The sequence below is a fragment of the Lygodium microphyllum genome, chromosome 15, assembly GCF_053477565.2.
Source record: "Lygodium microphyllum isolate KBCC chromosome 15, Lygodium_microphyllum_v1.1.10, whole genome shotgun sequence".
Taxonomy (NCBI): domain Eukaryota; kingdom Viridiplantae; phylum Streptophyta; class Polypodiopsida; order Schizaeales; family Lygodiaceae; genus Lygodium; species Lygodium microphyllum.
This window is the reverse complement of record NC_141149.1, coordinates 53952574-54096752: the sequence shown is the minus strand read 5'-3', so window position 1 is coordinate 54096752 and position 144179 is coordinate 53952574.

Genomic DNA, 144179 nt, shown 5'->3' with positions numbered 1-144179 from the left:
TCAAATTTCTTTGTAAAATTGAAGCATACCACATGTCTTGCGTGTTGCGGGTTTTTTAATGATTATTCTGAGGAGCCGATGGACTAATCAACAACCATTCTTCAGTGCTGAACCTCTTTCCTCCACTTCATCTTGAAGCAATCCAATCACAGCCGGATAAGTATTCTTTAGCCCCTCTGCTTCTTGATTTCTTGCACACGAATTGCCTCTATGCAGGAGAGAGAGGGAGGAGAGAGAAAGACTGGTTTTTTATCTCTTCACTCAGTGCATCATTCCTCGATCTATTTGTGGTGATGGAGGGCAAAGGGTAGAAGCATCTCAAGGCCAGGAGGGCTCCCTTTGCCTCAACCGATCAGGAAATCATGATGAGGGGGGAAAAAATGGGGCGCAAAAAACTGACGTTCCCCTTCCCCCCCCCCCCCCCCCCCCCCAAACGTTTCATATCGTGAGTTTTTTGTTGCTCTTTAATTAGAGCTTTAAGCTAAATACCCCAAATATCTAGTTCATGCATTTTGGTTTCACACTTTCAGCAAGTGGCTTTTTCGCTTTTGGAGGGGCAAACGACATCGGATTTGAGATCCGTCTGGATGGGTGGTTCCATGGCATCAAAATCTACAAAGCTAGGCCCTGTCATGCTCTTTCCGGCTTCCAAATCCAGTAGCTGCTTCACAACCCCGAACCTTGCGGGGATTAAATGGGGGATCAAATGACCTCAGAATGGAGATACGAGACTTGTGCTGGATTCTTTACGTCATTTTGCATCTAGGAAAAACTCTAGCTCGGCCATCCGCCACCATTTGATTTCCGTTAAAAATAAGCACTAGCGCTTTAGGGACTTGCCACTTAAAATTGTATTGATTGCCACCGCTGCCTTCGACGAAGTCTATTTCTCCTCGGATATTCGTAAATTTTGGCTATTTTTAAGCACTTCTCGGCATCAAAAATCATCTGTCGTTGGCGACCACGGGATAGGGCGACTCAGCCAGTTGAATCCCACGAATAGATCTGCACATAAACAACAAAAAGGAGCATCAAGCGGATCCAGAAAATTCACAATACAACACATCACAGCTCATACCCTACCCCCTGACAAAACCAAGGCATGAAATCCACGAGGAGTAGGCCTAGCATAATCTGACAGAAAGTCTAAAGCTAGTCACTAATCGACTGCTCCAACATAGCCAAGCTAAAAAGAACTATCAAAGAGGTCACCCTAAGTGGTGGTCTGAACTACCTACCGTACTAAGGACAACTCAACCAGGAGCTCCTACTAGGTGAGGACTCCTATAGCCTGATTAAGAAATAGTATCTCTTTTAGCACAGTTTTTCTTCTTTTAGGTTTTTATTTTTGCATACTCGGGGGTGTAAAAAGGAGGGAGCTGAGCATAGTAACCCAAGGAGAACATGGCATCGGCCTCAGGTCCTGTCTCAGTACCCAAGTACCTACCAAGCCCTTGCAAGGCGACACTTAATCCTTTTCTAACGCTCACTTTTATTTTCGCTCCAACCTTCTTTTATTCTTTGTTTTTTGGCAAGATGTCACCCCAAGGAAGACAAGGCGTCGGCCCTAGATCTTACTCGTCCCTAGGAACCTACCAGGCCTTCGCAAGGCGATAAACAACTGCTCAAGGATTTTTTTTTCTTTCCTTTTCTATTTTTATAGGGGTAAAACCCCTTTTTACACACCTTCGTATATTCATATATTGTCTTTCAGATCTTTAGGGTTTTGTCTCTTTCCATCATTATGTTAGTAGGCTTCTCTAACTGCCTCACTACTAACAGTAACTCCTAGAACAACTGCCTAGCAGGTTAGCAGAATAGGGTCACTAGAACTCCCATCTAAAACATGTCTTTCAACGCCTGACAATGCCTTACAGGAGGCAATGACTACTCAGACCTCCCCCAGACATACAGAACCTAAACCTGGGACTTCATGCCTTGATTGCCGGTCCCCAACAAGAAAGAAATCCCCCTTCAAGTACACATACATATACAACATGAAAGATCAAGCACTCGTAAAGGAGAGATATCACCTAGATAGGGCCACGAGAAGCTTCCACACGACAAAGGCTCCTTCCAACAACTTCGTCAACCTATATGGTTCAATCACTAAAACAACAAAGCATTAAACGTACCTGCACCAAATAGAGATAGGGCTCTCTTGGCCTAAAGAAATAGCACATTTCATTGCAAACTAACTAGCCCTCTTGGCCTAAGGAGATAGATTATTAAACCCTAAAAACGACTGGCCCTCTTGGCCTAAAGAAATCAGACATTAACTACTTAAAGCAACTGGCCCTCTTGGCCTAAAATGGATAGTTCATTCTAATCCATGCAATATATGATCTCCTTGGCATATACATCACATCCTATCAAACTAATCAGGATACCAAGGATAGCATAAAAATATGAGGACTAGCCACATGCTACTCATGCGAGTCAGCTAAAAGCTTGATCTATACTCTTTGTAGATCCACTAGCCCAAGCCTTTCTACTGATATCTCAGTAATAATGGCCATCTCTTCTTGGGTACTATGAGCTGAATGAATAACATCATTAGGTTGATATATCTCATCCCCTTGGTCGTCATTCAAACGGATCGTTTGTCCCAACTTTCTAGTAACTCCTCCTACAGGGAGAATCATGGATTTATGATCATTCAACTCTTCTCTAATTGGACCATTACATATGTCAATGATACGATCCAAACTAGATAGAGCTTCAAGCCTATACCCATCACATAGATGCATCTCAGTGTAGCGGTCCCTATTGCCAGATATCGCATTATGGCATTTAGTCGGATCCTCTTGGGAATCCATTAGAGCATGTCCACATGCAATTCCTGGCCCTTCATCTGACACACCAACAGTATTTTTAGGGGTTTTGGGCCTCCAAACCCATCTCATATTCCTTTTCATATTTGTAGACTGCCTCATCTGCCCACATTGGTCCAATGGACTCAGTGGATTTATCACCATTACTAGATGGCCTCACAGCCTTATGGCTTCTATTTAGTATAGGTGGACATTTGGCATGCTGCATCTTCTTCATATGAGATGTCTTTCCTTTCCTTTGTCCACACTGCAACTACTTAGCCATAGGAACAATGCTTTTACTAAAAGGAATAGCATCTACTCGAAAGCATGATTCATCTACAAATTGGAAAGGTCTCTCAAGAGACTTACTAGAAGCACAACTAGAACCGCTCATAGAACGCTCATCTAAGCTTGTAGACCTAATGGCTCTATCAATTCCACCATCACAACTACCTCTCATGGAAGTGTTGCAAGCCTTGATGGGACTTACTGGGCTTGGAATCTTTTTATCCCCAGAGGGTATATTATCCCTACTATTGCCATTTTCTGCTTGGAGATTTTGGCTACCAAGGTTCCTCTCATAGGTTGCCTTGGTATCAATAAGTGAGCTGTCTCCTTGTAGAAATGGTTGGAAGCTAGGATGCACTTGTATTGAGTGGGGAAAACTCCAAAAGTTTTCCCAACATCTCTGAATATGTCCCTCATAATCAATGGCATGCATCTTTGCTTCCCTTAACGACTTACAATTCCGCAGTCCCACGTGGAATTGCATGTTAATCTCTAAGCCACTCAAAAAGAGCTCACATAGCACATCACCTGGCAATACAGTAGCTCTTCTTGGCCAAAGCCTCAAAATATCATCAAAGGCTCTAGCATATTCTTTAACAGAAGGATAGGACTCTTGCCTAATCAGTATCAACAACTGCCCTAAAACTTGGGTCATAGGCACCTTCTTTTCATATTCATCTAAAAATCGATCACTCAACTCCTCAAAGGATTTAATAGACCCCCTTGGGAGGCTCCAATATCATTTTCTAGCCTCTCCCTTTAGGGTACTTGAGAATACAAGCATCCAATGAATATCATTGAACCCACTTGTAAGGCAAGTTAGGCCGTATTCTCGTAAATGCACCATCGGATCCTCATTAACTAGCCCATGAAACACTGGGAGATCCCTATAAGGAGGAGGGCATTTAGTCCTTTCCTTCAGGATCAGCGTTGGGGCATTAAAATCCTCGTAATCATAACCCAACTCTAGTGTCTTAGGGTCTCCAACCCCTTCCATTTCCACCTTTACTGGTGTAGGGAGGTTAATATTATCCTTAATGTCCCTTTCTACCAACTCATAAAGTGGTCTAGGGAGACCTATAGCTCTTAGCATGTCATTCCGATCCTTTCTTAGAGGATCTTCCATATCTTGCCCCTTCCTAGGCAGTTCCATGATGGCTTTATCTAGGAGCTTCTACCCCTCATCAAAAGCAAACTTATCCTTAGCACTTAGAGGATCTTCCATATCTTGCCCTAGTTCCATGATGGCTTTATCTAGGAGCTTCTACCCCTCATCAAAAGCAAACTTATCCTTAGCACTTAGGACTTGGGGACCATGTCTTTTAAGAAAAGGTTTTCCCTTTACATCTAGGGCTTCTAACATCCTTGTGATACTTAAAATTTTGGCATGATGCCCCACCACATGGGATGTTTAAGCCATAACTACACTCCATTGTGTGTTGAGTTTTTCCCATGGCCCTACGGCTTTAGCATAATCACTTGTTGATGCCATGACCGCCATAGGTTCCAACATACTTATTCCATGCCCTCTAGGTTGATGGATGGTTATATATGATTTCTCTTGGGTAGAGACCATACCAAGGCGAACCTCGGCCCATGCCATCGCATGAAAGGGTGGGGTAACCACTAACTGGTTACTCTTCTCATCACCTAAATTATCTTCTGTAGAGGACTCATGCTCTACATAGCTAACTAAGTCCATTAGTAAGTTTTGTATAGGGAAAGCCAATGTTTTCCATCCTTGAACAAACTCCATTTTATGGTTAGCTTAGCATACTCCTAATGGAAATTATAAACTTAGGTCCCTTTACAACCTAGATTCTGAGACTGCCACTTATGGGCAGCTCCTAGCAAACGCACCACTGATGAGGTCTAAAATGGGCTGGCATTGGCTATGGCACTAGTTGGACCTCATGCATACGACAGACAACCCCACCACACGGCCTCGCGGGCCAAGAGCGTCTAAGACTCACTTTGCACTAAATGCTTATGACGATTTTGCGTTTGTATCCAATATGTAGTCCAACGTTCACCTTCCCTTCTCCTTAGAGGGAGATCCCATAACATATAGGCATAGTGCCTCGTAATACACACATAGGGAAGCACCTCTCGGCTGATTGCCGCGGCTCCACTGTGACTCTCCTACACCTCGAGGATTGGCCCCAAGAAGTGTCGCTAACACATATAACATTCGCACACAATCCACTCTTTTATAATTCGACATTCCAGGAGATTTTGATTTGCCTCACAAAACTTTCCCGAACGGAAGCACCTGTCTAAACCTACAGCTTGGGTTTCGTGTCCTCTTAGCGTTGGTCAAAGTTTATCAAACAAGTGCAATGCATTCTAGGAGATATCACATGGCATGCTTGATGTAAGGTGTATGACAATTGTGCACAACCATTTTATGATTAAAAAAACCAGCCATGTGAGGTGCGAAAAATAGCCCTTTCATGAATTTTAACTAAGTGTTACGTGTTGCGTTGCTTTAGGGACTAGCATCGAAACTTCTGTGCTACTAGTCACCTATATTTAATTATGAAATGATCCCTAAATGCTATGCACAAAGAGGAAGATCAAAATTTATATCTTTTCAGCAATTAGATCATCACACAAATTTCATTCCCCCCTCACCGTTTAGGTGTTGTTGTGGTGCATAGGTGTAAATGGTTGTTTTGTATCATTTTTGTATGTAAAAAGTAATAAACACATACTATAACACAAAGGAAAAGGCCAAACTGAGGCTTAACCTCATTCTTTAACCTTGCCAAACATTCACGCACATAAATCTTATTTTTCCATATTTTTTGAGTGAGAAAATCCCAATCTTTCCTTTTTTTGCTATTTTTTGCTATTTATTATTCATAAAAATAGGTATTTTATGATTTATTTGTATTGACTTATTGTTTTGACTGAAACTTAACATTTTCTCTGAGTTTATCCCATTTTCACCCCTTTTCCCCAACTCAAAATTGAAAAAAACCACTAATTTCCGTTAAAAATGACATTTTATGGGTTTTAAAGAATTAATAACGACTCTAAATCATTACGGCTTCTGTGTTTTTGTAGTTAGAGCTCTCAAACATGATATAAACAAGGCTCAAACAAAAATTCATCGCATATGAACAACATTTGGACCATGAAACAACAAAAACAATCAAATTTCTTTGTAAAATTGAAGCATAACGCGTGTCTTGCGTGTTGTGGGGTTTTTAATGATTATCTGAGTAGCCCAGGGACCGATCAGTAACCATTCTTCAGTGCTAAACCTCTTTCCTCAGCCTCCACTTCATCTTGAAGCAATTCGATCACAGCCAAACAAGCATTCTTCAGCCCCTCTGCTTCTTGATTTCTTGCACACGAATTGCCTCTATGTAGGAGAGAGAGGAAGGAGAGAGAAAGACTGGTTTTTTATCTCTTCACTCAGTGCATCATTCCTTGATCCATTTGTGGCGATGGAGGGCGAAGGGTAGATGCATTTTAGGGCCAGGAGGGCTCCCTTTGCCTCAACCGATCAAGAAATCATGATGAGGGGGAAAAAAATGGGACGTAAAAAACTAACGTTCCCCCCCCCTCCCCCCCCACCGCGTTTCATATCGTGAGTTTTTTGTTGCTCTTTAATTAGAGATTTAAGCTAAACACCCCAAATATCTAGTTCATGCATTTTGGTTTCACACTTTCGGCAAGTGGCTTTTTTGCTTTTGGAGAGGCAAACGACATCGAATTTGAGATCCGTCTGAACGGGTGGTTCCGTGGCATCGAAATCTACAAAGCTGGGCCCCGTCATGCTCTTCCCAGCTTCCAAATCTAGTAGCTGCTTCACAACGTCGAACCTTGCGGGGATTAAACGGGGGATCAAACGACCTCGGAATGGAGATCCGAGACTTGCGTTGGATTCCTAACGTCATTTTGCATCTAGGAAATCTCCAGCTCAACCATCTGCCACCATTTGATTTCCCATGAAAATAAGCACTAGCTCTTTAGGGACTTGCCGCTTAAAATCGTGCTGATTGCCATCGCCGCCTTTGATGAAGTTTATTTTTCCCCGTATATTCGTAAATTCTGGCTATTTTTAAGCACTTCTTAGCATAAAAAATGATCTGTCACCTCATGGTGGACTCTCGACACCAAACACACCGACACCATGTTAGAGGAAGTTTATGCTACCATGAGAGGTGAATTTTGAAAGATATTTGGGCTGATTTGGGGCTGATATCTTCAGCCATATTCAGAGAATTAGCTACAGCATTGTTCGTTTAATTCATTTCTTACTCTACAGAAGACATCTTGTCCAAATATGCAAGTATTATGTGTCCCTATGGCAGAGCAATGTTTGTACATCATTCATAGATGCTTTGAGTTGAATTAACAAGAGTTTTTTCTCTCATTTCTTGGCTTTGGTAACTTCTTCTTATCAGGAATTCAATTTGAAGCTCTTTGAAGCAAGTCTCTTTGCCCTACAAGCCTTGTAATTGACTCATAAACTTTTGTCCCTAGCAGTCTACATTGAATGTAATCATGCAAAGTCGATTCATGCTATGGCATCATGTATGAATGATGGGATGCAGAGTTGTTTATGATACATGACAACATACTGTACTTGATTTTATAATTTGTGATTGCTCTTATAGTCAGGAAAACAAGCTTGATTGCTCTTATAGTCAGGAAAACAAGCTTGATTTTATAATTTGTGATTGCTCTTACAGTCAGGAAAACAAGCTTGATTTGAGTTAATACTCTTGTGATCTTTGCTAAGGACATGCAATTGGAAGCTCTATTAACATCTTCAAGAACTTGGCTTGAAACCTTCAACCCTTCTCTTATCTCTACCATCTCCGGAGTCTAAGCTCTTGAACCCCCATACATTCTTCTCTCTCAAACCCTTGTGATTGACCATGAAGTACCTCTTGAACCTTTAAACATTCAATGTAATCTACTTATCTCTCGAAGACACCTCCATCTATCTTGTCCAGTTTTCTTGCAAAACCTCTATGGTGACCTTCAATCCTACGCACTGTGACATTGGTGAACTCGACGTGAAGGTCAGTGGAAGAGAGCTCCAAGATGGGTGATTCTTCAGGAGATACTCTACAAAAATTGGTGCGCATACTGCAACAGAATCAACAATAACAAATCCAAATGTTACAACAACAACAAGAAAGGCAAGACGAAGAGAATATTGATTCCGTAGCTATTAAGGCCCTAGAGGAAGTTGGGTGGGAATTAAAACAATTTAATGGTCAAAATGTCTTTGTTTTTATTCACTTGTATGTTGAGAAAATGCTCTTCTTTGGTGTACCACAACATGCATGGAGTCGCTATTTTGCTAGATTAGCAAAGCATGGTCTTCAAGAAAGAATCCATGGTCTTTTTCAGCAAGATGCGGATTGGGCTGCATTCAAAAAAGCCCTACGTGAAGAATTCTTCTTAGAAGACTCTGGACTAATGATGAAGAAAAGTTTCACTGATTGGGTTGAGAAACCCAACAAAGATTTAGCTACAACTGCTTTATACCATGAGTTTGAAAGTAAAATTTAGACAACTTGATGTTGAAGACCAACAAAGTATGGATGGTCAAAAGATTGAATTATTCTTTAAGGCTGCAGATCCCATTCTACAAGAGAAGCTTGCTGATCGCCTGGAAGATGCTTTTTTCGAATCAGGAGTCAAAACTGCATGCACATATGTTATTAATGCAGTTAATATGATTGCTTGAAGAGAGCGGATGCGACTAAGATTGGGCTCTACTTCAACTTCAACAACTCCATGGAAAAATCATACTTTTAATTGATGCAAAACATAAATTTTAAATAAAAACTAAAAATTTTACTAAAAAATAACCATTTTTGAAATTTTCAACATGTTGAATGATCTCCAAATATTATTAAAATTTTTTAGTAAACTTTTAATATTATATAATTTATGAAAGAAATATTATAAGTCATAATTATGCAACCATAAATTTTATAAAAATTTATCTATGCCATTTTAAAGACATTTAAAGCATTTTTTTTTATTTTTAAAATATAAAATCAGACGTACATAAATACTAAAAACTATTTAGAGTTGAAAATTAGATTTACAAACATTTTATAAAAATTTTAAACCAAAGAAATACTTATGCTGCATCACTTATATTTGTGAAATGAGGTAAGGCACTTACGTAAAGTACCAGAGTCACAATTACACTTTTGGAAGCCGTGTCCTTTGCAGTCCAGCCAAGAAGAAGTCTACCCAGTCATTGTGAACTACAAGCTCATCATTTCTCATCTCCTGAGAGATCCATTTGTCAATTGTATGGTTGCCTTAGGAATGGCCCCTTAGAACTCTTTTAGATTAATCTTGGATTAATCTTAAGCTTGAAACTATGGCTTCCATAGAGTTGGAGATGACGACTTGTGAAGGGGGAAAGGGTAATTGAATATCTCCACCATCATGCTTTCACGGAAGTAGGAGTGAAGTGAAGTGATTGGAAGGCAGAAAATTGTTCTCCTACCCTATCACTTCAGATTAGGTAGGTATATTGAAGCTCCAATTCCATGTTTAGAGAAGGACTTGGCGATAATCATCAAGAGGAAGGCATTGATCACAATTTCTCTCCTCTTGATATTCTTAATTGCAATTTTGGTCAATTCCTTGGCTATGTGAATGTTTTTGGAGCCTCCTATCTCTCTTCTACTCCAAAATTGTGTTGGTAGCAAGTAAAATGCCTCCTCATGTTAGCATTGGTGTCATGTAGATGAAGCACTCCCCTTTCTACTTTGGCTTGTCATTCCATTCATCTTCATCCTCATCCTCATCATCTGCTTTAGCTTTGCAATTTTCATTCTTCTTTTTTCATCTTCCTTTTCTTAATAGGAATCCCCTTCTCCTAATCATTGTTTCAGATTATCCTCCCCCCTTTTCTACTTCTCAAGGCCCATGCAAGGCAATTCTACATCAAAACTAGATGGTACATCTCCACCATCAACATGCCGTTTTGTTTTGAAATGGTCATTCCTCACAACTGAAGATGCAAAGTAGCGGTTGCAATGCAAACAATAGAATTGGCCCATGCCGCCCTTCACGTGGCCCTTGGATGATGTCGCACCTGCATATTAATTCTCTCCTCCTTCATTGATTACTTTCGGATGTGGTGAGCAGAAATACACTTCATGACTGTGGCCATGGTGATTATGATGATGAGGCGAAGGAGATTTAGACTGATTTGGAGACGATGTTTATTCATACATTGTGAATGAAGACAAACAGTGGCCACGGTGTTACACTGATCGCAGAGCTAGATCCCTTTGGCAATCGATGAACATCAAGAAGAATGGTCATAATCGTCATCTCTCTATTTTTTCTTGAAAATCTCTCTCTCCCTTTATCATCTTCTTCTCTTGAGATGATCACGGTCACCCTTCTTCCTTCACACGGCTCCCTAGATTGTAACTGACACCCGCTTTTAATTATTTACCAAATGTAAAAGTAGTGTTCCTCGATGTTTTCTAATATCACCATACTCCATTACCGAAGCATAATCACTTTTGACAAACACATCCCTACCTTCAACTTGGACTTTATAGACATCATGTATACGTTCACCAAAATATACTCTAATATCTCCATAGAAATTATCGTGTCTAATAGAAGCTCTATGTCCATCTATATTGCATTCTGCGATGTTGCATGCTTCTATTTTTGGTACATTGTCTTTGTTAAGTAGTGATGAGCTCTCCTTGCTAGTGCCAGATCAAAATCCTTAACAGATGACACTCTAAAAGAAGTAGATTTATAGTCTTCACATTTCTCCATTGAGAAGTCTAGTCTTCTTTCAAATAATACATCTCTAGAAGACTCCCACCTAGGGTAGTGGGTTGGCTTCTAAGTCCTCTTGATTTATTCCCAAATGCTCAAACCATTCCTCCAAACGTTTTACATGTTTCAAAATCGAAATACTTACTGCTTCTAGACTCTATTCTTGTAGATGTATTTCAATACTTATTTCATGCTCAAAAGGGCTAGAATACTGCACTTCATCTTCCTCTCATACAAGAACTTCCTTGTACCGACATCTCCTTCCCAGATTGCAGAGACATTGCCTCCAAAAACAACAACAAGAAACACCACATCTGTATTGAATTTATATAAAAAGTTGGTAACAAAGTGCCAATTGTGTACAAATTTGCCAAATTCTTTTGCAATGTTAGATTTCTAGGTGTTGTCATTCTCCCCCACTTAATTGCAAAGTGTCCTCATGAGCACTACTACCTCATGAACATCCAGCATCGCAAACATAGCTACCACGAGCACTGCTAGGAAACCGCAAAATACAAAAATATACTCTCCCTCACTTAATTGTGAAGCATCCTTGCAAGCACAACTACAAGATCTGCAAAACCGCATAGAGAAAACTAGTAGATACAAAAAAGGTAGGCAAATACTTATTTGTGTCACATTATTAAGCAAGAAAGACACATGTTTCAATTAATTTGTGTAAAAACTTGTGCATACTAACATTCCCCTAACTCACTCTCCCCAATAAAGTGCATAATAGAGCTTTATCCAATGCATAGAATATACCAACTAGGAAGCGTTCTAGAGCCGCTTAACAACAATAATCCCTCTAGGCAAGAAAATGCCACACTACTATCCCACTAGGAATATTGTTTCTAAAAGAGCCTCACTGATATGGTCCATGCCTAAAAAAGAACCCAAAGAAAGCAAGCTCATATTACAACAGTAAATAGGAATCCTATGGTTTAGTTGCTAACCCTCCATGTTCTACTAGAACAACCAGTCAATGGTCCCTAACTTCCAACTGCTATCCAGAGTGTTTGTTTGTTTGTTTTTTTAATTAAAATAGTAGTGGCTTTCTTTCAATGCCAAAAGAGTATATACATATATTGTCCTTCCCAAAAGGTCCCACCCCAAAGAGATGCAAGGCATTGGACGCATGGCACACATCAAGGAAATCCCTACAACCTACTAGAACCTCAAAGGCCATGCTTATCTTCTTTTGTTTTTTTTTTCTTTCTTTAACCTTGTAGTCTCAGGGTATTTTTTTTCTCTTTTTTATTTCTTTTCTTCCAAAGAATAAATATATAGACTCTTTTGAACTTTTATACCGGGACCTCAAAGGCCATGGTTATCTTCTTTTGATGTTTTTTTTCTTGCTTTAACCTTGTAGTCTTAGGATATTTTTTAAATCTTTTTTATTTCTTTTCTTCCAAATAATAAATATATAGACTCTTTTGAACTTTTATTATTTGGATTGGATTTTAAGTTTGTTTATAAAGAATAAACTAGAAGGCTAAGAATGCATCACTTAATTGAACGGTCAGACATTTCAGCTCAAAAACTTCACTCGAGGAATCTAATCTAGCACCTAATACTAGTCACTCTGGCTGGGAAAATGATAAGCAAAGATACTCATCAGCTCATCATCTCTCGTCTATGCTATTCCTAGTCAAAATTTCATGGAGAGAACCTTGTTATTTGGCAACCCCCACATCGTTTTAAAAAACATCAAAAAGATAGGGAAAACTCTATTGGATTCATAATCAGACTTTCATACAATGAAATTCACTATGTCATGCACACACATCACCCCCTTTCAATCACTCCTTGGTGCTAAGTCCCATCCCATGTGGGTGGACTCTCATATAGACTAAATTGGTTATATATCTTTTGGCATATTTTTGTTTTAAAAATTGAGTTTTGTGTTTCTTCTTTAGGTATTTGGGTTTGGAAAACTCAATCAAGTTATATTTTTAACTTTCCCTTATTTCAAATGAAGATAAATAGATAGATTAGGTATGAAACAACCTGTTATGTACATGGATATTGCAACTCCAAGATAATGTGAAGATAATCATGTAGTGGTTTGCAAAATGCGATAATCATCAAACCTGCACAGAACTCAGCCCACTAACCACTAAACCATTAATATGTTAGATCAATAAAGAGTGAAACTCCTTTAGAAATTGGCCATCTAGTCAAAACCTCCTTATAATGAGCTCCTAGCACTCAAGGCGTATCCGTGTGTGCAACTAACTACCTAACCATGTGAAGACTAACTAAACTAAAGTGCGCTAAAACCTAAAATGTAAAGGTATCAACAAACCAAAAGAAAAAAAAAGGATTATTTATTTTGTATTTTTTAAAAATATATAGAATAAAGTAAAAACCCCAAAAAGCTCTAAGAAAACAAAAGATGTAAACTAAAATATTCAAACTCCCTAAGATCTTCTACTGCAAAAAATAACCCAAATCCAAAATCATCCACACTATCTAAGTCAAACCTAACAACTAAACCATCAGATATAGGATGCTCACGAATAGCCTCTAGCATAGGCACATTAGATGTCATAGACCCGGCTATCAGGTGCATCACGAAAAACCTCCATCACCTCATGAAGCTAAGCCGTAGTTGCATCATCATAATAGGGCATAGGTGCCACTGGTAAACATCCTAAAGAGTAGCCCTCGGTTGTATCCATATACCAACATGTATAATCTCAATAGGGACAACTAACATTTACTTGATCATCGGAATATGATGGAGTAAAACAATAAACAATAGCTTGATATCAAGAAAATTCATGTTGCTCTCTACCCACCCTAGACTGAGCAACACCATGCTCAGGTGAGAATACACTATCATAATCGTGGCACTGATAAGTGTAACCTATAGCATCTAGCATTATAGTGGTTCCATAGTGTCGAAAGTAAGTACGACATTGCCAACACAAGAGCTATGCATGCACGAAAAGATGCCGCTGGCACTGTCTACAACCAAAGGGTGGACGGTATTGCAAAGAAAAAATGATCACAAAAGAAGAACTTCAATAGGTCTCTCCTCTCAGTGCATATAAGAACGTGTCATGCGTTTGAAAATGCAGAATACTATAAGGCCCGACATGAATAGGATCAGAACTATCAACATCAAGATGAGGGTAAAGTGTATCCATCCATAGAAAAGCCATACTTGCATCCCATTAAAAACCCTCAAAAGAAAAGAAATCCAAATATAGATTAGCTAAAGGATTATTCTAACCACTAACCTAACTATACCTAACTAAAGTAAGTCACAAAATGTTTAAGGCGGGGGCCATTAACTCTAAATATCTTATTTTTAGCATTAATATCTTGTACATCAAGAGAACCATTACCATAAACTTTAACAACCTTAAAAGGTCCTAACCAACGAATTTTAAGCTTCCTAGGAAATTTGTAGTATCGACTATCACATAATAAAACTAAATCATCTTCTTTAAACTCTTGTATTTTAATGTTCAGATCATGCCATGCCTTATGACGTTTCTGCATTGCTTCTAAGCTCTGTAAAGCTAACAGTTTTTCCTTATCTAACCTCACCAATTGTAAAATCCTTTGCTTTAAAGATTCAACCTCACCTAATCTTAATAATGAGAGGGTGATTTGTAGAGTAGGCAACTCTTGCTTAATTGGAAAAATAGCATTAGTTTCATAAACTAAATTGAATGGTGTATTTTGTACTGTCACCTTATAAGTGGTTCTATAGGCCCATAATGCCTCATATAAACATTCATCCCAATCTCGTATGTGAGAAGCAACTGTTTTAGTTAAAATCCCACAAATAATACGATTGGTCACTTCAAGTTGGCCATTAGCTCAGGGATAATAAGGCGTTGATTTGCGATGGTTAATTTGATATAGTTCTGTTAACTCGCTTATCAGACCATTCAAGAAATGGGAACCTTGATCACTTACTAATTCCAGTGGGCAACCAAAACGCATAATGATATTCTCATACATAAACTTAGCCATCTCGATGGATTTATCAGTCTTAAACACTTTCGCTTCTACCTACTTTGTAATATAATCAATACAAACCAAGATATAATGATTACATCTATATCTAGTAGCTGGATCAATTGGGCCCACAAAATCAATTCCCCACTTTTGAAAAGAAGCTAATGCTAATATAGGTGTCAAAGTTGTAGCAAAATTCTTAGAAGGATGGCTAGGACATCACATTTTTGAGAGTAATAATAAGCATCTTTAAATAGGGTAGGCCACCGGTAATCAGATAATAGAACTTTTTGTGCTCTTAATTCACTGGCAAAATGGCCACCACATGCCTCATCATGCAATGCCTTAAGAACCACATTGCTTACACATCGCTAATAGATACCCTCGCGTGGAAAGAATTTATAAAGGTAACCCCTCAATAATCCATAGGAGCATGCTTGCATAAAGATTTGTCACTTTTGTCGTTTATCAGTGCCGGAGGTGGATAACGAGCCGTGATAAGGAAAATTCGCAATATCAGCATACCATCGACTTGTGTCTCCACAGTAAAAAGTGATGCATCTGGTAAATCATCCTCCACACCTTCTTGTTTATGAGATTTTAATAATCATGAAAGATGATATGCTAGAACATGAGCTCTACCAGGATGCGTAAGTCTTTGAAAATCAAATTCTTGAAATAACAACATCCAACAAATTACACATCCCGAAAGTTCTACTTTATTAAGCAAATACTTCAGCGCTTCATGGTCCACATAAATAGTCAATTTGTTCCCTAATAAATAATGATGAATTTTTTCCACTACAAATACCATTGATAAGCATTCTTTCTCAGTGGTAGTACACTTTCTTTCCACATCACTTAAATTATGGCTTACATTATAAATTGGATGATCCACCTTATTGTCATCAGCTTGACAGAAAACAGCTCCTACACCATACATAGATGCATCTACATGGATATGGAATTCTTTTGTCTAATTAAGGGATGACAATACTGGTCCTTCAATTAACTTTTGCTTAAGAAATTAAAATGCTTTCTAGCAGACATCATCCCAATTGAAAGGAGTATCCTTTCATAGAAAAATTTTCAAAGGTGAGGCCACTTTTGCGAAATCGGAAATGAATCGTCGATAATAATTTAGATGCCCAAAAAATCCACGCAATTGCTTAAGGTTTGTTGGAGGTGAAAGTGCAGAAATCTTAGAAAATTTAGCGGGATCCATAGCAATGCCTTCTTTAGAAACGATATGCTCCAACAACTTTCCTTTTGGCACTCGAAAAACACATTTATTAGGGTTCAAGGAGATACCTACTTTGCCACTATGTTCAAACACTTGCGCCAATTGATTAGACATTTCTTTTGCTGTCCCATAGACACAAAAATCATCTAGAAAACTTTCATCCATTGTCGTAGAAAATCTTGATAAGTTGCGATTATAACTCTTTGAAATGTCATAGGTGCATTACACAAAACAAAATGCATTACTTTATAAATGAATGTACCCTATGGAGTAGTAAAGGTAGTTTTGGATTGATCTTCAGGATAAATTTACACTTGATTGTAGCCACTAAACCCATCCATGAAATAATATAGCTCATGGCCAGAAACTTTATCAAGTACCTGATCTATAAATGGCAAAGGAAAATGATCTTTACGTGTTTTGCTATTCAGCTTTCTATAATCAACACAAATGCGAATCTTCTTACTGTTCTTCTTGGGTACTACCACAATAGGGGAGACCCATTCACTATATGAAACAAGATAAATGAATCCTCTATCCAGAAGCTGAGTAATCTTAGATTTGACCAGTTCTGCATACACAAGATTTGTTCGTTGTTGGTGTTGACAAACGGGTTTTGTACTTGGTTCTAAATCAATATAATGTTGACAAAGTTTAGCTTTAATACCTTTAAGACAAAGCAAATTTCCCAACATGTGCTTGTAATACCTCCTCAAACCTTACTTGATCTTGGGATTCCAAGTGGGCTCCTAGATTTAAATATTTCCCTTCTGCCATTTCTATTTTAACTACTTTCACTTCGGGGTCTTCAGAAACAAAGAGGTTATTTTTTGAGGCTTGATTGTAGGTACATCCTCAGATATCCCCATTGATACATTTTCAAGAAAAATATTCATGGCACTCGATTTTGGTTCTTCTTCCCTCGCATTCACCGAATCTACAAAGGGTAAGGCCTTATAGGGAATAATAGAGAGATTATCTTGAGTAGCACCATTGACCACTATTATATAGACATTTTCTATCTCAAAAAAGGATTTTGCAATATCTCTTTTCTAGTTTTTACTCAAGCAGTCATTAATGGCGTTTAAATCCTTATTAGACTTCATTATAAATGAGGATTTGATAGAATCAATTACATTAGGTATCTGCTCTGAATCACATGGATATTGAGCATGCAACTTATGATGATATTGACATAAGATTTTATTGTTCTTTTCTAAACATTCTTGATCATCTAAACTCCAAGACCATTGGTTACCCTTAAGCTTAAGAATTAATGAACGCAGGTCCTCATTTTCCTCACCTTGAATTCAACAACCTATATAATGTATGACTTGTTTAAGTTCTACAGAATCCCTAGGTGTCGCATGTTCAAACCATCTAAGTTGTGGTTCCTTTCCATCCCCATAGATACTAAAATCCATCACCCTTTCTTTGGGATGAGGTTATACAACCTCTGGCATAATTTGCACATTGATCTTAGTGGGTTTACATTGGACCTATCTATAACCAACTAGTGGTTCCTTAGAACAATGATACATCTTCTGCGCAATTCCATTGAAGCACTTAAAGGGATGATACAACCAAGGAACACTAGTAGGGTTTTTTACTCGAGTTTCTGGTTCAAAACTACACTTAGATTTATCTTTTTCCCAAAATCTATTAGTCTTTTCATATTTGTTCCAATAGTTCTTATCTATAGGTATGGATTGTTCCATCTGTAACTCCCCACGATTAAATTTCGACTTCTGTTCTTCTAAATACAACTCTAGAAGTTAAATTTCATCTAGATATCGCCTTTCTCTAAATTGAAATTCTGCCTTTTCCTTTTGTAACTCAGTAATCTTCTTCATTGCTTCATTTACAACAGTCAGTGTTGCCTCACATTTCACTTCCAATGCCTTGTTTAATTCTTTAATAATCCTAACATAATTACCATGATGTTCACTAGATGTTTGTGCAAACCTATGTAAGGCTGAAGCTGAGTCATCCTCATCATCATGTGATATTCGTCTTTGTAACAGTTTGCACCTATTCCTATTCCTCCTTTCTCTTTTCTTTCTTTCTAACTGGCAATAGTAAGTTCTTTTAGCTATATTTGGCAATTGTTCAAATTCAAAGGGTAGATCATTTTTCTCATAATAAGGAAAAGCAGTAAAAACCCTACTCTTAGGCATGCCATTATTATTCTTAGTAATGCCAAATTCGTCCATATTTTCCAAAGAGGTTGTTGAGATGTTGTCAACATTAAAGGTCACTAACTCAGGCATCTCTTCCTCTTCTAATTCATCTATAGAAATCACTTTTGCCTTGCTATACGTAAAAAATGCATCTTCTTGATTATTTTCTTCCTAATCCAAGGATAATCGGAAATATGTTTCAAGAAAATCATCAAAGTATTCCGCTTCCCCTTGTAGAGAGCATTAAGCATTCTAGGGTTGTATCTTTTGATGTGGACAACTAGTGAGTAATATCACTGTCCGAATCCTTGTCTGATGAAAATGTTACAGCATATTCACCAATACCCATCTGTTCTACCTTGTGAGGCTGATGTATCGTATTTAGCTCTACTTTTTCTGCTCTTGTTGGGTACTGTGTAAATAACTAGGCATAAGGCCCTTCATTATGGGTCCTCTCTACTTCTGAATCATAGAATTCACTGTTGGATTTCTCATCCATTTCACTAACCATCTCATCTCCCGAAACTTTCAAAAATCATTTTGAAATAACTTGTATTTTAACCTGATCATTTCGAGGACCAATCACAATTGAACCTTTGTACCAATCTTGAGTGCATCTGGCTTGGTATAGCCAAGGTCATCCCAGCAACACAGATATGATGAGATATTTGTATGTGAATGAATTGTCAAATAGTTTACATGAAATTCTAATCCAGCTACCACCGATTTTACATTTCTGAGTAACCCCAAAGGAGTCACTTTCCTCTGATCAGTCGCACGTAAAACGATATGGGTAGGTTTTAGATTCTTTAACCCTAATTCTTGCATCATTTGTTTAGTCATCAAATTGATTGCTTAGCCACCATCTAACTGCACTTCATTCAGCAAGTGGCCATTAATAGTAGTATCTATAATTGGAGATTCTGGATCCACAAACAAATCTACTATTTTTACGTCCTTAGTTACTTTTCTTTTGGAAGAATTTGCGCTACTTTAGAAGCGTTAATCTTAATCCTCTTCCTTCGACACCGAACTAATTTATGATAAAGCTACTTTCGACATGTAGGCACTATTTCTAGCAATTGTCGAAGGTTAATGGTCATAGATACTTCTTCTAATGCAGCCCAAAGATCATAGGTCTTGTTTATTGCTTCCACCTAATCTTTACTTCCTTCCTTAGGAGGTATCAGTCTTTCGAGAAAAGGAGCTACTCCCACTTGAATCCTAGGATTTACTTGAGAGCGGAATTTTGGTGCCAGGAATTGCTTAAAAATAGCTAAAAATTATGAATATCAAGGGAAAAATATCCAATGTCAAAGGCGACGGCTCGACCTAGGACGATTTTAAGCGTCAAAATGCTCTAAGAACGCCCGTGCAACACTTGCGGATTTTTAGTAATTTTTCTATGTGCTTGTGCGAGTCAGGGAAGCTGTCGACCAGTCCAGGATGCCGAGACGAGCTCACATAAATTTTCAGAACTGGATTCGGACACCGTATGCGAGAGAGGCCGGGAAAAGGGCCAAAAGGCCGGTTAAAATTAGGGAGGTGCCCAAAAGGAGAAGTGAAGGGGTGCCTTTGGGGAGAGACACCCCCTCCCTTAAAAAAAAAAAGAAATGGGGGGGGAGGGGCGGCATGCAGCAGCAGGCCGTAACGAAAAAAACGGCCCCTCCCCCTCAATGCAGAAATTTGTTGAAGAAGAAGCCATGCTGATGATTACACGAGGCAACTACATTACTTTCACGCTCCACATCGCTCCGTTTCGCACGAGATATGGCTGCCTGTAGAGAGAGAGAGAAAATCAGTCTTTCTCTCTCCTCCCTCTCTCTCCTCTAAGGGGGGATTCATGCGGAAAGAGAAAGGAAGAAGAAAGAATGGTAGAGGCTTGTCCGGCATCGATTGGATCGCTCCACGGGTTGGAAATGGTGACGTGTGATCGCCATGAGCATGAAGTGCTGCTGATTTTCAGATTTGCAGCCATGGACATGAAACCTGAGACACGCAAATAAGCGGTGATTCAATTTTTTTCAAAGGAAATTTGAGATTTCATGGCTTTTGATTGATAAAATGTTGTTCATGTGGGCTAAAAATTGTTTATATTGCTGTTTTCCATGAGTATTTGTTGATCATAACCAAAAAATCAGAAAAACATGCATCTTGTGGCCCAAAATAATACACTAAAACACGTAAAATATTGAAAACTAAGGGAAAATGATGTTTTTGAGCATAAAAATGGAACAATAAATAGGAACACCAACTAAATTGTCATTTTTGTTACAAGAAGGAACTAAGGGCCACAACACATAACCTATTTTGAATTTTCAGTAATTAAATAATGCTAAAAAATAAGGGAAAATACAAGGAAAATAGAGAAAAACTACTAAAAATAGGGAAAAAATGCATTTTGGGTGCGGAAAATTAATGAAAATTAAGAACAATGTTCGTGAATGTTTGTGGGGACTGAAGCATGAGGATTTGCCTCAGTTCAGCCCCACCTTCTTGTTCTAGTGTGTCTTTTTCCGGTTTTTACACATAAAATGATGGCAAAATGGCTTATAAATCTATACAACAATGCAACATTTGATCGATGGGAGGGTAGAGTGGTTAAAATGTGTCTAAATGAGGAGTAAAATGATGAAAAGCTTGCTGGTTTTTGTTTGCATGCCATATAGGTCGGTGAATAATTATAGGATGAGAGCCTAGTAGCACGAGGGTTTCCTCGGTGCTAGGTTCATGCAACGCCGCATAAAAACGGTAGCTGAAAACCATTAAAAGGATGTTTTTCACATGTGCACAATATTGATTTTATAATTGTTTGAGCACTTAGCATCCACAATATGCATAAATCGTGGAAATATGATGCCAGGAGGCATATTCCACGGTGGATTCCGTGAGGTTTTACGGTGGATTCCGTAAATTTAGATGACCGGGGCTCATACGCAAAGGGGATTCTTTGTGCGAGAAGTTGATGGGGACGCCTGTCCTTTTCGGGCGTTTCATTAATTTAGTGTGTACATGGGTGATTCCATAGCGGGTGATTCCGCAAAATGCATATTAAATTAATAAACGTTTATGAGTTTAGAGTGCGCACTCGTAATAAATTAAGGTTAGGATTTATTTCTAACCAGTTGATTTATTTATGTAGCTGAAGACTGCTAGGTATTCACTTTTGTCGGTTTAATTGTGTTATTTTACTAACGATTGTGAATGCTTCAGTTGATGTGTAGAGATAGCAGCAGTGGCGGAGGAAAGCATTGGAGTCTAGCGGGTTTTCGACTATATTTTGATAGGCGCCACGCCTATATTTTGTTATGTCTATAGAGACATCGATTATTTATTATTATTTTGTATGCGCTTATGCGCCTAGATATGTTATTTCTATTCGGACATTGAGAATGGGCGTGCCAGACACTATGGGCACCGTCCATTAGCTTTATTTTCTTATTTTTGGTAGAAAGCAAACTCAAAAGCTAAAAGCTTGTCATATTTTTGTAATTGGGCTATTTTTGAGCATAAAGATTGGAAATATACATTAAATACATGCTTTGTGAAGCGCTCACACAAGGCATGGGGGAGATTGAACCCAATTTGTCTTTTGTCTCATGTCGTGCTTGCTTTTACATTGGTTCTTGTGCTAAAAAGTAGAGTACTTTGTTCTTGGGGACCTTCCGGGATTCACCACATGAGCTATCTGCGTCCGATCTGCGCACCAGCCAGGAGGCATATTCCACGGTGGATTCCGTGAGGTTTTACGGTGGATTCCGTAAATTTAGATGACCGGGGCTCATACGCAAAGGGGATTCTTTGTGCGAGAAGTTGATGGGGACGCCTGTCCTTTTCGGGCGTTTCATTAATTTAGTGTGTACATGGGTGATTCCATAGCGGGTGATTCCGCAAAATGCATATTAAATTAATAAACGTTTATGAGTTTAGAGTGCGCACTCGTAATAAATTAAGGTTAGGATTTATTTCTAACCAGTTGATTTATTTATGTAGCTGAAGACTGCTAGGTATTCACTTTTGTCGGTTTAATTGTGTTATTTTACTAACGATTGTGAATGCTTCAGTTGATGTGTAGAGATAGCAGCAGTGGCGGAGGAAAGCATTGGAGTCTAGCGGGTTTTCGACTATATTTTGATAGGCGCCACGCCTATATTTTGTTATGTCTATAGAGACATCGATTATTTATTATTATTTTGTATGCGCTTATGCGCCTAGATATGTTATTTCTATTCGGACATTGAGAATGGGCGTGCCAGACACTATGGGCACCGTCCATTAGCTTTATTTTCTTATTTTTGGTAGAAAGCAAACTCAAAAGCTAAAAGCTTGTCATATTTTTGTAATTGGGCTATTTTTGAGCATAAAGATTGGAAATATACATTAAATACATGCTTTGTGAAGCGCTCACACAAGGCATGGGGGAGATTGAACCCAATTTGTCTTTTGTCTCATGTCGTGCTTGCTTTTACATTGGTTCTTGTGCTAAAAAGTAGAGTACTTTGTTCTTGGGGACCTTCCGGGATTCACCACATGAGCTATCTGCGTCCGATCTGCGCACCAAAATATTTAAAGGTATCAGAAATCCTGGATGCACAGCAATTGCTTTCATTAGGACCTTGACCCATGTTGAGTGAGAGACATGACACCCTAAGCCATAGGCTAGGCATGGGGTCTAGGGGAAAGAGAAGTAAGGACAATGGTACATTCCTGTATATGATCAATTGGTACCTTGAGTGGATTTTGTGCGAAATGTTTATATGTTGAGCGATGCACCGAGGGGCCAATCCCCAAGGTGTAGGAGAGTCGCAGAGGGGTGGCGGCACTCAGCCGTTGGAGGACCCCCTATGTCTGTGCTTCATGCCATTAGGCAATGTGTAAGGGACTCCCTCTGAGGAGTAGTGGGTGAGAGAAGAGTGGATTACAAATGATGTAATACAAACGCAAGATATTTAGGAAGGCAATGTATGTGTCATCAACGCTCCTGGCCGCGAGGCCGTGGGGTTGTTGAGCGCGGGAGATATAGGCCCGGCTAGTGCACGAGCTAGTGCCGGCCCGTTCTAGGTTCCATCAGTGGTGCATCTGCCGGGAGCCGCTTAAAAGTAGTGGTCCTTGAATCCTGGTTGTCTAGGGACCAACTAGCAGTTTATGCCAAAGGATACTGTGATTGATCCGTTATTTATCGATAAGCATCGTCTAGCAGAAATCCAAAAGCAAGAGAGAGACGAAAGAGCTAGGCGACGTGCTGAAATTTTTAGGAGATATTCTCCTAAGCGTAACGCTGCTGAACCCTTACGAGGGAGTGGATCTAGTGGTCTTGGGGCCACAAGTAGTAAGTTAGGAGAAGGTGGAAGCTCTAGTGCTCCCCTTTCTTCCATAAGCCAGTCTACATCAAGTGCGAGAGGTGTAACCCCACCGTCCCCTATTCCTAGTGCAAATCCAATCCTCGTCATGGCACAGCCTATTGCAATTCCAGCAGGAATGACGGATTTGCCGGCTCTAGGTTACCCACTATCCATTTTTAATGGGTTAGTTGAGGAAGATGCGGAACTCCACATTAGGGAGTTTCAAAAGCTGATGTTTAAGTGTCGCATCCAAGAAGAAGGACATTTAATGATGTTCTTCAACATGACTCTCAAAGGAAGAGCCACTATATAATATCATGGTTTAGAAGCCGGAACCATATTGAATATTGATTCATTTTATGGAGCTTTTCGAATTGAGTTTGCCCCTGAAAGGGGTGGGCAATATTGGTTGCGTGTACTCAACGTGACCTGCCAAGAACCACACGAGGATATTCGTGCTTATGCGAAGAAAATAAAAGAGGTTTTCCGTAAGTTGGACACCTCTATTCCTATCCCCGCAACTGCCCAATTGCAATATTTCCTACATGGTTTGGACTTTAACATCCAATTGCAGTTGAGTAGTGTCCCCTTGGGGGATATAGATACTGCCATTACACGAGCACAAGAGGTGGAATCCCGACTACAAGCAGCCTATGCTTCTCGAGGCAATTCGAATATGGGTTTAGTATTGGGAAACAATATGGCGATGGCCAATGGCAGTAGTGGCCAAGGGTTAGCGATGGCTAACCCTAATGGAAGAGGGAACATGATACAGAATGTCCCTTTATTACAAGCTCCCCCTAGCATGTCGATGCCTACGGGCAGTCAAATGGCTCCAAATGGTGGAGGCCAGGCGGTCAATTCTAATACCATGCCTGTGGCTCAACAACCGGTGCCTAATCGAATTGTTAGGCCGATGGAACGACATGGTAATGACCAAGGCTATGAGTCGAGCGCTTCCAATGTTCTTGGCGAGGTTAAGGACATGATGAAGCATTATACCGACATGATTACGGAGCAGTATCGGCAAATAGCCGTTGATGTCAACTTCCTTAAAAAACAACAAAATTTGATAGGAAGTAGATACCCAGATAAGGTGCACCTTCGAGGTTTAGCTACAAATGGTGTGGTGGGCAACACTATCCAATAAATTGCCCAAATGTTAAGTGCGACATCTGTGGAAAATCCGGCCATTTAGCAGCTACTTGCTGGAGTAAGATCAGTTCCCTCTAGTGAGGTAGTCGGCAACCAGGGCCTGTTAATCATCGTGTGCAAGGAAATGATTCCTAGCGAGAAGACGGGCCTAAACAAATACTTCAACGACCAAAGACTACAGTGGAGGAGCTACCCAGTGGTAGTGGGGTTAGTTTGATTGAGGCTGTACGCATTAATGATGCTGAAACCTCTAATCTGCGAGCTGTTCTTACAAGAGGTCAAAAGGGTAGAGAAGCCGACAAGGATAAGCCTGTCGACGGAAACCCTAAAGAAGGCGACAAAGGAACGCAAGTTTTGGATCCTACCATGGAAGGGGGACCTTTGAAGCCCGTGGAAAGTAAAGCCGATAAGGAATCACCAAAGAAGAAGGTGAAAGTTAAAAAAGAGGCAATAAAGCCGGTTCAGCGAGACCTAAAGAGCGGATGGTTTGGCGTGAAAAGCGAACTCGATCGAACTATCATGAATTCGATTTGGCGAGCTCTCTTTGCGAAGTCAAGCCGGATGTGAATCTTTTACAGCTTATTAAGCTTTCCCTAGGAGTACGCAAGGAATTTAGAAAGATCCTACGTACCGGGTATATCGTAGAACCTTTGGATATTGCGCGAGTTGGTGATGATTGGTTCGAGCATCTTGAGAAGCATTGCCTAAGGGTTGCAGCCTATGTCGATGGGATATTAGTAGATTATGCCATTGTCGACACGGGATCATCTGTTAACATTATCAGTTCTGAACTGATGGAAAGGTTGGGTCTTGCAATCCAGAAAGATACCTCCACAATTCTCAGAATGGCAGATGATAGTTTGAGGCAGTTGGAAGGTTGCATTACTAAGGTCCATGTCACTGTTGCAAATGTAGAATGCCTGTTGGACTTTAGGGTGATTCGTTTTGCAGGCCGTCCAAGTTACCGAGTATTACTCGAACGACCTTGGATCTTGCAAGCGGACTGCCAAGTAGATATACCCGCCGGTCAACTAATATTCGGCAGAGGTGCCCAATGTGTGGTGGTTGATGCTTATCCTGAGTCCCCGCAGAGTGAGAGAGCTCCTCTATCTTCTACAGAATTGGAGACAATAGAAGATTTATCTGCCAGTGAGATATCATCGAGTGATGAGTCCAAAGAGGGATCCACCACAGAAGACATCTATCAGATCACTTTGAACGAGCTGATAGAGGGCCAAGATCGTATAAGAGATGCAGATGTTATCAAGCTAGACCCTGGTACGCCTGATGATTCATGACCAATCAAATTAGGTTCTATGCTTAGCACAGCAGAAAGGGAGGACTATGTGGCCTTGATTCGGGAATTCCGTGATATCTTTGCCTGGAGTTATGATGATGGAGTTATGATGAGTTGAGAGGCATTGCTCCTAGTCTTGCTGTTCATACAATTCCGTTGAAAGAGGGCAGTCGTCCTGTACGACAAAAAGTAAGGCGTATGCCTTTCGAACTGAGGGACGGGCTGTTTGAAGAGTTACAGAAGCTTCGGAAAGCAGGTTTGATTTTTCCTGTGCAACACACGGAATGGTGTTCGCCAGTTGTGATCAGAAAAAAGAAAAATAATCAAATTCGATTATGTGTAGACTTTAGGGAGCTGAATAAGCAGACAGTTAAGGACTACTACCCGTTGCCATTTATTGACCAGATTTTGGATCAATTAGCGGGTAGGGAGATATATTCGTTTATGGATTGCTTTGCAGGATATAACTAGATGGCAATTGCAGAAGAGGATAAGTTGAAAACAACTTTTATTACTGTATTTGGTACTTTTGCGTACCATGTGATGGCCTTTGGTTTATGCAATGCGCCTAGTTCGTGGCAACGAACAGCAGATAAGACATTCGTTGCCATATCCCCTGAAGAGTTGAAGGTGTTTATTGATGACTTAGGGGCCGCCACCGTGAGAGGAAGGCAGTTGATCATTTTAAGAAAATGCTTTGAGCGCTGTAGACAATTTTGCATCGCCCTAAAACCGTGGAAGTGTGTTTTTGGAGTACCTTATGGGCTATTGCTGGGTCATGTGGTCAGTTCGGTAGGAATTGCGACAGACCCCGAGAAGGTCAAAGTTATAGTTGCCATGGGTCCACCACGCACTCCGAAAGAAGTTCATAGCTTTCTGTCTTTGGTTGGTTATTACCGTATATTCATAAATGCCTTGGCAGAAAGAACGGAGTGGGGTGAGCCAATGCATGGAGAGGAGGTCTAAGGGGAAGATTGAGAGGGGGGATAATGAGGGGAGGTGAGGCTAGGGACCAGGAGCAAACGACCAATGCAAGGGCTCACCAGTAGTAGGCATAGAGACGGGTGGTGGTGCATCGAGGTGATGCGTGGTGCTAGGGGAGGGGGCAATAGGATGGGTTGGGTATGCCCTAGGGTGGGGTTTAGTAGCCACAACCTTAGGTCCATCTCCGTCTTGTTGTTGAAGGGAAACCATTTGAAGCATTTGATGCTTAGGACCATCGTCTCTCCTCCCCCTCCCCTCCCACTCCTCCTATCCTCTTACTATTCTTGAGGAGATGCTCCAGCTGCACTCGTGCATCCCTCCATGTCCTTGATATGTCGCGTGCCCTTGCCCGCAGCTCGTGTAGTAGCCTCCCTAGGACCTCCCTTGCAAGCTCATCTGACAAGCCCATTATTAACATATCCTCTGTGTGTGTGTGTGTGTGTGTGTCTACCTCCCTTGATCTCTATATCTGTCTCTCTCTTGATTGATCGATCTATTGGACACATGTGAGAGACTCCAACCTTGTATTATTGCACCATGCAAAAGATAAGATAGGTCACAAAACTGACCAAACACACTGACTCATTATTTTGGCATGCATGTTGATGATAGCTAACTACTACATCTACACAACTGGGTCAGTGTCACAAGTATTGAGCTTGAATCTCAACACTTTAGCCATTCCATCATTTTTCCAAATCCTAGATATGGCAAATCCTAGACGATATTCATGGCTAAGACTTCTCAAATTTGAAGGGGATTCTTCACTCCAAGGCTCTGACGACTACTCTTCTTCACTTGTGGCAACTCCTTGAACCAAGACAAAGCCATTTCTTCTTCCATTGAGCTAGTTACTTCTCTCTTTCTCATAGGAAAAATAGGGATGCCATGAATCTTGAATATAAGCTCTTAAATCTTTAGTTATATCTTCATATTTTGGTTTTATTTCAGCTCTACTACACTCAAGGCTGGCCATTATGCAAGGATTGACCATTTTTCTTCTCATGTGGAGCCATATTCTCTTCAAGAACTCTATGGACAACATTGTACTTCAAATATTTGCTTAAATATTGAGAAATTTTGAGGTAAAACTTTCAATCTAGAGCAAAGGAGTCTCCTGAAAAAATCTTATGTGAGCATTGAGCAATGATTTAAGCTTGGAAGCATTCTTGGAGGCTTGAGACTTCAATGGTACCCTGACTTAGGGATTTTTAAGTCTTGAGGCTAAATTTCTTCATTTTGACTATGGAAATGACTTGAGAATTATTTGAGAAGGGGTCTTAATCAGATCTTGATAAAAAAAAATTAGGCCTCATTGTTAAGGACTAATTTCCTCCCTTATTATGCCCAATGGAAACAGATAATCCATAACAGGTAATTGAAATTTGTTTTTGAATACCGACTATCCGACTTCACAAACATGACTTCTGTTCGCAACAAACTACTTTATATTCAATGTACATCACAGTTGTGTTCATGATTTGATTCAGATACTTCATAACACAACACAGGGAATAGAATCAACACAGGTAAAGGCGGATAAAAACTGTATTGCTCCATAAGTCTGCATACATCAACAACGCTCTTCCATTACATTCATTCCTACTCTACACGAGTAGTCATATCCCAAAAAAACACACGACTCTTCCCAAAAGAGTGCATCCAACTGATGCCTTTTCATATCTAATACTTCCTAAGGCTCAAACTAAGTACTGAATAATAATAGATAACCCCTAAGGTTATGCCTCTAACACTGGCACACCCGGTGGATACTATTTTCCCAAAATAGTGGACCTGAGCCCACAACATCCCTTGATCTCCTGTTTTCAAATTCTGATCACTTTTCAGTACTAGTTTGCTTTTGGTGTATCTTCCATCATCTGCGCTTCCTCTATGGAGAAATCCACATTTTCATCCTGCACATTTGTAAAAACAACCTCCTGTTGTAGTAGTACATTGTAGACATCTCCAACAAGAATAATTGCCGATCTTTCCTAAATCAGATTTTCTTCCTGAAATACTTCCTCACTATCTTTCTTCACTTCCTCGCGCTCCAAAGTGTCTGAAAAATTCTTCTCATCAGAAAAATCCAATAACCATTGCTGAATATTCTTCCACTCCTCTGATCCTGACACATCAGTTCTCCCTCTAAAAACACTTCTGTGTTTACTAACAAATTGAATCAGTGCTTTGAATTTGTCTTCATAGTTAGATTGACTACTTTCTGCCTCTTCAGATTTCTTCTGAAACAAATCTGCCTTTCCTCTCTGAACTTTCAAAGCTTTAATCTGTTCTTCCAAAATTTCTGAATCCAATTTTTGAATTGTCAGGGTATGTTTTTGCATTTCCACTGTACTCAACAATTCCTTATTTAACATATTCAGATTAGCTTCTATTTCTGACTCATCCTTAATCTGAATCATGCTATAAGGTTTATGCATTACCCCTTCCATCTTTTTCTGTATAGAGTCCCAAACCATATCTCCATTTTCCAATACTTCATTGACCAAATGATTCAAATCATTTCCTGTCAAGAATACTGCATCTACATCAACTTCATCTGAATCAACTGAACCTTTTAATTGATTCTCCACATCCTCCAACACCTTTAGTCTGTCCTTTAGCACACCACATTCTGCCATTAACCTTGTGTTTTCTTTTGACAATTCAGTAAGCTCATTATCAAAGGTTAACTTCAGATCTTTTATCCATTCCCTCACTGTATTTGATTTGATTTCTGCTTCTGACAACTTCCTGTTCATCATTACAATAGTCTCTTCTTTTTCAATAATCTGACTTCTGAAAAACTCTCCTAATTCCTCAACTTTTTGTGACAACACATCAAAGTTCACAGTTTTGGCTCTTTCATCTTGCATCATAGACACCAATGCTGTATTTGAATCCTTCAACATCTGAACAGTCTGATTCAAGTTATGAATATGAACTTGCTGTTTTTCAATGAACACAATAAGTTTCTGTAGTGATTTAACAGCCAATGAAGCTGTCAAATTCTCCTGATCCTTCTTATCCACATTTACTGAAATATCCAAGTCTTCAATTTTCTGTTTCCCCATCAAAACATCTGATTTCTTCACTAAGTCAGTTTCAGGCTGTACATTTTGCTCCTCTTTCTGCTTTTTGCCCAATCTGATTGATATTTTCTTCACAGGAATCCCCTATACTTGGCCTTGCTTGCTAACATGTCTTTTCTGCAACTGACTTTTCAAATCTGTCCCCCATTCACCTGTTTCTTCAGTCTGAATCTGAGCTTCACTCCCCTGATCCACAGATTCTATTTTTTGATCATGCTTCTGACTTTCAACTGCTGTCTCTGTCTTTATCTTCTTGGTTGGTGGTTCTGACTCATCAAGCACAGAAGTAGAGATAGAAGTTCTTCTACTACCCCCTGCCTTTCTGTTTTTACCCAAACCAGAATATGACAATGCTAACTGAAAAGAATCCACTTTGGAACCCTCAAAAATCATTCCCAGAATGGCTGGAATTTTGCTAGTACCAGATTGCTTTCTTTTGCATGTACCATGTACTTCCATAACTAATTTGTTGTACATGATATGTGCCCAATTGAACATAATGCCTGATTCTGCAGCTACTAGTAAACCAAATGTATCTTTGCTCATGTAGTCGAATTTCACCAGAAGTAAGATCCTCTCCATGAACCATGTCAGCTGAATTCTTCTGTTTTTATTCTTAACCTTTTTGATTACATAATAGTTCCTGCTTCCTTCTAATAGCCTGCTCAATATTCATCTGAACTTGAAAACCCTGTAAAGGATACATCAAATTCAAGGCCAAATCTCTCGCAGCGCGCAGTTTCATTTCATAATTGGTAAGACATTCCTCGCTAGCATCTGAGTCATTTGCATCAGCCTGTGGTAATTTCTCCTTACCACGAGCAGAACGCCGGACTGGCTCATCAGCAATCTTCTCTGGTGAACTGAGTTTTCTCCTCATAACGGGAAGCTTTGGAAAGAAAAGAACTCACAAACAAGCACTGAGAATGAAGTAGAAGTATATCAGAATGCTCAGCAGAACGACATAGAAAACGCTAGGCCATGAAAACGCAGAACGCGAATGAATCCTCTGTGCGTGAGTAGACTCAAGTTCGAACATCCGTTTGCATGCGCCAAACTTTGGAAAACCCACCTCAGCACATGTGAAGACTTGACGTTTGCCATCATCTCTTATTCTCCTTATAATGCCCTTGTCACCCCAGTCGGTTTCAACAATAGAATAATAATACTGTCCTTGAAAATCAGAACATGAGATCGCTCCCACCAAGTCACATTGCACATCTCTAGTGTCGTGAAACACTAGGCAAGAATTTCTTCAACCGAAAACCATTAATAGGTTTTTTAAGCAGATTCCCCTCCAAGTCAGACAAAATAAATGTTCCCTGACCAATGTCCTGAAAAATTGTATATGGCCCCACATACCTGAGTTTGAGCTTCCCAGGATGCTTGCCCAATTTGGAATTGTACATCAGAACTAAATCCCCTTCCTTCAATTTTTTCTTCTTCAGATATTGGTCCAACCATGCTGACCTCCTATTCTGAATCAATGTTGCCACATAAGCACTATGAAACCTATCTTCATCCAAAGTCAACAATTGGTTTAATCTGTGTTGCAATGACTCATCCTGTGGCAATCTGTGTTGCATAGCCACTCTCAAAGATGGCACAATGAACTCCATTGGCACTACAGCTTCCTTTCCATAAACCAATCTGAATGGTGTAAGCCCTGTACTGACTTTAAAAGTTGTTCTGAAAGCCCAAAGTGCTGAATTGAGTTTCAGATCCCAATCCTTCCTGTTTTCTGCAACTTTCCTCTTCAAGATCTTGACCAAGATCTTATTGGTACTTTCAGCTAACCCATTTGCCTGTGGATGATATACAAAAGACATCTTGTGACTAATCATATGAGTTTCAGTCAGTACTCTAATCTCCTTATTCAGGAAATGAACTCCCTGATCTGAAACTAGTTCAATGGGACACCCAAATCTTGTCATAATATTGTTGTACAAGAAGGAGGCTACACTCCTGGCCTTGTTATCCTTCAGAGCCACAGCTTCCACCCATTTAGTACAGTAATCTGTTGCAACCAAAATATACATGTTTCCTGTGTTTTGTGCAGTTGGCTTAAATGGACCCATGAAATCCAAACCCCAATTCTCAAATGGGCCTAATGGCAAGACAGGGTTTTGAATCATCCTATCCTTGTTTTTAGGGTAACCATCCCTCTGACACTTCTCACAAGTCTTGGCAAACAAATGTGAATCCTTAATAACTGTAGGCCACCATAGACCACTCTGAAATATTTTTCTGCTGGTTATTTCACTTGAGAAATGTCCTCCAGCATCTCCTGTATGTGCCGCAGTCAACACTGCAGTTTGCTGACTATTAGGAACACATCTTCTGAGAATCTGATCCACTCCCTTCTTATAAAGATACCCTCCAATGACAGAAAAAGTGCGGCTTCTAAGTACCATCTTCCTTCTGTAATCTGATGTCATCCCTTTAGGAAACACTCCCTCTGTAAGATAATTCAACATTTGATCATACCAGTCCTCTGATCTAGTTGCCTAAATCTGAAACAGATCAGCATCAGGTAAATTATCTGAAATTCCTTCTAGAGGTTCTCCTGTCTCCAACCTGCTCAAATAATCAGCAACCAGATGTTCTCTGCCTAGCCTATGAACAATAGTATAATCAAACTCCTATAGCAGCAAAATCCATCTTGCCAATCTACCAGTTGGTTCAGGCTTGTTCACCAAATAAATGAGGGCTTGGTGATCCACATGAATAACAATAGGATTACCCAAAAGATAGTGTCTGAATTTTCTTAATGCAAATATTACACCAAAATAGTCTCTTTCAGTCACAGAATAATTTCTCTCTGCTCCTGTCATCACTTTGGAGGCATAATAGACTGGTATAAACCAACCTTTCTGTTTCTCATGCATGAGCACTGCTCCTACAGCTATATCAGAAGCATCTCCAAAGACATGGAATGGTAGACTCCAACCAGGAGGTTGCATAATAGGAGCCACCTGTAACATCTTTTTGAGTAATCTGAATGCTTTCTCCTGTTCTTTTGACCAAACAAACTGAACATCCTTCTTTGTTAGCTTAGTTAATGGAACACAGACATGAGACAAGTTTTTCAGGAACCTACTATGCCACTTAATCTGTCCCACAAATCTGCTTAACTCCTTCAGATTAGTTGGTGCTTTAGCCTTCTGAATTGCTGCCACCTTTTTAGGATCCACCTGCATTCCTTCTTCTGAAATGATATGACCCAGTAAAATACCCCTTTTAACTGCAAATGCACATTTGGCAGGATTCACGCTCAACCTGGCCATTCTGCATCTTTCAAAGCACAATTTGAGATGTTTCAGATGATCTTCTGTCTTTCCAAAAACACTAAAGTCATAAAAAAATACCCTCATAAAAGTTGTCAAATATGGAGCAAAGACCTCCTGAACCCATTTCTGAAATGTGGGAGGAGCATTCTTCAACCCAAAGACCATGACATTACTTGCATAAACACCCCATTCTGTCACAAATGCTGTTTTCTCCCTATCTTCCACAGCCATAAGTATCTGATTGTAGCCACTAAAACCATCTAGAAAACTATACATCTGATGTCCTGCAACATCATCTAGCAATGAGTCCTGAAATGGTAAAGGAAATGGATCTGTTACAGTTGTTGCATTGAGTTTCTTGTAATCAACATAGATCTTGAGTTTGCCATTCTTCTTAGGTACCACAACTATTGGTGACAACCAAGTAACTTTCTCCATAGGATAGATAAACCCCACTTTCAATAACTTGTCTAGTTCCTCCTTGATGGCTTTGGCATAATTAGGATTCATCTTGTACCTTTGGGAGATAACATGAACAACATCCTTTTTCAAATTAATCTTGTGCATACAAAAGCTTGGATCTACACCCTTCATATCAGTATAAGTCCAGGCAAAAATATCCTTGAACTCCTTGAGTAATTTGCCTAAATCTGTTTTAAACTGTCCCTGTGCATGGACACTGACTTTTACCATCTTAGGCTCCTGTTTAGAACCCAGATTCAGATCCTGTAGGTCATCTTCTTGTACCCTAGCTGTTTTGGCCATTTGTTCCTCAAAAGCTTTCTCCGCCTGTAAGATCTGCTGAATATGCATATTCTCTTCCTCCTCAGACAGTTGTTTATTCAAAACTTCCTCCACTTCAGGGGCTTCCTGTTTAATTTGAACCTGTTTTTCAGAAACTGTAGATTTACTCTGTTCCTTCAGGTTTTCCAAAATTCAGACAACATCAATGTCAAACACAGGTACAATTGATTCATTCACTTTGAGAAAAGCATCCTCTTCATCATCCTCTACTTCTCCAACCATGTTTATACCCTGTGCATACAAAGCTCTAGTGTCTTTTGGCAAAACAACACTAGGTACCATATTCAGATGAATTCTCTTCTTCCCCTTCTTGATTGTTACCCTTGCAGCACCCCAATCCTGTTTCACTTTAGCCTGCTTGAACCAAGGCCTTCCCAACAGAATTGGATAGGGACTATCTCCTTCATCCATCTTGAGCACTACAAAATTTACAGGAAAGGTCAAACCTGAAATTGTGATTTGTTGATTCCTAAGTATTCCAAGAGGTTGGATCCTTCTCTGATCAGCCATCTTCAATTGAAATGGAGCTTCTTCCAATTCAAGGAGATTAAGCTTTGTATACAGGAACTCAAGTAAAATATTCACACCTAACCCTCCATCCAAAAGTGCTCCCTGTATTTCCTGATTCTGATAAGTCACAGTGATTTTAGGAACTTTATAGTCCACATCCTCAGCTTCAACTTGACATACATCAGGCTCATCATCCTGGTCATCCTCCTCAGCAAGGCTTTTAAGCACCTGTCTTTTAAATTCAGGCACTAGACTCAATATCTGATCCATAGTGACTGTGGTATTCTTCAGGACTTCTGCTGTTATCTGAGCCTCCTTGGCTTCCTGTTGCAGAATCTCCTCCTGAATATCCATCTGCTTGCCTGTCTTCTGACCTTTCAAATCAATAATCTCCTTTTTCTGCTTTTTCTGAATCAAATTCAGACATTCCTATCTGACTTGTTTCTCTGTATCCCAAAAATGAGGGTTTTTCATCTCCTTATGAGAGACAACAGGGTCATCAACATACTGTGCCCCTGATCTGGTGACTACCAAAATTGGTGCTGCCTTTTCAGGAACACCTTCCATCTGCATACAGTTAGAACAATCACAATGATTCTGAAATAAACCATGCTCAGTTTTCTGATTCTCTTGCCACCTATCTTCAGAACTTTGCTTTGACTCTTCCACAATCACAACATTGGCCTGTGGAGGTCTATGTTGCTGCACTTGTGCAGGCTGTCTCTGATTATTGTATCTAATAATGGGTATCCCCCTTTCTTCCCTGTGCTTGCACCACAGAGGGCAATGTGGACCTTGTCTATGTCCTGTCTGATCACAGTAGGTACATGGATCTTCAGGTCCTTGCTCGTTGGGTGGCACCCAATGGTTTCTTCCTTGAAATTGTCTGGGGCCTTCCCCTCCTCTGTTCATGTCTGGTTCCACAACATTGGCAGCTGGTCCATTAGCTCTCTGTGCTGATGGTCCAGGATTTGACCTGTTATTAGGATTATACCAACAGTTTGCATCTGTATGTCCCTGTTTCTGACAAGTGTTGCAATAGGGTCTCTCCCTTTTAGTGGAAGTAGAGATTCCCATACTCTTCAATGTTGCAGCAATCTGCTTGCTCAAATTTTGCACCTTGGCTTTGGACTTACCATTACCATTCTTATCCTTCCTTGTTTTGCTCCTGCCTTTATGTTTGTGCTTCCTCTTCTTTTTCCTACTTTTAGTCTTCCTGTCCTCAGTATCAGAACCCTCTGAATCTGAGTCAGAATCCTCATCTTCTGAATCTGTGTCTGAGTCAGTCTCTGAATCTGAATCTGACTTTGTATCTGAGTCTGAATCACTGTCTTGTTTCTTCTTCTTTCTGTATTTAACACTTCCCAATCTTTTCTTTGCTCTTCTGGCAGCTGTTACCAATTCATTGAAGCCTCCTGCTCCCCCAAGGATGTCTGTACTTGCTACTGCAGTTCTGAGAGTGTCTCTCAAACCATTACAGAAATATTCCCCTAACATTTCATTAGTAGGTCTCTCTACTGGTGCCAGCCTCCCATTCAAGTCCAGGAATTGCTGTGCATAATCCTCCACCAGGAGCCTCTTTTGTTTCATTGTTTTCAGTTTTTTCAGGATATCAGTTGGAGTCTTCCACCTCCTGAATCTTGACAGAAAAGCTGTTTGCAAAGCTTGTGTGTCAGGAAAATGTGCTGCACCATACTGTATGAACCAGTTCATGGCCTTATCCTCCAGTGTGGCAGCAAACTGCTGCTTCTTCACATCATCCCCATACAATACTCCTAGTCCACTTGCCTCCCATTTTGTGCTAAATTGAGCTACATGGGCATCAGGGTCTTCCTTCTTGGATTCACCCTTGAATGTGGCAAATTTAACTCTGAGATTTGCTGGGTTAATAGATTGTGCCATTGGTCCTGGTATTACTGTTGTTGCAGTCTGTTTCCTGATCACTGGTTTAGACAATGGATTAAATTTCAGCTTCCTCCTTGTCTGTTTATGAATCTGAGTTAGTGCCAATTCAGCCAGGAATTTGTTTCTGTCTCTTTCTTCTGATCCTGGTGTGATTGGTACTGCTTGAACAACATGTTGCTGAGAATCCTCTGCATTTCCTGATCTCTGACTTGGTCCTGCCTCCTCTGTCTGGGCTTCCTGATCACTCAGATAACCCAAATCCAGGGTATCAACCTGACTTCCACTATTTGACCTTTGATGCTCCTTCTGTTTTTGCTTCTCTTCATGTTCTAATTTGGCATGTAACCTGGTATAATAAGGTCCAAACCCCTCACCTCTGTACTTTTCAGCAGACATGCACTACACATCTTCAGGCTTATCTGTCTTCAGTTCCAAGGTAAACAATACTCACAGCAGTGGCAGACACACCCATAGACTTTAGACCAAGGCCCCTTGCACTTTCTAGGTGCATCCCTTAAGTCATATGAATGTTGAAATCTGCAGAAGCACTGCTCTCCCCAAAACCTTTCCCAGGCTATTTCCAGAGACTCCGTAGGGAACAACTTAAAATGTTGGAATTTTGCCTTCCACACCAGCCCTTTAACTTTTCTGACAAGGTCTCCAGGCAATTTAGGAAAATGAACTTTCAAAAATACCTGATTATACAATTCAATCTCCCCTTGCTTTGTGTTCCAGTACTTGAATTCTTGCAGCAGGGCTTGGGAAAATTCTTCAAACTCCTCTTCCTCAGTGGTCCAGTGCTTGAATTCCTCAAGCCAGGTTCCCATTGCCACCTGTTTGTTGAAACTGAATTCCTGTACTGGCGCGGTTCATTCTCTGTATCTCCGCCTATCGCCCAATGAAGATTCATAGGATCACCAAGTGTTAAGGACTAATTTCCTCCCTTATTATGCCCAACGGAAACAGATAATCCATAACAGGTAATTGAAATCTGTTTCTGAATACCGACTATACGACTTCACAAACATGACTTCTGTTCGCAACAAACTACTTTATATTCAATGTACATCATAGTTGTGTTCATCATTTGATTCAGATACTTCATAACACAACACAGGGAACAGAATCAACACAGGTAAAGGCGGATAAAAACTGTATTGCTCCATAAGTCTGCATACATCAACAGCGCTCTTCCATTACATTCATTCCTACTCTACACGAGTAGTCATATCCCAAAAAAACACACGACTCTTCCCAAAAGAGTACATCCAACTTATGCCTTTTCATATCTAATACTTCCTAAGGCTCAAACTAAGTACTGAATAATAATAGATAACCCCTAAGGTTATGCCTCTAACACTCATAAAACAACACCTCGATAATGGTAATAAAGATCATTAAAGTTTGAAACACATTTTTCTTCAATATTGAGCTCACCTTAAACCATAGTGTTGCACGGTGATCCACATATAATGAGATCAGATGATTGCATCTAAAATCAATTTTGAAACACATGGTTATTTGAGAAAAGAATCCAACTATCACAAATTCTAACTCAATAAATTGTGTAAGATATTATACATTGCAGAATCATTTCAAATATACCAATAATTGCAAGTTATTGCTTATTGTTAGAACCTCAACCAAGTTAAATGTAGATGTGTGTGTGTGTGTGTGTGTGTGTGTGTGTGTGTGTGTGTGTGTGTGTGTGTGTGTGTGTGTGTGTGTGTGTGTGTGTGTGTGTGTGTGTGTGTGTGTGTGTGTGTGTGTGTGTGTGTGTGTGTGTGTGTGTGTGTGTGTGTGTGTGTGTGTGTGTGTGTGTGTGTGTGTGTGTGTGTGTGTGTGTGTGTGTGTGTGTGTGTGTGTGTGTGTGTGTGTGTGTGTGTGTGTGTGTGTGTGTGTGTGTGTGTGTGTGTGTGTGTGTGTGTGTGTGTGTGTGTGTGTGTGTTGCACATCTCAAGTTAGAGGAACACCAAGGCTAAGCATAAGGTCACAATAAAAATCTCTTCCAAAGATCAATCTAGGATGCTATCTAAGAAAAGAAACTAAAATATCACACATTGATTGAAATGTTTCTACTCAATTGCACAATCACACTTCTAGCCTTCATCATCTCTTGCCAATACCTTGACACTTTATAGTCCTTGATGCATTGTATCATACGCAACTTTTTTCAATCAATTGCACATGATCGCCCCTATTTTACTCTCCTACATGCACGCAATTGAGTTTTCACATTCATATATATATATATATATATATATATATATATATATATTTATTTATATACACACACACCCCCATATAAGCTCAAACTAATTTATTTTTTGTTTAATTGGCTTAAAATATTTATTGGGGGTTAAAAAATGCATGTGCCTAGCTGCCTACATTTACTTGTACACCATACCCACCCATCTATACAGTGCAGGTGGCAAGCACCCATCACTATCACTTTATTCTTTATTCTTTTAGTAGTAATAGACTAAGAAAAGGCAAGTCACACATTGTGACAATTGGATTTTCCACATACCGATCTCTCTTTTTTGCTTGAACTTCCATAGCTCTTGCACTTTCGCTCCATCTTTTAAATGGTATTAGAGTGGGAATTCGAGGAGTATCATCAATCATTTGCTTCAACCTATGAATAAGCTTCATTTCATGTTTTCATGGCAACCATTGATTCATCCTCTTGTATTGATCCTAACACTTGGCAAACCTCTTGGCACTACTTGCTGGCATTAGAGACTTTGACTAGAGCATCATTTGGAGTGGCATTGGTCAACTATTGACTTACTGTTTGAAACATTTTGCTATATACTATGGTGGGCATCACCTATTGGACTCCATCTTTATTATGTAATGCTTCTAGGATACTATCTTGATGTCCCGATGTTATGGGGATATTTTGAGGTGCTATGCGGGTTGGATAGAGCTTATTTAGCTTTGTTTTAGTAGGGTTTATTATTATAATACAATTTGGATAGCAAGCATACAATAGTGGAGCTTTATACTTTGAATAACTCCAAGAAATTTGGGGATGTTAATGCTTGTATGAATGCTTGGCATTAATGTATGTACCTAGATATGCTTATGATATGTTTTAAGGTTTGTATTTGAGCTCCATTGGATGTATTTGGGCATTGGATATTTGGTTCAGTGATTCTTTACTTATGGGTGGATATATATGGTCTCAAATGTATTTATGGCGTATTTTGGCTTCCCAAATGCTATGACACTTATGTCTTGATCTGTGCTTGCTCAATTCACATTTTAGATTCACTTCTAGTGGGAGACATTTGTATTGAGAGGTGTGACTAGGCACCAAAACTAAAGTAAAAAATGTAGCATTTGTGGTAAAAGTAAAGAGAGATTAGAGTTTCCTAAGCAAAAGCAGGTGGTCTTGAACATGGAAGTGTCCATTTTTCAATCAAAGTTCATTAAATGGCCCATTTAAAGAGAGGCAACTTTGACATTACAAAGAAGCTACCTGATCCAGAGGCCAAAAATAGTGTTCAGAAGACCCAGTTAGTAGAAAGTGATGCCAAGAATGCGATTATGCCTTTAGATCTTGAATCTGAGCTTGTTCCCCCTTTGATTTGAGTAAAACCACTTTCCAACAATGTGAATGCAAAGGGAGTGAACTAGATATTTGTTAATTAGTGGTTAAGAGGGCTAAAACCATGATTTGAGGGGACAGAGAGGGAGAGTTCATTTTTTTCGACACCCCTTGTTTTCTTGGAAAAAATGGAGATTTGCAAATGTCTGAATCATCAAGAGCACTCTTGGCCATGATCTTCTAAATTTCTTTGCTCTTGCTCACCACAAGAAGCATGCAAAGTGATGCATTCTATGATAAAACTAGTTTTTAGTCTTTCTCTCCTCTTTCTCAATTGCCATAGTGGGTTCATATGGGCTAAGAGGGAAAGGGGTGTCAAAATGTGATATGATGTGAGCAATGATGTAAAGGAATGTGAAGGTGGTTGTTAAGAGGGAGAGGGGAAAGGGGTGCTGGAATGTGATATGATGTGAGCAATGGTGTAAAGAAACATGAAGGTGGTCGTTAACAGCTGTGTGGAGCATCAACGGGCTGCCTAAGCAATCCCAAAATGATAAAAAATAAAGTGATTTTATGGAATATTTTATAGCAATTCTTTTTTAATTTAAAAATGGAGAAAAATGAATTGTATATGTGCATAAAGTGGGGAAGGGCAAGATGCAAGCTTTTTGTGTTGTGTAAACATATATATATATATCTCTCTCTCTCATGCATGTAATCAGTCCACATTGTATAATAATTTCTCACATCGGATTATGATGTGTGTTGCAACAAATACTTCTCTTTAATCGTAAATACCTCACACACACACACACACACACACACACACACACACACACACACACACACACACACACACACACACACACACACACACACACACACACACACACACACACACACACACACACACACACACACACACACACACACACACACACACACACACACACACACACACACACACACACACACACATACTCTCTCTCTCTCTCTCTCTCTCTCTCTCTCTCTCTCTCTCTCTCTCTCTTGTTTGCATAATGTGAATGCTTGTGTAGCCACTCCAGATTGTTGGAAACTTAATTGCAATGGATTGATAACTCCTTCCCCTTCCCCCCTCTCTCCCCCCACACCCAATGAATTTGATACAATACAATTCATACAAACAATCCAAAGGTATATTTATATTGCTTTGACTTCTGGCAACAATGATATTACTCGACAAACTAACAAAGAAAATGTCACTAAAAGCTTGCCAAAATTTTGACATAAGATAACCAAGTGAATTGTATAGTAATATTTTCTCAACAAAATAAAATGTGATTGTGCTAAGAGGTAGCATTGGTGTTGCTTTGCTAGTCACAGTATGGGTGGTGCTAGAAAAGTTCTGCTTCTAAATACGATGTGCAAGTTCTCTTCCATAAGCATGGGTTGGTGTATAAACATGTTTACATTTGTATCCATTCCAAATACTCGAAGATACACATAATACAAGTGCTTGCATACCAAATATTCTTTTCCTTCTGCTACATGGTCCCTGAAATCCCAACAATTACATGTTGGGTTCTTTGCAATGTGCACATCATAACACTCCAACAAGACACTTGAGTTAGGTGTCTCTATTTTGAAAAGCTCATGTTTCAAGGGCTTCACCATTGTGTGGCCCTTCATAGTTGTATCTAAAGCTAATGATGAGTCTATCTAAAGCTAATGATGCACCTTTACCCCCAACAACCTCCCACTTAAAGGTGAATCTGTCCTAGTGAAAGAGAGAAAAAAGAAAAGGCAGTACAACGTGTACACATGTACAACAGGATGAGGAAAAAGGAATCATCTCATCTAATACCCATCAATCTCCTAAGGAAGGCAAAGCGCTTAGTAGTGAGACTGTTCGTGAGCAAGTCTATAGGATTCTGCTCAGTCTGAATCTTGACAAGGTCAATAGACCTCTCCTTAATGACCTCGTGAATGAAGTGATATCTCACCTCAATATATTTCTTCTTCGCATGGAAGAACATATTCTTGGCTAACTAAATGGCATTCATAGAATCCGAATGCAGTATAGGCATAGCATCTGTCATACCAAGGTCTGCAATCAAAGAGCCTAGCAAAATAGCCTCCTTGCAAGCCTCTTTGGCTGCAATATACTCGACCTCTATAGTAGAAAGGGCCATACAAATTTGCGCCCTGGACACCCAAGAGATAGCCCCTCCAGCATAAGTGAACACATAGCTATAAGTGGACTTCCTACTATCTGCATGTCCTGCATAATTAGAGTATAACCACTTGTAATTATCTTAGGTTACTAAGGCTACTTCTTAAGCAGGACCCGACTCCACAAGAGCGCGACCTGCCTCCCCTATTCTTTGACCCTAATGCTATAGACAACTACGCCATGGCTTGTCTCATGATGAGGGCTAGTCTCCTTCCCTCTTTTTGCCTAGCCCTCCTAGAGGACATGAACAACAGCCAATTCACTAGATGCAACCACCCCTTTCTCTCCACCACCTCCCTTCATGACCGCATGAATATAAAATATTACATGCAAAGTCACCAGTTTTTGAGCAAGTCTCTCTGACCCCCTTATCCTCCTTGTTCGGATTAAGACAATTAGGCCTATGTATCATTTCAATCAAAAAATAAAAAAGAGAAAAGAAAAGCAAGAAAGAAAGCACCACAGTCACTGCACCTAGGGTTCTCCCTCACCCCTCCCCCACTTCACGCTTAGGACACATCAAGGGCAGGACTTTCAGACCTGTCACCCTAAGGCTCACACCGCACCTCCAACGAGGCACAAGCTGGGTCCTCAAGTGTGGGACGTTACCAAGGGCTTGCCCAAGGTTAGACCCATCTCCAAGTTCCACTTCCACAAGCACCATACACTACACGGCAAGTAGACACACCCCTTAGGGAGTGCACAACTTTTCTTGCAAGTTATGTTCGACTCTCAAGAAATGGCTACCCGCAGAAGAGGATCACCACGGCACCCTTTAATGACCCAAACGTGCCGGCATCCAGCCATTCGCATGCTGCTGATGGCCACCATGATTGAACCAGGTTAAGGTAGAACTGCCATTGGCATAGATCTTGGAACCGCATCGTCCAAAGATCCATGCCCAACGCCTCAAGATCCACGGATCGCTTATTGATTCCACAAGCCTGAAGACCTTCAACTCAAAGACAAGGACCTTCAATCAAAGCCACGGGTTTTCAAGACAAACAACGTTCGAGGGGGTTTCTCCAAAATAAATCCCTCCAATACCATCCTCCTAAGGGATTGCTTATTGCTTCAAGCATTTCTGATACTCAAAAGACAACCGGCTACATACGGGGCGCCACAATAAGGTGAAAGATGCCGAGTATCTTCATGGAGCCTAAAGCACGCCGGAATCTTTCCTGGTCATCGTCCCCAACCTCCATCACCTATCATTCCCCCAACCACCCACCTACATGTTCCGCGTAACAGCCAACCTAACTAGCCATTACGCCCCACCACAGTGCTATGGGACTGGCACTTGGCTAGAAGGGGGGTAATGTTACCGTGTTCCCGCAGCACACAAGAGTAGAAAATGGAAAAAATGGAAATAGCAAAAAAGGCGCAGAATAAAAGAAGAAAAAGGCGCCTTGACCGATAGCCAGTCCTTGAAAAATTCAAATGTTCGGGCACGACCCTCAGAGAGCTTCGGTGTCGGCCCGAGGCAACAAAAGAATTAAAATGCGAAAGCGCCCCCGAATCTTTGTAAAAGAGTGCTAGGCTCGCTCCTGTGAAAAGTGTATGCATTAGCCGGGAATAGGATAAATTAGAATGGTGGGAAATGGGAAAAAGGGCCTAGGCTACGGCCGGCCATGTAAAAGAGGGAAAAGGGGATGACCACCTAAAAAGGATTTAGGGCTTTCTATATCAAGTTGAAAAGTGAATGAGAAGCTCATTCTTTGGTGTATGGCAAAAAGAGTCTTCTTCTTCCTCTCTTCTTCTCTCCTTCTTGCTTGTGTGTGCTCTTAAGAGAGGGAGTGTGAAAGTGTGAGGGAGTGAGTGTGTGTGAGAGTGAGGGATCAAGAGGGTGAAGCTCTTCACCATCTCCTCTTCTCTCCTTCTCTTCTCTTCTCTTCTCTTCTCTTGCGCACGCAGCTATGGAGGATGGAGCTTGGAGATGGAGGAGGTTTGAGGATGCTTGAGCTAGCATCAAGAATCGTGGAGCTACCAGAGTGCAAGAGAGAGGAGGGTACTCGACCGAGCATCAAGGTAAGCTCACTACACTCGTAGGATCGACGACGCGTTGGCTAGGTGAGAGATAGCCATTAGAGCTCGCTTGGAACGCTTGAAACAATAAGCTGCCCGTGGGTTTTCGCGGTTGAGCGAAAGCTCACACAGCAATCCACAGGAGCATAGCAATGTCCGAGGTAGCACAACTAGTAATCATACCCAATACTAGCAAACAATCAGTCTCAATGACTACATGACACCCATAAAATACTCCTTATCACATTTAAGGGCTGTCACAATTCCCCATAATTCTCTTTTTACCTATGGATATCTTCTCTGTCATTCAATCAATACTTTTGCACCAAAGCATATTGCATATCTTTGTCCTTTCTCATCATCTTGCCCAACTGCCCATCCAATCCCAATTGGGCTTGTATCAATAGTAATAATGATAGGCCTTCCATGTGAATAGTCAGACTTTCTCAACATAGGAGCGGATTTTAAGAGTTGCTTCAATTTCTTCATTGCTTTCTGATGCTTCCTTTCCCAATGAAAATTTTGACCTTTCCTTAGAAGCTGATAAAGAACATCGGCTGCATGTGCAAAGTGAGGAATCCATATCAAATAGAACACACATGCACCCAAGAATCTACGCACCTCTGATACATTCGTGCATACATCTTGCATTCTATCAATCCCATCTATTTTTGCTGGTGATGGCCTTCACCCATAAGGCCCACACATATGCCCAACAATCAAAACCTCTTCAACTCCAAAGACAGACTTTTGTCCACAAAGAGTTAAATGCACCTCTTCTAGACTTGTCAAAATCCTCTCACAATCCACAATATGATCTGCAACAAACTGTCTACATCCATGAGCATCCATTTCTTGATTCTTTTCATCCACTGCACACCCTTTGATTGGAACATCATCCAAGAAGGGCATAGTCAATTGTGGTATAAAATCCTTAAGTACCCTATTCATAGCATTTGTCATGTGTGACACTAAGTTTGTTGCACCCTGTGGGAGAGTACACATCTGTACTAACCCCAAAGGAGTCTTTATGGTTGTGATATCCCTACTTTTAATTGCAAGTTGAAACTGATCATAACCCAAGTAAAGATCACCCAAAGAATAGATCGCTCTGCCTGCAAAAGCCTCTACAAATTCATCAACCACATGACCTGCACCCACATTTCTTATGGTCACTTTATTGACAGGTTGCATGTCTTGAATAAATCTCAAAGCCCCATTCATGCAAATCTTTTTATTTAGCAAATCCATCAGCTTTGGCAAGTAAGCTTTAGGCATTGGAATAGACCTCAAGTTCCATGGTACATGTGGCACAGTAAATATGACCATAGGAGAGACAACATTTGGATCCACACAACCTATTTCACTTGGCTAAAATGCAAATGCCTTCCCATGTCTAGCCAACATCTGCATAAAACAGTTTCTCTCAGCAGGCAAAAGAAACCCTCTTGCACCAACTTTCAATTCCTGTAATGTTTCAAATGTAAATTGATGACCTATATCTTTAGGATCCTGTAAGCTTGGTTGCCTTAACACTTTTTCATACATACCCTCACTCTCTGGTGGAAGTGGCAAAGCAATTGGTTTCACCTTTTTGTCAACTGTCTTATACTTTTTCTCGACACAAGTGCTTTAGCCCATTGTAATCCTTCCTGCTGAGCAAACAATGCTATAACATCATACATATCCAAAGAACATACTGACAACACTCTATTTTCAGCCTCATTTTCTGCATGTATAGTTGCTGAAATTTCAGCCATAGTGTCAGTAATACTCAGCCCATAAAAGATGCCTGAAATGCCATCATTTTCAGCTAACAGCCCCAATGATCTTAGTTTCTTAATAGCCCGTTTCATAGATATGTGTGCAGCCCTACACATAGCTTCCATAGGCTTAAACCAACATGAACTATTTGCTATAAACTGATAATTACCAATAGTAAATGCACGTTTCATTTCATCAAGAGGTGAGTACACCCTCTGAACAACACTACTATAGCCCCGCATTACAGCAGTGCTTAATGAAAATCCAAGTCTTTGAATTCCCTTGCATTTGGAACCAAAGGAGACTCTTGAAGCGTATCACGATTTCTAGGATGATTAACACAAATAGTAAGAAATTGGACTGCTTTCCTCCTATCTTTGCTTCTGACTCTTGCATAAGCAGAACCATCATCAAGTACCTTTGTTTATATACGCACTCCTGTAATATAGGGCTGTCCCAAAATCACTACATATGAGAAATTATCTTGCACAAAGAAGTGTTGCTCTTCCTGTACATCACCAATCGTCACTTTTACATTAGGACATGCAGCATAGAGCTCCCCTGAAGAATTATTTGCAGTCCTCATACGCCAGCCATGATCAGTGTCCACAGGCCATGCACTATTTTCATACAAATCCCCGCTCAATGACATTTATCTCAGACCCATGGTCAAGTAAAGCAACACAAGGAGTTTCACACTCCCCTATTTTCACTACCGTTTCAATGGTAGCTCTAGCCCAATGATTTCTTGTGTAGTGACTTCGAGGAATAAATCCTAGAGTCTCTTCTCCATATTGTTGCATTTGCCTTATTCCACCATGCATATTGCTACAAGACAATGCATTTTCAGTCACTTTCTTCTCTTTTCCACATGCTGTCCATTGCTTGGAAGCATCCTGCATAGATAATCCAGTACTTACTTCATGCTCATATTTAGCCTAAATACCCAACAAACTAGTTTCCTCTTCAAATTGCATCATGTACTAGTGGTATCACCAAGAAACTGACGCTTCCTTTTAATTATGTCAATGATCTTATCATGAAATTTTCACTTGGCAATGCCAAGCACCTCTCCCAAGGTAAATTCCACCCGACTGTTTAAGATCCGTTCTTCAAGAACCTTCTTAAGATCTGTGGCTATCTCAATGTCAGATTGCAGCTTATATCCTAGCTGCTTACCCTTCTTTTTTCCCTCTTGTTTATTATCATGTTTTTGCTCCTGACTGACCTCTTCCATAACATGCTCGGGAGGTGGCTAATTTGCAGCTTTAGGCTGATCCACACTTCTTCTTGTCATTCTTTTAGATGTCCTTGCAATATCTTCATCTCTTTTTCTTTTTTCTTCCATAAGTACATCCGTGTTTTGTACCTTTGCTAAATATGCATACACTGAATATGCATCTACCGGTGATTCCCAACTAGTTATGCCACGAATGTCTTGCCCTGCATGAGACATTTCACTATCAGTGACCTTTCTCTTTTCAGCTCCATGTAAAGCATGTGTCCATATTTCAGCCTTTGGACCAACCATCACTTGGCCATGCATTCTATCCAATTGTAGATCAAAAGTAGAAGCATGTACCGTAGCATAAGCATTTCGACAGCCAAGTCTTCCAACAACTTTTGCATACCTCCCTTTCCAAAATTCAAAGCAAGAGGCAATCCCGTTTCTTATGCATGGATCTTGCCATCTTTCCAAAAGATAAGTTGTCGTGCCAAGGCCTCCTGATAGGCAGCACAATATTTTCTCTCGTGTTGTAAACTGTCACACCACATACATCTTTTTCCAAGCTTAGGGGTTGCTGCCCGTCCCCTTTCCTCTTGTCCTTTTTCATCCAATTTTGCAAACTTCAATTGAAGATCCCGCATCCCTTTGACCAATTCATCTAAGACATCTTCCCTAACAGAGGGAACAATATCAGGTAGTACAGCCATAGGGTTAGCCACAGAAGTAGGTGGCTTACTAGATACATCAACTGTCTTGCCCGTAATAGTGGGCAAGCTAGAGACATGCAATCTTTCTCTTCTTCTATGCTTCTTCACAAGCGCAATAACAGCTTCCTTGACATGTCTCCACTTTGTTTTCAAACCTGTCTCTGTATTTCGATCCTCTAGCAAATCGTCAAGCTTCTCTTGAAGCTCAGGATCAGCTGCCTGTAGAAACAATTCAATTTTCTGACTTGGAAGAGCTTGTTGTTCTGCAAGATCCAACTGCTCAAATCGACTTTCAAATTCTCTTAACAATTCCATAGCCACAAGACCCTTATTGGGTTGTGAAACCCACTCTTGAAAAGTCTTGCGCGTAATCAAACTGGTATCCTCAATATAAAATTCTTCTCTAAGTGTTTTCTTGAAGGCTACCCAGTCAACATCCTACAAGTATAATTCAAAAATCCATGCTTTTAGTTCATGAACAGTAACACATACAAAATACTGGCTCCATGCAGATTAAGCCACTCCAAAGAATTCCATCTTCTGAGCATAGGTATGTACATATGCAGATGCCATTGAATAACTTCACCTCATACCTTAATTTCATCACCCCCCACCACCACATTAAACCCACCTATTCCCCCAAAACATTAATCCCAAACCCCCCCCCCCCCCCCCCCCCCCCCAAGCCTTAATCCCCATAACCCTCACATTTCCCCCAATTACCCCTACTCAAAACCTTACCCCCCACAAACCTTACTTACCTCCCCTTTGATTTATTCTCCCTTCAATTACCCTCCATGCAATCGCCTTCTCCATCGTGTGGCGCTTGCATGTCGGCTCCATCATGCCTAGTCGTGTGCAGGGTTTTGGTGTTTGTGAGTGCATGTTCATGTTAGTAGTCGTTCATGCAAGGATGTGCATGTGCTCTTGTCCATGCGGGAGCGCACTAGTTGCTATTCACATGTAGTCCAAACTTGAGTGCACACATTTCTATATTTTTTAATTTCAAAAAATATTAAAATTAATAAAATTTTAAATAAAATTAATTTTAAAAATTTAAAAATAGCAAACCAAATTTGAACCTTTTTTTGAAAATTTTGATCATTAAATTAGCTAAAAATATAAGTAAAAATTAAATAAAATTAAAAATATTATAAAAACCTTAAAATCCATTAAAAATCATAAAAATTCAAAAAGATCGTTTAAAAAAAAACAAAAATGTTGAAAAAATCTAGTAAATTCGCATGATTAAGTTTTTGACCTTTTCTTGTTGCACACACACATACACATACAAATAATTTTAAAAAACAAGACAAACAACAAAAACCAAACCAAACACATCCAAATAAAATTAAAAAAAAATCTAAAAAATAAGAAAAACTAAAATAATACAAACAAAATACATGTGGTATTGTGGTATTTTTGCTTATGCTGAAATTTTTTCAACTAGTCAATGTGTATTTTGGATTCAATCGTAATCATGCTCCTTTCTCCTTCTATCAATTGATTTGAGTGTGTATTCAAATTCATTTGCATTAACACCCTCCTCCCCAACTATCTCGTTTCTCTCCTTATTTTCCTTTTTGCACCAAACATCGCAATTAATTATTGAAAAGGAACTAGATGACCACATTTTCTGTGCGCATTCATGGTGAACATACCTATTAATTAATTATAATAAACCAATCATTCATGTAGCTCGCACTCTGTGTGCTAAAACACACATTTTTAATTTAGAATAAAATAAACCCGTCGTCTCACAAGTGCATGCACTAAAAAAAGTGCTACACATACATTAATTTGAAATAAATGAATTTCAATTAGAGAGCCTGAGTCAAGACGTAGTCCGAGGATGTTAACAAGAACCGTAAAACTTAATGTTTTTTAATGGATAAAATGAACCATTGTTTTCTTATTAAGATTTATCACCTAATAAAAATTCACTCCTTGTTAACTAATTTGTAAAATGAATATTCAATTAAACTTTTCCTTTCCCCTCACAGAATTCCTTTTTCAATGAAGCACTATGTGGAGTGGGTGACATGGTTATCAATCTAAGTCCCTATTGACTGTCTTAGTTAGTTAAGATTTAGTTATCAATTGGTTGTGGTTTAGTTTAGTCCAATTTTTCGTTAGTCATTTGATTAGAGTCATGGATACGATGTGATTTGATTATATTTTATTTGGATTGTCTGATACACGAGGATATTGGGTGCTTGTTTGTATGCATAGCATGAAGCTTTCAGTCGTAAGTGCAGTGTTCATGCCAGATTTTTTAAGGATATGGATTGCTTGGGGTGGTCAGTGTTCATGCCAAAAATTTTTAGGATATGGATTGCTTGGGGTGGTCAGTCAGTCGATCAGGTCCATGTGAGTTTTTTTTTTGTTGATACCTTATTTGTTGTTCTTTTGCTATTGTGCATGAATTCCTTGTGATTGTCTATGTGTGAGTGTGGTGTGTGTGAACCATCTGAATGGTGACTCTTGTACTCCTACCCTTGTCCAATATATTCCCTTAGTGTCGCATGATGATTCATTGTTGTTGGATTCAGACCTTATTGCTAAGGGCTAGGTTATCCAAATTTGTGACTCTTCCACTACCTTATCCCAGATGATTGTGACATGTGTGATCAATTCTTAACCTCTTACAACAAGAGGTTTGGCTCTATGTGTGGTATAGTTATCCACATGATGCCTAAGAGTCTGGGCAAAGAGCTTTCTTTACCATATCGTGGGGGACCTTTCTCTACTACCCATCAATTATTCTCTAATGAGGATATTCTAAAGCTATTATAGAAGTGGACACAGGATGTCTTGGATCCTATGTGAGTTATCACTACTTCAGGAGTTAGTGTATCCATGATTTTCAATCCTTTTTAGAAGTAATCGTGCCAGTTTCTTCAAGATAGGTTTATGCTTGGAAAAACCCCTTCTAATTATCTTTCAAAGGAGTTTACAGCTTAGCAAGTAATGTCTCCAAAGTTTGAGAGCATGGATGACAGCCAACAACTCCAAGTCGTGGGTAGCATAATTCCTTTCATGTCTCTTCAATTTTCTTGAAGAATATGCTGCAGGATGACCTTCTTGCATAAGTACACATCCTAAAGCAAGTGAGCTAGCATCAGTTACCACTTCACACCCCTTACTAAGATCAGGAAGTTTCAGGATAGGTGCTGATACTAAGCTTTACTTTAATTTGTCAAAGCTGGTCTATTCAGCAGGTGACCATGCAATTGCTACTTGCTTCTTTAGTAGATCAGTCTTAGAGGTGCTGCAATCGAAGCATAATCTTTGATGAAAATTATGTACCACCTTGTCAACCCAAGGAAACTTCGTATTCCTTTGACAGAAGTTGGTGTTGGCCATTCTAGAATGTCTCTGACCTTAGCTGGATCTACTGAAATTCCTTCTGTTGATACAATGAATCCCAGATATTCAATCTGTTGCTTGAAAAATGCGCACTTCTTCTTCTTGGCATAAAGCTTGTGTGCTCTCATTGTTTCAAGAACAATGCGAAACTGGGGTTCATGATCCTTTCCCTATTTTGAGTAGACTAGGGTATCATAAAAAAAGACGAGTACGAAATCATCAAGATAGGGTCTAAAGATATCTTGCATGAACATGTTGAAGGTAGCAGGAGCATTCATTAGCCTGAATGACATCACTAGGAATTCAAAGTGTCCATACCTTGTACTGAATGCAGTCTTCGGAATATCTTCTTCCTTGATCCTTATCTGATAGTATCCAGATCTGAGATCTATCTTTGAGAAGACCTTCGCTCCTTGAAAATGGTCAAGTAATTCATCTATTCTTGGAATGGGATATTTATTTTTTATAGTTGCTTGATTCAACCCTCTGTAGTCAATGCATAGGCAAAGCATTCCATCTTTCTTCTTTTGGAACAACACTGGAGCTCCCCAATGAGAACTGCTAGGATGGATGTAGCCTTGATCTAACAATGCATCTTGTAGGTCCATTGGGCACATTGATTCCAATTGAGTGTTTATGGGTGGATTCAACCCAATACAGAATTTTGACACCTATTGTGTCATATCCATTGGGGGTGCATACTTTAGGAGTGAAATGAACTTTGAATAATATGCTTCTAGGGATAATCCTAGCTTCTTCAAGTCATAGAATTCATTTATCTTTTGTGTGTGGTAGGCAGGTGGTAGATACCTCCCTCGCACAGCTTCCTTAAGCTTATCCCAAGTGATTGTCCCCTCCGAGATCACTTGGTCTCTGCACCACTGTTTCCACCAAAGCCTCGCTTTGCATGCAAGCTTAAGTTTGGCGAGCATGGCTTGGTTAGCAAGTGCAGTTCTTGCTGCCTCAAAATAGTCCTCCATGGACTCAATCCGGATCTCGGTGTCAGCTTGAACAATCATTCCCTTGCCATCAAACTCGGGTGGGTTAATTTGTTTGAGAAGGAATTTCTTCTCTTGAGCCACAGTTGGACTTAGTGCAGGAGTTGGATTTGGAACTTGCGCTTAGGGTTGCGTATGGACAATAAGATTCCTTATGTTAACATCTTATCATATGTTGTCGTGTTGTTGTGCATCCGAGGTGTGGAATCCACCAAAAAGTTTGTGTGTGTGACATTTGTTACTTTGTGCATACTTAGTCGTTGTGTTTGCATTTTGTTTTGCGTGGGTTGGAGATTAAACATCACTATTTAGTAGATGATTTGATGTTCACCCAAAAGCACACCTATACAGACCCCATGGAGGTGGATAGCATGATGATGAACAGGAGATAAAGCTTCTTTTTTTTTCATCTCCGGATGATGAACTAGTTCCACAAAATCTACAGAAGGATTATTTAGCTTTTCATAAGGTTTTTCCAAGGGCATTAAGGTCTCTAAGGCAGCACCCATCGGCACAAAAGTATGGTGGTAACTCAGTGTCAGGCAGTGTGCACCAAGATGAAGATACGTTAACACACTCTTGTGTTGCTGGTGAGATGGTGCATTCATCTCGTTCTGAATCATTACAAGTTCGTTCTACATAGGAACAGGATACCACCTTTAAAAATTTCCCATACAAAAGAAGTGGATGAGATCTCAAGGAAAAGGAAGCTTTTGATGAGTAATGGCACTTATGAAGCCACTACCACGTTGTGTTCCAGAAAAAGAGGACACACTCTAATTTTTTAAAAAAAAGAGGAAAAGCATGGTCACTGTTCTGGGGGGAAGTTGTAGGTGATATTGAGTCCATGCTTTTTGGAGACTAATTGGGGAAAGTTAGTGATGCTGCGAACTGGCAATCAATTGCTTCGCCGCTTGTAAAAGGCCAATGATGTGGTGTTTTGTGGTGGCATCTTGAGGTTTCTTGCTCATTTCTTTTCTTTGTCAGAATGATTAGAAGCAAATGATTCTCATCCAGGATGAAAACCAGCTCTTGGAGAATGGGCTTCGCACTCTTCTATAGGAGCTCGTAGGTGCAGTTGTAGCAGTTGGAGAGTCTGTCATGTAGTATGGAAATTCAATCAATGAAACAGATGATCGTGGGCACATAACCAGACTGCTTGACATTGTATTATTCCGATGCGAGTGAGGTCATGTAGAGGGAGGCATGGTTTTTTAGCTCTTGGAGGACCTCACAGAAGTGTCTACCATAAAAGATTGCAGAGAAGTGTTTGGCTATATTGAAAGCAAGCAGGAGGCTTCGGAAAGGCAGAGCTTCTTTGGAAGGGGAAAGACTGTTCAGGTTATTCCTCATATCACGAATGCTATTCAAGTTTGGATAGAGCAAATTGCTTTGGTTCCTGTTGATGGGAGCGATCAATCAGCAGAATGTTTGTGTAATCAAGTTGGAGGGATGAGTCCTGGATTTTTTGGAGGGAGTCGTGATGTGGATCAGGACTATTCCAGACAACGTGTGCGCAACAATAGAGGAGAGGGAAGCAGCAACGATGACTGGCTTGGAAAAAGCTCTTGCAATTCTGACGACACAATTGTATTAAGAAGTTCAGCTTGATTGGCTGTGCACCTCTGCATAACAGCTGGGAGTGGAATTGAGAAGGAAAGGGAGAGCTTTCCACAAAGATGACATTGAGCCTTTCGAAAGCGCTTCACAGAGTAACGGCTTGCTATACGTGGCACAAATGTAGCATGCTTGTCCACTGACACGGCAATGTAATCAGCCAGAGAGATGTCGTGGATCTCAACATCATCAAAACTCCAGCGGCGGTCGAACAACTAAACTTGAGGATTGACAATGGGATCTACCACCGCCATGGTAAAATCTCAAGCGATAGAAGGCAGCCGCACTGCTCTGCTGCTTCGATGGATCGCCATCAATTTGAAAACCACCTATTTGCAACCCTTAGGAGGACCTTGCTTCCATCGTATCTGTATCGCAGTCAGAGTGTAAGGTTTATGATTACCTCTCCCAAACTCCAATAGGTATCCAAACTCGAGAGAGTCTGCACCAATTTTTCGAATAGAGTGAACCATACAAGCTGACAAAAGCAGAGTGTCTACAGGTTGCCAATCTTAGGCCTTCAACAGCTGTGGAAATCCATCTGGTTGTTGAATACTGTGAGGAGAGGATGTCTTCTGAGACTGTTAATCAATTTCTAGAGTTAGTAGATAGCTGTTTACGTCCTGCTCCACAGAAACAAGAGCAAGTAGAAGATACAGAAAATGTTAACAATGAGGATACTTCAGCATCAATTTCAGCCTCTTCTACAATTCCTGCTTTGTCCTCTACTTTGACTCCATCATTGACTTCTGCTTCAAGTACTTCTACGGATGATTTAAAGCAGATTTTGCAGAATATGTCTATGTATATGCAACTTCAAAATCAGCAGACACAATTGTATATGCAGTAGCAATAGCAATTACATCAACAACAGTTGTCTCAACAAAGGCAACTATATTCGGAGCAAGAGAATGCAATCAGTGTGGCTAAGGTGATTGAAGCAGTTGCAAATTGATGGCCATAATGTATCGGCTTATTTGAAGATGTATGAGATTAAGATGGAATTTTTTGGAGTACGGACATGACTTATGAGTAAATATTTTCTTCACCTTGTCATACCCGCCTTGAGGGTAAAAGTGATTGATCTTTTCCTTCAAAATTTGCATTGGCAAGATTTTAAGAAGGCCCTGAAAGAGGACTATTTTATTGAGGACGTTGGGATGGCTACATGGTGGTCATTTCGAGAGTGGGTCTATAGGTCTAGCTGCTTCAGAATTGATATGAGAATTTGAAGAGAGGTATAGTCAGCTTGATGCTATTGAACAAAGAGCATTGGATATTGAGAAAGTTGAGCTTTTCTTGCAAGCTGCTAATCCTGCTCTTCAGGAAGAATTAGGAGAGCTTCTTGAGGATCACACGAAGCCTATGGGTCTTAAAACAAATTGGCAAGATGCCCAGGATACGGTCTTGGCTTTGACCAAGAGGCGGATATGGAAGACCCGCCTATAGAATGGATCTATGACACCGACGTCGTCTTCTGCTCCTATGCCTGCTTCTACCCCTGTCATTTCTTCTCTTCCTCAGCCAGTTACTTGGCCTATGCCAGTGCCTACTATTTCTAATCCTCTTGTTCCAAGACCGATGCCGGCTCCCTCCACTCCGAAATCACCCGCTCCTGTGTTTCCTTCCTCTCTTGATGACATAATCAAAGGTATAACGGATTTTAAACTGGAGTCCATTAAAGAAGAATTGGTGGGAAAATTAAAAGACCAGTTTGCCTCGACCGCACCTTCTATTTCTTCTAGTGCTCCTAGTGCACCTAGGAGAGATCGAAGATGTATTTGGTGTGATAGTACGGACCATCAGCATTGCAAGGATTGCAAATCTTTTCAAGATGCAAGGAGGAAGAATTTGGTATTTTGGGGACAAGATGGCAAGATTTGGTTGACTGAAACAGGAGCTTCGCTTGCTACCAATTTTGGGAAAGGCGGAATGAAGAAATTAGTAGATGGCATGGATGCAGGTTCTAGCATCAGATCTGAGACAGGTTGGGATTCGCCTGTTGATAGGTACACTATTTATGCCTACTTGGCTAAGTCTCAGGGAGCAGATGTACTTGTTAAGGAGAAGCGTAAGAGAGATGAAGAGAATCCAAATGCAGCTAAAAAGACTAGAGGGGGTGAGTTTGTTACTCCACCTACTGCAGGGCCATCTTCAAGACTAGGTCCAGAATGACAAATGGAGGATGCTCAAAAGAAAGAAAAGAGGCAGGAACCTAGACAGAGAAAGCAGCTAGGATTTATATTAATGTTCGATATTGAGACATCTACGGACATGAAGAAAATATTTAATGACAAGATACTTGGCAGTGAGGTGACTTTTACTATTTCTGAGGTTTTGGGCATCTCAAAAAGAGAGTTTCAAGATTAGTTCCAAGAAGTCCTGAAGAGAAAAAGACATACATTACCTACTACTGATACACATGGAGTTTCGATTAGGGAGTTGGATGAAGATGAGGATGAGGTTATGGTCGAGAATGCTTCTGTTTTTTCACAGACAGAGAAGAGGGTTCAACCTATGCATTATGCTGAAACTAATGAGCCTATCTTGGTACCGTGTAGTCACTTTTCGCGGAGTCATTGGGCTAGGGCAACTACAGAAACAATGGTAAAAATTGGAGAGAAACAGGTGCCTTATGTTGCTTTGGTGGATCATGGTTCAGAGATTAATCTCATAGTTCATGGAGTTTATGAAAGTAATAGATGGCCTATGGATGCAGAGCATGGGTGGCATATGAGAGCCGCCAACAACACTGCAAGTGATTTGTATGCTGCTTGTCCCAATGTTAGGATTTCTATTGGAGATGTAGAGGAGGATTTCCATTTCTTTGTGTAGGATTCATGCTCTTACCCCATAATCCTAGGGCAGCCATTCGTCTCACAGAGATGCGTATGGAGACGAAAGTAATGGATGATGGATCTGCTTATGCACGGATTCGTAGTAAAGATGGTATGAGAGCACTCCAGTTTATGACTATGTGTGTAAACCATGCTAGAAACAGGGATACTCTTCGAAATGCGCCTTTCCCCACTGTGAGGAATTCGGGTTTTCATTAGGTACCGCTGTTCCACGAGACGACGGTGGTACAGAACAGAGGAGATTGGAGTTCTCGTCTCCTGGCAGCAGTGTTTTCTCCTCCGATTTTGTTGGAATTTCAGCAAACAGTTCGATGAGTTATCAGAAGATTTCTAAGTTGCCTAGTGTTGCCAGGCAGTACATATGCAGGAAGGAGAAAGATTTGAAAAATGTAGGTATTTTAGAGGATGATGAGCATATAGATGGGATGTATGATAGTATGGTTTGTGCAAATACGATGACAGAGATGGAAAATATGCTGAAAGATTATATGCAAAGTTGTCTCAGTAATGTATCAGTGCAGTCCCTGGACATGTTTCATGAAATTTTAGATTTTGTGTCACAGACAGAGTTAGAGGCTGAGGTGACTCAGCAAAAAGTGTTGAGAGCTGAAAAAATTCAGCAAACAGAGTTTTCGGCTGATTATGATCAGCCTACAGAGACACAGAGGGCTGAAAACTTTCAGGCAACACAGTTTACTACTGAAATATTTCAGCATCCAAAGTTTAGGGTTGTTCCTATGCAGTCCATAGAGCAGAGGGTTGAGGATATTCAGCCCCACCGAAGGGCAGAATTGCTGATTTATAGCAAGATTTGAGTAGTGCAGAGGATCATAATGAAGCCAGGGTTGACACAAAATACAAGACTGTGGATAAGAAGGTGAAGCCGGTAGTTGGACCGCTTCCACCTAACAGTGTCAGCAAATAGACAGGGCTACCAAGCAGCCAATTTTGAGGAACCCAGAGCCTATAGGCCATAAATTTTCAGCAGAGGCTCTTGCTGAATTAAAAATTGGAAATGGTGATTTCTTGCCACCCTCAGAGAAGCAGTGCTTTCAGGATATGCTTGAGCGACATGGAAAGGGGTTTGCTTTCTTCTCGCATGAGATTGGATGTGTGAATCCGGATATTGTTGCCCCTATGGTGATCTTTACTATTCCTCATATTCCATGGAACCTCCGACCTATTCCAGTGCCTAGGGCACACCTGCCAAAGCTAGTTGACTTGTTGAATGAGAAAATCAAGATGGGAATCCTAGAGCCGTCATCTGCACCATACTCAAATAGGTGGTTTATGATTCCAAAGAAGAATGGTACTCTCGGATTTATACAGGACATGCAGTTAGTAAACAGAGTTACTATTAGGAATGTTGGTATAGGTTCAGTTGTGGATGAGTTTGCAAAAGCATTTGCTAGATGTGCCATCTATTCTTTAGGTGACTTGTATTTGGGATATGATTAGTTTCAGCTGGCCTTGAAAAGCAGGGACCTAACCACTATGAGAACTCCTATTGGGCTTGTCAGGATGTGTACCTTGCCTCAAGGTGCCACTAATTTTGTTGCGCATATGATGAATGCCATGCATAAGGTCCTTCGTGAGTACATACCTCAGCTTACCATGCCTTTCTTGGATTATGTGCCCATTAAGGGTATGCAGAAGAAGAGAAGAATGAGAGTCTAAATGAGCAAGGATGTAGATACTTTCTGGCTGATCATATTACGGCTTGTGAAAGATTTTGGCCAGGTTAGAAGAAGTGAACTTGACACTATCAGGGCAGAAATCTATTTTTGGAGTAAATGAGGTCGTCATTGTTGGACATATATGTGGGTATTATGGTAGGAAACCTTCACCTACAAAGGTGGATGGTATAGGAAAGATTACGAAGTATTGTTTTGCCACTTTAGAGGTACGAAGATTCATTGGAGCCCGTGTGTTTTACATGATTTGGATACCCCATTTTGCACACATAGCAGATTGTTTATATCAGTTGCTTTGAAAGGGGCAGAAATTTTATTGGAATGAGAGCCACACAAGAGCCATGCAGAAATTGAAGAAGTTATTGCAGATTGCTCCTACTCTTAGGAAAGCGGATTATAATTACGGAAGGTCTATTGTATTGACAGTTGACACTAGTCCAATTGGCATTGGTTGGGCTGTGGGTCAAGATGATGTAGATGGAAACAGGTACGCTATTCGGTTTGGGACGAAAGTCCTAAACGAGAGACTGAGGAGGTATCCACAAATCAAGAGGGAATTACTGGGAATTGTTACGGCTCTCAAATGTGACAAGGAGTATTTTATTGGAGCCCTAGTTGTGGTAGAGATAGATTTCTTGCCATTGATAGGTATGATTACGAGTTGCTCTACTCCGGATATAGCTATGCCGAGATGGATTGCATACATCAAGTCATTAAATCTAGAATTTAAACACATAGCAAGGAAGGATAATCCAGTGGCGGATATGCTGTCTAGAGCTAGATATGATGATGAGGAGACACTACTTGCAGAAGAGGATGATGCAAAAATTTCAACTGCTATGGTTGATCATGTTTGCCATATCTATGATATTGTGGCTTTTATAGAAGAACTCTATGTTGGAGATTGGTTGCAGATTGGCAAGTACCTTAGTACACTAAGCAAAAGAGATGGACAGATGAAGAGTTCAAGAAGATCAGAAGAAAAGCCTATGGTTATTTTCTCAAGGACGGATTTCTTTGGAAGCACCCGAAGAAAAGAGGTGGATTACCCTTGCGGGTTGTCTGCAGTAAAGAGACCCAGTTACAGGTGATGAGAGAGTTTTAGGAGAGTCCTTGGGCTGGTCATAGAGGAGTGTGGGCTACTTATGAGAAAATCAAGGAAAAATATTGGTGGAGTTAAGAAGAAAGGAGGAGGAGGACCTGACAGAAGCTACCTGTCGGTCCATCGAGTAGCAGTGCAAAGCAGATGACCCAGAAGCCTGGAATTAGCCCAAGGAAGAGAGGCCTAGCTCCAGCATGCAAGCCCCAAAACCTGCGCCCCCCGCAGTTCCAGAAGGAAAAGGCAAAGCACCCCTACATCCCATCCCCACCCTCATGGCGCTTCCCGCTGAACCCATTACGCCCACCCCTAGCATCCCCACTAGCTTGGAAGTGTCCAACCTGGTGGCCTAGACGCAATACTTCATTAGCAAGGAAATGACCCAAGGGAAAAGCTAGAGACTTGCAGAGACTGTCAGATGTATTCCGTAGTGCGTCATCGAGACGAGCTTCACCCGACCTATCCGCTATGCATTCATTATAAGTGGTTAGTTGACTTGGTTACTATGTTGATGGATCTATGGAAGATGAGATATATTGTATTGGCTAGAGAGGATCTTACCAATCATGTTGAGGACAGACCTTTGAGAACGAAGACCACTAGTGCAGTGTGTAAGTTCTTATTGGAAGAAATTTTCTGCAGGTATGGTTGTGTGGGTAAGATCACTGCAGATCATGGTGAATTAGATGCAGATGAAGCTAGGGTGTTTTTCTCTCAACTAGGAATTAGGTTGGCTCTAACCACAACATACAATCCAGAGGGAAATGGAAAGAGTGAAAGAGGGCATCCGTCTCGATAGTGAAAGCATTAGCCAAAGCATGCAGAGGATGGATTGGAGAATGGCCGAGACTTCTACCATTTGCTTTGTGGGCTGATCGTACAACTCACAATGTTACCACAGTATATATGCCTGTAGAGTTGATGTATGGTCAGAAACCGGTTATGCCAACTGAGACTTGTGCTTTGACTTGGTCAGTTTTACCTTGGCAGGAGGATTTGACAAGAGAGGAGCTCTTAGCTCTTCGGATCCCGCAATTGGAGAGAAGACCAGAGGATATTCAGCTAGCTATTGATAGGTTGAAGGTTGCTAGACTTAGAAGTAAAGACAGGTTTGATAGCAGGCATCGCTTGCGGCCTAGAGCAATAGAAGAGGGAGACTGGGTATTAGTCTTTGATAGCAGCCTTGAAAATCAGCATCCTACACTTCAAAAGATGGTGAAAAGATGGTTTGGGCCGTACATAGTCAGACATGTCTTTGACAATGCAACATATGAGTTGACGGAATTGGATGGGACAGTGCTTAGAGTGCCCATTGCAGGAAAAAGAATCAAGATTTTCAAGAAAAGAGATGATGAGGATTATGCATTGGAAGAATTTGCAAGAGAAGAGCAACGAGAAGAGACTCTAGTAGAAGAGACAGATGATATGATAGAAAACCTTGCTGATATACCAAAAATAGACAATGAAGAGATTGATCTGTACATGGATCTTGACGACAATGATCATGGGTAGTTGGTCCATCCGGAGAATGCGCAGGATCAGAGGGGGTGGATGTCGTGTTGCTGTGCATCCGAGGTGTGGAATCCACCAAAAAGTTTGTGTGTGTGACATTTGTTACTTTGTGCATACTTAATCATTGTGTTTGCATTTTGTTTTGTGTGGGCTGGAGATCAAACATCACTGTTTAGTAGATGATTTGATGCTCACCCAAAAGCACACCTACAGACCCCATGGAGGTGGACAGCATGATGATGAACAGGAGACAAATCTTATTTTTTCTTCATCTCCAGATGATGAACTGGTTCCATAAAAGCTGCAAGAGGATTATTTAGTTTTTCCTAAGGTTTTTCCAAGGGCATTAAGGTCTCTAAGGTAGCGCCCATCGGCAAAAAAGTATGGTGGTAACTCAATGTCAGGTAGTGTGCGCCAAGATAAAGATACCTTAACACACCCTTGTGCTACTGGTGAGATGGTGCATTCATCTCATTCTGAATCATTACAAGTTCGTTCTACAAGGAACAGGATACCACCTTTAAAAACTTCCCATACAAAAGAAGTGGATGAGATCTCAAGGAAAAGGAAGCTTTTGATGAGTAATGGCACTTATGAAGCCACTACCAAGTTGTGTTCCAGAAAAAGAGGATACACTCTAATTTTTTTTAAAAAAGAGGAAAAGCATGGTCACTGTTCTGGGGGGAAGTTGTAGGTGATATTGAGTCCATGCTTTTTGGAGACTAATTGGGGAAAGTTAGTGATGCTGCGAACTGGCAATCAATTGCTTCGCCGCTTGTAAAAGGCCAATGATGTGGTGTTTTGTGGTGGCATCTTGAGGTTTCTTGCTCATTTCTTTTCTTTGTCAGAATGATCAGAAGCAAATGATTCCCATCCAGGATGAAAACCAGCTCTTGGAGAATGGGCTTCGCACTCTTCTATAGGAGCTCGTAGGTGCAGCTGTAGCAGTTGGAGAGTCTGTCATGTAGTATGGCAATTCAATCAATGAAATAGATGATCGTGGGCACATAACCAGACTGCTTGACATTGTATTATTCCTATGCGAGCGAGGTCATGTAGAGGGAGGCATGGTTTTTCAGCTCTTGGAGGACCTCACAGAAGTGCCTACCATAAAAGATTGCAGAGAAGTGTTTGGCTATATTGAAAGCAAGCAAGAGACTTTGAAAAAGGCAGAGCTTTTTTGGAAGGGGAAAGACTATTTAGGTTATTCCTCATATCATGAATGCTATTCAAGATTGGATAGAGCGAATTGCTTTGGTTCCTGTTGATGGGAGTGATCAATCAGCAGCAGATGTTTGTGTGATTGAGTTAGAGGGATGAGTCCTGGATTTTTTGGAGGGAATTGTGATGTGGATCGGGACTATTCCAGACAATGTGTTCGCAACAATAGAGGAGAGGGAAGTAGCGATGATGACTGGCTTGGAAAAGGATCCTGCAATTCTCATGACACAATCATATTAAGAAGTTCAGCTTGATTGGCCGTGCACCTCTGCATAACAGCTAGGAGTGGAATTGAGAAGGAAAGGGAGAGCTTTCCACAAAGATGACATTGAGCCTTTCGAAAGTGCTTCACAGAGTAACGGCCTGCTGTATGTGGCACAAATGTAGCATGCTTGTCCACTGACACGGCAATGTAATCAGCTAGAGAGATGTCGTGGATCTCAACATCATCAAAACTCCAGTGGTCGAACAACTAAACTTCAAGATTGACAATGGCATCTACCACCTCCATGGTAAAATCTCAAGCGATAGAAGACAGCCACACTGCTCTGCTACTCCGATGAATGGCCGTCAATCTGAAAACCACCTGTTTGCAACCCTCAGGAGGACCTTGCTTCCATTGGATCTATATCGCAGTTAGAGTGTAAGGTTTATGATTACCTCTCCCAAACTCCAGTAGGTACCCAAACTCGAGAGAGTTTGCACCAATTTTTCAAACAGAGTGAAGCATACAAGCTAACAAAAGCAGAGTGTCTGCAGGTTGCCAAACTTAGGCCTTCAACAGCTGTGGAAATCCATCTGGTTGTTGAAGACTGTGAGGAGAGGATGTCTTCTGAGACTGTTAATCAATTTCTTGAGTTAGTAGATAGCTATTTACCTCTTGCTCCAGAGAAACCAGAGCAAGTAGAAGATACATAAAATGTTGACAATGAAGATGGTGATAATGAGGAGGATGAAGAAATGGAAGAACGAAAAACTTGTGACTAGCACCATTGCCAACGATACTGTTAAATAGTCTGTAAACCAAGCAACTGGACCACTCTTCCCAATGCTCCCAGTGAACTCGTGGCCGCATCAAAATCATCTACTAATGTGGTCATGGAAGCCCTATGGATGCAGTGATTATGCGAATGATACAGCAGTTTGAGACAATATTAAGGTTCGGAGGTGTTCCTCAACCACCACATTGGTACAGGGTACTAATTCCACTTCACCTTTTGCAAAAATTGGGCATTTAGAGTAATTCTTGAGCTTAAGTTATGAGCTTGAGAGTTGAATTTTCTACTTGAGATTGGGTGGCCTAAAACCAGTGGGCTGATCAGATTTGAATTCGTCTTGTTTTTTGTAAACATCTTGGCAGTAATATAATTGTTAGTTGGCATCATTTTCTCGTCTTGCTTATTCGCTTGATTGATCTTCTATCTTGAAATTCGTCAAGATCCTCTGTGGACGTGACTTTGTTTTCGAAAACCCTTCGACAACGTTTTCATATTATATTAATATGACTAGCACAGTTTTTTAGCTAAGTGATTTAATCACTTAACACCTCAGTTAACATTTATGATCAAGATAGACAATTGTAAAAAGTCTTATCTATTCATGAAAGCATACCCCTTTGAGTACATTTGTTTTGGATAAGTAGGACAAGCTGATTGATACATCAGTTTGGGGAAAATAGGATTGTGTTAAAATCGACTACAGGGACGGAATAATAATATGGAGTGAGGTCATGGATTTTCAAGAAATGGTAAGTCATAGGAAGCTTGGGGTATCCCTTCCTTTGATACCCGTTCTTCTCATAGCGCCCTAACACTTTGATTCTGTCAGCAGAGATTACCCGGGCCACTTCTTCAGAGACATACTTGTTCTACTTGACTTGCCGACCACTAACGTGCAAAGTTGCATTTACACGAGCTTTGACAAAGATGAACAGCTTCACGATCTTTAAATCCCCCATCCACTTGATTCTCTTCAAGTTGGTCTGAAGGTACGCGAGTCGGTGAGCTGCTATGTAGTATATTCCTAAATCTCCCGTCCATCTCTGCTCCGCATACAGGGGCAAAGGATTATAGATGCGGTCCAGAATATCCATCATGCTAAGCCTCTGGCGATAATTTGAAGCATGCATTGCAGTCATGAACATGACCTGGAATACCAAGAACTTGCTCCATGCTTCGTGACTCTACAACCCAGCATCCATAAGTGAGTAAAGAAATGTTCTCAATAGAAAACACTGCTCTATTCTACTCACCTTCCCCTGTTTATCCCCTTATTCCCTTTATTTTCCCCCATTAAGTTCCCTTGTAATCCTTAGATCTCGTTGGTTCGCTCTAATACCAACTATAATGTGTCCACTCGTTCACTTGTGGGACATGTCTTAGCAGCCCATCGGGAAGAGAGTCTAGAAAGCGCCACCTGGCACTCGCAAGGAATGCCATAGGGTTTGCGATCTAGGTCTTCCTGAGTTTGCCCTGAGTGAAAGTATCCAACCGTTCCCACTTAGGACGCACCTGAAGTCACAGTTTCTTTCCTATCAATAAAGTCTCTAGGAAGTAGCTAGTGTCGAGCTCCAGATGAACCACTTTGCGTAGGAACAACAGAGTCGAAGTGGATTTATGCTGCACTTGGTTCATGGAGAATGGGAAACGGGAGGGATGCGAAGCTCAACCTCTCTACCCATAAGGAAGTAGCTAGTGTCGAGCTCCAGATGAACCACTTTGCGTAGGAACAACAGAGTCGAAGTGGATTTATGCTGCACTTGGTTCATGGAGAATGGGAAACGGGAGGGATGCGAAGCTCAACCTCTCTACCCATAAGGCATAGTCCCATTCCGCTCCCCTAAAACAGCATAAATCGGGTCTCTAACTCTACCAACTCTAGGTCTTCACAGTTTTGTTATCACGTCCACGTACTTTCCTCGGTTTGCTTAGTTATCTAATTACCTAGCACATTATGTTTGACATGTAAAAGTAGCTTCCTTCATTAATCAATTTAAACACAGGTTCCTTCACGTAACTTAGGCACTGACACAAAAACAATGTCAAGCACTCTCCTTTTTCAAATATCTTATATTTATTTATCATAGTCCTAGAATGCATCAAGTATCATGCCCGAAGGCTATCCCAGCAATCAACAAGATTGCTGCTCCAAGTTCCACCAGTATACTAGTACACGGGCCTCGAGATCCCACCTCGAGTCACGTCGACCTCTTGTGCAGGATCTGGAGGCAAGGAATTTACAGCCAGAGCCTCCCCTAGCACCCAAGCGTCCTCCTGCTCCAAGCAACACCCACGGAGAGACCTCTCGTGGTGGGTTCGGTCCATTTATTCGATGCGGCTAACAACCCCCTTGGATAGGGCCAGGCAGACAGTTGGAGGTAACTGAACCTACCTCTCCCTCCAGGCTTTTAACCTGAAGTATTAAGTGTTTTGCCTTGAATTAGTTCCTTGAGCAAAGAAGTTCAAACAATGTACCTAAGTATACAATCACGATCATTTCTGTGTTCATTCGTATGACCAACTGCTAAGGTGTGGTTCCTTCTTCCCGAATGCTCCCAGCATTCAATCCTGGGTCGTTCGCGACTTGGCGACTTGGCAAGCTAGGTTGCTTGTTTCCCCTTTTTCTTCGGGTTAGGGTTTATACCCTACCAACCCTAATTATCCTTACCTTAGGTCTCCTTGTAAGATAGATCATGGACAACCCCGTCATCCTCGGTTAGCCAATTTGACAGTTGTCTCCTAGATCCCTTGAAGTACCTATGTACCTTTAACTTCGATCTTAATTGATCAAGTTTGTCTATCCCCTTGACCATGGTTGGATAAGATGGTTCTGTTTAGAATAGTTCCTACTCCATCTTAAGTATAATCTTCTTAAGCCCTCTTAATAATGCTCACATGCACTAAGCTTTTACCTATCCCTCTTGAAGTCACCATGAACTTTGACATGGGACTCATGGATCTCAGTCCCATTTGGTAAATTACAAACAACGTTGAATTTTCCCAACAACTTTAATGCACGCAACGTAATGCCATGCCTTCATTTCAATGCTTACAATTTTGATATAATCCATACGATATTTTATGCCACACATGCGAATGTATTTTCTATGCATGCAATCTTAACATTATCCTATATGTAATTATTTACGCGATCTTTAACCTTCTTGAATGATCTGATCTTTATAACTTTATGTGATCATTGTATGAGTCTAGCTGCACTTTAATCCATCTTGCGATATGGAGCTGCACTTTGCTTCCTTTGATGTCCTCAGAAATGTATTTTGCAAGAACTTGGGCAAGGATCAATGCACTTTATGCAATACATTTTTGGTAATTTACGATGCAATTATCTAATCAATTTCACCTATTATGGTGTCATCTTACAACGAAAATTATCTTGTTTGTTACTTACATCACAACTAAGTTCATACCTAGGAAATTATCAATCGCACAATTAATGTGATGCATGTGAATATGATTTTCACCATGATAATTATAACCTATGATTTAACAATGGAGCAACCTAGGTTTGGAGTGATGTCTTGATTCCAATGGTATTCACGCCGGATAAACCGTTCGCGGTTGCGGTGCCATCTTGATTTGAACCTCCATCCACACTTGCAGGGTTTCCGGCCATCCTTGTGGAACTACGCTTCGGGGCCATACTCGAACACGCGTGTATGAGAGATAGAATTCTCGCACTCTCCTATGCAAAATTCTCGCCACTTCTCCTTGAGTGGAGAAAAGATAATGAAAGGAAGGGGTGTATTTCCGGAAGTAATAGAGGGGTGTGTGACCTCTCTTTAAGGAGGGGGGAAAGAAGAAGCTTCCAAAAGCTTCTCTCTCTCTCTCTCTCTCTCTCTCTCTCTCTCTCCCCCCCTCTCTCTCTCTCTATACACATCGCACCACTTTATCACAGCTGACAGTTGTTCCCCTATCACAGCCGACATTTGTTCCCCTTTTGTAGCCATTATCTGGAGTACCAGAGCTACATACGCACATACACATACACGACACTTATCACACTCACAGCACTGTATTTTCAGTTTCCAGTTTTTAGCTTTTCATTCAGCACTTTTATTTTGGATAGCTGGACCTCATCAACTGTATCACAGTTTGTCTCATAGGCCAGTTTTGGTCTTTAGAAGACGTTAATATAACTTTCTTTCTTTTCTCTCTACGATGATGATGGGGGGAGGGGGGTTTCGTTGCTGCCTGACGATAAGGGGGGCATGATGTAGGCGACGAGGGAGGGGAGGGCTGCCATCTAGAAGGGAGGGGAGGGATCCCCTTTTATGGAGGGGGAGGAGGGAGGGCTTCATGAGGGGGGGAGACGAACGTTAATGGCAGCCACCCTCCACCTAGGGGCTGCATGCTCCCCTTCTTTTCCTTTATTCCCTCTCTCTCTCTCTCTCTCCCCGCCCATGCAGTCGGAAGGGGGAGAGAGGGAGAGAGTAAAAAACTTTGTATTAAAATTAAAAAATTAAGGGGGGTTCTTATGGGGAAGTTGGGGGGGGGGGGTATATTACATGCTTCATATTCATCAATAATCTTCTTAAGAGTTGCAAGCTGGGTTTTTAGGCTGTTGAACTTGTTAATGTGTATGGTCATAGAAGCACTATCTTTTATATCAAGTTTATAAAAATGCATGAGTAATTTTACCTTTGAATTCTTTGCTTGGGTACCAAAGATCATGCATATACCTTAGAACCTAAACTACTTGTCAGATTATCTTGGCTTGAGACAAAGTTTTGTAATAAAGAGTATTGGCTATTGTAAGGGTTTATAAGATACAAAGAGTGGGTAAGTTGTAGTCTTGCCACTGTTTTGCTCAAACCAATGACTTGAGTACATTGTTTGTGTCTCATAAGTCTTATTATATTGTAACTTAGTCTTCTTGATAATACATAGAGTTTATTTGGTCTCTATTGATTTTTATCTTGTCTCATCTACTTTTCTTGATTCATTGTAGATTCTGGCTTGTCACTGAACCCTTCGACATCTTTGGTGAACTTGATGTGAAAAGCCACATCAAAAATTGTAGGATGGGAGATTCTTTGGGATACATAGGTATGTTTAGTCTAGAAATGATATGAGGAACCTTTTGCATGCCTTAAACATGTATATGCGACCATAGCAACAACAACATCAATAGGAATTGCAGCATTGGCCAATAGAGTTGCATCAACAACAAATAATACAAATTGTAGGCTATGGCACAATATGAAAATGAAACAACTAAAGCTATGGAAGTTGTGGCTAGTGAAGAGAAAATTTTTTATGGTAGGAATATCTCCAATTTTACTGGAAATTTTATGAGGCATAGATGGATTTCTTTGGGTCCCTACACATTTGATGAGTTAGTATTTTATTTGTTTTGAAACTTCTACATCAAAGATACACATAAATGAGATCTATAGGTAGGATGCTACATAAAAGTGTTGAAAGATGATTATTTCTTAAAGTTCCTAGGATTTAGTACTTGAAGGACATTTAGGGAGTGGCTTTACAAGCCTAATAAAGGCTGGTTGCCTTAGAGTTGTTGCAGAATTTAATTCATTCATTTGGATGTTGTAGAGCAAGCAACTTTGCAATATGAAAAAGTTTAATTGTTTTTTTAGGCTTCTAATCCAACATTGCAAATAAAAATAGGGGAACTTTTTAAGGGTAGAACTAGGTCAATGGGGCTTAAAATAGATTGGCAAGATGCCAAGGATTCCCTCTCTACATTGATAAAGAGACAAGCATGGAAAGCCAAATCATAGAATGGGTGTATTGCTCTTATGACTTCTCCTGCTTCCACTTTTGTTGCTACTCCTTTACAGCATGAGATTTTACCTAGGCCACAACCCTTGGTATCTATGCCTATTACACAAAAGGAGGATGTCATTGATTATATGACAAAGTGTATAGAGGATATGCAGATTAAAATGGCTAAGTGGTAAGATTCAGGGCGAGTTGGTCCTTCTCAAGCTCTGTTTAGAAATATTTTTAGGTGAAGATGCATATGGTGTGATAGTGCTAACCACAAGCACAGAGATTATGAATCATTCAGGGATGTTTCACAAAAGAAGCTAGTATTTTGAAAATATGGGAAAATTTGTGCATCCATGAGAGGTAAGGCTATTGCTACCAATTTTGATAAGGGAGGAATGAGAAATATTTTTCAGGATGTGTCTACTCGGTCATCTTATGTAGCCAGGGATGGTTTAGCCTATGGTTTGCAACTTGAAATAGCACCTAAGGATAAGTCAAAATTATAGAGATTTACCATGCAAGCCTAAAGGCAAGTGTAAGATACCACAAATAGAGTTACGTACTACATGGAATAGTATTAGGACAAAAATTGGGTGGGATTCCCTATAGATACCTACTCAATTTATGCATATCTCGCTAAGACTCATGGTAACCTTCGCACTTGAAAGAGACTAACTAGAGGCAATGAGCATGCATCACTTCTAAACCCAATCCTAACCAATACATCAAAGATGCACATAAGAGCAAGAAACATGATTCTAAACCAAAGAAACAATCAGGCTACAAGCTTCTTTCAAACATTGAGACTGTGATATATCTTAATAAATTGTTAGAAGATAGAATCCTAAATAGCTGAGTTACCCTAGGTGAGATCTTGAGAATTGCAAATACGGAGTTCCATGAGGAAATTATACACATTATTAAGAGGAAAAGACCGTTTGTGGGTGAGCCTATCCAAGCCATGATTTATAGAGAAGTAGAGGCTATAAAGCGAAGTCTATTATGTAGGGCATCTAGATTAAAGATTTGACTATAGAGGATGAATCTGCTAATGTACTTGTGGATAGTGTTGCATGTAAAAAGACAGTAAAGAAGATGATGCACTTGTGTTGGTTCCTTGGAGTCATATTTTAGTAGTCATTGGACTCAAGCAATTACTAAGACAATATCAAAATTAGAGACATGGAAACACCTTGTATTTCCTTGATTGATCATGGATTTTAAATGAGTGTTATGGTTTGCAATAGGTTGTCTAAGAGTGGGAACTGGCTTGTAGATGTCAAGCATGGATGGAAGATAAGGGCTACCAATAATATTGTTAGGGAGCTTTATGCGATATGTCTGAACATGAAAGTGTCTACATGAGATTTACAAGAGACTCGTCACTTCCTCATGTAAGATTTGTCCTCTTATCCTATCATTTTGGGTCAACCTTATATTAATAAAGCACAGATGGGGACCAAGGTAATGGATGATGGATCTGCCTATGCATGGGTCATAAGTAAGGATGGAAAAAGAGCCTTTCAATTTATGATATTTATGTATGAATCATCATAGAAACAAGGATACATTCTAGGATTACCCTTTAGTTGCTAAGAGCTAGATCTTTGTTAGCAATGGTACTAGGGAAGGGGAAAAGCTCTTGCCTCTTGGCATTGATAAATTTTTTAAGGGATTGGTTGGTATATTTGCTAATAGTTTTTAATGTTTTCCCATGATTGTAGACATTCCTAGAGCTACCATATAGTATATTAGCAAAAAAGAAAAGGAGATGAGAAAAGTCTCTTTTTTGCAAGGATGATGAAAATATTAATGGAATGTACGATGGGCTATCATGTTCAAACACAGTTGCAAATGCCATGACTATGCTGAAAACTAAAGTATATAAGGATTCTAGTTTTGTGCAAGTTCATTATTTGATTATTATGTATCATGAGATTTCTGAGTTTATGCAGCAAAGAGGATTGGGAGCTGAGTTTTCTCGACAAAAAGACTTGTTGATTCATTTCAATAAAAAATGTCACAAGGGGCTAAAGTAGTTCAATCGAAAGGGTTTATTGCTAATTTATTTTAGCATACAAGATTAGAGGTTGTACTTATGCAATCCAAAGAGAAGAGGCCTCATTTATTTACACCGATAGGGTTCAGTACTGCCCATTTGTAGAGCAAGAGTTGGATTTGACAGGGAAACATAATGAAGCTAGGGTTCAGATCAAGTATAAAATAGTTGATAAAAAAGTGAAACCAGTTTTGCAGGGCTATTACCTATTGATAGTGATGAATAGATGAAGAGGGTTGCCATGCAACCAAATTTGAGGGATCCAACCAACATTAGCCATAAATTTTCAGTGGAGACATTGAAAGAATCAAATATCAAGAATAGGGAGTTCTTGCGAGATTTCTTGCTTCCTATAGAAATTAATGTTTTAAGGAGATGTTGACACGACATGGTAGATCCTTTACTTTCTATTTATAGAAGATCGGGTGTGTGGATCTAGAGATTGTAGAACCTATGGTGATTTTTCCTAAATCTTCACATGAAACTAGACATTGCATCAAGCATATGGAGTTGATTTCTAAGTTGGATCAAGTGGTGGAGCAAATGATTCAGTCAAACGTCCAAATCAAGGAAGCCATGGAGAAGATGGCCCACTCTACTAAGGACTCCTTGGAGAAATTTTCCTCATCTACTAAAGAACATTTAGATAAGCTTAGTGCTCAAATTTCCATACTTGTGGTAGCACAAATGGCAAACAAAGAGAGTAGAGACAAGCTATCATTGCAGCCTATGAATGCTAATCCACAACCTTGTATCATTGGGAAGAACAATATGCTAAATAACACTGAGATTTGGAGACATCTTATAGGGCCAATGATCCAATTTTGAGCATTCATGATTTCAACCCCTATTGGTAGCTATATGGACATGCATCTCCAAGTATCAAATGGGCAATAAGCTTTTAGAGAGGTGGATTCATGACAAGTGATGACTTAGTATAGTGGCCATTCATAGTTACTAGCTAAATTTGAGGACTGGATCTCAAAGTTAGAGTCTTCCTTACATCCTTCCTTGGTCTAATGACCAAAATATCCACTTTCCTATTCTTCAACTTGAGGGCTTTGCTCATACATGGTGGAGGTATATAAAAATGACAAACCAACAAGTTGAGAGTTGGGAGGATTTCAAAGCAAAGATGGATCAAGTATTTATATCCCAAATAGAGAAAGAGAAATTGGCTAGGAGATGGTATCTATTGGTGGATCAAAGAAGCCTATCGGTAAGAGAGTACACCAATCACTTCTTGAACCTTACCATGTATGTAGAGATTGTGAGAAATGATGAAAATTTCCATAAGTACATTTATAGTCTAGAGTCTAACTTGTTAAGGGATGTTATGGCTCAAAAACCCACCATACTAGTCCAGGTTATTTAGTTAGCTAAGAGTATACTCGTAAGTACATGAAGGATATTCTTATGCATGCTTCTTTTGGAAAACAAAAGGCTGTTAATAGACATGGAAACTTTGATAACAATTATAATGGGTCTAGCAATTCATTTGATAGCCCCAAAGTCCCCACATATCCCACATTTAATACTTCAAAACACTCTATTAGGGAATTTGGGAATTTTCATACACTTTGGGAATTGTCAATATAGGTAATATTTAAACACATGGTCAAATCTTGTTCCCTTACTTGCAGGTGGAGTCTACCCCAAGTACTATATAGGCTACCTTCCCAAGCCCCACTTTCAAATGCATGTTTAGATTTAGCCACATGGTCCAATCTTTATCTCTTATTTGAAAGTGGAACTTGGGAAATTCCCAAATTCCCTAATATGGTGTTTCAAGGTGGCAAAGTGCTTCAAAGCCAATAGTGAGGCCATAAAATTGAGCCTAAGCATGGTGACAATAGACCCAAGAATATTTCAGCAAATAGTGGAAAATTTATACCCATGGATCTTTTTAGAGAGTGCAAAGAGAAGGGTCGATGTTTAAAGTGTGGTGAAAAATATACATCTGACCATGCATCCAAGTGCACTTATAAGAATACAAAATCTAAGAACTATAACATGATAGTATTTGAGGATGTTGATAAGAAAGTCAGTGAAGAACCAACTGTGGATATGCAGAAGCTAAATTTCAAGATCATGTGATGAGGATCTTGAGCAGGATTAGTCTTATGACCTAGAAAATGGATTTCCATTTGACCTTGGTGGGCATGTTCCATTTGATCTAGGTGGGACAAATTTTTATATTGCATACTATTACCACTACCCTCTGTTCAATTTCTTTGGATGCTTGGATAGGTTCTAGGAGCCCTAATACACTCCATATAATGGATATGTTTCATGGAAAGGATGTGTTCATCTTGATAGATAGTGATAGTACACATAGTTTTGTAAATAAGTCAATTATTGATAGGCTAAATTGTCTTCCCACTAATTTATAGCAATTCATAAGGGTTTATATAGCCAATGGTAAAGAGGAAATCAGCACCCAAATGTGTCCACAATTTTCCATACAATTGGCTGAAAATTACAAACAAAAGGTAAACTTTACCTTGGAAATGGAGTCCATATATGTAGTACTTAGGTGTGATTGGCTAATGACTTTAGGGCAGATTGCTATGGATTTTTTGCAATTTTACATGGATTTTGCTGTTGATGGGTAGTCTATCCATTTATAGGGAATCCATAGTAGATCAAATTTTTAGCTTATCACCATTAAGCAATTTTAGAAGTAGTATATGAAGCACTCTCTGATTTTTATTTTGCATTTGAATGAGGAGATTTTGGATCAATCCAAGGATGCATTTGATATTCCAACATTAAAAGCTCTACTTGAGAAGTATAAGGATTTATTTGAGGTGCTTAGATCATTACCTCCCTAGAGAGCAATGGATCACCTTATAGACTTAGAGCTACACTCCAAGTCAATCAATAAACCACCCTAAAAATTTTCTAAACATGAGCATGAAGAAGTGATCAAGAAAATAAAAGAGCTTCTAGAGAAGGGTTTCATTGAGACTAGTTCTTCATTATATGTTTTACTAATCTTGTTAGTGTAGAAGAAAGATGGATCCTTTAGGATATGTATAGACTACAATGATCTAAACAATATCACATTGAAGAATAGGTATCTAATTTCTAGAGTGGATGATTTTCTTGATGAGCTCAAGGGGGACTAAGTTTTTTTGCTAAGATTGATTTGATATCAAGATATCATTAGATCCACATGCACGAGGATGATGAGATTAAAACAACCTTTAGGACTGATTTTGGATTATGCCGTTTCTTGGTGATGACATTTAGGCTTACCAATACCCAACTACCTTCCAAATTCTAATGAATATGATTTTGCAACCTTTTCTCTTTAAGTTTGTTCTCATGTTCTTTGATGACATAGTGATTTATAGCAAGACATTAGAGAATCATTTGTCACATATGAGGAAGGTCTTTGATGTGCTAATGCACCATAGACTCTTTGCTAAGGAAAAAAAGTGTTCATTCATGCAAACAGAGGTCGAGTACTTAGGCCATATTATTAGTGAGAAAGGGATACAAGTTGACCCTAAGAAGGTGAAGTGTATCAAAGATTGGCCACACCTACAACTACTACTTCTATTAGAGGATTTTTGGTCTATCATCATTCTTCCACATTTTCATAAAGCATGATGCAACTATAGCAGATCCTTTGAATGACAAGTTGAAGAAGGAAGCTTTATTTTTGGATGTTGTTGTTGATAGAAGCTTCAATTAGTTAAAGGAACTTCTCACTTTTGCTCCTATCTTGGTATGCCCATACTTCTTTAGAGAGTTTACCATATAGTGTGTGATGCTAGTGGCAGAGGTATCATGGGAAAGAGGAATTAGAAAGGATGTAAACCCTTCTTCAAAAATACAAGGTAAACCTTAGGAAAGCCCATGATGGTGCCCTTTGTTCCAGGAAGAGGAGTTGGTTTTATTGAAAGTACTCAAGTCTTTTACTCTACATTGAAAGATGGTTCTAATAACAAACTTTCTCATAGGTTTTATGGACCCTACAGGACTTGAAGCATATAGGAGACTTGGCATATAGACTGGAATTACCCTCTTCCATTAAGATTCATAATGTATTTCTTATCGGTCATCTCAAACCATTTTATGGCACCCATGTGGATACAGTTGATGAGCTACCTTCCATTGATGAAGAAGGTCTTATTCATTACATCCCTTAGGAGATCACAGGATAGCATGAGAAGAAGCTTTTCTCTCAATATATCATCACTGAGTACTTGATTAAATGGAGATTTTTTCCACTAGAGGAGGCTTCTTAGAGGCTTGATTCTATTTTGAATGAGTTTCCAGACATACAAGATGTATTCGTGGTGACTTAGATGGCAGTCTATTTTAGAATAGTTTCTACTCTACCTAATTTTTAGAAAAATACCACCTACATAGGATCAAAGTACTCTTTGAGAGTTACATTTTCACATGTGGCACACCTCATTTGGATAATTCTATTAGGAGTTATGGTAGTTTTATTCTTCTAGAAATCTATCTACTCATTGCATGGACCTTTTCTTGAAGATCTAAAGGCTCAAATTCTCTTTCAAGTACATCCAAATTGTGTATATGGAAGAGACTTATATTTTTTTTTCACTTCAATCAATTTTTTTTTTTGATTCCCCTCATTCATTTTCCATCATTGATATAGCTTTAAACAAAGTAGTACTCTATTCTATCCATCCTTTTCAGCCCATTATATTTCTATTTTTGTGTGAAAGACATTTGGGAAGGGATGGATTGTAAAAAGCTACAAAGACATATTATTTAAGATGGTTTTATTAATTATATCTTGTCACATTGGACATGTATATAAGATGTGTAGACATGTAATTTTTCATCACTTTGCAATAATATAATTATAATATATTAATCTTACCTTCTTATTCACAACTTTCGTGGCTTCTCTCTCTTCTCTCCTATCATTCTAGTCTTTATCTCTCCTTGTCACTCATTCTCTCTCCTCTTTTCTCTCTCTTTTGCACTCTCTTCTCTCACCTCTCAGTCCTTTTCTTAACAAAGAGACAAAGAAGCTACTTATCGCAAATCAAGAGAAAGTTATGGGAATGATGACTACTCTTAAATGTTATTAAAAATATTTTATTTGAGCATCTATAGTTGTGAAAACTTATTGTTGTCCTTTGCTTGGCATGATTAATAATATCTCACATTGTCTTGGTTAGGTGGATTGTATATATCAAGTCTATGAATCCCGAGTTTTGTCAGATTATAAGAAATGCTATTCTAGTTGTGGATATGTTATCAAGAGCTAGATTCAAAGATGAAGATTTCATTCTTGCAAATGATGATGAGGATAAATGTTTAGCATTCATGGGAAGGTGACTAAAAGAGGTCATCAACTCTCACAGCAGTAGTAGTGCAATAGTACAAGATTGTAGATTAGTCGAGGATTATAACAGAAGGGCTTCATGATAGCACATGCACCGCAAGCTATATAAGAATCAAGGAAGAAGTTATGTGGTCTTCTCCTCCTTCCCTATCATTTGGGTTTTCTCCCTCTTCTCCTCAATTTTTCTTTACATGGACTCTCCCTTGGTTACCCGAGGCTTGTCTCTCCTCTTGAATTTGCATCCATCCATATTCCTCTTTACTTCACCCTATAATCTTTCAATAGCGTGTAATTTTGCAAAGAGAAGTTGAGTATTCTAGTCCATTTTCATGTATTACATGTGAATAGATTACTCCGAAGATGAACTCTTTGTTCTAATGTCTGTCATCAGTCCCTATACACATTTGATGGAATATATGAGTATTCTATTTTCAATATAAACTATCTATCTCAATAGCATAATATGGTAGTTAACTCTATTGGTATGCTTTATTGTTTAAGTCTAAAATGCCAACATAACCTTGTGTTGGGTCCAGGTATGATAAGGCTCTACTGTTTGGTAGAGCTTGTGCAACTAGTTTGCACCTAGCAACCACATTTGGAATTTGGAATCAATTGCACATGGAAACCACACTGATCTTTTCTATTGCATCAGTCTGCTTGCATACATGCTTGCAAGGTGCCAAAGGACATCTAGCATGTGTTATCACGAAAATTTGGACATGAGCAGCGGTGTCAAATTTTGTCTCCTTAGAGAATTTTATTTCTTAGTGATGACGATCTCTAAGTGGAACAATTGACTCCAAAACCCAACATATAGTACTCATGCTCTATCACTAGACCTCGAGATGTGCACCTTGGCCTACCAATCTCCCCTATCATGCTACAAAAACTCTAGGGTGACTATTTGCATTAGCTCAAACCACTAGTGGTTTTACCCATTCCACCTTGCAATATCCTAGTTAATACTTGGATGGTTGCTCAAACATAGGTTCCATTTTCTAAGTTTGTTGGGTCACTAAACAAGGACCGAGATGCCTCCCTTAAACAATTTTAGATGGCATAGATGGTGAATTTTCTTACCCAAATGGATCCCATCTAAAAGGTGGTCATATTCAATTCATTGATGCAAAAAGAGGCAACAGCTTGGCTCATAGTGGAAAATAACAAGGCAACATTTAACAATGCACGGATATGGCATTCCATTCGTGGTTCTGGCCAGAATCGATCGATACCAAAAACTAAAGCAATTGTGCAATCTAAAACAAGGTTCTACCATAGTTCATGGCCATATAGCTTGGTTTTAAAGACTTGAAAGAATGAATATCCGAGTACACCCAACCCAATGACAAAATTTTGCATTCTATGTATGCACAAGTCTTGAATAGGGAAATCCATAAAGCCTTAGCTACAAAAGACCTATCTAGTCATGACCTAGATTATTTTTACCAAGTCATACTCTATGTTGAGATGTTCTTGGCCAACAACAAGTCTAAAAAAGGGAGAAAATCAATTAGACCCACTAACAAACCCCATTGAATGGAATCCAATGACTCCAATGCAGATTCAAACACAAAGAAAGAAAGTAGCATTGATGAGGAGGACTTTGAGAAAGAGGAATGTTAGAAGCCCAGTAAGTCCAAGATAAAGATCAAGGGTTGCAAATCCTCAGAGGGTGCTAAAAGACTACTCCTAAAACCCTATAGTGTGCCAAGTGTAGTAGTGGTTTGGCATCTACCATATAGCCACACACAATACCAATGTTTGCCAATATAATACCCATTATCAGATGGAAAATGTAGGATCTTGGCATGGTGTGGGAGGAGCACAATCAACTAGTTGGAATCACCCCAAACCCTCTAATGCCATGGCCCTAGTAGTTTCCTATACACAAGACTATCCATCTCACAGCATAGGCGACAGAGAATGAGGAAGAAATTAGGGAGGCAAAGGAGGATACTATTGCCTCCCAAATAAACAATGTTTCTTTTGTATGCAAGAAGGCCATTGGAAATTCTAATGTCCCAAGACCTAGTAGTATGATGCCCAGAAGCAGCAGAGTTAAGACTAAACTTAGTCACTAGCTATCAACATGGTGGAAATCAAAGAGCTCGTTGAGCCAGAAGTCAATGCGATTACCCAATCAAGCAAGAAGACAAGCTCACAAGAGTCTCCTAGGTTGAACAAGAGAAGGTCTACCACCTGGTGGCTACATGGATGGAAAAAGAACTGGTAGCACTAATATATCCACAATTGCTACCAATATCAAATTCTAGGCTCAGAAGTATGAAAGGGACCATAGTAACATCAGCATCGTACCAGAGGCTGTTGCTAGTTTTGGGTCCAACACTAATGCATCCAAGATCAGAAGCAACCATCAGAGTACCAGTACAATACAACATCCACAATCAATTTTTGGTTCTACCAAACCCACGAGGGTAGAAGGAAACCAACCTACTCACCAAGCTAAGGCTTCAACCTCCACACAACCAGTTCCAAATGAATCAGATATCCAAACTTCATGGGGCTCACTTTCCATTACCATTCCCCTAGGTCAATCTTGATTCCATCGGATTGGACAAAGTCTTTCCATGTCTTTATAGATGCCTTCAGGCTAAAAAGCAGTGTTCTTATGCAATAGGATGAAAATGGCTAGTTTCAACCAATTTTCTATTCTAGTAGATAGCTATCCACCACTGAGAAAATTTACTCTATGATAGAAAGGGAATGCCTTTGAATGATCTATTCTGTCAAGAAAGTTTGCCACTACTTACATGGCCATTTTTTGTCTTCCATGTGGATCACTCTACTCTAGCCTATCTAGTCAAGCAATAGAATGTCACTGGCAACTCGCCCCTTGGATCCTATTACTTCAAGATTTTGATTTCAAGGTCATAATAGACCTAGTGCCTAACATGTGATTTCCAATTTCCTAGTTCATGATTTTGAAGAAGCTCTGGTTGGAGTAGATGATGACTTTTTACATGCCTAACTATTCCATCTGATTGTTGAAAATGTAGAACCTAACCCACCCAATCCTCCTTGGACATGGTATGAGGAATTATTAGTCTTCTTGGACTCAAGAAAAGTCCTAGATCACATTCCAATGGACTAGTACAAATGACTAGCTCTTAAGAGTCAACATTTTGAATCCATCCTAGGCTAGCTCTACCATAGAACACTATTTGGAGTGTTGCAATGTGTGGCTTTACCTCTGTAGTCATGGAAGAAGCTCACCAGGGCATTACTAGAGGTCACTTTGCAGCATATGTTACAATTTAGAAGATCCAACAAGCCAGACTATGGTGGCCTACTATGCATGGAGATGTCTATAGATTTGTCTAGAAGTGCGATGCCTACTAGTAGCTTAGGTAACTCTATCTCAGGACCGATTACCCCTATACCCAATCTTGCCACTAGAGCCCTTTTAGAAATGGATACTAGACTTTATCGGCCCTATCAAACCTACTACATACTACACAAGAAACAAGTACATCCTCTCAGAAGCATGGGCACTACCTAACAATTCTATGCAGGCAGTGGTCAAGTATCTCTTCAAGGACATCTTCACCTACTATGGGTTTTTTGGTTGAATTAGTCAATGATTAGGGATGCCATTTTGTAAATAAGGTCAAAGAGAGCACTCAATATGTCAACCAAAGAGACTGATATGAGGGACTCAAGAGGATATGGCAATGAAGCAAGAGAACCCCTTGATACTCAATCTCTAGGGCTATACGTATACTCAAACAAAAACAACAATGATTCGCTCCCTTCCTTTATATAGGCCATTTCCTACAATGACATTCTCTCCACCCATATGTCGTGCTAGGTGGTCTTTACTACTTTTACACCCATTGGCTCATCAATGTGCCACTAGCAGCTCATGGCTTTAAAGGCCACCAACTATTACTACTTTTAATACTAACACAAGTAGTGGACTCAGACCCACAAAGTTACTTGTTGATGTCATCATCATCCTCTGTGTGGATCCTAGAATTGTTCTAGTAGTAGAGGCAAGGTGGAAGGGAAGGTAGTAGGGGGTGAGATGGGTTAGGATTGGGTGGGAGCCAATGAAGGTGCTACTAGGCTAGGAGGTGGGTGACAGAGTGATGGGAGGGGGTTGTACTAGAGATGGTGGTGATATAGCCACAAATCTATATGAGTCTAGAGGGGGATGTTGAGATGGCAAGCTCAACACGTGCGGACATTGATGATGGACCGCCTGGCTAGATGAGTCCGCACGTCTACACTTAGCATATTGGTGGTCATTATGATACTCACATGGCCACTAACTTATCACTTATTATATTTAGTTTGTTACACTTGCCTACAGTTGGTTGGCAAAGACATAGCGCCAGTCGATTAGTGTAGTCGGTTATGCACTGTTTGACTTAGTAGGCCACTTTTCTTTATATTGTATCTTATCTATACTTTGTGTACATTGTATAGTGTGTGGAAGAAGAAGAAGAAACCATCAAGAAAACATTTTGTCCTCCATCTCTCTTCTTGTGTTCTTGAGTGAGCTTCCTCTTGTGTATACAGTGTGTGTTTGGCGCAGCAGCTCAAGCAAGTCCCCCCACCATGCGATTCTTAACATGGTATCAAAGCCACATCACTGAGAGAGGCTGATTTTGAAGGCTGAAGCGAAGGAGAAGAAGCAAGGTTCGAGAAAGCAAGCAATGGGTAAGTAGCTCTCCCATTCTTCCACTCTCTCTCTTGGATAGTGCATGTGGAGGCACCGAAAGTAGGGTCGAGCAAAAATCTCAGATTGCTGTGAGATTTGGTGTACGAGTAGATCACTGTATATTCTATAGATGGAGACCTTTAGGCCTTTTCCGTAGTTATTTTGGGCATTTGAGGCCATTTCAGGCCTCATTTTAGAGCCGCAAGGTTGCGGACAGCAGTTTCAGGATACATTGTGTTTTCGGATGTATTGACCGAAAGTGGGTGCACATGTTACAGATTGCGAATCTGTGATTTTTGAGGTATTTGTAGGAAGCAAACATAAGGTTATCTGCAAATAGGTTGCAGATTACATGTACTGTTGAGCAATCAGTGAAAAAGGTTGCTTGGTGTATTAATGTGCACGTGTTGTGGAAGATTGCAGAAGACTAGCTTGCTATGTTATATCCTTGTTTGTGATAATGATAGAGAACAGTGGAAATCCCATTATTGAGAAGCTTGACAAGAAGGACTACCCTTCATGGAAGTTCCATGTGACGAACTTCCTCATTGGAAAGGGCCTTTATGAGTTTGTCTCAGGTGAAGAAAAGGAGCCAGAGCTGGGTATCCCTCCAACTGCAGATGAGTTAAAAGCATGGAAAGAGTGGAATGTGAAAGACAAAAAGGTAATATACTGGCTATCTGCAGTAATTGATAATACTATGCTGGGACATATCAGGAATGTAGAAACTTCACATGCAGCTTGGACAATTTTTGAAAGCATTTTTTCAGTAAATACAAAGGCACAAAAGATTCAACTCAAGCAAGAGTTGAATGCCTTGAAGAAAGGGAAAATGTATGTCAATGAGTATGTGTTGAAGGTGAGGAGCATTGCAGATGCTTTAGCAGCAATTGATGCAATGCCGGATGATGATGATTTGGTTTCATCCACTCTGAGTGGCCTTAACAATGAGAAGGCATGGAAATCATTTGTTACTTCAGTATATGTATGGAAGCCATTTCCAGATTTTGATGAGCTGATCTCTCTCATGATTACTGAAGAGATCAATATGCAGGGTGATTCATCTGAAAGAAATGGTGAACAAGTCCAAGCATTTTACTCGAGTTCAGGAAGGGGACGTGGTAGATCCTCTTCGAGAGGCCGTGGTATGGGACGTACTGGCGATAACTAGCAAAACAGGTTCAATCAACAGTTTGGTGAAATGCAGGTTTCTGGAGGCAGAGGAAACTTTAGAGACAGGGGGAGCTCTAGAGGAAGAGGTGGATGGCAGAATAGAGATTCTGGAAATTCTGGTATTGTTTGCCATTATTGTGGCAAAACAAGCCATATTGCAGCCCATTGCTATGCAAAGAAGGATGATATTCACAATGGTAAATTGTAGCAAGGAAACTATGCATCATCTTCACGACAGAATGAAGACAAAAATGAGCATCTGTTTGTTATGCAGCATATGATGAATGTAGCTATAGGAAAGGGGACACATGATGATGTATGGTATGTCAATTCAGGTGCATCTAATCATATGACCAGTCATGTTGAATGGTTTGGAGAGATGCAAGACTTACAAAAACTCGGGTTATGTGCAGACATGTGATGATTCATGCCACCCAATTTCACACATTGGAAAGGTTCCCTTGTCCTTGTATGATGGCTAGACAAAGAGTCTGACAGATGTCTTACATGTGCCATCAATTACAAAGAATCTAGTATCTGTTGGCCAAATGGTAGAGCAGGGATTGCAGGTCCGATTCAATGCAAAAGGTTGTTTTGTAGAAGACTTTAATGATAAATGCAAGTTGGTCGCAAAAGGAAGTAGAGTTGGCCGAATGTTCACCTTAGATGCTAGAATTCGTGCAATGGATGCTGCTATGTATGCTAAAGGAAAAGGAGTAGTTGCAAATATTGAAATATGGCATAAACGTATTGGACACGCAAATGTGCAAATGTTGAAATTAATGCAGTCCAGAGGATTGGTTACAGGGTTGCCTTCATTTAGAGTTGTAGAATTACATAAAGTCTGTGAAGCATGCCAGTTTGGTAAGCAGGAAAGACAACCCTTCATGCATGAGAGAGAAGTGAGTAGAAAAATACTTGATGTAGTGCATATAGATGTTTGGAGGCATACACAGAATGTATCTCTTGGTGGCAGCAAATACTTTGTCACATTTATTGATGACTGCTCAAGGAAGTTATGGGTATACTTTATGAAGGAAAAAAGTGATGTGTTTGAGCACTTCAAATCTTTTAAGGCAGCCGTTGAAACAGAAACAGGCTTAAAAGTAAAGTACTTGAGATCATATGGAGGGGGAGAGTACCTCTCTAATGAGTTCAGTGGCTTCTTGAGGACTCATGGGATAAAGAGGCAATTTACTTGCAGGTATATCCCACAGCAAAATGGTGTTGCAGAAAGAAAAAACAAGCATATTACATACAGAAGTTGCACGGGCATTAATGGCTGAAAAGAATATGCCCAAAGGTCTAAGGCTATCCATACTACTGTCTACATTATGAACAAAAATCCCACAGTTGCAGTTCATGGGATGACTCCTGAAGAATGGAGTAGCCCCACATCTTCAAGTAGATCTATAAGTGCTACAAGGAAGGACAAAGGAAAGAAGAAAGTGTTGGATGGTAATGATGCATCTACCAGCCATTTTGGATTGGATGGAGATTCTAGTGGTTTGGAGAGCTTGGATGATGAGCTTAGTATTCCTTCAGTCAGGACACCAGGTGTTCAGAGAGCTCATAGTAATGTAAAGGCTCCATTGAGTGATTCGGTGGTACACAAATCTAGCAGGGTCAGATATTCTGTTAAAAGATTTGGTTTTGAAGGTTATGTAGCTCACCATTATGCTTATATGGTGAAACTAGTTGAGGATGTTGAGCCCACTTGTTTTGAGGATGTTGTTGGTCATGCTCATTGGGATGCAGCAATGGATGAGGAGATGGCTGCATTAGAAGCCAATAAGACTTGGGATTTGGTACCTTTACCTAAGGGTAAGAAAGCTATTGGCTATAAGTGGGTTTACAAGGTCAAGCATAATGTAGATGGTTCAGTTAGCAGGTATAAGGCTAGGTTGGTTGCAAAAGGATATGCTCAAACATATGGCATAGATTATGAAGAGACATTCAGTCCCATTGCTAGGATGTCAACTATTAGGTGTGCGATTGCCTTGGCAGCAGCCAAAGGTCAGAGTTTGTAGCAAATGGATGTTAAGAATGCCTTCTTGCATGGTGAATTGCAAGAAGAAGTGTATATGGAGCAGCCATCAGGTTATGAGGATTTAGAGCATCCCACATATGTGTGCAGGTTAAAGAAGGCGCTCTATGGACTGAAGCAAGCACCTAGAGCATGGTCTGACAAGATTGGAGAGTATCTTGTCAATATTGGATTTTGTATTTCTGATGCTGATCACTCACTTTATGTGAGAAAGGGAGATGCATGGTTGGTCATCATAGTCATCTATGTGGATGACTTGATTATTACATGTGACAATGACAATGGGATTACTGAAGTTAAGGACTTCTTGAAGAAGAAGTTTGAGATGAAAGATTTGGGTGAGCTGAGATACTTTCTTGGTATTGAGGTGATCAGATGTGATGATGGTATATGGTTATCCCAAAGGCAGTGGCTTGGATATGTTATCCAAGTATGGTATGACAGCATGTAAGCCTCTTTCAGTACCATTGGAGCATAATGTGAAGTTGAGTGCTGATGTTGAAGATGAGATAGAAGACCCTACTATGTTCAGGAGGATAGTAGGGAGTTTGATTTACATGACTATCACAAGGCCAGACTTGAGCTATGCTGTTGGCCTTGTCAGTCAGTTTATGCAGATGCCTAGAAAGCCTCATTTGGATGCAGTTAGATGTATATTGAGGTAGGTCAAGTCCACTTTACATTATGGACTTTTTTATGAGGCAGGTAAATACGTACAGGTCTTTGGATACACAAATGCAGATTGGGATGGTAGCATGTCAGACAGAAGATCTACAAGTGGTTTCATGTTTTCCCTTGGTAGTGCAGTAGTTATATGGAGGAGCAAAAGCAACCTACAGTTGCTTTATCGAGTACAGAGGCTGAGTATAGAGGTGTTGCTATGGCAGTATGTGAGGTGGTATGGTTGCAAAAGTTATTAGGTGACTTGGATGTGCAGGGAGATGGTCGAGTTGTCATTCATTGTGACAACATGAGCATCATATAGCTAGCTAGGAATCCAGCGTTCCATGCTAGGAGAAAACACATTGAGGTGCACTACCACTTCGTGAGAGAGAAGGTACTTGCAGGAGAGATTGACTTGGTATATGTTAGCACATAGGATCAAATAGTTGACATTTTCACAAAGGCATTGGGTGCAAAGAAGCTTCGAAAGTTCTGAAGCTTACTTGGAGTTGCAAAGATAGAGTTGAGCTTGAGGGGGAGTGTTGAGATGGCAAGCTCAATACCTGCGGACATTGATGATGGACCATCTAGCTAGATGAGTCTGCACGTCTACACTTAGCACATTGGTGGTCATTATGATACTCACATGTCCACTAACTTATCACTTATTATATTTAGTTTGTTACACCTACCTACAGCTAGCAAAGACATAGCGCCACTCGATTAGTGTAGTGGATTATGCACTGTTTGACTTAGTAGGCCACTTTCCTTTATGTTGTATCTTATCTATACTTTGAGTACATTATATAGTGTGTGGAAGAAGAAGAAGAAACCAGCAAGAAAACGTTTTGGTCTCCATCTCTCTTCTTGTGTTCTTAAGTGAGCTTCCTCTTGTGTATACAGTGTGTGTTTGGCAAAGCAACTCAAGCAAGTCCCCCCACCATGCGATTCTTGACAGGAGGGCTGCAAAATGTTGTGGTAGATGAGCTCCATCATTGCCCAAAATTAGGAGATACTTACCAACTTCATGATGTCGAAGGTGGGGACGGAGATATTTCCAGAGAGTGGATCGTTAGGGTTAGAAAAACTACCTCCTTGATCCTAGCCTAGGTCATCTGGATTTGGGGATTCCTCCTTCAAATCCTACTGTGATTCTTTCTTGACTCTAGCCTTGAGCCGGTGGCACTTCAACTTTGGTGAAACCTAGCCTAAATAAGAAATGTTGATGTTCTTCATGTCCCAAGCCACTCTATCCCATTGTTCCTCTAAGATGTGTTGCCAAATACATTTGAATTTTTCCTTCCAATCTTGCAACACCACCTATTGAAGCACCTAGATCTACTCCATCACTTCTGCATTTCCTTGCTCCAACACCATGCAATGCTCCACCATGAGTTGCCACTTGGGGTCAATGGAATTGGTACTTGCGAAGAGGTCGAACAAGATCAGGGTTGGGGTTGGTGGAAATGTGTCTTTCTCACTAATATGCTCATTTGTGGAAACTAGCATACCTTCAATAAATGGACAGGGGACACTTGGCCCTTTCTACATGGTCATTGGGTAGCTAGTCTGAAAGGATCTAGATTGTGAGCAGTCTGGATGATAGAGATAGGGTGATAAGTTTGAACTTGGTTACAAAGCCTAATGCGGAGTGGAAGTGAGAGGGAGTGGAGGTGGCAGGGATGCTGTCAACGTGCTCTGATGGATGGGGTGGAGGTTCAAATATTAGTGGATGAGTAGGGAAAGTGGTCTGGGTGCCAGAGTCTAGCTAATCTAGGCAGAGGCAGAAGCTGGGAGGAGAATTCAGTCATGGTGGCCCAAAGTTCTCATTGGAGCTTCTTCCATCTATCCAACCACTCCACTTCCTAGTCACACTAGAGTTCTTCAATGATCTCTAAGGAGGGCAAGGTCATACCATTCAAGTTCTCTGCTCCTGTCAGGCATGACTAGAGGAAGACATTCTCCCACTCTAGCTTTTTTGTGTTCTGTTCTTGATATCATTGGCAAAGGCCAATTTCATGTGTTGGCACACCTCTAGTCTTTGGCAATTATCCCAAAGAGTAGCATCCTTTTCCTAAAATTGCTCGAAGAGGGCAATGTTAGCCTGCTTAAGGTGATCCACCTAGGCCACCAGGTTCTACTGCTAGTGTTACTACCTAGTCAAGAATCCATTGATGAAGTTCAATGATCAATGGGCCATCTCCCAGAGCTAAACTCAGGTGGGATGATAACGAGCTACTTGAACAAGTTGGCAGGAGGGATGTGGCCACAGAGGAGATGCCATCTAGATTGGTGAGGGTAGAAGTGGAAATAATGGGCTTGGTGACATTTGTGGTCTCATCCTCCCTTGGGCGTCTCTAGCCCTTTGATTTGAGGGGGGCAAGTTTGGTGAAGAGGCTAGTGGCAGAGCTAGATTTGTTTGGGGACCAAGGATGTTAGAGCTCCTATGGTGGTGAGTCTTACTCGATAAGTTACTGGATAGTAGGACTGATTAACCTTGTAGAGGACTTGGATTTTGCCATTTTTTAGGGCAAGTTTCTCCTTCTTTTTGAGCACCTATTCTTCGGGGCTCTCCATGGTGGCCTTAGTGGGATTGAAGGTAGGCTCTACCACAGTTCCTATCTCAAGATGAGATTGGGAGATATCTGCACACTGATGAGGAAAGCTAGTGGGTAGGGTGAAGAAGGGAGGGTGGGGAGAAGATGAGGATGAAGTGTTTTCCACAATTCACCTTGATGGTTTTGATAGTGGAGTGCTTGTGGGATAGTTGTTACACCTCAATGAAGAGGCTGTCCAAAAGTACATACATCCAAGCAATAACAGTATCAAGAGGAGAGAAAAAAAGGGCAGCTACCTTTTTGGAGATGCTAAACTCCTTAGCCTACAATAGATAGAGGGCATCAATCAAGAATTTGAGGGTGTTGAGTTTGCTCTTGTGGTCGTTGAATAGGTTAGTCAGTTAATACTGCTTGTTGACAATGGGACCAAAGATTTCTTTCATGGTGGCAGGATCTTATTTGTCATGGGCAGCCAAGTAGGGCATTCTCTATACTCAATTTGTAGAGAGCTTGTATGTGTTGCCTTGGATTTGGATGATGGAGCCATTGATCAATTGCTCCAAGAGGGATTGAGTGTCAAGGTGGATAGGGGTAGAGCTTCATGGGAGGTTGGTATACTAGGTGAGTTGTAGGGATGCAATCCATGCTTGAGCATCACTGAGGGCCATAGGATTGATGAGTATAACCTCCTTGATGGTGAGGTGGAAGGACATCATGGCAAGGAGAGGGAAGGAGGGCTAGAGACAGAGAAGGTGAGAAGAGTGTCAAGTCCAAAAATGGTCTCGATACTAGCTCTAGCGCTCAAGCTAGAACTCCTATACTCACCAAAACAACCCCGCAGCCTCGTGGCCACGAGCATATAGATACTATGAACTAATTTATTGAAAGAATGCATTTGTAGATAGCATCTCTAGATTGTAGACAACATCTCTAGATTGTATTCCAACGTGAAGCCCTTCCCAATTCCAAGCAAAATAAGTATCCAAACCTATCAGTGGCTAGCACCTTATAATACAAAAAAAGGGAGCACCCCCAACTTATCATTGTGGCCCCACTATGGCTCTCCTACACCCCAAGAATTATCCCCATGATGTATTGTTTCAACATAAAGCACATACGCAACATAGTCCTCTCTTTTAATGAAATGTTCCAGGAGATAGTTTAATCCTTACGGCATCAGTCCCTAAGGAAACATTTGACTAGACATAAAACTTAGGGAACCTCTCACTCAACATAGGTCAATCATTTGAAAACAAGCAAGTGCTATGCATCTAGGAGATAATTCTCATGATACCGCGTATGTAGATGCAAAGTGAATGCCATAGAGTGCACAAACAAGAAACTAATAAATCAAACAAGGTCGATGTGTACAACCAATAACATTCCATTAATGAATTTAGGAAATTTCCACAAGTTCAGGACTCATGGTCAAAACTTTCTCTTTGCTATAACTCTCACATCATGGCTCCAAATTTGGTGTTCAATAGCTAAATAGATTCCATTTTTCATAAGGTTTCCAAATATATATAAGATGGTAGCTTTGACTAACTTGAAGATATCTTTTTTTAAGTCCCAACGTTCTAAATAATAAAAAATGGGACTTGAAAGTTTCCCAAATTCACCAAAATTGTGTTCGATTCTTTTTATGACTTCACTCTAACGTAATGTGTCGTTCTGAGGCAGCACCGAAATAATTTTGTGCTACTCCCTTTTCTTTAAATTCTTAAAATAATCAGATCCTATATGATAGAATATACACAAAATCAAAAATCAAATGATATCTAACTCCCACCATCCCTTTTTCCCTACCATTTATGATTTTGCATTCGTTGGTAGGTGTAAATAGTATTTTTATGTGTTTTTCTTATAAAAAAGTGATAAATATGCACTATAACATAAAGAATGGGGATAAGCTGAGGACAAACCTTATGTCATAGCCCCACCATATATTCATGGACACATTCATTTTTTGTAATTTTTCCATGCGTAAAATCTTTTTTTTTTCTATTTTTCTTGATTTTTTCTTGATCTATCTTATTATTTTTTATTTTTCTCTAATTTCCAAACATGTAGAGCTTATACGAACCAACATACAACATTACATTTCATATGACCCCATGTGAACACTATAAAAACCATGAAAACTCATTAAACCCTCAATTCTCCCCAAATTCCACAATTCTCGCATTATGGATTTCCTCAATTTTCATTTTTATTATATGAACAGTAAGAACCTATTAAATTTTTTTATTTTTCAAGCAATGGAAATCATATTTAAACATTTTAAACCATTTTCCATAATATGCACAAAAGAATCCTCATAAAACATCGAAATTGAGCACTTACACGATTAATTTTGTACAAATCCACATGCATTTCAAAGTTGGAAAGCCGCTAACGCTCTTCTATGGTCGTTGATGCATCCTCAACATGTGATCTATGCTTCATAATGCTTCAACAACATCACACATCCAAAATCTTTTATCTTAATCCACCCTCTCTCTCACATAAAATAGCCATGGGAACAATAGGTGCAAAGGAGAGAGAAATAGGAGAGAGAATGACTAAAATCAAAGAATTCTATTCATGATGTCATATCTCATGTGCATATAGTTAAATCGGAGCAGTCGTCGTGTAGGTCAGAGTCTTGCCCTCCATTCCTTAACAAATTTTCCCAACACAAAAAGGCATCAAGATGCAATCAAGGGGGCACAAAAAAAATATATGCCCCCTTCCCCTTCCCCTTCCCCCGCCTCCCCCCCCCCCCCCCCCCCCCCCCCCCCTTCCATGCAAAATTTATTGATTATTTGAAGCTATTAAGACTTAAACATTGACTTTTAAATTAATTGTTTCAATTCTTGCAGTTTCACACTTTTCAGAAGTATTTTTAGTCTTGTTGGAGGGGTAAACAGCCTCCGAATTCCAATCTGACTGGATGATTGGCTTCGTGGCTTTGAAATCTATCAATCTCGCCTCAATCATGTACTTTTCGGCTCCAAGATTTGATAGCTACTTCACAATGTCATATCTTTTGATCATTAAATGGGGGATCAAATGACCTCTGATTGACGAATGAAGATGCATTGGATTCCCGGTGTCAAAATGCATCTAGGAAAACTCCAGCTCCTTGATTCACAGTCAATTCATTTTCCATTAAATTTTGCTCTTTTATGCCTCCCATACCACTTTTATGCTCTAAATTGGCTCCAAAAATCCACTCTCATTGGCGACCATGCAATAGGACAACTCAGTCTGTCAAATCTACAAACTGATCTACATATAAAGAAACTATAAAGAGCATCAAGCTACTAAAAAAAAGAATACACAATAAAACACAAACACAACTCGCACCCTGTCCCCTGATAAAATCAAGGCATGAAGATCCTGTATAACCTGACAGAGATCCAGAGCTAGTCACTAACCAACTCCTCTAGCACATATCAACTAAAAAGAACTATCAAAGGAGTCATCCAAAGTGATGGTTTGATCTACCTACCTAACCTAGGACAACTGGACCAAGAACTCCTACTATTAAGGGAGAACCCCTATAGCCTAGTCTTTTATTTTTAGATACTTTTAATTTGTCTCATTTATACTATTCAAATGTGTAAAAAGGAGGGAGTTGAGTGTATATAGTGACCCAAGGAGAATAAGGCATCAACCTCATGTCATGTCTCAGTACCCAAGAGCCCACCAAGCACTCGCAAGGTGACACTAAATCCTTTTCTTTCAATCACTTTTATTTTCATTCCAACCATCAGTATTTCTTTTTCAAATAGATGTCACCCCTACGAAGCCAAAGCCTTCGCAAGGCAATGATCATTTGCTCTTGGAATTTTTCTTTCTTTTCTTTTTTTTTTCTCTTGTTTAGGGGGGCTAGAGCCCCTTTTTATATAGCTCCATATACTATATAAGGTTTTTCATATATATCCATGGTTTCTTCTCTTTCTTTTATTTGGCAAGCTTCTCTATCTACCTCATAACTAACAGAGGCTCTTAGAAACAATTGCTTAGTAGGCTAGCAAGATAGAGTCACTAGGAACGCTCTCAAAACAACTCTTTGAGTGCCCATCTCAATGCCTTTACAGGAGGTGGCCAACTGCTCGAACCTCCCTAGAATATACAAAACCTAACCTTTAGGACTTCATACCTTGGCCTACCAGTCCCCCAAAAGAAAAAAATTCCCCACATACACATACATATCTAGCACATAGGAAAATAACTCATAAAGGAAGGACATCACCTGCACTTTGCCACAAAAAGCTTCTGTGCAGCAAGAGGCTCACTCTTGGTACTCCATCAAATCTATTTAGCATAATACTAAGACAAGAAACCATTAACCACACCCTCACCAATGGCCCTCTTGGCCTTATGAAATCAACTAGTATATTGGAAAATAAACAGCCCTCTTAGTCTAACAAAAAGTCAATAGGAACACTAATTAGAACCCTACAATAATGGTGGTAGTAGACCTAAATATTCCAAGTAAAAGATTCATCTTGCCACTCACTAAGATGATAACCCTTACTCTACCAAATCACTCAACCTTGGTGGTAACATTATTATAAATACAAATATTCACAAATAAGGAATGACTTTGCCCATTTGATTGCCTTTGCATCTACTACAAGTCCCTAGAAAACCTACAAAGATACCAAGTCTAACATCAGCCCCTACACATAATAGGGCTTCAACTTATTAAATTTTACTTTATTTTTAAACTCTACCCCCTGCAAATCTACTAAAAGGACTGTAGAGTCATTCTTCCCTATACGAACAATCTTATAAGGGCCATTCCATTTGGGTTCCAATTTACTAGGAGTAACTTATGACGTGCATCATAATATAGGACTAACTAACCCTTCACAAATTTATATATCGTAGCATGAAGATTATAAAGCACTTGCATCCTCTTCTTCCCTACCTCTTGATATAACAAGGGCTACAATCGGATCTCATCAAGATATGCTAGGAAGGTCAACCTTTCATGCAATGCTTCCTCTTTCCCCAAAGAATGGTTTAATGCAAACCTCACAATAAGTAACTCAATTTCTAAGGGCAAGACACACTCTTCTTCATATACCAACTTAAATGGGGTGTGGCATGTTTCTCTTTTCAATGTCGTGTTATAAGCCCAAACAACCACAAGAAGTTTATTTTCCCAATTGCACATACCCTTTGATACAATTTTGGATAAAAGCCCTACAAGCTACTTGTTGGTACTCTCTACAGGTCCATTTTCTTGGGGATTATATGAGGTGGTTTTATTATGTTTAATTTTCAAAGCTTCAATCATCATCAAGGCTTCTAGACACAAATTCCTTAGGTGGACTAAAACAACAAACTATATGTTTTACTATGAAACTAGTTGTTTCCTTGGCATTTTCCTTCATTGTAGCTTGAGCTTCATACCATTTTGTAAAGTATTCAACTGCCACAATGCTATAATGCTTCCCCATAGTAGACAAAGGATGTATAGATCCAAAGAAATCAATGCCCCACTTCTCAAAGGGCAAAGTTATAAGAATAGAATTAAGCGAGTGCTTACGATTTTTCCTAGCATCATGTCTCTGACAGACATCACAATGCTTAACATATGCAAAAGCAACTTGGAAAACCATCAACGACCACCAATAGAGCAAACACATAGCGCTTCCTAGGTGGTTAGCTATCCAACAAAATGGCCTCCACATACTAAATCATGACATTCCTCTAGAATAAAGGGTACCTCATCAAGCACCACGCAATAATGATAAACCTCATCCACACATTTCTTATATAAAATACTCACTATTATTGAAAAGTATTGAAAAGCAAAGTACTTGCTACTTAATCCTCCTCTTCTTAGATTTAGAAAGAGTTTCTAATAGGTTTCCTATTGATAGATAATGTGTGATGGATGCATACCATGACAGAATAGAGGTTACATCAGTTTTGCATTAATCCTCACAATCACTAATATCAGCCCACTCTTCCTTAGGCTCACTAAAATTGACAAGACACTCTACAATACCCTATGGCTTTGGTGGCTTGCTCCTAATCTCATAGTCAAACTCCTACAAAGAAATCAACCACTTGGATAGGTGATCATAAGGTTGAAGCTTGTTCAGTAATAAGTGCAATCCCTCTACCTTGGTAAAGAGCACCACCTTCTTATAAAGAAAATAGTGTCTGATCTTCCTAGTAGCAAATACTGTAGCCAAGCAAACCTTCTCCAAATAGCTATAAAAAAGCTCTAAAATTCCCAACTTCTGGCTTGTGAATGCAATAGGATAATAAAGCTGTACCTCCCAAATTTGGGATAGCCAATAACTAATACTGCACCTTGTCACAACCATAAATATATAGAAAATATCACCCCTTTTTGGAGCTTTTAAAATCGGCTTTTTGGATAACTCCAATTTAGCATCTTCAAACTCCACTTTACATGCTTTTTTCCATTCAAAAATATGGGTATGAGATAAAAGTTTCATCAAGGGTAATGAACATTCAACCAATGCATTAATGAACCAACAATAGTATCCCACGGATGAAACAAAACAGTGACCTTCTCTAGGGCAAGTGGGTGGGCTTAGAGCCACAATAACAACCACCTTTTTAGGATCGGTGACAATACCACTCACACTCACAACATGGCCCAATAGCAAAACATAAGGCACCCCAAATACACACTTTCAAGGATTCAACACTATGCAATACCTACAATATTGCTCAAAGTATGCACGTAGAACAATCAAATGTCTTTGATGAGTCATGGTAGCTGCCCCCAAATCATCTATGAAAACCTTCAACTCTTCCGGGGATATATCGACAAATGTCTTGACAACACCTGGAAACAATGCCTAATATTCTAAAACTTTTTAGCAAAATTGTACACAATTGGCACTTTGTTGCCAACTTTTTACATTAATTCAATGCAGATGCGGTGTTTGATGTTGATGTTTTTGGAACCTATGTCTTTGCAATCTGGGAAGGAGATGTCAGTACAAGGAAGTTCTTGTATGAGAGGAAGATGGAGTGTAATGTTCTAGCCCTTTTGAGCATGAAATAACTACTAAAATACATCTGCAAGAATAGAGTCTAGAAGTAGTAAGTATGTCTATTTTGAAACATGTAAAACATTTGGAGGAACGGTTTGAGCATTTGGGAACAAATCAAGAGGACTTAGAAGCCAATCCACTGCCCTAGGTGGGAGTCTTCTAGAGATGTATTATCTGAAAGAAGATTGGACTTCTCAATGGAGAAATGTGAAGACTATAAATCTCCTTCTTGTAGAGTGTCATCTGTTAAGTATTTTGAAAATGGCACTAGCAAGGAGAGCTCATCACTACTTAACAAAGACAATGTACCAAAAACAGAAGCATGCAACATCGCAGAAAGCAATATAGATGGACATAGAGCTTCTATTAGACACGATAATTTCTATGGAGATATTAGAGTATATTTTGGTGAAGGTATACATGATGTCTATAAAGTCCAGGTTGAAGGTAGGGATGTGTTTGTCAAAAGTGATTATGCTTCGGTAATGGAGTATGGTGATATTAGAAAACATCGAGGAACACTACTTTTACATTTGGTAAATAATTAAAAGCGGGTGTCGGTTACGATCTAGGGAGCCATGTGAAGGAAGAAGGGTGACCGTGATCATCTCGAGAGAAGAAGGTGATAAAGGGAGAGAGAGATTTTCAAGAAAAAATAGAGAGATGGCGATTATGACCATTCTTCTTGATGTTTATCGATTGCCAAAGGGATCTAGCTCTGCGATCAGTGCAACACCGTGGCCACTGTTTGTCTTCTTTCACAATGTATGAATAAACATCGTCTCCAAATCAGTCTAAATCTCCTTCGCCTCATCATCATAATCACCATGGCCACAGTCATGAAGTGTATTTCTGCTCACCACATCCGAAAGTAATCAATGAAGGAGGAGAGAATTAATATGCAGGTGCGACATCATCCAAGGGCCACGTGAAGGGCGGCATGGGCCAATTCTATTGTTTGCATTGCAACCGCTACTTTGCATCTTCAGCTATGAGGAATGACCATTTCAAAACAAAACGGCATGTTGATGGTGGAGATGTACCATCTAGTTTTGATGTAGAATTGCCTTGCATGGGCCTTGAGAAGTAGAAAAGGGGGGAGGATAACCTGAAACAACTATTAGGAGAAGGGGATTCCTATTAAGAAAAGGAAGATGAAAAAAGAAGAATGAAAATTGCAAAGCTAAAGCAGATGATGAGGATGAGGATGAAGATGAATGGAATGACAAGCCAAAGTAGAAAGGGGGGTGCTTCATCTACATGACGCCAATGCTAACATGAGGAGGCATTTTACTTGCTACCAACACAATTTTGGAGTAGAAGAGAGATAGGAGGCTCCAAAAACATTCACATAGCCAAGGAATTGACCAAAATTGCAATTAAGAATATCAAGAGGAGAGAAATTGTGATCAATGCCTTCCTCTTGATGATTATCACCAAGTCCTTCTCTAAACATGGAATTGGAGCTTCAATATACCTACCTAATCTGAAGTGATAGGGTAGGAGAACAATTTTCTGCCTTCCAATCACTTCACTTCACTCCTACTTCCGTGAAAGCATGATGGAGATATTCAATTACCCTTTCCCCCTTCACAAGTCGTCATCTCCAACTCTATGGAAGCCATAGTTTCAAGCTTAAGATTAATCCAAGATTAATCTAAAAGAGTTCTAAGGGGCCATTCCTAAGGCAACCATACAATTGGCAAATGGATCTCTCGAGAGACGAGAAATGATGAGCTTGCAATTCACAGTGAGTGGGTAGACTTCTTCCTGGCCAGTGCAAATGACATGGCTTCCAAAAGCGTAATAGTAACTCATACTTTACGTAAGTGCCTTACCTCATTTAACAAAAAAAATTTGATGTAGCATAAATATTTCTTTTGCTTATAATTTTTTTAAAATATTTGTAAACTTTATTTTAAACTCTAGGTAGTTGTTAATATTTATGTATGTCTTCCTTTATATTTTAAAAATAAAAAATAACTTAAAAAACTTTAAAATGGCTTTAAAATGGTGTAGATGAATTTATATAAAATTAATAGACATATACTTATGAGTTATAATATTTTTCCCATGAGTTCTACAATACCAAAAGTTTATGCAAAATTTTTGATAATTTTTGGAGATCAGTTAACATGTTAGAAAATTCAAAAATAGTTACTTTTTAGTAAAATTTTCAGTTTTCATTTAAAAATTTATGTTTTGCATCAATAAAAATTATGATTTTTCCATGGAAAAGCTGAATGTCAAATTTTTTATGCTTTATTAAGTTTCCTAGATATTAAAAATTTCCAATTTAATGTTATTCTTGTTAAAGAAAATATCCATATAAACATGGTGTTTTTTCTTTGACATAATTAAGAGTATATGTGGTGTGTTAATCTGTGACATGGGTAGAAAAAAATAAAATAAAAGGGTATTTTATAATATTTTCTAAGTTATAAAATAACTACAATCCTTAATCGAATTATAAACAACATAAAATTAACAATTTATTTATATCATGGCCTGAGGGGACGTCTGAGCATCTATATTAAACTTTTACATGTTATTAATTTTAAAAAATACTTAGATGATCGTTAAGATAAAGAGTGGAGGGCCACTAGGATCATTGATAATTAAGGAAAGATATGGGGGTTTAAAATAGACAATGTATGTGTACACATAAGAGTGCAGAGAGAACTTGTTTTTATCCTGATCAATGTTTAGTAGTGAAGAGGAAAGAAGAATATTTACTGATTAATAAATAATAAAAGGAATTTATTATATAAAGGCAGAGAAGAGATAACTTAAATAGAATTTAAATGGAGATGTGTAGATAGATCCATTAGATCTATGTCCTGAGACCAATTCTCTTAGAGATTAAAATCCTAGGTTTAGTATCCTAGTGTCCAGTGTAGAGACCTAGCCGTGAAGATTCAAGAGAGTAAGTGCAAGAATAAGTAGGCTTATTGAGTTCTTGATATTAGATTAGTTGGACTACTACGAATGAGTGTCGTAAATATCGAGGAAGGGTAGATAAATCATAAGAATTAGTTACCAATATCACATATTCAATGCAACAATGCGCAGGACTTGGCTTGGCAACCCAGTTAAAAGTGGCTGGATCATTTTTTTGTATGTTTTCTAGGAGTCAAGTGCACTCGAATGGGTGATTGATCTCACTAGGATATTTAAATCCTAGGTATTTATGAGGGAACATGAGGTGAACATTTACCTTCTTGGAGTTGGGGCTATAATGATTGCACGCAAACCAAAGATTTATTAGCATCGCACTTTGGGCTAATAGATGCAGTAGAAATAAATACAATCAATGTATCGTACCACTTCGATTAGTATTATTGTAACACTTATCAAACTTTTAGAAGAGTGGTATGGGATGATGTGTTGCCTTGGATACGTGTATACAGAGGTTTAAAAGCTACTTTCGATACAAAAGACGTTAGAGAGGTTGCTGAAATTTTAGGCCTAATCCTTGAGCAAGAACAAAAGTTGCCTTATACAGAAATAGACCAAGAGTTACCAACCATTCTAAACTTCTAAGCGTGCAAGCAGCAAAAATTTAATTTTATAGCTTCAAACAAAACGTGTAAAATTTTGGAGTATCACAATAATAGTTATTTCATTAATAGTGGATGAATGGAGTTTGGAGGCAGCAAAATGAAGCTAGAGATCAACGAGCTAGAGGACGAGCGGTGCAACACGAGACTTGGCTATTAGAAAAGCTTGCGAGGGTGAATGCGTTATTGAATCTAAGGATAGATGTTGGGTGTAACTCAAACATAGAACCTTTTAGGCCTAGTATATCATTCGATAGAACATCGTCAAAGGGAAGTGAAGTAAACTCATATCAATGGGATCACGTCGCCTCAAGCACTAGTAGTGCCACTAGGGAAAGGAGTAGACAAAATAGTGGAAGTAGGGGGAGTGAAGCTAATGCTACAGTAGGGAGTATTGAACCACACTTTGATTGGAATTTAGAGGGGAATTTTGGATTGCACCAACTAACTAAGATTGAACCACCCTTTGATTGAGATTTAGAGGCAAATTTTGGATTGCACCAACTAACTAAGAAGCCGAAGGAGCCTACGTGGTTGGATATTACCCAAGATTTAGTGTTAGATATATTATTTAGAGAAACAATGGCTCACAATCCAGTCAAATTAGCTGACTTTATGCAATTTGGGGGACTATGGGACAAGGATCCTGATGCGCATTTGCAAAGATTTGAGGTGACCTATGTCGCCACTGAGATAGTAGATGATGAACAAAAGCTTCATATCTTTCCTGCAACACTAAAAGATGAAGCAACAAGGTGGCACAGGAACCTAGATGCCCAACATGAAGTGACTTATGCTGCCTTATCAAGAGCGTTCCTCGAAAAAATTTGACGGCAAGGTTTCCAAGATAGACTAGCCCTTCAATTGGATTATTTGTCCCAAGGAACAACCAAAAGTGTTGAACATTACATTGAACATATGGAGACAATTATTCGAAAGATGAATCTAGCTCCTAATGAGCCCACGCAAAAGCGTAAATTTGTTGATGGGCTTAATCCTGAAGTTCATCAGCATCTCAACCCCTACAATGGTCACCTACATTGGCAGATGCTAAAACACATGCTAGATTATGGAAAGAAGTGCAACTTAGCCAAGAACAACGAAGGAGCACAAAAGTAGCAACGAGAGGAGAAAGGTCTAGAGGAAGAAAGTCTGCAATTAAAGGGAGTAGCGAAGGATAAATCTAAGGATATAGACCCTAATATAGAGCTACCTGAGTCAGATTCTCCACAACATTCCTCTGCCATCCATTATTACATGTGCCTTTAGCAATGATGGAACCTAGAACGGGCCGGCACTGGCTCATGCACTAGCCGGGCCTCTATCTCCCACGCTCAACAACCCCACGGCCTCGCGGCCACGAGCGTTGATGATACATACATTGCCTTCCTAAATATCTTGCGTTTGTATTACGTCGTTTGTAATCCACTCTTCTCTCACCCACTACTCCTCAGAGGGAGTCCCTTACACATTGCCTAATGGCACGAAGCACAGACATAGGGGGTCCTCCAACGGCTGAGTGCCGCCACCCCTCTGCGACTCTCCTACACCTTGGGGATTGGCCCCTCGGTGCGTCGCTCAACATATAAACATTTCGCACAAAATCCACTCAAGGTACCAATTGATCGTATACAGGAATGTACCATTGTCCTTACTTCTCTTTCCCTTAGACCCCATGCCTAGCCTATGGCTTAGGGTGTCCTGTCTCTCACTCAACGTGGGTCAAGGTCCTAATGAAAGCAATTGCTGTGCATCCAGGATTTCCGATACCTTTAAATATTTCCACGATTTATGCATATTGTGGATGCTAAGTGCTCAAACAATTATAAAATCAATATTGTGCACATGTGGAAAACATCATTTTAATGGTTTTCAGCTACCGTTTTTATGCGGTGTTGCATGAACCTACCACCGAGGAAACCCTCGTGCTACTAGGATCCTATAATTATTCACCGACCTATATGGCATGCAAACAAAAACCAGCAAGCTTTTCATCATTTTACTCCGCATTTAGAAACATTTTAACCACTCTACCCTCCCATCGATCAAATGTTGCATTGTTGTATAGATTTATAAGCCATTTTGCCATCATTTTATGTGTAAAAACCGGAAAAAGACACACTAGAACAAGAAGGTGGCGTTGAACTGAGGCAAATCCTCATGCTTCAGTCCCCACAAACATTCACGAACATTGTTCTTAATTTTCATTAATTTTCCGCACCCAAAATGCATTTTTTCTCTATTTTTAGTAGTTTTTCTCTATTTTTCTTGTATTTTTCCTTATTTTTTAGCATTATTTAATTACTAAAAATTCAAAATAGGTTATGGGCTATGGCCCTTAGTTCTTTCTTGCAACAAAAATGACAATTTAGTTGGTGTTCCTATTTATTGTTCCATTTTTATGCTCAAAAACATCATTTTCCCTTGGTTTTCCATATTTTACGTGTTTTAGTGTATTATTTTGGGCCACAAGATACATGTTTTTTTAATTTTCTGGTTATGATCAACAAATACTCATGGAAAACAGCAATATAAACAATTTTTAGCCCACATGAACAACATTTTATCAATCAAAAGCCATGAAATCTCAAATTTCCTTTGAAAAAAATTGAATCATCGCTTATTTGCGTGTCTCAGGTTTCATGTCCATGGCTGCAAATCTGAAAATCAGCAGCACTTCATGCTCATGGCGATCACACGTCACCATTTCCAGCCCGTGGAGCGATCCGATCGATGCCGGACATGCCTCTACCATTCTTTCTTCTTCCTTTCTCTTTCCGCATGAATCCCCCCTTAGAGGAGAGAGAGGGAGGAGAAAGAAAGACTGATTTTCTCTCTCTCTCTACAGGCTGCCATATCTCGCGCGGGACGGAGCGATGCGGAGCGTGAAAGTAATGTAGTTGCCTCGTGTAATCATCAGCATGGCTTCTTCTTCAGCAAATTTCTGCATTGAGGGGAAGGGGCCGTTTTTTTCGCGACGGCCTGCTGCTGCATGCCGCCCCCCCCCCCCCCCCCCCCCCCCCCCCCCATTTCCTTTTTTTTTAAAGGGAGGGGGTGCCTCTCCCCAAAGGCACCCCTTTACTTCTCCTTTTGGGCACCTCCCTAATTTTAACCGGCCTTTTGGCCCTTTTCCCGGCCTCTCTCGCATACGGTGTCCGAATCCAGTTCTGAAAATTTATATGAGCTCGTCTCGGCATCCTGGACTGGTTGACAGCTTCCCTGACTTGCACAAGCACATAAAAAAATTACTAAAAATTTGCAAGTGTTGCACGGGCGTCCTTAGAGCATTTTGATGCTTAAAATCGTCCTAGGTCGAGCCGCCGCCTTTGACATTGGATATTTTTCCCTTGATATTCATAATTTTTAGCTATTTTTAAGCAATTCCCGGTACCAAAATTCCACTCTCATTGGCGACCACGGGATAGGGCGACTCAGCCCGTTGAATCCCACAATAGATCTGCACAAAACAACCAGAGAAGCATCAAGCTGATACAAAACAAATATGCGATAAAACTCAACACAATGCTCACCCTACCCCCTGATAGAACCAAGGCATGACATCCACAAGGAGTAGGCCTAGCATCATCTAATAGAAGATCCGAAGCGAGTCACTAACCAATTGCTCCAACACAACCAAACTAAAAAGAATTGTCAAAGAGGTTGCCCGAAGTGGTGGTCTGAACTACCCACCAATGAAAGACAACACTACTAGGAGCTCCTACAAGGCGAGGACTCCTATAGCCTGATCAAGGAGTATTTTCTGTCAGTACATTTCTTCTTTTAGGGTTTTTATTTTAGTAACATACTTGGGCATGTAAAAAGGAGGGAGCTGAGCGTAGTGACCCAAGGAGAACGGGGCATCGGCCTCAGGACCTGTCTCGGCACCCAAGAACCTACCAAGCCCTCGCAAGGCGACACTTAATCCTTTTCTAACACTCACTTTTATTTTCACTCCAACCTTCCTTGTTTTGTTATTTTTTTTCCCCAGCAAGAAGCCACCCCTAGGAAGACAAGATATCGGCCCCGGGTCTGACTCGTCCCCAGGAACCTACCAGGCCTTCGCAAGGCGATGATCAGTTAACTGCCTATACATTTTCATTCCTTTTCTTTTCTTTGATAGGGGTTAGAACCCCTTTTTACACACCTTCGTATTTATATTCATCTTTTGGGATGTTCAGGGTTTCTTGGCATCATCATTATTATCTTCTAGCAAGCTTCTCTAACTGCCTCACTACTAACAAGAACTCCTAGAACGGCTACCTAGCAGGCTAGCAGAACAGGGCCACTAGGACTTCCTTCTAAAACAAGTCTTTCGATGCCTGACAATGTCTTTACAGGAGGCAATGACTACTCCGACCTCCCACAAACATACTTAGCCTAAACCTGGGACTTCATGCCTTGGTTGCCGGTCCCCAACAAAAATATATCCCCTCGACAAGTACAAATACATATAACATGAAAGAAAAGAACTCGTAAAGGAGAGGTATCACCTGGATTGGCCACAAGAAGCTTCCATCGCAGCAAAGGCTCCTCCAGGCTCCACTAAATTCCACGAATCACAAAACCTGTCCAGCACAATACTTAAAACAAAAACCCAATTAAACGCACCCGCACTAGACAGGGAAATGGCCCTCTTGGCCTAATGAAATCAAACATGACTTCACATAACATCCTCCTGGAAACAACTATGATAGACATCAAAGCATACCATTCCCAGGGGAATAGAGGCTCGTAGCCCTAGACTAGGTGCATTAAATTATGACCCATCCCTCCTGCGTATATCGCAAGAGGTGTTAGCATCACATGTCGTCTAATCAGTCTGTGGGTCCAAGATAATAAAGGCAGATGAGTCTCGCCTACCCTCTGCATCACCTAGATCAACCATCGTCTGCCAAAGAGGGCATGTTCAGAAAGCATATCCCACAAATGACCAGGTCCTGTCTCATCGTCAATAGATATATCGGGACAAGGGCCACAATTAAAGAAGAGGTCTTCTTCATACGCAAAATTAGCCAATGAATCGGGAAACTGATTCCAATCTCGTGGAATCAGCTGAAAATCTAGCAGGGCTATGGGAGTATGATGGTACATGCAAAGGATGGGGTTTCGTACCATGTACGTCCCATTGAGTTGATTTAAAACCAACTGAGAGTCCCCTTTCACCAATAACTGGCGGATACCACACTTCTTTGCAATATTCAAACCCATAATCAGGGCTTTGTATTCTGCCATATTATTGGTAAAATTCACCCCGAGATAAGCAGGTAACTTCATGACAATGCATCATCGGGGGTCTCGGATGACAACTCCTACACTTCCTTTTTTGCATGCACCCCTGGACGCCCCATCAAAGTACAAGGTGTACGTCCATAAAGGGTTTACATATCCCGCCATCCTGAACTCTACTCGTAATTATGGTAATCGAAATTCAGCATATTCAACGGGTGGACTGTAGGCTCCATCCCTCCATCATCATTGAATTCAACAGGGATGCTCGTCAAAATTTGTAGGCAGTGATGGCAGAAGACCTTGATCTCCCAAATAAATGTCCCGCCTTCTTGCTCAGTCACCTTATATCCTTTGCTCCACCAAATGAGCTTTCCTTGATGATACCTCTGTTCTAAATATGGGTGTTCTAAATAAGGGATCAAATGACCCATCAACCTCTATCACGATTTCCTTGCAGATATTTGATCGATCTCGCCTAGACCTGCAAGGCAGTCATAGTATTAGTGCAATCAGAAATAATAAGGTTTAATCTTATTAAGATTAACCTTATTTTTAAATTCTATCCCCTCAAGGTCAGCTAACAAGACTGTAGATTTATTCTTTCCTATTCTAACAATTCTATAGGGCCCGTCCCATTTGGGCTCTAGCTTGCCTGGAAATAATTCACATTGTGCGTCATAATACATAACAAGCTGTCCTTTCTTGAAGGTGTATTTCTTGGCTTTGAGGTCGTGTAGCTACTTCATTCGGTGCTTCGCCACTTCTTGGTGCAATAAGCTCTGCAGCTTAAGCTCATCTAAATGTGCTAGTGTCGTCAAGCGCTCAAAAAGTGCGTCTTCATCACTCAAAGAATGATTGATGGCAAACCGAATAGTTGGCAACTCAATCTCTAAAGGCAAGACACACTCCTCCCCATATACTAACTTGAACGGGGTATGGCCAGTGGCTCGTTTGAAGGTCGTATTATAGGCCCACACTGCCACGTATAACTTTTTATCCCAATCCCGTTTCTTTTCTGACACAATTTTGGACAGGATGCCCACAAGCTACTTGTTGGTGCTTTCAACTTGTCCATTGGCTTGCGGGTTATATGGGGTTGTCTTATTATGCTTGATTTGCCAAGTCTCTGTCAAACTTTTGATCACCTTATTCAGGAAATGGGTTCCACGGTCTGACACTAATTCTTTCGGCGGACCAAAATGGCATATTATCTGCTCTAAAAGAAAACTAGCAGTTTCTTTAGCATCATCTTTCCTTGTTGCACGTGCTTCTGACAACTTTGTGAAGTAGTCAGTTGCTACAATGATATACCTCTTTTGCACAGTCGACGACGGAGTAATAGGACCCACAAAGTCTATTCCCCACTTCTCAAATGGAAGTATCGCCATAATAGGGGTGAGTGGTCGTTTCCTATTCTCTCGACTATCATGTCGTTGACAAATATCGCATCTCTTAACATACGCAAACGCATCCTAAAAGATGGCAGGCCACCAATAACCTGCTCTTAAAGCCTTTTGTGCTGTAAGCCGTCCAGCGAAATGGCCGCCACAAGCAGAATCATGGCACTCTTCCAAAATGAATGGCACCTCGTCAGGCATCACACATCGGCGATAGATGTCATCAACCCCTTGCCGATATAATGTACCTGCGATCAAGGTAAACTTTAACGCTTGCTGCCTAATTTTCCTTCTCTCAGCTTTAGATAATTCGGATCCCGCCTCTCCCATCGATAAATAATGCGTTACTGCAGCATACTAGGAGGGAATAGATGTCGTATCTATTTTAAATAACAACTCCATGTCACTACCTTCAGCCACAGATTCTTTCGGCTCCCCAAAGTCCAACAGACATTCCACGATGCCTTGCAACCTTGGTGGCTTACTATGGATTTCATAATCAAACTCCTGCAAAGTGATTAACCACTTCGCTAGACGATCAGGCGGTTGTAGCTTATTCATCAATAATCGAAGTCCCTCCGCCTTCGTATAAAGCACGACTTTCTCATAGAGAATATAATGCCTGAATTTCTTGGTCCCAAAGACCATCGCTAGACACAACTTCTCCATGTAGGTATAATTGATCTCAGAAATGCCCAATTTCCGACTAGCAAAGGCTATCGGATGATACCACTTCTCTTCCCAAATTTGGGCTAAACAACAGCTGATACTATACATGGTGTCTGCTGAGAATATATAGAACACCTCACCTCTTTTAGGTGCTTTTAAAACCTGAGCTCTTGCTAGCTCCTGTTTCACATCCTCGAATGCTACCTTACAAGGGTCACTCCATACAAACAAACAGCTAAAGGACAATAAATTTGTAAGTGGCAAAGGATATAATCATCATCAACATCCTCAGGCTGCATAACATTGATCTCTTCAATTAACACTAGACTTTCTAGGCACTATGCTGTGATCAGAAGACTTATTCTGCACTTTGTCTTTCCCTTTATCTTTGCGCAGTTCATGGCATTGTGGCCTAATATGGCCCTTTTTCCCACAATGGTGACAAGTAACATCTGCATTCCTGCCACGAGATTTGCTACGTGACTTCCCACGAGACTTGGACCGAGATTTCTGAGAATCTCGTCCACGGCCATTGCCACTGCCATGCTTTCCATATCCATCATTCCTGAGTCTAACTATCATAGCATGCGACACACGAGAGACATCCAAATTCTTACGGTTAACCTCTTACTGCAGAAGAGCACTCTCAACATCAAATAACTTCAAGGTAGCAGTAGAGGCACATAATGTAGTGCGGAATACATTCCATGACTCATTAAGAGTACCAAGCAAGAAAAGAGGAGTGACATCCTCTGCAAAAGTGATGTCCTGCGAAGTCAAGTTCTTGAGTATGGCATGGAACTAGCTCAAGTGAGCAGACATGGTCACAGTCTCCTTCATGCACAGATCTATAAGCTGCTTCAGCCAATACATATCTGACTCGCTGGACTTTTCTTATCATAGAGATTCTTGATTTTATCCCACAACTACTATGCACTCTGTTCTTCCTCAAATACATTGTAATGAACCTATTCTATGAGAGATAATACAATAGTGGACTTGCATAACTCATCAAGCTCAAACCATTCCTCGTCTAGCATAGTTGCAGGCGGCTGCCCGCTGAACCTCAATGGTTTGATCTGCGATTTCTGTACCAATACCTATCAAATCTGGCTCTTCCAATAAGAGTAATTCCTACCATCAAGCTTAGTGATGTTGAAAATAGTATGATCAATGGACGAACTCGCCATAATGCAGGTTGAAAGACTATAAACAATTCAAAATTTGCTTGCTGTTTACTGTAGAAAATGACCCAAAAATCACCAAAATCGAGAGAAAATGGCAAGAAAAGTGTAACCAAAGCTACTGCCCATCAAGTACTAGTGAAAGTACATCATTTCAGAATATTTTAGCATGAAAAATCCATGTCAGTCCAGAGTTATATGCTTGCTGTTATAAATGACAACAGGGTATTGTGAGAGGCAATTGCGGACCAAATCACTATACCAAGTCAAGAAATGATAGCTAAGACATGACCAGCCATAAACGAGCATAAATCAACACCAAACAGTCATCAAGACCCTCAGAAAACACCCAAACATGTCACCAAAGCAGTGAGTAGGCATACCCCCTGGACAGTAGAGCAAAGTATACATAACACTGGCAAGACCTAACACCAGTAGGTGTATGCTCACAAGAGTGCAAAGCCCAAGCTCAAGTCAAAAGCAATTCCATGATATAAGTGCATGAACCATGCAACATGTAAGTGTAAGAGATCCCAAAGTCTCAAGTATCTGTAAACTGCTCAAATAGCATAAATCACCTCCTCAATGTCGGTCAAGCATACAAGATGCTCCCACTGGCTCAAAAGGCGGATAAACGAGCTCAACAACTCAAGTAAACCAAGTCAAAGTACCAAAGACAGGTAACCAAGACAATACCTCAATAGCATCCAAGGTCGTAATGGAAAAAGCCAAGTTGTAATGGAAAAATCCAAGTCAACGTCCAACTGCTCAAGGGAATACTCAAATGAATGTCGAGACAAGCTCAAACAACTGCCATCCACAGCCAAAGCATAAAGCATTCACCAAGACATCATAACCCATACTGGGTAGCCTAGGCATAAACCATGTCATAGATGAAATGCCAGCTGCAAAGAAGTGACAGTCAAACCCAAATCGAGCTCTAATCTCAGCTCAAAAGCATTCCGGAGCATAAACAAGACATGTGGCATAGTCCAAATACATCATGACATCATACCGAGTAGTCGGGAGCACCCCGTGACCAATCGGCATAACCCAATTGTAGCATAAATAGCTTCAGCCCTAAAGTTTCCAACAGCATATAGCCTCTCTAAACTGAGAAAATCAGTTCTCAATCCAAGCTCAAGTCCATAGGCATACATTCCCATATGTATAGGCACCAACCGGGCATAATTGGGCATGAAATGCCAAGACCTGTAAGCATAAAATTGAAGTAACAGGTGGCTGCCTTGTTTTGGATAAATCTGGTATTGTTCAAAACAATCAATGTCTGAGCTAAATCAGCTCCAAATGCGTCTCACATAAGAGGCATAACATCAATAAGTGATCCGGTATCAATAGACATCAGTAGAAGCATCACATAAGCCATAGACATGCAAATACATGTTGTCTCAGACCTAAAAACTGTTGCAGAATATTCCATCATTAGAATTTGGAAAATTCGACATCACCATCGCATCCGAACCGTGCCAACACCCCAACATAGACTCTTACCTTGCCTGAATCGGGTTCCGAATGCCTGAGATATGACAAAAAGAGTGATTTTTGGGCCAGATTTTGAAACATGCGCAAAAAAAAACGTGAGCTGGCTGGGGGGTATGCTGTCCCATGTGTCAACAATGGGGCCCAAAGGGGGCACAAATGCGGGCCAAAGAAGGCCTACACCAAGCCTCATCAAGCCTTGATGGGCTAGAAGCAAGATCCAGGTGAAGGAAGCTCCAAGAGGTGTGAGCTATGGCTGCCAACCTGTGAAAACCTTGTTTACCTAGACCTGTGGACTGAAATAAAACTTTGAAATAATGAAGCAATACCTTAATTTCAATGCCTTGATGGTGCCTCAATAGGTTGGCAAGAAGCTCGAGAAGCCGGGGAGTGACAGGAGCTCAAGAGAATGAGCTATGGCTGTCGGGAAGGAGACCCAATGAGAGTGGGGAGTTAATGGGAAGCTGAGAATGCCACAAGCCAAGCTCAAGAGTCAGAAAGCCGTGCTCTGATACCAGTTAAAAGGTGAGAAGGATCGAAGCTTGCACTTGAGAGCTATGGGAGGAGAGCAAGAGCAAGAAAGAGAGAGACAAGAAATGGGAACTCCAACAATCACAATGTGTGATCGGGCCTTCCTTTATTCAAACTGTCACTAAAAGAATAAAGAATAAAGTGATAGTGATGGGCACCCGCCACTTGCAGTGTGGAGTGGTGGTGACTGTCAGTATAGTAATACACGGGTGGCTAGGTAGAGGCGCCTTTACCCCCAACACTTTTGAATGCACATTATATTGATGATTTCTTATAGATGAACTCCTTGGGTTGATTGTGAAGAAGACAATTTTGTGAAACTTGCATCGAACATTGCAAGCAATTAAAAAATTGAATTGGTTAGTAATGTTGTTGATTGCAATGCTGTTAATGGTGATAATATTGATCAAGATTATGTTTGTGAGCTATTGTAAATTATGTTGTTGATACAAAAGATTGTAGATAATTAGGAAGACATGAAGTAGTTAGAGAATTACCCTGGATGTTGTATTGTCATTCCAAAAATTTCATTGACTACTGTAGATAAAGTGTATTGAATTTATAGATTAAATTTTGCTAAGTGAGAAGATTCTGGGAGAGTTTGCCCCTCATAGGATTTGCCTAAAAATAGTTTTGTGCAGACTTGATTCATATGGTGTGATAGTCCTAAACTCAAGCATAGAGACTATGCTTCATTTATGTATGTTGTGCAAATGATTTGAGTTTTGGGTAGGATGGTAAAATGTGTGCATCCATGATAAGTAAACCTATTGGTATAAACTTTGGAAAGGGTGGAGTAGGAAGAGTTTTTAGGATATGTCTACTTGGACATCTTATGTAGCCAGTGGGATGCTTCAACTTATGGTATTTAGATTGAAAAGAAACCTAAATGTGAGTCAAAATTATGCACTTTTTCTTTGTAGACTAAAAATAAGGGCAAAGTGCAACAAGTAGATTTATCTATTGCAAGGAAGAGCATTAGATTATAGAGTGGGATTGTCTAGTTGATACATATTTGGTTTATGATTATTTAGCAAAGAGCCAGGGTGTGTACGTGATTGTTGAGGAAAAGGGATAATGGAGTTTCTAGCACTTCTAAGAAGACTAGAGGGGGTGAGCCTATAGCTTTGCCTTCCATGCACTATGTAGAGGATGATGCACTTTTAATGACTCCTCACAGTCATTTTTCTAGAAGTCATTAGGCATGAGCAACCATTGAGATAGTGGTAAAGATTTGAGAGATGGAGAGGCCATGTGTTACTTTTGTAGAAGTCATTGGACATGAGCATCCACTAAAATAGTAGTAAAGATTGGAGAGACCATGTGTTGTTTTGCTAGATTATGGCTCTGAGATAAATGTCATTGTTCATAGTTTGTATGAGAGCAGGAAAGTCGCATGTAGATGTAGAGCATGGATGGTAGATGATCACTACAAGATATAGACCTTATACCAACGTTTAAAGCGACGAAAATACAAATAACAAAATTTGCCCCCGTCGTTGCAAAAAGCATCGTTATTGGTGACACCATAGAATAGTCGATATCACCATCGGTATTGGCATCGGTATCAGCTGATATCGACTCTGATACCGACACTGATAGCAACAGTTTGCGACGTAAATAACGATGCCAATAATGACGTGAGCAGTAAAATTTGCGACGCTAATAGAAATGGTAATAGGGAAAAAAAAATTTGTGGCAGGCAGCCACATATAGCACTGTGTGCTTTATGAGAGCCATACAAAACAGTTTCTGCACTGTGTACAATGCGCTTGCAAATAAAAACAATGTATACTGAAATCATAACACTGATACATGAAATAAATACATAATCGCATAATAAGCGATTGGTATAATCATGACAAGATATCACTAATACATAGAAAATGTCTACATAGATCAGGCGACTCAAAAATAAAGGTGTGTGAGCTCCAGGGATCCAAGGGCGAGCTACATATCCTCGTCCCCCGAAAGCTCGTCCCGCCACAAAGGAGTATCGAACGGACTCTGCAGAAAAAGAAAAAACACATCAGTCCACCATACAATAATGCATGTTAATTAAACATGGTAACTACGGACAAGAAAGATGAGTGACTTACAGGGCTGTCACGTCTATACAATCGGTCGATCAATGAAGTGAGACCATGTCTCTCTGCATATCGAGTCTCAAGGCTAGTGGGATCGTGATTTGTATGGAGTGCTGCAAAGAAAACAAAATGCTAACTGTTAGAAATGTGATTGTCAGTACAAATAATATTTCAAAAAAATAAACAAGCAAAACAAAAGAAAAACTTACAAAGCCCTCCAAATATGTCTTGTGGCCGCCACTCCCAAGATGATGGGCCACTCCGGCCTTGAGTCGTACCCTCGCCGCCTTGCGCTGCTGACTCCAAGGTTCTGGAGAATCTGTAGCCTTCTCCCTCAGTCGGTACCAGTCGTCTGCATCTAACCACTCGGGCTTTGCAGCCCCACTCTTGATTGCCTTGCGGATCGTCTATGTGACATGTATGCACGCATGCAATCTATCGTCCAGCCCGTAGAGAATCTATCTACTGAGGCTGGCACCAGAAAATCCTCGTGCAAGGATGCTATTGTGTAGTCCTTGCTCCCCTCCAGTATGTTCTTCCAATGATCCAAGACGTTGTGCCGAAAAACTTGTTGGCACAACTCTCTCATGAGAGCCATCACCCTCCTCCCCTCATCATTCATGATGATGGCTCCTGACCTACTATGGACTAGATATCCATAACCCCCTGGAATCTGCCTAAGATGGGTCCTCTCCCATCTGCGTCCATGCTCTTGGGCATATCTAGGAGACCCCTGTGCATCCGGTGTACTGACCAGGGTAATATATCTTGGAGTGGCATCCACAGGGATGCCACACTGACGATTGAGCAAAAGCCGGAGTAACTGGAGTAGATGTCCCCATAGGTGTGACAAAGCCTTGAGATGACGCAGGTCCAGCTGAACGATGAGACAGAGATGCCGCATCCGTGCCTCCACAACATCCACCTGAGCCTGAGCCAGGCTCCCTGGAAGGGCCATGAGAGTGAGGAGTCACACCTATAGCCCGTGTCGATCGCGGGTTCACTGCCTCTATATCTCTGCAACATCCCCCTGACCCCGAAGCACTCCCTCCCTTTGGCCCAAGCCGTGAGTGTCGAGCTTGTCTGTTCGAAGCCGAAGCATCCGATCGCGCTGAAATAGATCTAGCAGAGCGCCCTGACGAAGACCGAGACAGCTCCTAGTCTGCCATATCTCCGAATCTCGCAATCTGGTCTGAAGACATGCGTGTGAAGATGTCTTGTAACTCCTCATCGCTCATCCCTCGACTCATCCTAAAAATGTTACCTGCATAGATAAAAAATGATGTTAGAATAATCAATTTAAATCATACAAAGCACAGTAATATAAATTGTTTAAAAAAAATCTCACTTAAAATGCATATCTTATGTATCCTTATAAGCAATTGGTCAACGAATTGAGTAAGTGGATGCTCCAAGTATGAAGTATCCTATGGTCCCATGTTAATCTCCTAACACAACTCCACATACACTAGAAGGTCGATAGACATGTCACCAAAAAAGAATGAGTCCACCTCGTTCTCAAAGAATTCCTAGACTCCTATATTTCTATCATTGTTAGCCGATGCTGGCTCCAAGCTTTCGACGGCCTCCACCCCTTGCAATATCGACCCCTCTATTTGCATATTATCTTCATCTATGCTCGGAACATTGCTTTGACCATATACTCTCGCACTTCGGGGAGTTGAAGGTATAACATACCACCATCGAGGTTGTCGGGGGTTTGGATAGAGGATTACTTGTTCACAAACATGAACAAGAGAGTTCATACCATTGTGACATAAACTATGTCGTAATACAATTAGCAGGCAAATGAGTCCATGCACTTGTTCACAATGGGCCGACAACACAAAGGTGTAACAGAAACCCATCTATTTTTTTTTAGAATCTATTTCGAGAAATCCAGATGGACCTCGTCAAAACTGTTGCTCCAGCTCCTCCAAGTACCACTTTGAACCAATGCATATCGAATAGTATCATGGAGAAGCTACGATAATCCACCGTAAAAATACTTTGCAAGTTCCCAAAATACTCCATCCCATCCACAACTGTGTTTGGATCTGTTGCTCGTCGCCAACTCTCTTGCTCGAACCTTGCCATGATACCACAGTCCATTGTGGAGCACATTTTGTCAATACGCTCCACGCGAAAATGCCATCCGTGCGACCACACTGCACTATATATTTTTTACTGTACATTGAAACACTCAAATTAGATGTCGCATATAAAATTTAGATACGACAGATTCTAAACCCCTCATGACCTTTGGACTACATCCCCTCGAGAATTCTCACTCCTCCATTGAGACCTCTGTCCCTTCACGAGATGTTGCGGTCAAAGCTCCATGCAACCATCGCGTTGACATGAACCGCAGCATATCCTCCATGCCTTCGGGATATCAAATTGGTTGATGACACGTACTATGTTAGAATTCAGCTCGCACTTCCTCTCGATCTTGCCTAGCGATTTGGTACTTGGCGAGCCACGTCTCCATAGAGGCATGGTGCAACATACAAAAGCGATTCACATTCTCTTCCATTGAGGCATCCATTCTTTTTTCTACCCCATTTCCAACCACCACATCTCCATTCAGTCTATTATCGTCCTTCAGCGACGACCATAACATTTCATTGTCTGGTTCTACCATTGGTAGCCATTGAGAAATATGCACTAGCGCCTCAGACACCAACCAACCTTCAGCCATGCTACCTTCTGGCCGAGCTCGTTGTGGCACAAAGCCTTTCAGGGTTTTCATGAAGTACTCCAAGAAGAACATCCATAATGTATGGATAGGTCCAGCAATCTCCACTTCATCTACAAGATGCACAAGAAGGTGGATTTGTATCATGAGCATGTTGGTGGGTAGGTATTTCTCAAAGAGAGAGACTGTCTCCACTACTCCCCGCCTCGCGGATTCAATAGAGGACATCTTAATCTCCTTCTGTGAGATCCATTGCACCAAATTTGACAACCTGTAAATGGCCCCACGTATTTCTGGAGTAAGACATCCTGCAATCGCGACCGGTAGTACAAGCTACCACAAATGAGAAAGCATTATGAATAATGGCTACATTCCAAATATCAAAATGCGCACGCTAATTACAATCCATTCGTACTACAAACTGGCATATCTTATGCCAGTCATGGGATTTTAGCCATGATAATTGGTCGTCTTTAGAAAATGCGGACCTGAGAGAACCCATCATACCCGTCAGAGTGCGGATAGACTTGATTACTTACTTCACAATGCGCTCTTCTTTAGTGGAAAAAACCCAAGGAGCACGAAGAAGCTGCACGCGACCATCAGCACTCTACTGCAGCCAAAGCGCCTCCATCTTACCTACCTCTTTCAAATCCATTCGTGCCCCTATAGTGTCTCTCTTTCCTGTGATGTGGTCCCATAATAAGCTGCCCACATTCTTGAAAATATGCATGGGATCCAACAAGTGGTTGACCTGTAAGTGGGTCCAATATGGCAACTCATAGAAAACTGAGAACCGCCGCATTCCATTTGGATGTGATTCCGCGTGGACCATTTTCAGCTCGTACCAGCTAGCGGCATTCATACGTGTTGGAGGTCATCCAAGGAAACCTTCCCTGAGTTCATGATCCTCTGGCAAGAAAGAAGCGTGTCCTTGATATACCATCTTCTTCATGGTTTGTGACCTTCCGGAGTCTAACTGTGGCCCGCATAATGGACATGCATGATAACTTGAGGTAACCATACCTGTTCCAACACCACGACCTACTAAATACTTGCTTGAACGAGATAAAATATAGATATTACCAGCGAGAACAGAGGCTTGCTCACCTGAGCACTCTCCGAATCCCGGAAAGTCATGCATCGTCCACATGAGAATGGTTCGAATATTGGCTGACCATTGACCATCACGCTTGCTCATATCTTGCATGGTGACCCCCTCCTCCCACAAAATATTAAGCTCATCGACTAATGGATGAAGATACACGTCCATATTTTTGACCTTGTAGCAGCTGGGGATGAGTAAGCTAAGGATGAGACGTCCTTTCTTCGTAGAAAGCCATGGAGGGATATTGTAGTTGACAAGGACTATAGGCCACACACTGTAAGAAGTTGAGCGCAGACCGAATGGGTTCACGCCATCCATTGCAAGACCGAGCCAAAGATTCCTTGGCTCTCGCGCAAAGGCTGGGAAGGTAGAGTCAATGTGGCTCGCGTGAATCTGTTGATATTCGTTGAACTCCATCCGTGGACCTATTCTGCGTATGCCACGTTTTCAAGCTCGCCATATCGGACGTACGAAACATGTGTTTTATGCGGGGGATAAGCGGAAAGTGTCTGAGAACTATTTGAGGGATGGTTTGATCTTGCAAGTCCTGTCGATACCTGTGAGCACCACACTTTGGACATGTCTCCATAGTCTCGTATTCTCCTCGAAACAGTATGCAATCGTTGATACATGCATGGATGTTATTGTATTCCAATATGCCAAGCTTTCGTAAAACATGTCGTGCATCATCACGAGACTCAGGCATGGTATTTGCAGGTGGTAATATATGATATTTCAATAACTTAAAAAAAATCATTAAAAACCTTGAAAAAGCACAAATGTTTGTAATAATAGTATCGAAAAGAAAAATCAATGAAGCATATGTACAAGGTACCTGAACAACTCGGTCACACTTGTATCGCTCCACCCACATTTTGCTTGCACACTTAAGAGTGCAAGCAGTGTTTTCAGCCGAGATACTCGTCACCCATCATATAATGGTATGGATGCTTCCTCTCTAAGCAGATCAGAAGTCTCGACATCCATGGGAGTCAATGGATCGATTATTACCTCCATCTCAGGCTCCAAGATTGTAGGTAGGTTTGGAAGGTTGCCTGTCTCCTCTGGCATTAAGGGTATAGATTGGCCTTGCAAGTGGTGGATTGGCTCCTACACTCCATCCATTGCACGCCCACGTACTCTTCTAATTGGCCGCAAAGGGTGCACTCCTTGGGACGAGACATCATCTCCCTGGATAGAAAAATTGCCAACGAGACCCAATCTTATTGTATATGGTATTCAATTAGCTTGCGAGTACAATGCATGATTGATATTAACTTCAAATTACCGTTTGTTGAAAATCCGCAATAGCCTGATCAATGATCTCAGATTTGAAACTCGCCAAATCGTTGTACGTGTTCTATAGACAATCGACATTTTTATCGAATTGCCAGCTTGCATTGAGAGCCAGAACATGGGACATGCTGATTAAGATACGCTTCGCAATATTGAACAACAGGACCTTATTCATTTTCCATTTTGTCTACGTTACAACAAACAATTTGTTTTTGTTATCATTCTTTTCTTTTCTTAGATTGTTATCCTCTCCTTCCATCTCTCTCTTTTTCTATGACCTAGCATATAGTATCATAGAATACTAGTATTTAGTACCTAGTACTCAGTACCTAATACATAATATCATAACATCTTAGTATCTAGCACCTAGTACTCTAGTATCATAGTGCAAAGTACCCAGTACTATGATACTATGTAGCAGGTGCTAGGGCACCCTCTCTTTCTCTCTTTCTCTATTAGGTTTAATGATTTTTTCTCTTTTTCTCTCTCATTTCCCTATCTCATTTTTCTTTCTCCTCTCCCTCTCTCATTTCCCTTTCTCTCTTTCTCCCCCTCTCTCATTTCCTCTCCCTCCCTCACCCTAACCCTCTCTTTCTCTCTTTCCCTATTAGGTTTAATGATTTTTCTCTTTTTCTCTCTCCTCTCTCTCTCATTTCCTTTTCTCTCTCCTCTCCCTCTCTCATTTCCCTTTCTCTCTTTCTCTTCCTCTCTTATTTCCTGTCCCTCCCTCACCATGACCCTCTCTTTCTCCCTTTCTCTATTAGATTTAATGATTTTTTTCTCTTTTTCTCTCTCCTTTCCCTCTCTCAATTTTTTCTCTCTCCTCTCCCTCTCTTGTTTCCCTTTCTCTCTTTCTGTCCCTCTCTCATTTCCTCTCCCTCCCTCACCTTGACCCTCTCTTTCTCTCTTTTCCCATTAGGTTTAATGATCTTTCTCTCTTTTTCTCTCTCCTCTCTCTCTCATCCCCTTTTCTCTCTTCTCTCCCTCTCTCATTTCCTTTTCTCTCTTCTTCTCCCTCTCTCATTTCCTCTCCCTCTCCCTCCCTCGCCCTCACCCTCTCTTTTTCTCTTTCCCTATTAGGTTTAATGATTTTTTATCTTTTTCTCTCTCCTCTCTCTCTTTCCCTATTAGGTTTAATGATTTTTCTATCTTTTTCTCTCCCCTCTCTCTCTCTCTCATTTTACTCTCTCCTCTATCTCTCCCATTTCCTTTTCTCTCTTCCTTTCCCTCTCTCATTTCCTCTCCTTCCCTCGCCCTCGCCCTCTCTTTCTCTCTTTCCCTATTAGGTTTAATGATTTTTCTCTCTCCTCTCTCTCTCTCATTTTTTTCTCTCTCCTCTCCCTCTCTCATTTACCTTTCTCTCTTTCTCTCCCTCTCTCATTTCCTGTCCCTCCCTCACCCTGACCCTCTCTTTTTCTCTTTCTCTATTAGATTTAATATTTTTTCTCTTTTTCTCTCTCCTCTCTCTCTCTCTCTCAATTTTTTCTCTCTCCTCTCCCTGTCTCATTTCCCTTTCTTTCTTTCTCTCCCTCTCTCATTTCCTCTCCCTCCCTCACCCTGACTCTCTCTTTCTCTATTTTTCCATTAAGTTTAATGTCAATCTTTCTCTCTTTTTCTCTCTCCTCTCTCTCCCTCTCTCATTTCTTTTTCTCTCTCCTCTCCCTCTCTTATTTCCTTTTCTCTCTTCCTCTCCCTCTCTCATTTCCTCTCCCTCCCTCGCCCTCACCCTCACCCACACCCTCTCTTTCTCTCTTTGCCTATTATGTTTAATATCTTATCTCTTTTTCTCTCTCCTCTCATTCTCTCTTTTTTCTCTCTCCTCTCCCTCTCTCATTTCCTTTTGCTCTCTTCCTCTCCTTCTCTCATTTCTTCTCCCTCCCTCTCCGTCTCTCATTTCCCTATTATGTTTTCGTCTCCCCCCCCCTCTCCCTCTCTCATTCCCTCTCCCTCTCCCTCTCTCATTTTCTCTCTCTCTTCCTCCCCCTCCCTCTCTCAATTCCTCTCCCTCTCCCTCTCCTATTTCCTCCCTCTCCCTTCTTTAATTTTCCTCTCCCTCTCCCTCTCCCTCTCCCTCATTTCTTCTCCCTCTCTCATTATATACAAATTATACAAAAAATAAATAAATAAGAGAGAGAATACACTCTCCCTCCCTCTCGTTCTCTCATTTCATCCCCCTCCCTCTTCCATTTCCTCCCTCTCCCTCTCCCTCCCTCTCTTTCTCTCTCTCTGCCTCACTCCCCCTCCCTCTCCCTCTCCCTATCTTTCTCTCATTTCCTCTCCCTCTCTCAATATATATACATAAATCATATAAGCAAAAGTAAAAGAGAGAGAGAATGCACTCTCCCTCCCTCTCCCTCTCTCATTTCCTTCCCATCCCTCTCCCTATCCCTATCCTGTAAAATATTACACGGCGCAGCGAACAGAATCTGAGAAAGAGATAGAGAGTACACAACAGATAAGAGGAGAATCAGTAAAATTCTTTAACTCCAAACAACTGATACAAAGATGGCTCTGTCCACCCGTGCGCTTCCACTGTGTGAAGCTTAGATGGCGATCTAGACAGAAGATAGGTGAAGAGCTTAAGGCTAGCTGGAACAACAACTCTGACTGGGTGAAAGATGAGTGTGAGATGGCTGCGAAGGGGTTTAGCTTTTATAGCCCGCGAAGGTCGTTAGGTCGGCCTGCTGACCGACCTACCATATGAGCCTCCACTAGTCGGCTAGGGAATATTCCAGGGAATATTCCCTTTACCATCGGGCCGGGGGCGCTGCCCCCGGACCCCCGCCAGGGGGGCCGCTGGCCCCCCTGGGACCCCCCAGCCAGGGGCCGCTTCCGCGGCCCCCGGACCCCACAATAGGGGCCCCTTTTAACTCCCTTACCACGCAACTCAATGCAATGTGCCTCGAGTTGCTACCAGCTTAACCACTCCGTCTAACCCAAAGATTAGACCCACAACAGTCACCTTTTTGCCATCCGGTCACATAGACCTCATCTGATATACAAGTCAGGACTCAACCAATGTCCGGGCTCACATTTGGCTTCTCCTCATAATGGGGGCCTTACAACTTTGAGCACCATGGATCATTGGTAGCACCTAATGAGGGTGGGGCATTGATCATATCTAACACCCCCCCTCAATGTCCACCCATAGGTGAACTATCTCCTCGGCCCAATGCCGAGTCTATGAAGATGAACTTGAAGCAGATCCTTCGTAAGTGCTTTGGTGAAGATATCTGCTCCATTCTCCTCTGTTGGACAGTAGACCAATTCCACTATCCCATCCTCCATCAAATCACGCACATAGTGATACTGGATCTCTATATGTTTGGTGCGTGCATGAAACACTGGATTTTTGGCAATGGCGATGCAACTCTGATTGTCACATCTCAGCACAGTTGGTTCTTCATCCTGCACTCCCATATGCCATAGAACCCTTCTCAACCATACGGCCTCACATGCAGCAAAACATGCTGCCTTGTACTCTGCTTCGGTAGAAGACAATGCCACTGTTGGTTGCTTCTTACTAATCCAAGAGAAAATTCCTGAACCCAAAGAGAAACAATAACCAGAAACTGACTTCCTGGAATCAATGTCTCCTGCCCAATCTGAGTCACAGTTCCCCACAAGAGAAGTTCCGAAACTGTATGTGATACCATAGTCAAGAGTTTTCTTCAAGTATCTGAGCACCCGCATCCCAGCCTTCCAATGACTCTCATGAGGTTTGTTTGAGAACCTGCTCAAAACACCAACAGCAAAACTGATATCTGGTCTGGTGTTACACAAGTAGATTAGACTGCCGACCAACCTCCTATACCTCCCAATGTCTGCTAGTACTGATGTATCCTCAACGGATAACTTTACATTCACCTCCATAGGTGTAGCTATCTCCTTGCACTCGGTCATGCCAAATGCCTTCAAGATCTCCCATGCATACTTCTTCTGAGAGATGAAGATCTTTCCTGGCTCTTGCCAGACTTCAATCCCCAAACAATAGTGCAGCAAGCCCAAGTCTGTCATTTCAAACTCAAAACTCAAAGCCTTTCGAGTTTGGTTGATCATATCTTCATAGTCACCTGTAATAAGAAGGTCGTCCACATATAGGACAATCACTACAGACTTTTTACCATCCCTGTAAACATACAAGTTAGCATCTGAGGCACATCTTTTGAAGTTTAGGTTTAAAAAGAACCTATCTATCCGCTGGTACCATGCTCTGGGGGCTTGTTTCAGCCCATACAATGCCTTCTTCAGTTTACACACTTTGTTCTCAGAATGGGGGGCCTCAAACCCTGGTGGCTGAGCCACGTACACCTCCTCCTTGAGGTCACCATTTAAGAATGCTGACTTAACATCCATTTGGTACACTGGCCACTTCTTGTGGGCAGCCACTGCAAGTACCGTGCGAATAGTGGTCATTCTGGCAGTTGGGGCAAATGACTCTTGAAAATCAAACCCTTCAACTTGTGAAAATCCTTGGGCAACCAGTCTAGCTTTGTACTTTTCTAAGGTACCATCAGCCTTGTACTTTACCTTCCAGATCCACTTGGTGCCAATAATCTTCCGCTTTGCTGGCCGATCCACTAGCTCCCAAGTGTCATTCTTCATTATGCTGTCATACTCCGCCTGCATAGCAGCCTTCCATGATGGATCTGCAAGTGCTTCTTCTAAGTCAGTTGGCTCCTTTACTTCTCTCATAATCTCAACCATCAAGGCCATGTTGACTATGTGAGCAGAAGCCCTCCTTTGCTCCTCTATTCTCTGAGACCTCCTTGGTCCGTCTGCCTTCTCCTCAATAGATGCAGGCCTAGGATTATTGTGGTCATAGAGCTGCTTCACCCAGCGCGGCAATGGCTTTTCCGGTGGGGTGATGTCAGGTTGGTGAACTTTTTCCTCATCATCTGAAGATGATGCTTCCTCCTCCTTAAGGATAGGGATAGCTCTCGGGACAGGTTCATAGTGGACTACTTCTTCGCTTGATGATAAAGTGGAAGACCTTGCCTTCTCCTCCTCCACTGTATGCGGCTCCTCCTTGAACACCACATCACGGCTCGCGATGATCTTCTTTGCCTCTTGGTCATATAACTTGTAAGCCTTCTGCTCATCACTATAACCCAAGAAGATACATTTTCTGCTTTTTGGTTGTAACTTGTTTCTCTTCTCATCTGGAACATGTGCATAACATTCACATCCAAAAATTCTGAAATGTGAAACAGATGGTTTCTTACCAGTGTAAGCCTCATGAGGTGTTTTTCCCTTGAGAGCCTTTGTGTAGCTCCGATTTAGAATGTAGACTGCAGTATTAACAGCTTCAGCCCAAAAATGGTTAGGCAATCCCTTGCCCTTTAGCATGCATCTTGCCATCTCCACAATGGTACGATTCCTGCGTTCCACAACACCATTCTGCTGAGGTGTGTGAGGCGTCGTCAATTGACGCTTGATCCCTTTGCTCTTGCAAAAGCCTTCAAACTCCTTTGAGTTGAACTCACCACCACCATCTGTTCTAAATTTCTTCACACTTTTCCCTGTTTCATTCTCAACAAGTATTAGCCATTCTTTAAACTTACCAAAAGCTTGAGCCTTATCACGAAGGAAGTACACCCACATCTTCCTACTGTAGTCATCGACAATCAACATAAAATAAGAAGATCCCCCCAAGGCCTGTGTAGGCATCTTACCACACAAGTCAGCATGCACCAACTCTAGAGGAGCATGTGCTCTATTCTTGCTTTCTTGTGGAAATGCCTTTCTCTGTTGCTTGCCCATCATACAAGCTTCACATGGTTCCTTCAATTCAGTTATTGCAGGTAGGTGAGCAACCATACCTTGCTTTTGCATCTCCTTCAATACTGCAAATCCGATGTGTCCAAACCTTTCATGCCAAAGCTTACTTGTGCCCACTCCAGCAGTGGCTGTAAGAGCACTTAGCTCATACAGGTTGTTCCTTCTTTCTCCTTTGCCAACAATTGTGCCAGCACTATCAATAATTTCTGCACCTGTCTTCTTGAACCTCACTTCATGACCAAGATCAGTTATGGCAGCAACTGATAAGAGATTTCTCCTGATTTCGGGAACATACAACACATTTGAAAGCTTTTTGACTTCACCATTTGCAGCAACAAAAGAAATAGTACCTGTGCCCGCAGCAGGGCATTTAGCATCATTTCCAACCGTCACAGTGATGGATTCTTGTAGAGGCTGCATAGAACTGTATAGACCTTTCTTGTTGGTCATGTGACGGGAGGCCCCACTATCCAACACCCAAGAGTCAGTGGTAGATTCTTCTTGCGCCGAGGAGCACACTTCCTCAATGGTCGCCATGAATAATTCCAACTCTGCTTCAGCCGTATTGGCTGTCTCTTTCCCTTTAGTTTTAAGGGTACCATTCTTTTCATCTGCCTTCTTGACACGACAATCTGCAATTGCATGTCCTTTCTTCTTACAGTAGAAGCACTCTCCTTGAAACTTCTTCTTGCCGCCCTTTTTCTTTTTGTCACCATCATTTTTGGTGGAGGAAACACCTTTGCCTTTTGCATTGGCAGAGAATGCAGCATCTCCATTGTTGCTTCCTTCTCGGGCTTTCAGCCTCAACTCCTCCTCCATTAATAATGCACAAAACTCCTCAAAAGTCAAAGCTTGAGGTCTCACCTGAGTATTAAGGGCAATTACTAGTCCATCAAACTTTTGTGGACAAATCCGAAGACACCTCCGAGCTAGCTCTTCGCTAGTCTTTTGTATCCCAGCGCCAGCCATCTGGTCGCGCAGATTCTTAATCCGAGTGATGAATGCTTCAACCGTCTCTCCTTCAGCAAACTTCTCCGCTGCTAGTTGATTCTCCAAGTTTTGAATCCTTGTTTGGTTTCGTGTTTCATACTGACTCCTTAGTACATTCCAAGCCTCTGACGCTTTGGTTGTATGCTGAATCAGAGTCAAAACACTGTCAGAACAGCTTGTAACTAAGGCACACAATGCATCTGCATTCCTTCGTTTCCAAGCTCGTAGAAGATCTGCATTCGGAGGAATCATCACACTAGGATTTGATGGGTCGGGGGTAGGCTGTGGTTCTGCGTCAGTCCCCAGCACAGTCTCCAGAAGCTCATAAGAATCAAGGATAGTTGTAATTTTGAACTTCCACAAGGTGTAGTTTGTACCATCTAACTTGCCTTCGCTGAAGGTTGGTGGACGAATCCTCAGTGTTTGAATAGCCGGTACAGCAGCACCACCTCCTGCACTGCTTCCTGATGCGCCAGAACTGCTTCCCGGAGTCGACATCGTTTCTCTTTGCTGTTGAAGCCTTTGCCTCTTGCACGCTCTCCGATCTCTAGAGCCCCCTGGGCTCTGATACCATGTAAAATATTACACGGCGCAGCGAACAGAATCTGAGAAAGAGATAGAGAGTACACAACAGATAAGAGGAGAATCAGTAAAATTCTTTAACTCCAAACAACTGATACAAAGATGGCTCTGTCCACCCGTGCGCTTCCACTGTGTGAAGCTTAGATGGCGATCTAGACAGAAGATAGGTGAAGAGCTTAAGGCTAGCTGGAACAACAACTCTGACTGGGTGAAAGATGAGTGTGAGATGGCTGCGAAGGGGTTTAGCTTTTATAGCCCGCGAAGGTCGTTAGGTCGGCCTGCTGACCGACCTACCATATGAGCCTCCACTAGTCGGCTAGGGAATATTCCAGGGAATATTCCCTTTACCATCGGGCCGGGGGCGCTGCCCCCGGACCCCCGCCAGGGGGGCCGCTGGCCCCCCTGGGACCCCCCAGCCAGGGGCCGCTTCCGCGGCCCCCGGACCCCACAATAGGGGCCCCTTTTAACTCCCTTACCACGCAACTCAATGCAATGTGCCTCGAGTTGCTACCAGCTTAACCACTCCGTCTAACCCAAAGATTAGACCCACAACAGTCACCTTTTTGCCATCCGGTCACATAGACCTCATCTGATATACAAGTCAGGACTCAACCAATGTCCGGGCTCACATTTGGCTTCTCCTCATAATGGGGGCCTTACAACTTTGAGCACCATGGATCATTGGTAGCACCTAATGAGGGTGGGGCATTGATCATATCTAACATATCCCTCTCCCTCTCTCATTTCCTCCCCCCTCCCTCTTTCTCTCTTTCTCTTTCTCTTTCTCTCCCCCTCTCTTTCTCTTTCTCCCTCTCCCTCCCTCTCCCTCTCCCTCTCTTTCTCTCTCATTTCCTCTCCTAAACAAGCAAAAGAAGGAGAGAATGGACTCACCGATGAGATATGGCGAGGGTTTGGCGGCTCCTCTTTACGATGAAGGCTCCTCCTCTCCTTCGCGAATGGCGGCAGTGGCGGCAAGCCTTCTTCCTCTCCCTCTCTCAGCCTATGCAAGATAGTCGCTTTCTCTCTCTCTCGCTCTCCCTCTCGAAATGTCTCACTAAAATGCATGAAATGAAATGCGCTCGGGTTTCGGTGTGTTTTTTTCCCTATGGGGCGCAAATAGCGACACCGCTATTCCTGCGTCGCTACCTACCGTTGCGCTATACCTCTCTTTTCTTGTCAATGGTCACCAATAAGAGTACATGAGAACTATACGTAGTATATTCGAATATGAGGGTCTCCACAGGGGATGTTTAGAATGATTATCGTTTTCTTTTTGTAGGATTCATGTTCTTATGACGTTTTGGGACAACTCTTTATCATTGAAATATGAATTGAAACAAAGTTATATGCATATGCACGGTGTCATGATGTTATGAGGACACAGTGTGAAAAAGTATGGAATGCACCATCATCCGACTTCTTTATTGATCTAAAGAGTTAATGTGATCTGAGCCATTAGTACTAGTATGAGTTGCATGGATTATCCGAAAATACTAGATTTTTAGATAATTTTAGTCTATTTTTTATATTATTTATTGTACAAATATGAAAAATTAGTTTAAAAAAGCTTCTAGATTAGGATGGCATGCAAAAAGCTAGTTGCTTTTTCAGCCAGTTAGGAGATTTTTCATAAAAAAGACAGATTGACAAAATCGCGTGCGTCGGATTGCTGTAAACAGGCTAAAAATTGCAGATTGAACAAAAAGGAGTAATCTAGGAGATCCATGACCAAGTGTCTATGTCGTAGGGTTTTACCCCCCTTTCAGAGCCAACGGAGCCATCAGATTTGGGTTCCGAGCAGCAGAGAAGGAGCTATATTTTTTATGTACGTTTTGTTCTACGAAGAAGCTCCATGAGATTTAATGCTTGGAGATTGCTTCTGAGTAGTGCGAAGATTCCAGGTTCTTTCAATACATATTGATTCAATTCATTGTGATTTGTTTTTGTAATGTGTACCACTTGGGTATTCTCTATCTTCTCTTCCATCTCCTATCTCTACTTCGTTCTACTTCTGATCCTCGGTGGATTCGATCTTTTGACAAAAACCCCTCCGACATTGGTGAACCCGATGTGAAAGGTCGTCACAGAAGAAGGAAAGATAAGATGGGAGAGCCTTTAAATACAATATCGAGTGATGTTTTACAACAGTTGGTGCAAAATATGAATATGCTTATGCAGGTACAACAACAACAACATGTGATGCAAGCTTCAGCTCAAACAGAAAGTGTTGTGATGAATGCTTTGCAAGCACTTGAGCGTGAGGTGAAGTTACTCAATGGTAGGAATGTATCTACATATGTACATACCTATGCTCAGAAGATGGAATTGTTTGGAGTGGCTAAATCTACATGGAACCGGTATTTCGTATGTGTTACTATTCATGAACTGAAAGCACGGATTACTGAATTATACTTGCAGGATGCTGGCTGGGTAGCCTTCAAGAAGACACTCAGGGAAGAATTTTATATTGAGGATACCAATTTGATTACGTGCAAGACTTTTCAGGAGTGGGTTATACAACCCAATAAGGGTCTTCTGGCTACATAATTGTTAAGAGAATTTGAAAGTCGATTTGAGTAGTTGGATTTCACAGAATAGCAAGCTCTTGCAAGTTAGAAAATTAAATTGTTTCTACAGGTAGTTGATCATGAGCTTCAAGAGAAGCTTGATGATTTGCTGGAGGATCAGACTACAGAGACATGTTTGAAAACAAAGTGGAGACATGTCAAGGAAGTTGTTATTGCACTTGTGAAAAAGCATAGAAGAAGAGAAAGATTGCATGTCTCTAGCTTGCCCACTGTTATGGGCAAAACAGTTGAAGTATCTAGTAAGCCACCTGCTTCTGTGGCTAACCGTATGGTTGTACGTGCTATTGTTCCCTCTATTAGGGAGGATGTCTTAGATGAATTGGTCAAAGGGATGGGGGATCTTCAATTGAAGGTTGTAAAATTGGACGAAAAAGGACAAGAGGAAAGGGGACGGGCAACAGTCCCTAAGCCTGGAAAAAGATGTATGTGGTGTGACAGTTTGCAGCATGAGAGAAAGGATTGTGCTACCTATCAGGAGGCCTTGGCACGACAGCTTATCTTTTGGAAAGATGGCAAGATCCATGCACAAGAAACGGGATTGCCTCTTGCTTTGAATTTTGGAAAGGGAGGTGTGCAGAAGTTATTAGGAGAATTGGTTGTCCGAAATGCTTATGCGACGGTACAGGCCGCTACTTTTGGTCTACAGTTGGATAGAATACATGGCCAAGTGATGGTTGGTCCAAAGACTTATATATGGACACATGCTTTACATGCAACTGAAAAGAGAAAGGTCATTGATAGTGAAATGTCTCATGCAAGGCAATACATTCATGGCATAACTGGTTGGGAATCACCGGTAGATGCATATTCAATGTATGCATATTTAGCAAAGGTACAAAACATGGATGTACTTGTGGAAGAAAAACAAAAAAGAGATGAAGATATTACATGGACATCTAAAAGAATGACAAGAAGAAGTGTGGATCAGCCTAAAGCTGCAAATTAGCCACCTCCCGAGCATGTTATGGAAGAGGTCACTCAAGAGCAAAAACAGGATAACAAACAAGAGGGCAAAAAGAAGGGCAAGCAGCCAGGATATAAGTTACAATCTGGCATTGAGACAGCCACAGATCTTAAGAAGGTTCTTGAAGAACGGATCTTAAACAATCGGGTGGAATTTACCTTGGGAGAGGTGTTTTGCATTTCCAAGCGAGAATTTCATGATGAGATCATTGACATAATTAAAAGGAAGTGTCAGTTTCTTGGTGATACCACTAGTGCATTGCTGCAATTTGAAGAGGAAACTGGTTTGTTGGGTATTCAGGCTGAATATGAGTATGAAGTAAGTACATGATTGTCTATGCAAGATGCTACTAATCAATGGATAGCATGTGGAAAAGAGAAGAAAGTGGATGAAAATGCATTGTCTTGTAGCAATATGTGTGATGGAGAAAGAAACAGGGTATGCCATTGCGAGTTTTGGGTGATAGAGCTTCACAAGTAACTATTATGTAAGAATTTCATGAAAGCTTATGGGCTAGTCATAGAGGTGTTTGGGGTACTTTTACAAAGATCAAAGAAAGATATTGGTGGCAGGGTATGTATAAGGATGTTGCTCACTTTGTGGAAACATGTACGACATGTCAAATGTATTCAACTGTGAGACATCGGGATGGATTGCAACCCACATATCCATTGTCTCTTCATTTTAAGTGGGTGGTGGATTTGGTCACAATGCCTACAAGTCTTTGGCAAATGAGGTATCTTGTGCTTGCTCATGAAGACTTGACTAATCAAGTGGAAGGGAGAGCTCTATGTACTAAGACGACAAGTGCCATATGTACTTTTCTCTTAGAAGAGATCTTTTGTTGATATGGCTATGTGGGAAAAATTACAACAGATAGGGGGGAGCTAGATGTAGATGAGGCTCATGATTTCTTTGCACGGTTGGGGATAAAGCTTGCTTTAACATCAGCCTATAACCTTGAAGGAAATGGAAAAAGTGAAAGAGGTCACCCACCTATTGTTAAAGCATCGGCAAAAGCATATGGAGAGAAGGTAAAAGAGTGGCCATGATTGCTCCCATATGCTTTGTGGGCCGATAGAACAACTCATGGTGCTGTTATAGGATATATGCATGCAGAATTGATGTATGGTCAAAAACCTATCATGCCGATAGAAGAGATGACAATCACATGGAGTGTGTTACCTTGGGAGGAGGAGTTGAATTGAGAGGAGTTGTTGGCCTTACGCATTAGATAGTTCGAAAGAAAATCACAAGACATAGAGGCAGCAACTGCAAAGTTAAGGGCAGCAAGGATACAAAACAAGAAACGGTTTGACAAAAGGCATAGACTGAGACCAAGAACCATTCAAGATGGGGATTGGGTATTGGTTTATGATAGTAGTTTAGATAACCAGCATAGTGCCATGCGTAAAGTTTCCAAAAGATGGTTTGGACCCTATGTGGTAAGACATGTGTTTGATAATGCTACTTATGCATTAAATGAGTTGGATGGGACAGCCATCAAACTTTCGGTAGTAGGAAAAAGAATCAAATTATTCAAAAGGCGGGAATCTACTACCTATGAGTTGCCAGAATTGGAAGAAAATAGTGGTGATAATACAGGGGCTAGCTAGGAAGATATGGAAGATGAAGAAGTAAAGGATATGGTTGTAGAGGATGAGGACTCAAAATCCGGCACATACTGGAGGATGTGCAGGTTCAGAGGGGGTGGATGTCGTGATGTTATGAGGACACAGTGTGAAAAAGTATGGAATGCATCATCATCTTGCTTCTTTATTGATCTAGAGAGTCAATGTGATTTGAGCCATTAGTACTAGTGTCAGTTGCATGGATTATCCAAAAATACTAGGTTTTTGGATAATTTTAGTCTATTTTTTATATTATTTATTGTAAAAATCTGAAAAAGTTAAAAAAAGCTTCTAGATTAGGATGGCATATAAAAAGTTAGTTGCTTTTTCAGCTAGTTAGGAGATTTTTCATAAAAAAGACAAATTGACAAAATCGTGCACGTTGCGATCGCTGTAAACAGGCTAAAAACTGCAGATTGAAAAAAAAAGAAGGAGTGATTTGGGAGATCCGTGATCAAATGTCATCCTGGGGTTTTACCCCCCTTTCGGAGCCAACGAAGCCATTAGTTTTGGGTTCTGAGCAGCAGAGAAGGAGCTGTAATTTTTATGCATATTTTGTTCTACAAAGAAGCTCTAGGATATGTAATGCCTGGAGATTGCTTCTGAGTAGTGTGAAGATTCCAGGTTCTTTCAATACATATTGATTCAATTCATTGTGATTTGTTTTTGTATTGTTTACCACTTGGGTATTCTCTATCTTCTCTTTCATCTCCTATCTCTACTTCCTTCTACTTCTAATCCCCAGTGGATTCGACCTTTCGACAAAAACCCCTCCGACAACGGTCTGAAGCAAAGATGGGAAAAGAGATGTGTAGATTATGATAGTTTGCGTGAATCACCTACAAAATAGAGATACATTGTGGGATTTCTCTCTACTTGTAAAAGAGTCGAGTTTTCATTTGGTACCTATATCTTGTTAGACAACCATGGTACAGGAAGGAAAAAACTCCCAACTCCTAGTAGTGATGCTTTTTCTTCAAGATGTATTAGTCTTTCAATTGAGTTGTGTTTTTTTTCATAAGGTTGTAGAGTTTCCTTGATCTACTAGGTAATATGTATGCAAGAAAGAAAAGGAACTGAAAGAGTAGGTTTTTTCCAGGATGATGAATGCATTGATATGATGTATGATTTGCTATCTTGTGTAGAAACTATTACAAAGATTGAAAGTATACTAAAAATAGAGGTGCAAAATGATTCCAATATTGTGCAAGTTTATTCCATGGATATGTCTCATGAGATTGTTGTTTTATGTAGTAGAAAGGGTTGGGCACTGAGTTTTTTCATCCTACAAGAGCCATTAGTTGATGTATTTTAGAGAACTAAGAAGAAAGCTAAATTATTTTAGCTAACAAAGTTGGAGGGGGAGTAAGTTATTACATCCAAAAACTTAATTCATAAGTAAGGGTATTTCTAAATGGACCATGAATACACATTATTTTCACATGATATAGAGGGTTTACATATATGAACCCCTCAGGGTTATGAAGTGCTCTACCCTCTACCCCCCCTCAAGGAGTACACCTATAAAAAATAATCTATATAACATGGTTCAAAGGAGATTGAGAATTACCCTTTCATTACATGCTATAAGGCCATAAAGTGATCCCTTTTACTTTATTAAACTTACAAATTTTTTACAACTTGTAATTTAAAAATCTCTTTTGTAAATATAATTCGTAAATTTTACTAAGTAAAATACCCATTCTTTTGAACTCACATGGTATTGTACATGTTCCAAAAGGTGCACCCCTCGAGGCTCTACTCTACCCTATCTCTCATTGGTCTACAATATGATACATATATAGAGGGCTTTCTCATTTCTCCTCACATCCAACTGGTATTTCCTACTAAGGAGGTTGGGATTATGAAAGTTGTAGGTGTGTAGTATCTAAATCAGACTCCCATTTTGATTGTTTTTCAAGCTTATGGAAATTATAGAAGGTATGCTTTACTTCAAGGATTTCCACTTTATGCTAGTAGTTGGGGATTGTATTGCATTGTCTCTAGAAGATATTCTCTTATTGCAATGAAAGCCTAAAAAGCTTAGGAAACAGGATGTGTGGGTCTTTTTCTTGGGGCCTGGTCTTCAAAAGCGTGCTCACTATCATATATTCCTTGCTACCTGCGAGTACCACACTTTCGACATGTCTCCATAGTACTGTACTCTCCTCAAAACATCACGTAATCATTAACACATGCATGGATGCTATTCTAGTCTATGCCAAGCTTTTGTAAAACATGTCGTGCATCATCATGAGACTCAGGCATGGTATTTCCAAGTGATAATATATGATACTTTAGCAACCTGGAAAAAATTTATAAAACACCTTGAAAAAGCATAAGTGCTTTTTATAATGATTCAAAAAAAAAAACAATGCAGCGTACGCAGAATGTACCTGAAGAACTCGATCACAATCATATTGCTCCACCTGTATTTGCCTGCACACTTAGGAGTGCAAGCAGTGTCTTCATGCGAGATACTCAGCACCTAACATATAATGGTATCAATACTTCCTCTGTTAGCGGATTAGATGCCTCGGCATCCATGGGCATCAATGCATCAATGATTACCTCCATCTCAGGCTCTAGGATTGGAGAAAGGTCCAAAAGACTACTTGTCTCCTCTAGTATTGATGGTATAGACAAAGTCATGCCTTCCAAGGGTGGACAGTTTTAGGCACTCCATCCATCCCACTCCCAAGAACAAGAACAAACTAGGAGGAGGCAATGTACTTACCATAAAGGCCCAAGGATGGATTTCTCGTCTCCTCTTCGTGACATCCCCTCTTTCTCCTTTGTGCGCTTCTCCCTCTTCTTCAAGAACAGTGGCAGCGATAGCAATGGCGGTGAGAAGCTCTCCTTCTCTTTCTTTCTCCCTTCCTCTTCCTCTCCCTTCCAAAGCAACAATCTCTTTTGCTCTCTCTTTTTCTCTTTCTCTCAAACTCTTTGCAGCAAAATGTCACACTTGTGTTTTCACCGTTTTTTCTTCTCAAATTGGCGTCGCTATTGGCATTGCTATTTGTGTTACATTTGTGATGCAAATATTGACACAAATAGCAACATCGCTAATTTGTGTCGAAAACGACCGTCCCTATAGCCCCATTCCCTTGTAGTGTCCACATAGAATTCTTGTTGAAGAAAGAGTACTCATATATAAATCACCTATACCTTTGACTTGGCAGGTTTTATCATTAGCAAGATAAACCAATTTCTTGACAGGAATAGAATGATTATTATATAACCATTGGGACTGATATGTCATATTTCCCGTAGCACCAGAATCAATAATAAAAAGAGATCCATCACAAACATGAAGTATCCTTTCTAAAGATTTAGAATAACTCACACAATTTGCTTCTTCAGTAATATTGTCATGTGTAGCAACATATGCTCTATGATTATCTAGATCAAAATGCCTCTTGAAACATAGATGGGTTGGATGATCACTCTTTTTGCAGTAGTCACAAGGAGAATAATCTCTAGATAAACATAGTTGTTTCTTTGTAATACCATGTTCTTCATCATATTGTTTTACCCCGCAATCATCTGTAGTGTGACCATTTATTTTGCAATAAGAATAATGTCTATTAGGAAACTTGACATGAGAGACGTTACGACCACGACAGCTCCTACATGTAGAGCATGGAAAGAGACGCCTTCTAGCAAGTAAAGCTTGGTTGAGTTGTTTTGATTGTGTGTCCTCTTGTGAGATCATAATTGTTTCTTGATTTGCATATCATCATTTATGGCGTTATGAATATTCAATCAAAGATATGCAAGCTTTAACAAAATTGATCCCATCTTTGTTAGATAATATGGTTACAATATTATCATAAGCATGATCCTTTACAATTTCAAGAAGCTATGTTACTAATTTCTTTCATGGACCAGCATCACCAACAAGAGTAGTAGCAAGCTTATTATAATGTTCTTGAATGATTTGATATGTATTGTCATAGTAGTTCTAATCCGGTATTGTAACTTAGTGAGCTGACCATGAAGATAAATTATTTCTGTAATAGTTTTTTCCTCAAAAATTTTCTATCAAATGCTTCCATATAGCTTTTGAAGTTGAAAGATTACATACAAGGGTATTATCATGAGCCTGATCAATTGGTTGAGGCAAACATTCATAATTACCAAGAACAATATCATGTAAGTCATCACCTCCAAGAATTAGCAGCATCTTTACTTTCCACCCAAGGAATCCTTATCCTTGAAAGTGAGGAATGGAACATTGTCCAGAAGGAAATCCGTTGATGACTATATAATTTGACATAGCTAGTTAAGAGATATGTATAAAATGAGATCACATAATCTACACACCATATACAAAACGATGAGACAAAAGTGCAACACAACAAATCATATACAAAAGCTATATTTTAAGGAAATATGTTTAGGTCAAAAAGCATACTCCAAAAGAAAGAGACCCAAGATAGACGAAACGTGGGTAAGAATAAAGCAACCCAAAATAGATAAAATATGTGAGAGAAGAAATCGGTCCAACATAGACGAGAAATATGAACAATGCTCAAAACGTTATTGTTTTACTTTTTGGCCAAGAATAGATGATCATCTGGCTAATTTTGGTAGAAATACAGAAATGCAAGAGTGAGTAATTGTGGCAAAACCTATGTCATAGAAGTCTGCACAAAAAGCTATTGTTCTATTTCTTTTCCTATTTCAAGTCGAGTTTACTTGAATTGACATAACTTTTGACACAAAACTCCAAATTGAGCAGAGACGAAAAGTACCCTTGGACACCCCAAGCCAGCATACAAGGCTCGATTGGTTGCTAAGGGTTTTAAGTAAGATCATGGTGTCGATTTTGATGAAGTTTTTTCTCCTGTGGTCAAGATGACCACCCTATGCTTAGTCTTGGCCTTGGTTGCACAGGTTGACCTGGACTTATACCAGATGGATGTCAAGACATCTTTTCTACATGGGGCCTTGCATGATGAGATTTACATGGAGTAGCCTAAGGGCTTTGTAGACCCTAGCAGGCAACACCTAGTGTGCAAGCTAAAGAAGAGTCTATATGGCTTGAAGTAGGAACCTAAGGAATCGTACCATAAGTTTGATGCATTCATGCAGTCATGGGGCTACAGTCATAGTGCTATGGATCCGTGCTTGTACACGAAGAAAGCCCGTGATGGTTCTTTACTAATTTTGGTGCTCTATGTGGATAACATGCTTTTAGTAGGGACAGCTCACGAGGAGCTCGATGCTCTTAAGGCTCAGCTCAAGAAGAGCTTTGAGATGAAAGATCTGGGACAGGTCTCTCATATACTTGGTATGCACATTACGTACGATCGATCTTAGGGACTACTCTATATGTCACAGAAGGAGTACATTCATAAAGTCCTTGGGTGCTTCTGCATGCAGGATGTAAAGCCGATTGGCTACCCATTACATTCTCATGTGAAGGTTTTCCAGGCCTATTGTCCACAAATGGATGAGTAGAGGGCCGAGATGGCCAAGGTTCTCTATGCATCAGCTGTGGGCAGTCTTATGTATGCCATGATAGCCACCCGTCCAGATATTGCTTTTGCAGTTGGGGTTGTGGCACGTTATATGGCTATACTTGGCAAGAAACATTGGGATGCCGTGAAGGGTATCATGAGGTACCTGAAGGACACAGCAGATATGTGTCTTTGTTATGGCAGCCAGGATACAAGAGTCATGGGGTACACTGACTCTAATTATACAGGACATGCAGATAGTAGGAAGTCCACTTCTAGCTATGTGTTCACTTATGCTGGAGGGGCTATCTCTTGGATATCCAGGGCGTAGAAGTGTACGATCCTTTCTACTATAGAGGCCGAGTATATTGCAGCCAAAGAGGCTTGCAAGGAGGCTATTTGGCTAGGCCATTTGATTGCAGACCTTGGCATGACAGATGCTATGCCTACACTGCATTTGGATTCTATGAGTGCCATTTAGTTGGCCAAGAATCTGGTCTTCCATGTGAAGACGAAACATATTGAGGTGCGGTATCACTTCATTCAGTTGGCCAAGAATCTAGACTTCCATAAAAAGATGAAACATATTGAGGTGAGGACAAATCTGGTCTTCCATCTGGATTCTATGAGTGCCATTCAGTTGGCCAAGAAACTGGTCTTCCATGCAAAGACGAAACATATTGAGGTGAGGTATCACTTCATTCGCGAGGTCATTGAGGAGAGGTCTGTTGACCTTGTCAAGATTCCAACTGAGGAGAATCCTAGAGACTTTCTCATGAAGAGTCTCACTACTAAGCGCATTACCTTCCTCAAGAGATTGATGGGCATTGGATGAGATGATGCATTTTTCCTCATCCTGTTGTACATGTGTACATGTTGTACTACCTTTTCTTTTTTCTCTCTCTCACTAGGACAGATTCGCCTTTAAGTGAGAGGTTGTTGGGGGTAAAGGCACATCATTAGCTTTAGATAGACTCATCATTAGCTTAGATGCAACTATGAAGGGCCATACTGATGCCAGGAGGCATATTACACGGTGGATTCCGTGCCACGGTGGATTCCATAAGGTTTTGCGGTGGATTTCGTAAAATTTTATTACTGGGGCTCATACACAAAGTGGCATAAAAGCAAACTCAAAATCTAAAGCGTGCTATTTTGTAATTTGGGCTATTATTTGAGCTTCAAGATGAATAATATATGAAATACATGCTTTGTGGAGTGCTTACACAAGGCATGAGGAAAGATTGCACCCAATTGGTCTTTTGTTCATGTCGTGCAAGCTTTCTACATTGATTTGTGTGCAAAAAGTAGAGTTATTTTATTCTTGGGGACGTTCTGACGCTAACTACGCGCGCATAGGGTGACCGATCTGCGCACCAATGGAATCAGAGCGAAGCTGATATCGAGAGCTTCCAATCGCTTAACATCTTGCGTGAAGGTGGAGCTCTTGGAACGATCGAGCTCTACAGTCAGTTTCATCGCAAACGGTCAATACCAGTGTGTTCCTGGCGGTCAAGAACCCCCATCTGCACTCTTTGATCGCGAAGGACCAACATGTGTAGGTGGAGAACCACCTGGATATCTCCTATATCAAGTCGTCTTCAAACAGCAGATAAGCTTCCATAGCCAAAAAGTTTAAAATCTTTAACTTAAAGCTTAGTAAGCTTAGTAATAAGCTTATAAAAAAAAGCTTATAACCACAAAAATTTCGTCTGCAGCGTCAGTATGAAATGACGGCTGCCGATTTCCTTGACGATGTCCTCAGATACACGAAATTCAGCTTCGCTACCTAAATCTTAAAAATCCAAGTTCTACAAGTTTTGCAAGTCACCCAAGTTACAAAAGTCATCTCCAACAACTCTCAAAGGGGCAGTTCACACGCAGAAGCTTACGAACTAGTCTATTGCTCTCTGGTAGACTCTGTTCACACCTGCAGACTTGCTGAACTAGTTTCAGCAAGAAGAGAAGTTCATACGCAGTTTCTACGAAGACGCTTATGATAATGAATATCGCAATCGCAAAGGACAAAGACTACAAAAGCCAAACAAAATTTACAAGCCTTGTATACCCGCCTTTGAGCTACGCTCATCTCGCTAATAAGATTTCGGGAGTATGAGGTCTTTTGGATTTTACAAGATGACTGAACAAAACATGGACGATTTTATGGTTGAAGGTGATTTACCCAAACCAACAATGGAGCAAAAGTTGGATTTGATTATGATGCAGCTCGAAGAAGAACGAAGAGCCCGACAAGCTTTGCAAGTTCAATTGGCCAATTTGCAACGTTCTACCACCGATCAAGATGGATCGCAACCCGAAGATCTTATACGACATACCATCGATGCAACACTTGAAGCCCAATCCATCCGCAAAGAAACAAAGAAAAGTAAAAGAAACTTCAAATTTCATACTATGCGATGGAAAGACTGTACTTGCCTTTATCAGTCAATTTGATAATTACTTCCATGAAGAAACATATGCTGAGAAAGACAAAATTAAATGTGTCACTAGCCATTTAGTTGATCGAACATCTTTATGGTGGATTGTGGTCCGCAAGAGTGTTGATTGTCCTACTACATGGGAGACTTTCCAAAAGAAGTTTTTGTAGAATTTCCTTCCCCCTCAATTCCATGAAAAAGCCATCAAGCAATGGAATCTTCTACAGCAAAGAGATCACGAACCTATTTCCCAATACACTAAACATTTTTGGAATGCCCTACTACAACTACGCATGCTCGAAGATGTACTTGAAGCAACTCATAAACGAAATTTATATCCGGCCTATTTGGACATTACTATGCAGAAGTCAATATGTTCAAGCCAACAACTCTTGAAGATGCAATTTCCTTGGCTCATGACATTGAAGACAAGATTCGTGGAAGAGACAAGCGACCACAACAATTTCAAACTAATGGTAACTATGGTTCCAAACAATTCAATTCAAATTTTCGAAGATTCAATCAAAGTCGTTTTCTTCCATCTTCATTCTGTAAGTCTTGGACACGACCACCTGCTTTGCCATCAAACACCAATCCAAACCCTAAGCCATCCTCACAGTCAAATCCCAACATTCCTAAACTTCCTACCATTACCAATAATGTATCTAAAGCCAAACCCATAGTTTGTTACAAATGCCATCAACCTCGACATCTAGCAGCCAATTGTCAATCCAAAAAGCCACCTGTCCATATCAATTATCTTGGAGCAATTGAAGAAGAAGAACGTGAAGAAATGCATGACTTTCCGGAAGATGATGACAACATTGATACTACTTCGAATACTTTGCCAGGTATGCCAACTCCCCATTCTTTGTTAACAATGAAATGTTTTGTGCATGGTAAAGAAAAGACTATTTTACATGATGATGGTAGCACACATGACTTTATTTCTGCAAAGTTAGTTAAAGAATTGAATTTACAAATTGTTTCTACACATTATCGCATTAAAGCTGCATTCCTAGGCACAAGATATAATGGAACACAACAGGTGCATAATTTAGAAATTAAAATTGGTGAATATACTGAACAAAGAAATTTCCTAGTTGTACCTTTGCAGTGTAGTGACATTATCTTAGGAATGCCTTGGCATCATCAATACAATCCCGACATAGATTATTCTACGCATTTAATTAAAACTTATTTTCAAGAAAAACAAATCACATTGCATGGTATGCACGCTTCTAATAAATTTCCATTGCTTTCTCATACTCAGACTAAACGTGCATTACGTAAAAGTAGCAAATCTTATTTAATATGGGTGAATGAACTTCAAGCTAAAGAAAAACAGATGCATCCTAGGCATACACAATTTCTTACCCAATTTCAAGATTGTTTTGATGTTGATTTACCACCTGGACTACTACCTTTACGTCCTAAAGATCACAAAATAGATTTAATTCCTGGAACACAACCACCATGTAAAGCACCATATAGACACAACCAAGTTGAACAGAAAGAAATTCAAAATCAAATAGAAGAATTACTTAACAGAGGATTAATTAGACCTCGTAGTTTTCCATTTGGTGCACCTGTTTTATTAGTAAAGAATAATAATAATACTTATCGTATGTGCATTGATTATCATGCCCTAAATAAAATTACTATTAAGAATAGATATCCAATTCCTAGGGTAGATGATCTCATGGATAAACTACAAGGATTTGCCATATTCAGTAAGATAGATCTTAAATCTGGTTATCATCAAGTAAAATTGGATAATTCTGATGTATTCAAAACTGCATTTAGAACACAATTTGGACACTATGAATTTCTAGTTATGCCTTTTGGTTTAACTAATGCACCAGCTACATTTAGTCGTATGATAAATCGCATATTCTTGAAACATCAGCATTGTGTCATAGTATTCTTTGATGATATATTGGTATTCAGTAAAAATGAGAATCAGCATTATGAACATTTATCTTTAGTTTTCAAGTTGTTAAAAGACAATCAATTATATGCTAATCCGAAAAAGAGTGAATTCTTTCAGATAGAAATTGAATATCTAGGACATATTGTTTCATCAGAAGGTATTAAAGTTGACCCTAAAAAGATAGAAGCAATTTTAAATTGGCCCATACCCAAAAATGTGCATGAGTTATGTTCTTTTCTAGGTCTTGCTAGTTTTTACAGAAAGTTTGTGCGAAATTTCTCATTACTTGCATTACCTTTGACTAAACTTTTAAAGAAGGGTATTGTATATAACTAGACTGATAATCAACAAAAATCCTTTGATTTATTGAAACATGCTTTAACCCATGCTCATGTATTACAACTACCTGATTTCAATAGACCATTCTTTTTAGTAGTTACTGATGCTAGTGGTTCTGGAATAGGAGCCGTCCTTATACAAGATAATCATCCCATAGCCTACTCTAGCTGTAAACTCAAACCATCTGAACTTAAATATTCTACATATGATAAAGAATTGCTAGCTGTAGTACAAGCCTTAGGTCAATGGAAACATTATTTAATGGATTCTGAATTTATGATCAAAACTGACCAACAAAGTATTAGACATCTCCTTAGTCAATCCCAAATATCTAATCGACACATTAAATGGGCCGCTTTTATTCAAAGTTTTCATCCCCTTATACAATATCAACCAGGAAAAGAGAATGTTGTAGCTGACGCTTTGAGTAGAAGACCGACAATTCATAATATTTTTGTGATATCATTTGATTCTCTTATCCCTATGAAAGATACTTATCATCAGGATCTTACTTTTCAAGATGATTGGAATAAACTAGTTGCAAATAATTGGATTCCTATTGATTCACTGTCTTACAATAATGGATTCATATTTTATGAAAAAAGATTATGTGTGACAGTTCCATTTCGATCATTTGTTTTGAATGAAATTCATTGTCCTCCATATCAAGGTCATAGAGGAATTATATCTACTTTGCGTACATTGACTAAAGATTTTTATTGGCCACATATGGACACTAATGTATCTAACTTTGTATCTGAATGTTTAGTTTGTCAACGAGTTAAAAGACACCATGGTAAACAACATGGTTTACTAATGCCATTATATATTCTATCACGACCATGGGAACAGATTTTAATGGAATTTATCACTAGTTTACCTAACACTAAAGCTAACCATGATATGATTTGGACTATTGTAGATAGGTTTAGCAAACAAGCATATTTTATTCCATGCAAGAAAACTTTAACTGCATCTCAAGCTGCTCAATTGTTTTTGAAAACTGTTTTCACTAATCATGGTTTACCAAAAGTTGTTATTTTTTATCGTGATTCTAGATTTTGTAATAATTTTTGAATTACTTTGTTTGCTAACTTAGGAACAAAGATTGATTTTTCATCTGTATTTCATCCTGAAATAAACGGTCAAACAAAAGCTACTAACAGTACTATTTTAGACCTTTTACGTGCTTACACTATTTCAAAACCACACACATGGGATACACATCTACATTTACTTCAGTTTACATATAATAATACACCACATACAGCTACAAAGAAAGCACCATTTGAAGTTATCTATGGATATAGATTGCCTACACCTGTTGCATCATTATCAAACAAAATTCATGCCACTATTTTTGATGAAGTTAAAGATATGATTGCCAAAGCCCAGCAAACATATACAAACAAGAGAATAAGAAAATACAGGCTATGAATTTTAAAGTTGATGATTATGTCTGGTTACGAATAGAAAAACGTAGATTACAAAGTGTAGATAAACACCCAGTTGTGAAATTAGCATCTAGATTCTATGGACCATTCAAGATCATACACAAAATCAATGACAATGCATTTAAACTGGAACTACCACAACATTGGGAAATCCACAACACCTTCCATATCTGTTTATTGTGACCCTTTAGAGGCCAATTACCTGTACACTTTGTCTATGAAAACCCTCCTTTACTAGATGATGAAACTGAAATCCTTGAGCCTGAAACTATTATAGATACTCACTTTATGACCACTAGAACTGGCCGTAAATATTCTAGATATTTGGTCAAGTTTAAAAACCATCATGTTGAAGAGGCCCAATGGATGCACGCTAGAGACTTAAATGCTTTTCCCACTCTGTTAGCTCCACATTGAGCTAATAGCAATTGAGGACAATTGCTATCCCACCCGGGGGGTATGATACTAGGAGGCATATTACACGGTGGATTCCGTGCCACGGTGGATTCTGTGAGGTTTTGCAGTGGATTTCGTTAAATTTTATTACCGGGGCTCATACACAAAGTGGATTCTTTGTGCGAGAAGTCGATGGGGACGCCTATCCTTTTTCGGGCGTTTTGTTAATTTTATGTGTACATGGGTAATTCCATAGCGGGTGATTCTGCAAAATACATATTTAAATTAATAAACATTTATGATTTTAGAGTTCGCACTCGTGATAAATTAAGGTTAGGATTGATTTCTAACCAATTTATTTATGTAGCAAAAGACTACTAGGTATTCACTTTTATCAGTTTAATTGTGTTATTTTACTAACGATTGCGAATGCTTCAGTTGATGTGTAGAGCAAGCAGCGGTGGCAGTGGAAAGTATTGGAGGATAGCATGTATTCAAGTTATCGTCAATATTTTTTATGGGTGCGTATCTTAGGCATGGTGCCTATATTTTGTCGCACTTATTTATCAAAGCGATTGGTATTTATTTATTATTTTTGTATGTGCATGGGCGTACGATTTAAATATTTATATTGGACATTGTATTTGGGTATGCCTGACTTCTTGGGCACCCATTAGCTTTAATTCTTTATTGGCACAAAAGCAAACTCAAAAGCTAAAGCGTGCTATTTTGTAAGTTGGGCTATTATTTGAGCTTGAAGATGAATAATATATGAAATACATACTTTGTGGAGCACTCACACAAGGCATGAGAATAGATTGCACCCAATTGGTCTCTTGTTCATGTCATGCAAGCTTTCTACATTGATTTGTGTGCAAAAAGTAGAGTTCTTTTGTTCTTGGGGACCTTCTGACGCTCACTACGCGCGCATATGGCGACCGATCTGCGCACCACACACAATGGTGAAGCCCTTGAAACGTGAGCTTTTCAAACTAGAGACACCTAACTCAAGTGTCTTGTTGGAGTGTTATGATGTGCACATTGCAAAGAACCCAACATGTAATTGTTGGGATTTCATGGACCATGTAGCAGAAGGAAAAGCATATTTGGTATGCGAGCACTTGCATTATGTGTATTTTCGAGTATTTGGAATGGATACAAATGTAAACATGTTTATACACCAACCCATGCTTATGGAAGAGAACTTCCACCTTGTATTTAGAAGCAGAAGAACTTTTCTAGCACCACCCATACTGTGACTAGCAAAGCAACACCAATGCTACCTCTTAGCACAATCACATTTTATTTTTTTGAGAAAATATTACTATAAAATTCACTTGGTTATCTTATGTCAAAATGTTGGCAAGCTTTCGGTGACATTTTCTTTGTTAGTTTGTCGAGTAAAATCACTGTTGCCAGAAGTCAAAGCAATATAAATATACATTTGGATTGTTTGTATGAATTGTATTGTATCAAATTCATTGGATGTGGGGGGAGAGGGGGGGAGGGGAGGGAGTTATCAATCCATTGCAATTAAGTTTCTAACAATCTGGAGTAGCCACACAAGCATTTAGATTATGCAAACGAGAGAGAGAGAGAGAGAGAGAGAGAGAGAGAGAGAGAGAGAGAGAGAGAGAGAGAGAGAGAGAGAGAGAGAGAGAGAGAGAGAGAGAGAGAGAGAGAGAAGACTAGTTTATTATCATCCAACGGAAGGCCAAATTACGACCCATGGGACCTTTCTAGATATACAATGATTCTCCTCCCCCATGGTAAGAAAGGGTAGCTATGGTGAAAGAACGATTCATGCAGCGTGGTTCTCCCGAAAGCGTAACATGCACGTGATGAGAGGCCCTAACTTTGATATAGGATTAGTGGTCAGAAACTGGTGAAGTAGCCCTTGTAAAGGGATATCAAAGTCAGCCCGTATGTGTGCATATGATGGGCATGAGAGAGAGAGAGAGAGAGAGAGAGAGAGAGAGAGAGAGAGAGTGTGTGTGTGTGTGTGTGAGGTATTTATGATTAAATTAGAGAAGTATTTGTTACAACACACATCATAATCTGATGTGAGAAATTATTATACAATGTGGATTGATTACATGCATGAGAGAGAGAGAGAGAGAGAGAGAGAGAGAGAGAGAGAGAGAGAGAGAGAGAGAGAGATGTTTACACATCACAAAAAGCTTGCATCTTGCCCTTCCCCACTTTATGCACATATACAATTCATTTTTCTCCATTTTTAAATAAAACAAGACTTGCTATAAAATATTCCATAAAATCACTTTATTTTTTATAATTTTGGGATTGCTTAGGTAGCCCGGTGATGCTCCACACAGCTGTTAACGACCACCTTCATGTTTCTTTACACCATTGCTCACATCATATGACATTCTAGCACCCCTTTCCCCTCTCCCTCTTAACAACCACCTTCACATTCCTTTACACCATTTCTCACATCATATCACATTCCGACACCCCTTTCCCCTTTCCCTCTTAGCCCATATGAACAACCACTATGGCAATTGAGAAAGAGGAGAGAGAAAGACAAAAAAATGGTCGTATAATAAAATGCATCATTTTGCATGCTTCTTGTGGTGAGCAAGAGCAAAGAAATTCAGAAGATCATGGCCAAGAGTGCTCTTGATGATTCAGACATTTGCAAATCTCCATTTTTTCCAAGAAAACAAGGGGTGTCGAAAAAAATGAACTCTTTCTCCCCCTCCCCTCAAATCGTGGTTTTAGCCCCCTTAACCACTAATTAACAAATATCTAGTTCACTCCCTTTGCATTCACATTGTTGGCAAGTGGTTTTGCTCAAATCAGAGGGGGAACAAGCTCAGATTCAAGATCTAAGGTATAATCGCATTCTTGGCATCACTTTCTACTAACTGGGTCTTCTGAACACTATTTTTGGCCTCTGGATTAGGTAGCTTCTTTATAATGTCAAAGTTGCCTCTCTTTAAATGGGCCATTTAATGAACTTTGATTAACAAATGGACACTTCCATGTTCGAGACCACCTGCTTTTGCATAGGAAAATCTAATCTCTCTTTATTTTTACCACAAATGTTGCATTTTTTACTTTAGTTTTGGTGCCTAGTCACACCTCTCAATACAAATGTCTCCCACTAGAAGTGAATCTAAAATGTGAATTGAGCAAGAAAAGATCAAGACATAATTGTCATAGCATTTGGGAAGCCAAAGTACGTCATAAATACATTTGAGACCATATATATCCACCCACAAGTAAAGAATCACTGAGCCAAATATCCAATGCCCAAATACATCCAATGGAGCTCAAATACAAACCTTAAAACACATCATAAGCATATCTAGGTACATACATTAATGCCAAGCATCCATATAAGCATTAACATCCCCAAATTTCTTAGAGTTATTCAAAGTATAAAGCTCCACTATTGTATGGTTGCTATCCAAATTGTATTATAATAATAAACCACTACAAGGATTTAAGCCTATAGCGACGGCGGGTAGC